The sequence below is a fragment of the Jaculus jaculus genome, chromosome 5 (assembly GCF_020740685.1).
Source record: "Jaculus jaculus isolate mJacJac1 chromosome 5, mJacJac1.mat.Y.cur, whole genome shotgun sequence".
NCBI lineage: Eukaryota > Metazoa > Chordata > Mammalia > Rodentia > Dipodidae > Jaculus > Jaculus jaculus.
The window spans coordinates 49953935-50078529 of record NC_059106.1 but is presented as its reverse complement, the minus strand read 5'-3'; the positions used below and the strand labels follow the sequence as shown (position 1 = coordinate 50078529).

Below are 124595 nucleotides of genomic sequence, written 5' to 3'. Positions count from 1 at the left end.
GCTAAGCCATCTCTCTAGCCCAGATTCTCCTACTCTTTTTTTTTTTTTAAATTAATTAATTAATTTATTTATTTGAGAGTGACAGACACAGAGAGAAAGACAGATAGAGGAAGAGAGAGAGAATGGGCGCGCCAGGGCTTCCAGCCTCTGCAAATGAACTCCAGACGCGTGCGCCCCCTTGTGCATCTGGCTAACGTGGGACCTGGGGAACCGAGCCTCGAACCAGGGTCCTTAGGCTTCACAGGCAAGCGCTTAACTGCTAAGCCATCTCTCCAGCCCAAGATTCTCCTACTCTTAAGGAGTTGTAAAAGGGGTGCAGAGATGGCCTAGTGGTTAAGCAGTTGCTTGTGAAGCCTAAGGACCCTGGTTCAAGGCTCAATTCTCTAGGACCCACATTAGCCAGATGCACAAAGGGGTGCATGTATTTGGAGTTTGTTGGAGTTTGTTTGCAATGGCTGGAGGCCATGGCGCGCCCATTCTCTCCTCTCTCTCTCTCTCTGTGTGTGTCTCTTTCTCTCTGTCTGTTGCTCTCAAATAAATTAAAGACAAAAAGAGTTGTAAAATGGCAAGATTGAAAAGCAGCCTATAGCCCTGAGGTAAGTCCAAAACTCTCCATGGAATTTAGAAAGAAAAACAAAAAGGCTCTTTCTTAGCTTCCCTGCCTTGCAGAGCCAGGGGGCTGCAAGCACAGAGAATCTCAGGATCCTGGCCCCAGCATGATGATATGGTTCTTGTCTTGTTCATGCTGGTTTTACTAGATTATCACTGAGGTTAAAATCCACTGTATACAAATAACGTTAATATAGTTTGTCTAAACTTCATGTAACAGTCATAAATATTTCCTTAGGCTAGCCTTAAAATTGTTCAATGGTAAACCAAAAAAAAAAAAAAAAAAGCCAGGCATGGTGGCACATGCCTTAATCCCAGCACTCAGGAGGCAGAGGTAGGAGGATTGCCATGAGTTTGAGGCCACCCTGAGACTCCATAGTAAATTCCAGGTCAGCCTGGGCTAGAGTGAGACCCTACCTTGAAAAACAAAAAAAAAACAAAAAAAAAAAAAGAAGAAGAAGAAGAAAAAAGAAAAAAAATTGTTCAATGGTAAAATGTACTTATTTAAAAAATTGCTTTGTGTCTGTCATGTTGTCTCTAATGCATGTTAAAATCAGTCTTGTTTAATTCAACAGTGACCAAGTTTTTTTTATTCTTGAGCTATGTATAATCAGTCTCAGTCAAGGTTTCACTTAATTAATTGTCTTATTTCTGGCATCTTAGTTCATTGCTTATAGAGATATTGATACTTAAAACATGTTTCTTAGCTGGGCATAGTGGCACACGCCTTTAATCCTAGCACTCAGAAGGCAGAGGTAGGAGGATTGCTGTGAGTTCAATGCCACCCTAAGACTACATAGTGAATTCCAGGTCAGCCTGGGTCAGAGTGACCCTACCTCAACAACAACAACAAAAAAGTTTCTTGGGCTGGAAATGTGGCTTAGCGGTTAAGGTGCTTGCCTGCAAAGCCAAAGGACCCAGGTTTGATTCCCCAGGACCCATGTAAGCCAGATGCACAAGGGGGCACTTGCATCTGGACTTTGTTTGCAGTGGCTGGAGGCCCTGGTGCTCCCAGCTCCCATTCTCTCTATCTCTATCTAGTATGTATATGACTGCCTATTTATGTATCTCTCTCAAATAAATAAATAAAAATAAGATATTAAAAAGAAGTGTTTCTTGCACTAAAAATGATCTTAAATTGCTATTCTACTTCCAGTTTGGGGGGTAATTGGTACTTGCATTGGTATACAGACTAGCCAAAGTTGTTTTCAAACATGGATGCTAAGTTTTTATATTGTCTTGTCTTTTTCCTGCCATACGATTTCTAGATTAAATCAATTAACTTAAAGTTATTGATAAATATTATTTTCAGGGCTACTAAAATGTTCTGCCTATACTTATAACTGACAGATACTTCAAAGATAGACTGGGTATGCTTTCTATGTCCCAGATATAGCTTACACTGTCACCTTACAACTAAACTTAAATGTTAATCAGAATGATTTTAAACTATTGTGTTATTTTCTAACCAAATCTGCTCTGTTAACCAGATATGTTCTGCACCCTTTTTACTAATCTGTTTTGCTAATCATAAATGCACAGTCTCTCTCTCCCTCTGAGTGAGTAATAACCAGATGTAGAAGCCAAAGTCAATTGGATATATTGGAGTTAAAAGGATGACCAATATTTTGGTTCCTGCTCCTGGGTCAAAAGGCCGCAGGAGGCGATGGGACACTTGAACGTCTAGCCTCTGGCAAATTATCTGTCTTCTTAATTAGAGAGGATGTGGAAACCCAGAAATGAATTCCAAGTCAGTGTATCTGCAACAGGAGAGTCACATCAGAGGAAAATCAGTCTTCCCAAAAGTGGGAGAACCACTTGGTCAGTAGAGCCTTGACCTATCCTAGCAGATGACAATGCTGAGAGTCATAGAACTCCTCACAGGTCCCTGAAAGTCTTTTTATGGTGCCATTATTGACCCCCAAAATAAACAGTTAATTCTGGCAGCCTACATGGTCTTAGTCACCCAGTAAGAAAAATATAACTACAATATATATAAACAATGATTTGGATTAATAGGTTCCCCTGCCTGATGCTGATTTATAATATTAGACTCTAACATTAACTCATGCCTTCTCCCTTTGCCTGTCCCCAATTAACTTCACCTATCCTGACCACAGCTCCTCCCACTTGTCTTAGCCAGAATCAGAGCTATTCCTCAGGCCCCCTGCTTCCTTAGCCCTTACCCTATCTCATCCAGGGATAAGTACACTGCCACCCGACAGGCACCCTCAAACTTAAACTCTCTTGTGTCCCAACTCTTCCCCTGATCCCCAAATATCCCTCTGCCTCCTCTCTCTTGCTCCAAGCCCTCTATCTCTCACCTCTGAATGTTCATCCTCCCTTTACACCTGGCATTTTGATGTCATAGCTGTTGGCAAGAATAACAAGGTCCTTTATTCTCCCTTCTGTCTTCTCACAGAGTACACAGTGCCCATCTCCCTCACCTACATAACAGATGTCTGCCAGTGACTGCCCTGAAGCCAGCTCAATACAAGGATGGTACAAGAAGAGTCTCTGTTTCATTCAGGACCAAGTTGTAATAACATTCTATACTGGCGCTGTCGATCTCACCACTCTGCCACCTTTAGCCATTGTGAAACTGCCTCCTTATTACCTGCCTTGAAGAGAGACCCATCCACTGCATTATTCAGCCTCACGCATAAAAACTCATGGCCCTGGGCTGGAGAGATGGCTTAGCAGTTACGCACTTGCCTGTGAAGCCTAAGGAACCCTGTTTGAGGCTCAATTCCCCAGGACCCACGTTAGCCAGATGCACAAGGGGCGCATGCATCTGGAGTTCGTTTTCAGTGGCTAGAGGCCCTGGTGTGCCCATTCTCCCTCTCTCTAGCTGCCTCTTTCTCTGTCTGTTGCTCTTAAATAAATAAATAAATAAATAAATAAATAAATAAAATAAATAAATAAATAAAAACCTCATTGCCCTTAAGGTTAGCAAGAAAAATTAACCTTCATCTCTTATCATTAACAAAAGGCTGGAATATTAGGTCAGGACAAAATGGAGTCACCAAGGACAGCAACATAAGAAGGTGGTCATCCACATTCCTGAAGGAACCACCCAGCCATTATCCCTTCCTTGCCTGACAATGCCCCAGGTCTAGGTTTCCTGCCCCTTATCTCCCACATGGTCACTTCTGGTCTCACACCCTATGGCTAATGTAAAGAGTAAAGGAGTTCCTTCCCTTCCTCACCTTCCCCTAATTGAAGAGCTCTACATGGCTGCACTATCTGTAATCTCAAAGTTGACTGCTCTGCTCTTGAGAGTCAGTCCTGGCAGCTCATGTTTTCCTCAAATAAAAGCTTCCAACTTTGTTTCATAGTGGTCTCCGTGGTCTTGGTCACTCCTGAACCTTACAACCATGAGTTCAAGGCCACCCTGAGACTACATAGTGAATTCCAGGTCAGCCTAAGGACCCAGATTCTATTTTCCAGTACCCACGCTTGTGTCTGGAGCTCATTTACAATGGCTAGAGGCCCTAGCCCACCCATTCTCTTTCTCTCTCTCAAATAAATGAACAAAAAGTATGGGTTATTTGAGTTCTCAAACCCAGTGTGATTCGCCTACCTCTGCCTCCAAAGTGCTGAGATTAAAAATCTGCACCACAAAAAAGATTTAGCCCCTCCCCCCAAAAAATCTGCACAACCACATTCAGCTTTTTTTTTTTTTTCGTGGTAGGGTCTCACTCTAGCCCAGGCTGACCTGTAATTCACTCTGTAGTCTCAGGGTGGTTTTTTTCCTTATTAATTATTTATTTGCACGTGTGTGAGCATGTGTGGGTGCACCAGGGCCTATAGCCACTACAAGTGAACTCCAGATGCATGCACCACTTTGTACATCTGGCTTTATGTGTGTACTTAGGAGTCATATTTGGATCATTAGGTTTTGTGGGCAAGCACCTTAACTGATGAGCCATCCTCCAGCCCATTCTCTCTCTCTCACTCCCCTCCTCCCCATATATATATATACATATCTTTTTATGAGGTAGGGTCTCCTCTAGCCTAGGCTGACTTGGAACTCACTATGTAGTCCCAGGCTGGCCTCGAACTATCGGTGATCGTCCTACCTCTCTACATCTCAAATGCTGGGATTGTTATGAAAGTATGGTTAGTTTTTCTTAAATGTAACCAACTCCATCATTTTAGACGTTGTAGTTACACAGTGCTACCGGCAGAGGGAAGTAGTTCCTTACCATTGTGCTATATGGCAAGGTGCTTTAAGACAAATGGACATTCCTTGGACGTGCTTTTCATGTAGACCACAAAGATCTTGAGCACTATTTGAGGATGCTGCAAAGAGAGTAACTATTCTTTTTTTTTTAATTTTTGTTAACTTAGCCTGGCGTGGTAGCACACTCCCTTAATCCCAGCACTCCGGAGACAGAGATAGGAGCATCACCATGAGTTCAAGGCTACCTGAGACTAAATAGTCAGCCTGGACTAGAGTGAAACCCTACCTTGAAAAACAAACAAACAAACAACAACAAACATATATATATATACATATGTATGTATATATATATTTACTTAATAGAGAGAGAGAAAGAGGCAGATAGAAAGTGAGAGATTGAGCATGCCAGGACCTTCAGCCACTGCAAACAAACTCCAGACACCTGTGCCCCTTTGTGCATCTGGCTTATGTGCGTTCTGGGGAATCAAACTTGGGTCCTTTGGCTTTGCAGGTAAGTGCCTAAACCACTAAGTTATCTCTCCAGCCCTATTTTTTTTTTTCGAGATAGGGTCTCACTCTAGCCCAGGATGACCTGGGATTCACTATGGAGACTCAGGGTGGCCTTGAGCTCATGGCAATCCTCCTACCTCTGTCTCCTGAGTGCTGGGATTAAAGGCGTGCACCACCATGCCTGGCATCTGTTTTTGTTTTTCAAGGTATGGTCTCTCTCTCTAGCCCAGGCTGACCTGTAATTCACTATGTAGTCTCAGGGTGGCCTTGAATTCACAGCAATCCTGCTACCTGTGCCTCCTGAGTGCTAAGATTAAAGGCATGTGCCACCACACCTGGCTCTTTTTTTGTTATTATTATTATTATTTATTTTATTTAATTTTTTATTTATTTGAGAGAGAGAGAGAGAGAGAGTGACAGAGAGAGAGAGAGAGAGAGAATTGGTGCACCAGATTCCAGCCACTGTAAATGAACTCAAGATGCATGTATCACCTTGTGCAACTGGCTTACGTCGGTCCTGGGAAGTCAAATGAGGTTCTTTGGCTTTGTAAGTACCTTAACTGCAAAGCCATCTCTCCAGGCCCTTTTTTTTTTCCTTTTTTTTTTTTGAAGTAGATTCTCGGTCTAGCCCAGGCTGAGCTGGAATTCACTATGTTGTCTCAGGCTGGCCTCAAACTCACAGTGATCCTCCTACCTCTGCTTCCCAAGTGCTGGGATTAAAGGCATATGCCACCACACCTGTTCATTTTATTTTATTATTATTTTTTTAACCTGGTTCCAAGAATAACTTTTGTTCCACCACATGCCCAGCTCTAGTTAATCACAGAGAACCCTTGGGACCTTGGGCAAGTCCCTTCTCTTGGTCTGTTTGCTCATCTGTAAAATGAGAGAATGGGACCAAATAAATTGTGAAGTTGAGAGAGTAGTGGCCATTTCGCCATCCAAGGGAAAGTCTGCAAACAAGGTAATGGCCAGATTGTGGTGGTGGGAGTAAACCTAAGACATGAATTTCTTCTTGTGAAATACCAATGAGACAAACTTCATGATTGGTTACTGCATTAGTCACTTTCTCATTGCTGGGACAAAATACCTGGCCCCCCCCCCCCAAAAAAAATCAGTTTAAGGGAGGAGGGGTTTCTTTCACCTTAACCTTATCCATCATGATGGGGAAAGCATGGTGGCAGGAAGTAAGAAGCAGCAGGCCACACTGCATCCTCACTCAGGAAGCAGACAGAGATGAATGCTAATGTCCAGCCACCTCTCTCCTTTTCAACCAGTTAAAACATGCTTGAGAAGGAGGTGCACTGAATAAGATGCAATGTCTTTTTTAGTGGTTTCAAATAATATTCTCTTTTTGACAATTTTATACATGTATATATTTAAAACACATACATGTATATATTTAAAACACATCAGCTGTCCCCTTCCACAACCTTTGTGTATCTAGAAGTAGAGTTACTGGTCATATGACAACTATGTTTGTTTGTTGAGAAATTGTCAAATTGCAAAACATATATTTCTATCAACAATGTATAAAGGTTTTGATTTTCTTACCAAAAAACAAAAGACTCCAGCCCATTAGAGCTGGAGGAGATGATGACTCAGTGCTTGCCTACAAAGCCTAAGGACCTAGATTCCATTCCCCAGTGTCCAAAGAAAGCCAGATACACAAGGCAGCACATGCATCTGGAGTTCGTTTGCAGTGGCAGAGGAACTGGCACACCCATTCTCTGTCTCTTTTGCTCTCAAATAAATAATTATTTAAATTTTGTTTTGTCAAGGTAGTCACCCTCTAGCTCAGGCTGACCTGGAATTCACTATGTAGTCTCAGGGTGGCCTCAAAGTCATGGTGATCCTCCTACCTTTGCCTCTGAATTTCCTTGGCTCTAAAATTCTTTCTACCACCTCTGTAGTTGTCCCTGCGTCTTGGAGGGTGTAATAGGTTTTTTTTTCACTTAGTGCTCAACATTCTGTTGTCACTTCTTTGGTGAATTTTGAGTCTTCCCAGTGGTCACTGATATTTGGAAAGAGAAACTTCTCTAACCAAAAGTTAGGGTAGCATTCATATACAGACCTCAAGTACAATCAGAGAGCAGTCGGTCCCCCCATAATGAACATGCTACCATTGCACCAGTGGTACATTTGGCCTGGCTGGCCAGTGTAAAACTTGCAGGGTCCACCGCTGGTTAACAATGTTGATGTCTTTTTCACCCAACAGTCCTCATAGGTCTTTCCAGCATCCTGACAGCCAGTCAGCAGCACAGCCCCAGCTTGATTTTCCAGTGTCCTGCAGCCCAAGCATGTGGAGCCTTATTGTCTAGCTTAGGTGGGCTACCAAGAGCTTTGGCAATAGCCTGTAATGTCTTAGGTGCATCAGGGGCCTCCCACACCAACAACTCTCTGGAAGGTAACCCAGCCGTAGCACTGAAATTGTTTAAATAACAACCTATGTCTCCTTGGCACAACACTACCCACTTTCACAAGTTACTTCTGCCCAAAACAGTTCATTCTTTCATTCAACAACTATTCGTCAGACCCTGCTGTGCACTAATCATATTAGGTGTTGATGATAAGGCTATTTTGCCCAAACAGACAAAATCCCTGGCATCTCTGAGTTTAGGGACTTGGGGTAAAGTGATTCTCTATGTATCTGAACCTGTTCTAACATAACCTCACTGGTATAACCCTGACCAGACATCAGAATCCTTCTTGAACTATAGAGAAACCTGAGACCCCTGCCTTCTGGGTACTGGGATTAATGGAATGTGCCACCACCCTAGCTTTTTTTTTTTTTTTTTTTTTTTTTAATGAGAGAAAGAGAAAAGAAAGAGGGAAAGAGAGAAAGAAGATAGAAATGGGTGTGCCAGTGCCTTTAGCCACTGCAAAGGAACTCCAGATGTATGCACCACCTAGTGCATCTATCTGGCTTTACATGGGTCCTGGGGAATTGAACCTGGGTCCTTAGATTTTGCAAGCAAATGCTTTAACTGCTGAGCCATCTCTCCAGTCACTAAGTTGCTTTTTGGATTTTTCTTCATAAGTTTCTTTTTTATTTATTTATTAATTTATTTATTTGAGAGCGACACAGAGAGAAAGACAGATAGAGGGAGAGAGAGAATGGGCGCGCCAGGGCTTCCAGCCTCTGCAAACGAACTCCAGACGCGTGCGCCCCCTTGTGCATCTGGCTAACGTGGGACCTGGGGAACCGAGCCTCGAACCGGGGACCTTAGGCTTCACAGGCAAGCGCTTAACCGCTAAGCCATGTCTCCAGCCCCATAAGTTTCTTTTACCAGGTATTTTGTCACAGCAATGAGAAAAGTAACTATTACATGGTGGCGTAATTCTATTACCTTTATTTATTTCAGTTATTTGTTTATTTATTTTTACTTTTTTTATTACTATAGATTTTTTTTTTTTTTCATTTTTCAAGGTAGGGTCTCACTCTCGCTCAGGCTGACCTGGAATTTACTATGGAGTCTCAGGGTGGCTTTGAACTCATGGCGATCCTCCTACCTCTGCCTCCCAAGAACTGGGATTAAAGGTGTGCGTCACCATGCCCGACAATTTATTTTGCTTTTTGAGGTAGGGTTTCACTCTAGCACAGGCAGACCTGGAATTCACTATGGAGTCTCAGGGTGGCCTCAAGCTTGTAGTGAGCCTCTGACCCCTGCCTTCTGACACATGCACCACTTTGTGCATCTGGCTCTATGTGGATACTTGGGAATTAAACCCAGACCATGAGGCTTTGCTCTTTAACCACTGAGCAATCTCTACAGCCTCCGTATTTTGGTGTTTTTTTAAAAAGTATTTTATGTATTTATTTTGAGAGAGAAAAAGAGAGGAGACAGAAAGAGACAGACAGAGAGAATGGGTGTACGAGGGCCTCTAGCCACTGCAAAAGAACTCTAAACAGGGCTGGAGAGATGGCTTAGCGGTTAAGCGCTTGCCTGTGAAGCCTAAGGACCCCGGTTCGAGGCTCGGTTCCCCAGGTCCCACGTTAGCCAGATGCACAAGGGGGCGCACGTGTCTGGAGTTCGTTTGCAGTGGCTGGAAGCCCTGGCGCGCCCATTCTCTCCCTCTCCTTCTATCTGTCTTTCTCTCTGTGTCTGTCACTCTCAAATAAATAAATAATGAACAAGAACTCTAAAACAAATGTGTCACCTTGTGCATCTGGTTTACATGGGTTCTGGGTAATCAAACTTGGGTTCTTTGGCTTTGCAGGCAAACACCTTAAGTGCTAAGCCATAACTCCAGCCCCTTTTTGGGTGTCTTTAAGGCAGGGTTTCACTATAGCACAGGCTGGCCTTGAACTTGTGGTGATCCTCCTACTTCAACCTTCCAAATGCTGGGATTATAGACATGAACCACTGTGCCTGGCTGCCATTTCATCACTGAAAGACTAGAACTTCTTTCTTTCTTGATTTTTATTTATTTATTTGCAAGCAGGGAGAGAGAGAGAGAATGGTTCTTTTTTATTTGAGAGAGAGGAAAAGAGGCAGAAAGAGTGCATGCACAAGAAAGAGGGAGAGAGAATGGGCACATCAGGGCTTCCAGCTTCTGCAACGAACTCCTGATGCACTCCACCTTGTGCATCTGGCTTTTGAGGGTCCTGGGGAAGTGAACCTGGGTCCCTTGGCTTTGCAGGCAAGTGACTTAACTGCTAAGCCATCTCTCCAGCCCTGGTTCTTTCTTTCCAAAACAATTTTTTTTTTATTAAAGATTTGTTTTAATTTATTTGAGACATAGAAGGAGAGAGAGAGAGAGAGAGAGAGAGAGAGAGAGAGAGAGAATGAGTGAGACTGAGAATGGGTGCTCCAGGGAGCTCTAGCCACTGTAAACAATTTCCAGACACATGCGCCACCGTGTGCATCTGGCTTACATAGGACCTTGGGAATTGAACCTGTGTCCTTATGCTTAGCAGGTAAGTGCCTTAACTGCTAAGCCATCTCTCCAGCCCCCATTTTTTTTAAACTTTATTTATTTGCAAGGAGAGATAGTGAAAGAGAAGGAGTATGAGAATGAGAATGGGCACGCCAGGGCCTAGTGCCACCGCAAACAAATTCCAGACACATGTGCTACTTTGTGCATCTGGTTTTACGTGGGTACTGGGGAAATGAAGCCAGGCCTTCAGGCTTTTTGCATGAGCTTTTACCTACTGAGCCATCTTTCCAGCCGTGGAATTTTTTTTGCTTTTTTTTTTTTTCGAAGTAGGGTCTTGCTCTAGCCCAGTGTGACCTGGAATTCACTGCGTGGTATCAGGGTGGTCCCGAACTCACTGTGATTCTGCCTGCTGAGTGCTGGGATTTAAGGCGCGTGCGCCACCACGCCCGGCTTCAGTGACTTAATTTCTTAGCTATGTCTTAGTCTCAAACCAGTGGGGAAGACGGCCCAGCTGCCCACCCACAGCGCTGCGGAGGGTTGATGCAGGTGCAAGGCGGGGTCTGGAGAAGCTTCATTCCCTTAGCAGGAAGTAGCCGCCTTTCTCAATATGGCGCCGCCCAGCGGCCGCCCCGCGGAAACCCGCCGCGCTGACGTGAGTGCGCGCGCGTCCTCGCGGCGTGTCCCCGCGCATGCGCGCTTCGTACTGTCTTCTCCCTTACCAGAGCGGCTGCAGCTGCGGCGGCGTTGGCTGTAGCGACGGCGTCTGAGTGGCGGAAGATGGCGGCTCCCGGCAGCTCGGGGTCCGGCCAGCTGTGAGGACCCCTCCCCGCCCCCCGCCCCGAGCACGGCCTGAGGCCGAGCGCCTCTCATCTCGTCCTGGCGTTGGTTCTGTCACCGCCGTCGCCGGAGCAGCGAAGCCGAGAGCGTGGAACGGGCTGGTCCAGGTGAGGCCTCTCTGTCTTGTCGCTGGTCCTCGGGGCCGGGGCCGGGGCCAGCAGCCGGAGCCTCCCGCTTGCCCGGGGTGGGGACAGTGGGTGCCCGACTCCTGCAGTCTTTGGAGGTCTTGCTGTCGTCATCCTCGGTTCCCCTGGGGGAGGCAGGGAAGAGAGCCCCCTTTTCCTGCAGCCTTTGGGATGGGTGCGAACCTGTCCTCTGTTCTCAGGCGTGTCACGTCTCCTCTGGACCTGGAGAGGGTGTCTTGGCCGGGGCTGGACTGACCTTAGGGGTGTTAGAGACTCTGGAGCCTCTAACTCCTCCGGAGAAGAGGCCGAGTCGGCTGCCCTCCAGAATTGTGCCTGCGGCGAGGGGCCAGGCGGAATCTGCAAGCTATAAAAGGGATGATTGGGAATTGGCTTCCAAAATAAAAAATAAAAATAAAAAATATAATATTAAAACGTAAATAACAGAAGCAGCCATTCCTAAACCCTAGTTTGGGGGGCGTTCTCTTAGAAGTGGGAGCTACTGCTGGACACAGCAATCCACGTAGTGACTAAGGAAGGCTCTTTCCTAGTGAGAATTGTTTGTGCAAAGGGAACGGTGAAGGGTGGGAACCAATGTCTAAGTGAAGGAAAAACACAATTGTGAGATCTTGGTTGTGTCTGTGGAGTAACTTCTTCGATTCTAATGGAGTTCCTTCTCAACCTTTGGCTGGTTTGGCTTCGGAATAGCCCCATTGCTTTGTCTGTTGGAGCTCCAGACTTTTATTGGGAAAAATAAAAGCCTCATTTGTTAATAGCCAAAAAGTGTTGGACTTTGTGTGTGGTGCGATTCCAGTCGATCTCGATGAAGAAGCAGACGCATCACAGGTTTTCATTTGCTGGCAGCAACATTGTGCTGGTTCCTGCTTCTCATTTTTGAGAACAACTTTTTGTTGTTCGGATGCTAATTGGCAGAGGATGTATCTTCTCTCCGACAGAGAAGATGGTTTAGTGCATTCGTGGTCTCTTCCTTGAGGATGGATGGCTTTGGTTGGAATTGTTGGGGCCATTGCTTTTGCTTGTACACCCCACATATCTGTTGTAACAAATTGGTTTTACTTGTGCTTAAGAGTGATGACATCATGGACTTAAAGACACAAGAAAATTTTGAGATGCTGTCATTGAATATTCAGTCTGTTACTTAGTAGAGTGAATACTGATGCTTTCCTTGTGTCACATTCATAACTTTGAATTTATTCATGTGTGGAATCTGATCAGATGTCTTTTCTATGCATATTATCAATTTATATCTGGTAGCTGTTTGCTTTTGACAGGCCAAATTTAAATATGATATTCAGTCTATAAGGAACCATGGGTGTGCTGTGTACTTCAAAAAGCTTTCAATAATTATTAAGTTAAAAATGACAGCTATTGAGTTTAATATTAGCTATACTTATTTAATTATTTTGGTTTTTCAAGGTAGGGTCTTGCTCAAGCCCAGGCTGACTGGAATTCACTATGTAGTCTTAAGGTGGCCTCGAACTCATGGCGATCCTCCTACCTCTGCCTCACGAGTGCTGGGATTAAAGGCATGTGCTACCACACCTGGCTCTTATTAGCTAGTTTTTAAGCCATCTCCCCCCTTTGTTTTCTTTCTTTCGGGACAGGATCTCACTATAGCCCAGGCTGACCTGGAATTCTGTAGACTCACGGTGGCCTCAAACTCATAGTGATCCTCCTGCCTCTGCCTCCCAAGTGCTGTGCTTAAAAGGCCTGTTGCACCACACCTGGCTCTGTTTTTTTCTTAATTTTTATTTGTGTGTGTGTGTGTGTACACATGCGTGTATGTATGTATGAATGCACGCACTGGTCTCTGGTTGTTTCAAATGTATGCCTATCTGGCTTTACATGGGTACTGGGGGAATTGGTCCTGGGCCAGCAGGCTTTGCAAGCAAGTACCTTTAACTACTGAGCCATCTCCCCATCCACCATTTCTTTTTTCTTTCTTTCTTTCTTTTTTTTTTTTTTGAGGTTGGGTATCACTCTAGCCTAGGCTGACCCGGAATTCACTATGTTCTCAGGGTAGCCTTGAACTCATAGTGATCCTCCTACCTCTGCCTCCTTAATGCTGGGATTAAAGGAATATGTCACCACGCCCAGCTTTTTAAAATATATTTTATTTATTTATTTGAGAGGCAGAGAGAGAATGGGTGCACCAGGGCCTCAAGTCACTGCAACCAAACTCTAGATGCATGTCCCCACCCCCCATTTCTGTTTGTTCTTTCTTCTTCTTCTTCTTTTTTTTTTTTGAGAGAGAAAGAGAGAGAGGGAGAGAGAGAGAATGGCTGCACCAGGGCCTCCAGCCACTGCAAACGAACTCCAGATGCATGCACCTCCTTGTGCATCTGGCTTACGTGGGTCCTGGGAAATTGAACTGGATCCTTTGGCTTTGCAGGCAAACACCTTAACTTCTAAGCCATCCCTCCAGCCCTCTGACTTGGGATTTACTATGTAGTCTCAGGCTGGCCTTGAATTTACAGCGATCCTCCTAACTCTGCCTCCTGAGTATGAGTGCTGGAATTAAAGGTTTGTGCCTGGCTTTTCTGTTCTTAAATTAGTGTTTTCCAGTATACTAGTTTCTCTTCAAATGGTATAAATTTTTAGCCTTTAAACTCAGTGTTTTCTTTTCTTTCTTTTTCTTTTAAATTTTCAAGGAAGGGTTTCACTCTAGCCCAGCTGACCTGGAATTCACTATGTAGTTTCAGGGTGGCCTCCAACTCACAGTGATTCTCCTATCTCTGCCTCCCAAATGCTGAGATTAAAGGTGTGCACCACCATGTCTGGCTTAAATCAGTGTTCTCTATGGATATTGCTAAAGATGTAGTCTTGGACCAAGAATATGAAATGGGTGAACCATCTGCATGTTAATTTGCTGTTAAAGGGTCATTAAAGGAGTGGACTAAACCATGCTTTCTTACATTTTGCATATTATATCATTTGACATTGTGCTGTGTTTCATTGTTGTGCTAAATCATCCTTAGGTATTGATGCCCCTTTCCTGACATCCTTCACTGTCCAGCACTTTGACTTTTAACTCCTACCTTTCTCACAAAAAGGAAGAGATCAGGAAAATATACTGCAAAATGCTTTTGGATGATGTAGATTTCGAGAAGGACTTTTCTTCTTCTTTTAAAATTTTTATGTATGTATTTATTTTTATTTAAAAGAGACAGAGAAAGAGCCAGGCATGGTGGTGCACGCCTTTAATCCCAGCACTTGGGCAGAGGCAGAGGTAGGAGGATCACCATGAGTTTGAGGCTACTGTGAGACTACGGAGTGAATTCCAGGTCAGCCTGAGCTAGAGTGAGACCCTACCTCGAAAAAGCAAAAAGAATGAATGGGCACAACAGAGCCTCCAGGCACTGCAAATGGAACTTCAGATGCATGCATCATCATGTGCATCTGGCTTACATGGATCCTGGGGAATCAAACCTAGGTCCTTAGGCTTCCCAGGCAAATGCCTTAACCGCGAAGTCATCTCTCCAGCCTGAGAAGGACTGTTTTCAATGTCAGGTTATGTAGTTTGAGCCCTCAGTAAAAATCAGCTGTGTGATAGCTCCCAAGCAGAGAAAGCTACACCTGGATGGAGTTTCATGTACAGACTGAAGTCCTAAGGAGACATTTCACAGTTGAACGAGGGCTGGAGAGATGGATCAGAGGTTAATGCACTCTTGTCTGCAAAGCCTAACAACCTGTGTTTGAGTCCCTAGTACTCAGGTAAAGCCAGATCCACAAAGTGGTGAATGCATCTGGCGTTTGGAGGCCCTGGTATGTCCATTCTCTCTTCTCTTCTTTTCTCTTCTCGCTCTCTCTCCTTGCAAATAAATACATAATAAATATATATATTTTTTAAAGTTAAGGGCTGGAGAGATGGCTCAGCAGTTAAGATGCTTGCCCTCAAAGCCTAACAACCTGAGTTTAATTCCCCAGTATCCATGTAAAGCCAGATTTACAAGGTGGTACACTCATTTGGAGTTCTTTTGCAGAGGCTGGAGGCCCTGGTGTGCCTATTCTTTCTGTCTCTGTCTACTTGCAAATAAATAAATAAAATATTTATTTAAGATCTGGGCCTGGTAGTGCACACCTTTAATCACAGCTCTTGGGAGGCAGAGATAGGAGGATCACTGTGAGTTCAAGGCCGGCCTGAGACTACTGAGTGAATTCTGGGTCAGCCTGGGTTACAGCAAGACCCTACTCAAAAAAAAGGGTGGGGGGTGCCTAGAAGGATGCTTAGCAGTTAAGGTGTTTGCCTGCAAAGCCAAAGGACCCAGGTTCAATTCCCCAGGACCCACATTAGCCAGATGCACAAGGGGTACATCTGGAGTTCGTTTGCAGTGGCTGGAGGCTCTGGCATGCCCACTTTCTCTATCTCTCCCCCTTCCCTCTTTCTCTGTCAAATAAATAAATAAAAATAATTTTTTTAAAGTTATTATTTTATTTTTTTTGTTTTTAAATTTTTATTAGCATTTTCCATGGTTATACAAAAATATCCCATGGTAATTCCCTCCCCCCCACTTTCCCCTTTGAAATTCCATTCTCCATCATATTACCTCCCCATCACAATCATTGTACTTACATATATACAATATCAACCTATTTAGTACCTTCCTCCCTTCCTTTCTCTTCCCTTTATGTCTCCTTTTAAAATATTTTTTTTAAAAAGTGAACAAATAAGCCATAATCTTTGTTTTTGGAGTGTTTTAGTCAAGTGAATTAACCATAAAACTCAAAGCCATTGGGTTAAATAATACTATTTAATACTAATAATAGAAATAATACTATTTAATACTAATAATAGTGATACATGCCTTTAACCCCAACACTCAGAGTCAGAGGCAGGAGGATCACTTGTGTGTTCAAGGCTAATGAATTCCAGGTCAGCCTGGGCTAGAGTGAGATCCTATCCTGAAAAACAAAACCAACCCAAAACAATAGTATTCCCACTACACACAAAAGTTATATAGACCAAAAGAGGTAATGTTTGTGAACATGCCTCAAAAAATGCAAAACACTTACTGAAAGGCCCTCTATGTGCTAGCTAGGTATTTGGGGAAATAAGTACTAGTGATTCAAAGATAAGACTATAGCTTTTGGCCTGAAGTTGTGTAGAGGGGCTGGAGAGATGACTCATCACTTAAAGGTGCTTTCTTGCAAAGCCTAAAGGCCTAAGTTTGATTCCCTGGTATCCATGTAAAGCCTGATGCACAAAGTGGCACATGTATATGGAATTCATTTGTAGTGGCAGGAGGCCCTGGTGTGCCCATATTCACTCACTGTTTGTGTGTGTCTCTCTTAAATAAATAAATAAATAAATAAATAAATAAATATGTATATATATATATATATATGTATGTATGTGTATATATATACACACACATATATATATGTGTATATATATAAAAACTTATATATATATATATATATATATATATATTTAAATATGAACTTGCCTAGAGTCTGATTGGAGAGCTAAACAAGGAAGCTGCTATGGTTATTGTAGTGTAAGATGTGCATAAGGGTCCATGCATGGTGGTGCATGCCTTTAATCCCAGCATTCAGGAAGCTGAGGTAGGAGGATCGCCATGAGTTCAAGGCCACCCTGAGACTACATAGTGAATTCCAGGTCAGCCTGGGATAGAGAGACCCTACCTTGAAACTCCCCTCCACCTCAAAAAAAAGAAATGCATAAAGGGAGAGGGCTTAGCAGTTAAAGGCACTTGATCACTTGATTGCAAAGCCTGCTGGCCAGGGGTCAATTCGACAGCCACCCATATAAAGCTTGACAGACACTTGCTTGCAGTGGCAAGGGACCCTGGTGTGCTCCCCCCCCTCCCCGCATGCACATAATAAGTAATTAAAAACAAAAGAGTGGGCTGAGGAGATGGCTTAATGGTTAAGACGCTTACCTGCAAAGTTTAAGGACCTAGGTTCGACTCCCCAGAATCTATGTAAAGCCAGACACACAAAGTGACACATGTGCACAAGGGTGGTGCATGTGCCTGGAATCCAATGTGGTGGCTAGAGACCCTGGTGCACCAATTGTCCCCCTGCTCATAAAAATAAAATTTAAGGGCTGGAGGGATGGCTTAGTGGTTAAGGCGTTTGCCTGCAAAGCCAAAGGACCTAGGTTCAGTGCCCCAGGACCCACGTTAGCCAGATGCACAAGGCTGCGTGTGCGTCTGGAGTTCGTTTGCAGTGGCTAGAGGCCTGGTATGTTCATTCTCTCTCTCTTTCTCTGTCAAATAAATAAAAATAAAATATTTTAAAAAATAAAATTTTAAAAAGAGTATATTAAGCCAGGTGTGGTGGCACACGCCTTTAACACCAGCACTTGGGAGGCAGAGGTAGGAGGATTGCCACTTTGAGACTACAGAGTGAATTCCAGGTCAGTCTGGGCTAGAGTGAGACCCTACCTCGAAAAACCAACAACAACAACAAAAAAGTGTATTAAGCTGGGTGTAGTGTTACATGCCTTTAATTCTAGCACTAGTCAGGCAGAGGTAAGAGGATCACTTTGAATTTGAGGCCTGCATAGAACTACATAGTGAATTCCAGGCCAGCCTGGGCTAGGGTGAGACCTTACCTCGAAAAGCAAAATGAAACTACAACAAAAAGAGTGCACTAAACCCAGTATAGGAATCAAGGAAGGTTTAGAGCTAGGTTTGCTTTTTCCAGCCTTTCCCTTTCCCATTAGTCTGCAAAAGCCGGCTTTATTTTATTTTTTTAATTTAAGAGAGAGAGAATGGGCATGCCAGGGCCTCTAGCCACTGTAAACAAACTCCAGAGACATGCTTCACCTTGTGCATCTGGCTTTACATGGGTTTGGGAATTGAACCTGGGTCCTTTGGCTTTGCAGGCAAGTGCCTTAACCACTGGGTTATCTCTCAGACCAGAAAGCCTCCCTTTCTTGAGTGACTTGCTTTTCACAAAAGTTTTTAAACTTATTTATTTATTTATATACATACATACAGGACCTCACTGTGTAGCCCATGTTGATCTTGATCTCCCCATCCTCCTGCCTCACACTCCTAAATACTGGGATTATAGGTTTGCACCACCATGCTTGGTTTGCAAAAAGTTAAGGATTTTGTCATGAATTCTTTTCTCCTTTTATTCATTCACTGTTCTGACACCTCCCACACAGGAAGCCCCAGTTAATACTTCTGCATATCAAAAAAAAAAAAAAAAAAAAAAAACCCAAAAACCCAGCAGTCTTGGGAAAACCTTTGAGTGAGTCTTTGGCTCAGGCAACAAGCATAACAATTAGTTTCTCAGATTACTGTTGACAACTTTGGAGAGATGCTTTTCATTTTGTTTTTGTTTGGCAAAACAGCATATGTACCACTAATTTCATTGTTATTTTTTTGGTAGTGCTGGGGATCAACCTTAGGGCCTTTGAAATAACTGTGGGAGTGTATGTAGGGTCTCTTGCCCCCTCTGCTGGGATTATAGGCATGTACTGCAACTCCCAGTTTTTGCTGTGCTAGGAATGGGAACCCAGGGCCTCAAGCATGCCAGATAAGAACTCTATCACTGAGCTATATCCCAACCCTACTTTTTAATTTATTTTTTAGAGACAAGGTGTACTTAGACCAGGCTGGCCTAAAACTTTCAACCTTCCTCCCACCCCACCCCTAGTGCTAGGATTATAGGCCCAGTACTATTTTAAATTTAGTCATATGTAGTTAATAAGTGCTTAGCTGTTCTCTCTTAGACTGTTGACTAGAGATAGCTATAGGGAGGCAGAGAGAGTGAGTGTCTGGACATGGTAGCACTCTACCCACTGCAGATGAACTCCACATGCATGCACCACTTGTAGGCACATGGATTTCAATTATGATTTTACTTATAGTCATTAGTCTTTTAAAGTTTAATTTATTTATTTGAGGGGGGGAGAGAGGGAGAAAGAGAGAATGGATGCCACCATGCCTGACTTCTTTTTTAAAATATATTTTTTATTTATTTGAGAGAGAGAGAACAGCTGCACCAGGGCCTCTAGCCACTGCAAACAAACTCCAGACACATGTACCACCTTGTGCATTTGGCCTATGTGGGCACTGGGGAATCAAACCTGCATTCTTAGGCTTCTCAGACAAGCATCTTAACCATCTTTCCAGCCCTATTTATTTATTTGTCTGAGAGATTGAGAGAGAGAGGGAGGGAAGGAGGGAGAGAAAGAGAGAAAGTGGGCACAACAGGGCCTCTAGCCACTGCAAACGAACTCCCGACCCATTTGCTTTCCTTTGCATCTGGCTTATGTGGGCACTGGGGAATTGAACATAGGTCTTTAGGCTTTGCAGGCAAGCACCTTAATCACTGAGCAATCTCCTCAGCCCCTGAAATGTCTTTCATAAATGCTGTGTATGTGTGTGTGTGTTCATGCGTGTGCCGGTGAGTATGTGTATGGGGATGTCGGAGAAGAGGGATGAAGGACAGTAACTCCTGAATCATTTGATATACCGAGCATGACTTCCATTCTAAAATATTTATTTGTAAGGAGACAGAGAGAGTGAAGAGAGAATGGGTGCACCAGGGCCTCTAGGCAATAATACAAATGAACTCCAGATGCATGCACTGCTTTGTGCATCTGGCTTTATATGGGGAATTGAACCCAGCTTGTTAGGCATTTCAGGTAATTGCCTTAGCCTTGGAGCCATCTCTCCAGCCCATGACTTCCATTGTTAAACTGTGGAGCAACAGATGACTCAAGGAAGAGAAATTATAGACCAATGTCCCTTGAGCATACATGTAAAAATTCTTAACCAAACTACAAAACTAAATCTAGCCTTTTAAGAAAATATAGTAAGTTATAGCCTGGTTTGCTTTACTAAAGTAAGACAAGCTGTTTTATACATTAGAAAATAGATTAGAAGAAAAACATCCTAGTTAATAATTATAGCAAACTTTGATATAACTTAAAACCCATTTATAACTTTTTTTTGGTGTTGGGGAGCTTGTTTGTTTGCTTGCTTGCTTGCTTTTTTTTTTTTTTTTTTTTTTTTGAGGTACAGTCTTGTTTTAGCTCAGGCTGACCAGGAATTAGTCTCAGGCTGGCCTCATACTTAGAGCTATCCTTCTACCTCAGCCTTTGAGTGCTGGTTTTAAAGGCGTGGACCACCATGCCTGGCTGCCTTTTTAAAAAATATATTTGTTTATTAGAGAGAGAGAACGAGAGAGAGAGAGAGAATGGGCACACCATGGCCTCTTACCACTTCAGATGAACTTCAAACACATGGACCACCATGTGCATCTGTCTTACATGGGTTCTGGGGAATTGAACCTGGGTCCTTAGGCTTTGGAGGCAAGCACCTTAACTGCTAAACCATCTCTTCAGCCCCTGTTTTTGTTTAAAGACAGTGTCTCATGCCTATAGGCTGGCTTTCAACTTGCTAAGTAAATGAGAATGACATAGAACTTCTGATCTTCCTGCCTCCATGTCCATTACTGGGATAACAGGTATATGCTACCATTTCTGGGTTATGTACTGCTGGGGATCAAATCCAGAGTTTTGTGAATGGTAGGCAAACACTCTATACCAGTTGAGCTACTTAGCCTTAGCCTTTTTTTTTCTTTTAAATTTTTGTCTTGTTTTCAAGACAGGGTCTCATTCTAGTCCAGGTAGACCTGGAACTCACTCTGTAGTGTCAGGCTGTCTTTAAACTCAGTGATCCTCCTACCACACCCTCCAGAGTACTGAGATTAAAGGCCACAATACACCACCAAAAATTGCAGTTTGCGTTGCTAATTTGGCCTTAATTAAAAACATTAAGCTGGGCGTGATGGCGCACGCCTTTAATCCCAGCACTCGGGGGGCAGAGGTAGGAGGATTGGAGGATTGTTGTGAGTTCAAGGCCACCCTGAGACTCCATAGTGAATTCCAGGTCAGCCTGGGCTAGAGTGAGACCCTACCTTGAAACCGCCCCCCCCCCAAAAAAAAAACCATCATTAAATGGAAGCTGGATGTGGTGGTGCATGCTTTTTAATCCCAGCACTTGGGAGGCAAAGGTAGGAGGATCACCATAAGTTCGAGGCCACCCTGAGACTACATAGTGAATTCCAGATCAGCCTGGGCTAGAGTGAGACCCTACCTTGAAAAAAATAACAACAACAAAAAGATCATTAAGTGGGCTGAAAAGATGGATTAGCAGTTAAGGCTCATGCCTGTGAAGCCTAAGGACCCATGTTTGACTCTTCAGATCCCATGTGAGCCAGATGTACAAAGGTGAGACAAGAGCAAGGTCACACATGGGCTACTAGGTGGGGCAAGTGTCTGGAGTTCAACTGCAGTGGTTGAGGCCCTGGCAAGCCAGTTGTCTCTTTGTCTCTGTCTCTAAGAAAAAAAGATCATTAAGTGAATTTTGCTTTGGTGTTAGGACAGCATTTCCAACAATTTCTGAAATGACTCTAAATATACTTTTGCTATTTTATACTATACTACATACACATGAAAGCAAAAAGAAATTAAATCAAAAAACAAAAACAAACAAAATGTCAATCTACTCTCAAAAATGTTGAACATGCTCAGTGTCCTGCAGTATCAAATACTCAGTCAAAATTTAATTCTTTATGTAAAAATAAGCCCATCCATCTTATTAGTATGAAAATTTGCTTCCATTTTTGTAAGCAAGCACCTTTAACCACTGAGCCATGTTCCCAACTCGTTTTCATCTGTTTTTTGTTTTGTTTTGTTTTTGAGGTAGGGTTTCACTCTAGTATAGGCTGATGTAGAATTCACTATGTAGTCTTAGGGTAGCCTCACACTCACAATGATCCTTCTACCTCTGCCTCCTGAGTGCTGGGATTAAAGGCGTGTGTCATCACGCTCGGCTCTTTTTCCTTTTCTTTCCTTTCTTTTTCTTTTTCTTGTTTTTGTTTTTTCAAGGTAGGGTCTCACTCTAGCTCAGGCTGACTTGGAATTCACTGTGTAGTCTGGGGATGGCCACCACCTCATGGTGCTCCTCCTACCTCTGCCTCCTGAGTGCTGAGATGAAAGGCATGTCACACCATACCTTGCTCCTTCCTTCTGCTTTTTTTTTTTTTAACTTTTTAAAATATTTTATTTGAATTTGTTTATTTACTTAAGAGAGAGAATGGGCATACCAGGGCCTCTAGCCATTGCAAACAAATTCCAGACATACATGCCACCTTATGCATCTGGTTTATGTGGGGTCCTGGGGAATTAAACCTGCATCCTTTGGCTTTGCAGGCAGCCTCCTTAACCACCAAGCCATCTTTCTAGCCCCCACTTTTTTTTCAAGGTAGGGTCTTACTCTAGCACAGACTGGCCTGGAATTTACTCTTGTATTCTCAGGGTGACCTTGGACTCACAGTGATCCTCCCACCTCTACCTCCCAAGTGCTGGGATTAAAGATGTGCACCACGACCACGCCTGGCTACCCCCTGGCACTTTTTTTTTTGAGGTAAGGTATCACTGTAGCCCTGGCTGACCTGGAACTTATTCCTAGGATGGTCTCGAACTCAACTGCAATCCTCCTACCTCTGCCTCCCAAGTCCTGGAATTAAAGGTGTTATGCCTCTCAAATAAATAAAAATACTCTTAACAAAAGTCCTTCATCTGACATTGGAATGCTTGATAGAAACATCTGAGTGTGTATCTGGGTAGCTTGCAGTTTGCTAATAGCAACAGTAGTTATGCCAAATTACCCTATTCCTAGGCTGTTGTGTCACAACATTGACTGTCAGTCAGGAGCTGAGGAGTCTCATTGTGACAGAAAGGATCACAGGCTTCTTTCTGTCACTGTGGATGAGCTATATTACATGGTGCCCAGTGTGGATAAGATATTCAACAGTGTACATATGGTCCAAACACCCATTTGAAAACCAAATGGTTTTTAACCCTTTTCTCCAGCAAGCTGTTCTGTGACACAGTTATCAGTTGAAGACATAGTAACTGGAAAATCTTTCCTCCTCTAACTTCTGTTTTCTCCAGTGAGGTCTTCCACCCGTCAAAGCTTTAGCTCTCAACTTCTCTCTCTAGCTTCTTCCAATCACAGTGTGGAGGACAGGATGCCTCTCCCTCCCTGACTTGCTCCCGCTTGTTGCGGCCACAGGGCAGTTAGGATATATCTTGTGGTATTGCTTTCTGATGTGTGTTCAGTTTTTTCCAGGATAATCTCTGAGGGCCAATAGTGTCCTGTCTTATTTTTGTACATTCTGTGCTATCTAAGCCTAGTGGTTTTGCCTACACACATGTTTCACTAATATTCATTGAATGCATGAGATATGGTAGAATTTTCTCTTTTAATTTAAAAAAACATTTATTATTATTTTTTATTTGACAAAAAAAGAAGGAGAGAGAGAGAATGGGCATGTCAGGGCCTCCAGCCACTGCAAATAAACTCTAGATGTGTGCGCCTCTTTGTGCATCTGGCTAACATGGGTCCTGGGGAATCGAACCTGGATCCTTTGGCTTTGCAGGCAAGCACCTTAACTGTTAAGCCATCCCTCCAGGCCAAATTTTATCTTAAAAAAAAATTTTTTTTTTTAAATCCTGTCACTTACAAGGTAGAGGTAGGAAGATTTCTGTGAGTTCAAGGCCAGCCTGAGACTAGAGTGAGTTCCAGATTATTCTGGGCTAGAGTAAGACCCTATCTTGAAAAACCAAAAAAAAAAAAAAAAAAAAAAAGAAAGAAAGAAAGAAAAAAAAATTATTTGAGGGGATGGGGAGAGAGTGTATGGGAGCACTAGAGCCTCTTCCACTGCAAAGGAACTCCAAAATGCATGTACTGCACTGAGCACATAGCTTTATTTGGACACTGGATAGGAGATTGAATCCAGGCTGACAGGATCTTTAAGCAAGTGCCTTTAATTGGGAGCCATCTCTCCAGCCAGAATTTTACCTTTTATCATTTTTTCTATTTTTTTAAAAATTATATATTTATTTACTTGAGAGAGAGAGAGCGCATGAGAATGGGCATGCAAGGGCCTCCACCTGCTGCATACAAACTCCAGATGTATGTGCCCCCTTGTGCATCTGGTTTACTTGGGTCCTGGGGTATGAAACCTGGGACTTTTGGCTTTGCAAGCAAGTGCCTTAACTGCTAAGCCATCTCTGTAGTCCCCTTTCTTTTCTTTCTACAACCTTTCATTTGACTTGATACAAGGATAATGATTACAATGGTGGTAGATTAACAAGGCTCATTATACTCTTAGAACAAATTGTTATGATTTTCTATAGATCTCTCTCTCTTTTTAAAAAAGTTTTTCGAAGTAGAGTCTTACTCTAGCCCAGGCTGACCTGGAATTCACTATGTAGTGTCAGGGTGGCCTTGAATTCACAGTGATCCTCCTACCTCTGCTTCCAGAGTGCTGGGATTAAAGGCGTGCACCACCATGCCTGGCTTCTGTAGATCTTGTTCAGTAACATTTTATATTTTCAGGGGTAGCATCTTGCACTTTTTTCACTTACATTATTACCACTGAGGTGAGTAACTTCCTGAGGTCATAATAACATCTGTATGAGATTGCTGTTTTGTCTAGTGGTTAGGCCTTCCTATATATGTAATATATATCTGGCTTTTTATTCAAGGTAGAGTCTGACTATAGCCCAGGCTGACCTGAAACTTACCTCTGTATTGCCAGGTGGCCCTCAAACTCAGTAATCTTCCTACTTTTGCCTCCTGAGTGCTGAGACTAAAGGTGTGCTCTACCATGCCCCCTCCCCCCTTTAATTATATTTTTAAAAACCTCTTTGAGTCAGGTGTGGGGTGCACATCTTTAATCCCAGCACTCAGGAGGCAGAGGTAGGAGGATCACCTTGAGTTCCAGGCTACCCTGAGACTACACAGTAAATTCCAGGTCAGCTTGGGCTATAGTGAAACCCTACAACAAAAACAAACAAACAAACAGGGATGGAGAGGTGGCTTGGCTGTTAAGATGCTTGCATGCAAAGTCAAAGGATTCAGGTTCAACTCCCCAGGACCCACATAAGCCAGATAGACAAGGTGGCATATGAATCTGGAGTTCGTTTGCAATGGCTGGAGGCCCTGATGTGCCCTTTCTCTCTCTCCCTCCCTCTTTCTCTCAAATAAAATAAAAAATCAACAACACACAAACAACCCTTAGAGGCCAGGTAGGGTGACTTGGGCTTTTTTTTTTAAATATATTTTTTTAATGTTTTATTTATTTATTTGAGAGTGACAGACACAGAAAGACAGATAGAGGGAGAGAGAGAGAATGGGCGTGCCAGGGCTTCCAGCCTCTGCAAATGAACTCCAGATGCGTGTGCCCCCTTGTGCATCTGGCTAACGTGGGACCTGGGGAACCGAGCCTCGAACCGGGGTCCTTAGGCTTCACAGGCAAGCGCTTAACCGCTAAGCCATCTCTCCAGCCCAACTTGGGCTTTTAATTCCAACACTTGGGAGGTTGAGGTAGGAGGATCACTGTGAGTTTGAGACCAGTCTGGGACTACAGAGTGAATTCTAGGTCCACATAGGCTAGAGTGAGATGCTACCTCAAAAAAAAAAAAAGAAAAAAAAAAAGAAAATCCTTTGAAATTTAAAAAAATTCTGTTTTCATTTATGAGTGAGAGAGAGAGAGGCACATGCATGGGCACACTATCGAGGGCCTCCTGCCACTATAAATGAACTCCAGATAACATTCACCACTTTGTACATCTGGCTTTTTACATAGGTATGGATGAGCCTGGGTTGTTAGACTTTGCAAGCACATGCCTTTAACTGCTGAGCCCTTTGAGATTTTTTTAAAGTTTTTTTTAAAATTTATATGTATTTGAGAGAGAGGGAGAGAGAAGAAAAGAGAGAGAATGGGTGTGCCAGGGTATCCAGCCACTGCAAACGAACTCCAGACACATATGCCTCCTTGTGCATCTGGCTTATGTGGGTCCTGGGGAATTGAACCTGGGTCCTTTGTCTTTGCAGGCTAGTGCCTTAATGCTAAGCCATTCCTCTAGCCCAAATTTCAACTTCTATAAAGATATTTTTTGGGGAGCTGGAAGATAGCTCAATTGATAAGGTGCTTGTTTTGCAAGCATAACAACCTGAGTCCTATGCACAGAACTAGATAAAAATTCTGGACATGATGGTGCACACCTATAGTCCCAGCACTGGGGAGGCAAAGACAGAAGGATTCCTGAGGTTTATTGTCCATCCAGTCTAGCTACAGGGTAATGAAAGACCCTATTTTAAAAAAAAAAAAAAAAAAGGTGTGCGGTGCTGGATGTGGTGGCCCACGCCTTTAATCCCAGACTTCTGGGGCAGAAGTAGGAGGATTGCCATGAGTTCGAGGCCACCCTGATACTATATAGTGAATTCCAGGTCAGCCTGGGCTAGAGCAAGATCCTATCTCAAGGAAATAAAGTGGAAGAGCAAAAGAGGAGGACTCCTGATAATCCTCCTGACCTCCATGTGTACATATGTATGCCATGGGCCTGTACACATACATGCATACAATACAGGCTAGAGCAAGATCCTGCCTCAAAAAATAATAAAACAAAAACAAAAACAAAGGTGGGTGAGGCTTGAGGAACACCACCTAATGTCCTCTGGCCTCCACGTGCCCATGGGCATGGACACACACATGATGTGTTTGTTCCAAGTGGATGGATGGTTAGATATGTAGCTGAATAGAACCAAAGACACAAATCAGTTACTGTGCTTAATTTCCACAAGTACTTTCCTATGCATCATTTGGCAGTTTCATTCCCATCTGGGACTTTCTTGAGTTGATTTTAACTCCCATGGGTCATGTTTCTCTGTAGTTGACTGAGTGGTTTGTTGATCCTTGCTATCTATAGACTCTGTGTGAAGCTTACAGGGAACGTTCCTGACTTAGGGATTATATTCTGGGTGACTTATTGTGGGGCACATAGTATTGAAGCTAGAAACAGCCAAATCTTCCAGAGTCAGAAATCTTAAACTTGGGGCCAAGGAGATGGCTTAGCAGGTGAGAGCACTTTGTGCTTTCTGTGCAAGCATGAGGACTTGAGTCCACCTCCCAGTGTCTTTGTAAAAAGTCAGGCATGGCCATGCATGCGTGAAACCCCAGCCCTGAGGGATGAGTAGAGACGGGTGCATCTCTGGGGCTCACTGGTCAGCCTGTGTAGCCACATAACAGTGAGCTCTAGGTTCACTTAGTGCCTGTCTGAAGGAAATAAAGTGGAAGAGCAAAAGAGGAGGACTCCTGATAGTCCTCCTGACCTCCATGTGTACATACGTATGCCATGGGCCTGTACACATACATGCATACAATACAGGCAAACTCTAAATGTTAATTTACTGTTAATCTTTTTTCTTTTTCACTTTTTCCTAGGTTGATCTGGAACTCACTCTGTAGCCCAGGCTGTCATAGAACTCCTGTCTCAGCCTCGCAAGTGATGGATGGGATTAAAGGCATGTGCTACTAAGCCCAGCTGTTTTGTTACAAACATTTATTTATTTGACAGAGGTTGAGAAAGCTAAAGAGGCAGATAGAGAGAATGGGTACGCCAGGGCCTCTGGTCATTGCAAACGAACTCCAGACACATACGCCACTTTTATTTTTGTTTGTTTGTTTTTTTGAGGTAAGATCTTGCTGTAGCCCAGACTGACCTGGAATTCACTATTCATTATATAGTCTCAGGGTGGCCTCGAACTCCTGGCAATCCTCCTACCTCTGCCTCCCAAGTGCTGGGATTAAAGGCTTGTACCACCATCATCTGGCCACATGCGCCACTTTGTGCATCTGGCTTTATGTGGGTACTGGAGAATTGAACCCAGGTCAGGTTTTACAGGCAAGTGCCTTAACTGAGCCATCTCTCCAGTCCAAGCCCAGCTGTTTTATATCTAATTGGATTTATAATAGTTTTTCAGAAAAAAAATCCTACTATGCCAATTACATGGTTTTCTCAGCACGCTTCCTCTTTTTCCTTTTTCTTTCTTTATTCTCTTGTCCTGGAAATGCAACATGGCTTTACCCATGCTATACTACATTCCCAGCCCAGCATCCTCCCTTTTTTTTTTTTGGCAGAGGGTAGTTGGGACTGTAGGAGCTTGGTAGCAGACTCTTGGGCCAGAGCACATCCTCAAATGTCACAATTCTGTTTTAAATAAAACATTGCCATCTCACTCCTTTTTAAAAGTATTAGTACGTCTTTATTTATTAGAGAAAGAGGCAGATAAAGAGAGAGAATGGGCATGCCAGGGCCTCTAGACACTGCAGACGACCTCCAGATGCCTGGGCCACCTGTGTATCCGCTTATGTGGGTGCTGGGGAATTGAGAATTGAACCTGGGTCCTTAGGCTTCATGGGCAAGCACCTTAAACACAGAACTATCTCTCAAGTATAGCTCTCCATCTTACTCCTATTCAAAATTTATTTTATTTTATTTTTTTTGAGGTAGGGTCTCACTGTAGCTCAGGCTGACCTGGAATTCACTATGTAGCTTCAGGGTGGCCCAAATTCATGACCAACCTCCTTCCTCTACCTCCTCAGTGTTGGGATTAAAGGCCTGTGCCACTGTGCCTGACTAGGACCAGCCCTTTTTTTTTTTTTTAAGTAATATTTTATTGACAACTTCCATGATTGTAAACAATATTCCATGGTAATTCCTTCCTTCCCCCCACTTTCTCCTTTGAAACTCCACTCACCATCACATCCCCTCCCCCTCTCAATCAGTCTCTTTTATTTTGATGTCATGATCTTTTCCTCCTATTATGATAATCTTGGTGTAGGTTGTGTCAGGCACTGTGAGGTCATGGATATCCAGGCCATTTTGTGTCTGGAGGAGCATGTTGTAAGGGGTCCTACCCTTCCTTTTGCTCTTAAATTCTTTCCACCACCTCTTCCACAATGGACTCTGAACCATGGAAGGTGTGATATAGATGTTTCAGTGCTGAGCACTCCTCTGTCACTTCTTGCTGGGTTATATAGTAGATCAATCTTTACTAGTTTTAGGAACCTCCACACTGATTTCCACAATGGCTGGACCAGCTGGACCAGATTGCATTCCCACCAGCAGTGTAGAAGGGTTCCTCTTTTTCCACATCCCCGCCAACATTTATGATCATTTGTTTTCATGATGGTGGCCAATCTGACAGGAGTGAGATGGAATCTCAATGTAGTTTTAATCTGTATTTCCCTGATGACTAGTGACGTAGAACATTTTTTTAGATGCTTATATGCCATTCATATTTCTTCCTTTGAGAATGCTCTAGTTATCTCCATAGCCCATTTTTTTTTTAATTTTTATTAACATTTTCCATGATTATAAAATATATCCCATGGTAATTCCCTCCCTCCCCTCCCCCACACTTTCCCATTTGAAATTCCATTCTCCATCATATTACCTCCCCATTACAATCATTGTAATTACATATATACAATATCAACCTATTAAGTATCCTCCTCCCTTCCTTTCTCCACCCTTTATGTCTCCTTTTCAACTTACTGGCCTCTGCTACTAAGTATTTCCATTCTCACGCAGAAGCCCAGTCATCTGTAGCTAGGATCCACATACGAGAGAGAACATGTGGCGCTTGGCTTTCTGGGCCTGGGTTACCTGACTTATTATAATACTTTCCAGGTCCATCCATTTTTCTGCAAATTTCATAACTTCATTTTTCTTTACCGCTGAGTAGAACTCCATTGTATAAATGTACCACATCTTCATTATCCACTCATCTGTTGAGGGACATCTAGGCTGGTTCCATTTCCCAGCTATTATAAATTGAGCAGCAATAAACATGGTTGAGCATGTACTTCTAAGGAAATGAGATGAGTCCTTTGGATATATGCCTAGGAGTGCTATAGCTGGGTCATATGGTAGATCAATCTCTAGCTGTTTTAGGAACCTCCACACTGTTTTCCACAATGGCTGGACCAGATTGCATTCCCACCAGCAGTGCAGAAGGGTTCCTTTTTTTCCACATCCCCGCCAACATTTATGATCATTTGTTTTCATGATGGTGGCCAATCTGACAGGAGTGAGATGGAATCTCAATGTAGTTTTAATCTGCATTTCCCTGATGACTAGTGACGTAGAACATTTTTTTAGATGCTTATATGCCATTCGTATTTCTTCCTTTGAGAACTCTCTATTTAGCTCCATAGCCCATTTTTTGATTGGCTTGTTTGATTCCTTATTATTTAACTTTTTGAGTTCTTTGTATATCCTAGATATTAATCCTCTATCAGATATATAGCTGGCGAAGATTTTTCCCATTCTGTAGGTTGCCTCTTTGCTTTTTTCACTGTGTCCTTTGCAGAGCAAAACCTTTGTAATTTCATGAGGTCCCAGTAATTAATCTGTGGTTTTATTGCCTGAGCAATTGGGGTTGTATTCAGAAAGTCTTTGCCAAGTCCAATATGTTGAACGGTTTCCCCTACTTTTTCCTCTAGCAGTTTCAGAGTTTCAGGTCTGATGTTAAGGTCTTTAATCTATTTGGACTTAATTCTTGTGCATGGCGAGAGAGAAGAATATATTTCCATCCTTCTGCAGATACATATTCAGTTTTCCCAACACCATTTGCTGAAGAGGCTCTGTCACTTCTCAGCACCATGGTGCCTCCTGAGTCATCCCAAGGTCACTGCCATCTGAAAAGAGAAGGTTCTGTAGCCAAAAGTGAGAGTAGCATTAATATATGGGTATGAACATTAAGGGAAGTACTTACTGGGCAGTTTGGTGAGCATAGTATATACTTTTAGCCAGATAGCAGCAGATGTTACACTCCTAGGGCTCATGACTACCCCTGTTGTAGATTTTCAGTACCAGGGATATATTCCTTCCCATGGAGTGGCCCTCCAGTCCAGTTAGAGAGTGGTTGGTTTCCCCCATAACAGACATGCCACTATTGTACGTACCCATTGGCTCATTTGTCCTGGCCAACCAAATTTAAGGCTTGCAGTGTCCACTGTTGAGTATCATCTCCACTGGTGATTGCTCTCTCCCCCATTGAACTGTATGCAGGGTAGCTTTTTCCAGCTTTCTCTCAGCTGGTCTACACAGAGGAGGTTTTTAGCTCAGCTCCAGCAGGATTTCTCAGTGACCTTGCAGCCCAAGCGTGTGGAGTCTTTAGCAATAAGGGTCTTACCATCTGTTCCTGCTGGGAAGCCAAGAGCCTTGGCAATGACCTGTAATGCTTTGGGGGCATCAGGGACCTCCCTGGGCAATAACTCACTGGAAGGTATCCCATCCCTGGCACTGAAAATTTTCTGGAAACAGTCTATGGCTTCTGAGTGTTTCGTTGTTCAGAATAGTAGGTTTCCATGTGACTTATTCATATAATCTTAGATTTTGATTAGCCCTCCACCCACCTTTCCTTTACTCGATATCTTCCCCTGACCTCAGTTAGGCTTTTTCACCCTCATTAATCTGTTCTACTTACATATATACAATACCATCCTATTAAGTACCCCCCCTTTCTATTTCTTTTATATCTGCTTTCTACCTTACTGGCCTCTGCTACTGAGTTTTATTACAACTCACATAGAAGTTCAATCATTTGTAGCTAGGATCCACATATGAGAGAGAACATGTGAGGTTTGGCTTTCTGGGCCTGGGTTACCTCACTTAATATAATCTTTTCCAGATCCATCCGTTTTCCTGCAAATTTCATAATTTCATTTTTGTTTACCGCTGAGTAGAACTCCATTGTGTATATGTGCCACATCTTCATTATCTACTCATAAGTTGAGGGACATCTAGGCTGGGTCCATTTCATCGTTATTGTGAATAGAGCAGCAATAAACATGGTTGAGCAAGTATCTATAAGGTAATGAGATGAGTCCTTAGGATATATGCCTAGGAGTAGTATAGCTGGATCATATGGTAAATCTATTTTTAGGTGTCTCAGAAACTTCCACACTGATTTTTACAATGGCTGGACCAGATTGCATTTCCACCAACAGTGTAGAAGGGTTTCCTTCCTCTTTTTCCTAATCCTCACCAGCATTTATTGTCATTTGTTTTTATGATGGTAGCCATTCTGACAGGAGTGAGATGGAATCTCAACATAGTTTTAATTTGCCTTTCCCTGATGGCTAGCCAGTTCATTTTAACATATTTTTTTATTATTTATAAGCTGATATATGCATATATACATATGCATATTTATATATGCATGCATATATATGCATATATACTCTCTCATATATACATATACATATATATGTGTACATATACATACATATACACACACACACATATATATGAGAGAATCAATGGGATGTCAGGGCCTCCAGATACATGTGATACTTTATTTATTTATTTATTTTTTTGTTTTTTGTTTTTCAAGGTAGGGTCTCACTGTAGCCCAGGCTGACCTGGAATTCACTATGGAGTCTCAGGGTGGCCTCGGACTCACAATCCTCCCACCTCTGCCTCCCGAGTGCTGGGATTAAAGGCGTGCGCCACCACGCCCAGCCATGTGATACTTTACATATGACTTTATGTGGGTACTGGGGAATTGAACTCTGGTCGTTGGATTTTGCAGGCAATCTCCTTAATTGCTGAGCCATCTCTTCAACCCTCCTCTTTATTCTGTCTCTTTTCTTTGCTTAAATCATAAAAGCATGTTTGTTAAAGTAGTTCTGATATAAATGAGTTATGTTGATTATTGTTAGTGGGGAATGTTTAAAACATTCAGCTGTTTTGTCTTTCCATAAACTCTTAGGTTAGAAAGCATGTTTTTCAACTTTTTATTTAGCTATCACTATATTGTTTTTCTTTTCAATTTTTTATTAACATCTTCCATGATTGTAAACAGTACCCTATGGTAATGCCCTCCTCTCCCCACTTTCCCCTTTGAAACTCCATTCTCCATCATATCCCCTCTCCCTCTCAATCAGTCTCTTCTATTTTGATGTCATGATCTTTTTTTCCTATTATGGTGGTCTTGAGTAGGTCGTGTCAGGCACTGAGATCTTGGATATCCAGGCCATTTTGTACCTGGGGGGAGCACGTAGTATGGAGTTCTACCCTTCCTTTGGCTCTTAAATTCTTCTGCAATAGATCCTGAGCCTTGCAAGGTGTGATAGAGATATTGCAGTGCTGAGCACTCCTGTCATTTGTTTCCAGCACCATGATGCCTTCTGAGACATCCTAAGGTCACTGCCATCTAAAAAGAGAAGATTCTCTACCAAAAGTGAGAGTAGCATTAATATATGGGTATGAACATTAAGAGAAGTGCTTTCTGGGCAATTTAATAAGCATAGTATATATATTTAGCCAGACAGCAGCAGAGGTTACACCCCTAGAGCTCATGACTAACCCTGTTTTAAGTTTTCAGTATCAGGGATGTATTCCCTCCCATGGAGCAGGCCTCTAGTCCAATTAGAGGTCAGTTGGTTTCCACCATGGCAGATGTGCCACTATTGCACCTGTTGGCTCATTTGGCCTGGCTGGCCAAATACAGGCTTGTAGTGTCCACTGTTGAGAATCTTCACTGGTGATTTCTCTTTCTCCCATTGAACTGCATGCAGAATGGCTTCTGCCAGCTTTCTGTCAGCTGGTCTACATGGAGGAGGTTATCAGCTTAGTTCCAGCAGGATTTCTCAGTGGCCTTGCAGCCCAAGTATGTGGTGTCTTCAGCAATAGGGTCTTACCATCTATTCCTGTTATCACTATATTTTTAAAGATTTATTATATTTTATTTTATTTATCCATTTTGAGAGAGAAAGAGGGGCAAATAGAGTGAGAGTATGGGCATGCCAGCACATCTAGCCACTGCAAACAAACTCCAGACATGTGCCCCCTTGTGCATCTGGCTTAATGTGGGTGCTGGAGGATCAAACCTAGGTCCTTAGGCTTCTCAGGCAAATCCACTAAGTTGTTTCTCCAGCCCTCTTTTTTATTTAAAAAAAGTAAAAATTCAAAGGGCCAGATATATATGTTAGTAAAGTGCCTTAATAGCCCCTGGGGAAGATGATGGGTAGGATCTGCTGTTTTTGGAGTGTACTAATGATGTAATTAATTACCTGTTATAAAATGCTGTGAGACCAGCATAAAGTTGTTCTGAGTAGAAATGCTCCTAAACCTTGGGGCCATATTTTTTTATTTTTTAACTTTTTTTGTTTATTTTTATTTATTTATTTGAGAGCAACAGACAGAGAGAGAAAAAGGCAGATAGATAGATAGATAGAGAGAGAGAGAGAGAGAGAGAGAGAATGGGCGTGCCAGGGCTTCCAGCCACTGCAAATGAACTCCTGATGCGTATGCCCTCTTGTGCATCTGGCTAACGTGGGTCCTGGGAAACTGAGCCTCGAACCAGGGTTCTTAGGCTTCACAATTAAGCGCTTAACCGCTAAGCCATCTCTCCAGCCCTGGAACCATACTTTTAATTAATTTTTTTTATTGACTACTTCCATAATTGTAAACAATATCCCATGGTAATTCACTCCTTCCCCCACTTTCCCCTTTGAAACTCCACTGTCCATCATATCACCCCCCCCCCCCCAGTCAGTCTCTCTTTGATTTTGATGTCCTGATCTTTTCCTCCTATTATGATGGCCTTGTGTAGGTAGTGCCAGGCACTGTGAGATCATGGATATCCAGGCTATTTTGTGTCTGAAGGAGCACATTTTGAGGAGTCCTACCCTTCCTTTGGCTCTTACATTCTTTCCACCACCTCTTCTGTTATGGACTGAGCCTTGGAAGGTGTGATATAGCACTCCTCTTGTCATTTCTTCTCAATACCAACCCAAAGTCACTGTCATCTGAAAAGAGAAGCTTCTCTAACCAAAAGTGAGAGTAGCATAAATATATGGACATGAACATTATGAGAAGTGCTTACTGGGCAGTTTGGTGAGCATAGTATATACATTTTAGCCAGACACCAGCAGACATTGCACCCTTAGGGCTCATGACTACCCCTGTTGTAGGTTTTCAGTATCAGGGATGTATTCCTTTCCATGGAAAGGGCCTCCAGTCAAATTAGAGGACGCTTTATTTTCTCCACAACACCTTGGGGCCATTTGAATGTCTTTTTTTTTTTTTTTTTTTTTTTTTTGGCTTTCTGAGGTAGGGTCTCACTCTAGCCCAGGCTGACCTGGAATTCACTATGGAGTCTCAGGGTGGCCTTGAACTCACAATGATCCTCCTACCTCTGCCTCCCAAGTGCTGGGATTAAAGGCGTGCATCACCATGCCTGGCTTTTGAATATCTTATCAGAAGGTGAAGGTGCCAACCTTGTTGAAGGAACACTCAAGGAGCTCATGCTCTGCTAAGCTAACCTCAAATTATATGTCCCCCAAAGACTCCTCACTGAGGAATGTGGAAAGGCCTTTCAAAGCTGTTTAAAAGCCTGAGGCATGAGTAACATTGCTTTACAAAAATTAATTTATTTATATGAGAGAGGAAGAGGCAGATAGACCGAATGGGCATACCAAGGCCTCCAACCACTGCATGGAATAAACTCCAGATGCATGCACCCCCTTGTGCATCTGGCTTTTCCTGGGTCCCGCGGAATCAAATCTGGGTCCTTTACCTTGGCAGGCAAGTACCTTAACCACTAATCCATCTCTCCAGTCCACATTGCTTTTTTATTTTATTTTATTTTTTGGTTTTTCAAGGTAGGGTCTTGCTTTAGCCCAGGCTGACCTGGAATTCACTATGTAGTCTTAGGGTGGCTTTGAACCCACAGTGATCCTCCTACCTCTGCCTCCCAAGTGCTGGGATTAAAGGTGTGCATCACCACACCCAGCATGCTTTTTTTGTAAAAATAAAAATTATGATGGAAGGCCAGATACATTTATTTACTTACTTATTTGTGAGAGAGAAAATGGGCATGCCAGTATCCGTCGCCACTGCAAATGGACTCCACATGCATTTGCCATCTTGTGAATCTGGCTTTACATTGGTACTAGGGAATTGAACCCTGGTTCTTAGGCTTTGCAGGCAAGTGCCTTAACCACTGAACCATCTCTCCAGCCCATGAACATCTGTTTAAACAGCTTTGTGTAAAACTGTATTTGGGGCTTAGTGGTTAACACATTGCCTGTAAAGCCTGTCGACCTGGGTTGATTCTCCAATACCCACATAAAGCCAGATGTATCCGTCGCCACTGCAAATGGACTCCACATGCATTTGCCATCTTGTGAATCTGGCTTTACATTGGTACTAGGGAATTGAACCCTGGTTCTTAGGCTTTGCAGGCAAGTGCCTTAACCACTGAACCATCTCTCCAGCCCATGAACATCTGTTTAAACAGCTTTGTGTAAAACTGTATTTGGGGCTTAGTGGTTAACACATTGCCTGTAAAGCCTGTCGACCTGGGTTGATTCTCCAATACCCACATAAAGCCAGATGACAAGGTGGTACATTCGTCTGGAGTTCATTTGCAATGGCTAGAGGCCCCGGTGTGCCTGCGTACACACACACACACACACACACACACACACACACACACACACACACATTCTCTCTCTGCCTCTTTCTCTCTCTCTCAAGTAAACATAAAATATTTTTTAAACTATTTGTTAATGCATTTACATAAGAAATATATTAGGGGGAGGACAGGGAGGGGACCAACGATGGTACCAATATAGCTGCTTACACACTGAGTATGTATATAACTAATAAAGACAAATATATATATAAAAAGTTTAAAAAATAAAAACATATAGGGTTTCTTTTGGCATGAAAACAGGAATAATTTGCTTCAAAGTGCCATTCTTTCCTCAGGGACCATGGGTGATGATTTCATTACCTAATCATGGAAGTGAGAATAAAGTCCTGTGTAAATTGGTGCTGGGCATGTAATTATCACCAGGCTGCATCTGCTTGCTCCTGTGTGTTCTTGGCATCTGTGTCCAGCGCTAGCCAAGCAAACATGCCCTTGGGAGCCTGGGGCCTGATGTTTGTGGGCAGTGAAACAGTTGATGGTGAAAATTCCCCAAAGCTGGCTCTTTCTACAGTGTGAATGCCTTTATGTAAGTTTGCTAATTGTGGAAGATTTGGAAAGGAGGTCAGTTTTATTTATTTATTTGTGTTTTTTTTAAATATTTTATTTTTATTTATTTATTTGACAGAGAAAGAAGGAGAGAGAGAGAAAGAGAATGGGTGTGCCAGGCCTTCCAGCCACTGCAAATGAACCCCAGATGAGTGCACCCCCTTGTACATCTGGCTTAGGTGGGTCCTGGGGAATTGAACCAGGGTCCTTTGGCTTTGCAGGCAAACGCCTTAACTGCTAAGCCATCCCTCCATCCCTCTGTTTGTGGTTTTGAGGTAGGTTACTCTAGTTCAGACTGCCCTGGAGTTCACTATGTAGTCTCAGGATGACCTCAAACTCATGGTGATCCTACCTCTGCCTGGGACTAAAGGCATGCACTGCCATGTACTGCTTTGTTTATTTGTTTTGATTTTTTTTTTCAATATAGGGTTTCACTCTAGCCCAGGCTGACCTGGAATTCACTGTGGAGTGTCAGGGTAGTCTTGAACTCATGGTGGTCCTCCTACCTGTGCCTCTCAAGTGCTGGGACTAAAGGCATGAACTACCATGTCCAGTTTCTAAATCTCTTATTTTTAAAATATTTTGAGTTTTTTTTAAGGTTGCTGTAGCCCAGGCTGACCTGGAATTCACCATGTAGTCTCAGAGTGACCTTGAATTCACTATGCTCCTCCTATATCTGCCTCCCAAGTGTTGGGATTAAAGGCATGTGTCACCACGCCCGGCTTTAAAAAATAATATTTAGGGCTGGAGAGATGGCTTAGCGGTTAAGCGCTTGCCTGTGAAGCCTAAGGACCCCGGTTCAAGGCTTGGTTCCCCAGGTCCCATGTTAGCCAGATGCACAAGGGGGCGCACGCGTCTGGAGTTCGTTTGCAGAGGCTAGAAGCCCTGGCGCGCCCATTCTGTCTCTCTCCCTCTATCTGTCTTTCTCTCTGTGTCTGTCGCTCTCAAATTAAAAAATAATAATAATATTTATTTTTCTTTGTTTGTGAGAAAGATAAAGAGGGAGGGAGGAAGGGGGGGCAAAAAAAAACAAACACGTGCACCACCTTATATATATGGCTTACTTGGGTTCTGGGGAATCGAACCTGGTCTTTTAGCTTTGCAGGCAAATTCACTAACCCTTCTCCCATCTTTTAAAGATATATGGAATTAGTATATAAGTTGCAGAAATGATAGAGATGAGATGTTGGACATTCCTGTTCTTTGTTTTCCCCTTCCCCCTCCTTATGGACCATTTTAGATCTTTCTCAAAATCTCAAAGTAGGGCTGGAGAAATGGCTTAGCGGTTAAGCGCTTGCCTGTGAAGCCTAAGGACCCCGGTTCGAGGCTCGGTTCCCCAGGTCCCACGTTAGCCAGATGCACAAGGGGGTACACGCATCTGGAGTTCGTTTGCAGAGGCTGGAGGCCCTGGCGCGCCCATTCTCTCTCTCTCCTTCTGTCTTTCTCTCTGTGTCTGTCGCTCTCGAATAAATAAATAAAATTAAAAAAATAATCTCAAAGTATATTTCTTCTCTCTCTCTGTCTGTCTCTGTCTGTCTCTCTCTCTCTCTCTCTCTCTCTCTCTCTCTCTCCCTATATATATATATACCTACACACACACACATATATGTGTATATATCTATTTTTTCTAGATAGGGTCTCACTCTAGTTCAGGCTCACTTGGAATTTAGGAATTTACTATGTAGTCTCAGGATGGCCTGGAACTCACAGTGATCCTCCTACCTCTGCCTCCTGAGTGCTGGGATTAAAGGTGTGGGCCACTATGCCTGGCCCTGTTTCATATTTTCAGTGCTAAAGATGAGAAGGCTAGACATATCTATGGTAGGGTGGAATAGGAAGTGGTCTGTATGGAGCAAGCCAGTGAAGATTAAACACAATAAGCTGAGCCAGTTGAAATTGTCTCTTCAAAGTTGGCCTGTGTTTGCAGCCAACCAAGATCATAGTCTTGGAGTGGTACCCAGCTGGTGGCTGAGCCAAGCCAGTGAGTCTTCTAAGTAGGCCATATTTGCAGCTCTTTGTTGGACAGGCTTTGTCAGTTTGGCATCGTGGTGTGATGGTTCCTCATGCTTAACCCTGCTTCCTTTGCATCTCTGAGAACTTCCTTCCAGTCAGCCCTTTTCATTCCTAATTCTGTTCAGCATTGCTCCCTTGGGAATCTGACTTGGGACACAGTTCTTAAGTGAATGACATTTCCGTAGTTTTGTTGTTGTTGTTTTTTTAAATATATTTTTAAAATATTTTATTTTTATTTATTACTGTGAGAGAGAGAGAGAGAATGGGCACTCCAGGGCTTCTAGACACAGTAAACAAATTCCAGATGTATATGCCACTATGAGCATGTGGCTTACGTGGGACCTAGAGAATTGAACCTGGGTCCTTAGGCTTAGCAGGCATGAGCCTTAGCCACTAAGCTATCTCTCCAGCCCCTTAAAAAATATTTTTAATTTAAGCCAGGTGTGGTGGTGTATGCCTTTAATCCCAGCACTTGGGAGGCAGAGGTAGGAGCATTGCTTGAGTTTGAGGCCACCTTGAGAAGACTGCATAGTGAATTCCAGGTCAGCCTGGGCTAAAATGAGACCCTACCTCGAAACCTGGCCCCCCCGTAAAATTAATTTATTAATTTATTTTTATATTTTATTTATTTATTTGAGAGAGAGAGAGAGAGAGAGAGAGAGAGAGAAGAAAAGGGGCATGCCAGGGCCTCTGGCCACTGCAAATGACCTCCAGACACATACGCCATCATGTGCATCTGGCTTACATGGGTACTGGGGAGTTGAACCTGGGTCCTTAGGCTTGGTAGGCAAGCACCTTCATGGCTAAGTCATGTCTTCATCTCATTTTCCTTCTTTCTTTCTTCGTTCACTCAATCATTCATTTGAGGGAGCGAGAGAAGGGCAGATAGAAAGTGAGAATGGGGGATGAGAGAGGTGATTTTGCAGGCAAGCTCCTTAGACTAAGTCATCTTTTCAGCCCCAGAAAAAATTTTAATTATTCACAATGTCTCCAGTAGAAATAACTACTAACAGTAACTCATTTAGCTGTTGCTAGATGAATGGTTTTCAGCCTGGTGATTTTTTCACAGAACACGTTTTTCACATTCATGTAAGTAGTGCGCAGTTAAGAAACAATTTGAGGCGCTTGCTTGTAAGCATGTTAGTTTTGAACTTGATGTAAGTACAATACTACAGTATGTACTCTGTTTTCTGATACTGAGCATAATGTCCAACATATATATGTGTGTTCTTATTAGTCTTTTTAAAATTATTTATTTGTAAGGCGAGAGAGAGAGAATGGGCACACCAGGGCCTCCAGCCACTGCAAACATACTCCAGATGCGTGTACCCCTTGTGCATCTGGCTAACGTGGGTCCTGGGGAATTGAACCTGGGCCATTTGGTTTCTCAGGCAAACACCTTAACCGCTACTCCATTTCTCCAGCCCCTTATTAGTCTTTTTTTTTAAATTTATTTTTATTTATTTATTTGAGAGAAAGAGGGGTGAGGGAGAGAATGGGCACATTAATTAGGGCCTCCAGCAGCTGCAAACAAACTCCAGACACATGCACCACTTTGTTCATCTGGCTTATGTGGTTCCTGGGGAATCAAACGGGGGTCCTTTGGCTTTGTAGGCAAGTGCCTTAACCACTAAGCCATCTCTCCAGCCCCAACCTATTAGTCTTGTCTGTATGGTATTTCACAGTGGTACTGTTTCCCACAGTTTATTATGCTATGTTAATGGCATTTGAGTTTAGTTTCAATTACCTAACTCCATCATATTGATTTCTGTTGTAAAACTGCTATATGCATGGTGTTTCAGCCAGTTAAGTCTGTCCTTGGAACTGTTATTCTCTTAAATATCTTGTGTGAGAACAAGAAAAACTCTTTTGTTTCAGTGGTACTGGGAGTTTTACCAGGGCCTTACTGAGTGCTGGTAATTGCTCTACTATTGAGCTAAAGCAGTTTCAAACTTAACTGTTTTCTTCCTTCTGCTGCTGCTGCTGCTTTTTTTCTTTTTTATTTTTTTTCGGAGGTAGGGTCTCGCTCTAGCCCAGGCTGACCTGGAATTCACTATGTAGTCTCAGGGTGGCCTGGAACTCACCGCGATCCTCCTGCCACTGCCTCCCAAGTGCTGGGATTAAAGGTGTATGCCACCTTGTTTGGCCTTTTTGTTTTGTTTTGTTTTTGTTTTTTGAGGTAGGGTCTTTAGCCCAGGCTGACCTGAAATTCACTATAGTCTCAGGGTGGTCTAGAACTCATGGTGATCCTCTTACCTCTGTCTCCTGAGTAGTGGGATTGAAAGCATACACCACCACACCCAGCTCCAGCTCTTTCTTTCTTTTTTTGTGATTTAAGGTTTCAACTAGCCCAGGCTGACCTGGAGTTCACAAGCTGGCCTTGAACTCATAGCACTCCTGCTACCTCTGCCTCCCAAGTACTGGGATTATATTTTTCTTTTTTCTAAAACAGGACTTACTATGTAGCCCAGGCTGGTCTCCTGCCTGACTTCCAAATGCTGGGATGCAAGGTATATGCCAATGTGCCTGTCATGAAGCTTAACTGACACTGCACAGTGCTCTAAGTGCCCTTATAGGATGCAGAGCTCATTTCCCTCTGAAGTCTGAGATCTGCATTCTTTATTACTGACCAAGGGAGGTTGGCTGCTGCTTCCTGAGCCATCTTTGAGGTAGAGAATCATAAGAGAACAGGTTTTCCAGTTTCTACGGTTATATCAGAACTGGAGGAGAAGGAAGCATGTCACCAGTAGCCATTGTGGAGGCCATCTGTCCGATGTGGGAAGGTGTCAAAAGAGGACCTGATGCCTTGGGTGGGAAAGATGTCCTGACCAGCTTGGATATGATGTGACCAATGTGTACTGATGTTTATTTCTTACCTACTATAGCTGTTGAGTGGGATGTCATGGCCAGCTCCTCGGACAGTGAAGATGACAGTTTCATGGCTGTGGACCAAGAAGAAACTGTGCTGGAGGGGACAATGGAGCAAGATGAGGACCCCCACCCAGTATTGGAGGCTGAGGAGACTAGACACAATAGGTCCATGTCTGAGCTGCCAGAAGAGGTTTTGGAGTACATCCTGTCCTTTCTCTCACCATACCAAGAGCACAAAACTGCAGCTCTGGTCTGCAAACAGTGGTACCGGCTCATCAAAGGTACTGTGACTAGAGGAAAGCTTAGTTCAGGTTTTGTTGAATGATTGATTTCCTTTAGACTCCCAATTTCCTTTTCTCTATCTCCCTTTAATGTGTTATGGTTGTACATTTCTCTTCTTCTGGTTCCTTTTATGAACAGCTAGGATATTTATATATAATTTTATATTATAGTATTTCAGTACTAGTCTCTAAAATCCATTTGCAGTTTCAGATGAGAAGTTGTTTTTCTTTGATATAAGGTCCTCTACATATGTTGCCCATGCTGGCCTCTTCTTGTAGTTCTCCTCTCCATGTAGAATGCTGGGCTTACAGGATATAGCCACTGCTCTGGCTTTTCTCCCCTACCACCCTCCCTCCCTCATTCTGCTTTTCCCTTCCTCCCTTCTTTCCTTTAGACAGGGTCTTACATACCCCAGTTTGGTCTGGAGACTGGTTTGTCTTGAAGTCCTCATCCTTCTATCTCCACCTTGCATATGCTGAGGTTATAGGCTTGTCCCACCACACCGGCTTGTTTGTTCTCTTGCTGTTGAGTATGAGTTCTGTATAGCCAGCCCAGCATAGTGACACATTCATTGCCTGTAATCTGAGCACTTGGGGATCTAAGGCCATGAGCTCAAGGACAGCCTTGGCTACTTAGTGAGCTTGTGTCTTCAGGGAAGGGAAAGGAACTTATGTGCATTTTGCATTGCAGTCCTTTATCGAGAAGTCTTCGGCTGGCCTGTTTGCCTTTTGTTCTCAAGGCAGTGTGTTTCATGGAGCAGAATTAAAAAAAAAAAATTAATGGAGTCAGTCCAGCTTATCTCTTGTATTTCTCATTTGCTGTGCCTCTGGTGTCATTTCCAAGCCCAAGGTCATCTAGATTTTCTGTTTCTTCAAGGAAGCCTGTACTTCAATGGGCAATCAATCCCTTTTGGAAATTATTGTTTTGCAGGTAAGTATCCAGAAGCATTTGTTGAAAAAGGCTGTCTTTACTCTACTTCCTGGTCTTGGTTCCTTTGTTAAGTATCATTGGATTACATTTGGGGGTATCTTTTCTGTTCTCTCCTCCCATCATTGGTCTATCTGTTATCAATACCAACTGCCTTATAGCTGCTCATGTAGCTCTAAGAAGTAAGCCTTTTTTTCAATCAAGTAAATTTAGACTACTTCATATATTTATTTATTTACTTCATATATTTATTTATTTGTGATTGAGAGAGAGGGAGAAAAAAAAGAGAGTTAGAGAATGGGCACACCACGGCCTCCAGCCATTGCATGCGCCACCTTGTGCATCTGGCTTTATGTCCTTTGGCTTTGCTGGCAAGTGACTTAACCACTAAACTACCTGTCCAACCCTAGACTACATGTTTTGAAATTAGGATTTTTTTTTTTTTTTTTTTTTTGGTTTTTCGAGGTAGGGTCTCATTCTGGTCCAGGCTGACCTGGAATTAACTATGTAGTCTCAGGGCAGCCTCAAACTCTCGGCAATCCTCCTACCTCTGCCTCCCGAGTGCTGGGATTAAAGGCGTGTGCCACTACCAGCTCTTGAAATTAATTTTTTAGGTTAGTATCCCAAGTACTGAGGGGTTTTTGTTGTTGTTGTTTTGCTTTTTTGTTTGTTTTTTGTTTTTCGAGGTAGGGTCTTACCATAGCCCAGGCTGACCTGGAATTCACTCTGTAGTCTCAAGGTGGCCTTAGACTCACAGTGGCACTCCTACCCCTGCTTCCTGAGTGCTGGGATTAAAAGTATGTACCACCATGACTAGCTTTTTTTTTTTTTTTTTCCCCTGAGGTAGGGTCTCAATATATCCCAGCTTGGCCTTGAACTCATAGTGATCCTCCTACAAGTACTGGGTTTTGTTATGACACTGTCATGAATGTGTGTCCTATACTTTGCTCTTATTTACTCATCTGCCATGAAAAAGAGCCATTCTTGAAGCTTGGGGGTCTGAGTCCTGTGCTTTGCTTCTCTTTAGTGTTATGTTGGCCATTTGGGGACTTTGAATTCTCTACAAAACCTTCAAGATCACTTTATCAGGTGGACAACAAGAACAGGAGAGTGTGCCAAACACTGGCATGGGAAAACTGGCTATAATATCCCTAAACTAGCCCCCAACAATACACTGCCTCCAGGAGGCATTAATTTCTAAATCTCCATCAGCTGTAACCTAGCATTCAGCATACCTGAGTTTATCGAGGACACCTGAATCAAGCCATCACAGTAGTGGCCCACCATCAGAAAACATGGATAATTATATATTGTGGGCCTGCTTAAAGGCCCACTAAGGTGGCATAATGTCACCTTTCAAATATCACTTAAGTAGGTGTAGTGACTCACACCTGTACTGGGGAGGCAGGAGGATTACCATGAGTCAAGGCCAGCTTGGGTTACTATATGAGATCTTATCACCATAAAAAGGGGAAGCTAGGAAATAGCTCAGTCTGTAAAGTGCTTACCTTGCAATTGAGGTTCTGAGTTTGATCCTGTAAAATAAAGCTGGATGTGGTGACATGAGCTTATAGTGCTAGCTCTGGGAGGCAGAAACAGGTAGGTCCTCAGGGCTGGCCAGCCAGCATAACCTAGTTAACAAGATCCAGCCTAGCAAGAGACTCTGTCTCAAACAAGGTAGGCAGAACCTAAGGAATAACACCCAGGGTTGGCCTCTTCCTGCTTGCCCACTTACCCAAGTACATGTGCACATGCACACAAAATTGTAACTGTTTACTTATTTGGCTTTTTTAGTGTGTGTGTGTGTGGGGGGGGGGTCATCTCACTATGTAATCCCGCTGGTCCTAAACTCATGACCCTGTGCTTCAGCCTCATGAGTGCTGGCATCACAGGCCTAAGCCTCTAGGTTCAGCCTGGCCTGCCATATGTATATATATTTTTTCTTTTGTTGAGGTAGGGTTAGGCTGACCTGGAATTCATTATGTAGTCTTAGGCTGCCTTCAAACTGACAGTCTTTTACCTTGGCCTCCGAGTACAGGGATTAAAGTTATGTGCCACAACACCTGGCTTTATATATATGTATATATTTAATGTTTATTTATTTATTTGAGAGAGCAAATGGGTGTGCCAGGGTCTCCAGCCACTGCATATGAACTCCAGATGCATGCACCACCTTGTACAGCTTGCTTACGTGAGTCCTGTGGAATCAAATCTGGGTCCTTTGGCTTTGTAGACAAGTGCCTTAGCCCCTAAGCCATCTTTCCAGCCTTATTTATTTATTTTGGTTTTTTGGAGGTAAGGTCACACTCTGGCTCAGGCTGACCTGGAATTAACTATGTAGTCTCAGGGTGGCCTCAAACTCACTTTGATCCTCCTATCTCTGCCTCCCAGCATGCTGGGATTAAAGGTGTGTGCCACCACGCCCAGCTTCCAGCCCTTTTGAAAATATTTTTTTAAAAAAATATATATTTATTTATTTGGGACAGAAAGAGGCAGTTTGTGTGTGGGGAAGTGTGGGTACGCCACGATCCTGCTATTTAAAATTTTTTTTTAATTTTTATTTATTTATTTGAGAGTGACAGGGAGAGGGAGAGAGAGAGGAGAGAGAATGGGTGCGCCAGGGCCTGCAGCTACTGCAAACGAACTTCAGACGTGTGTGCCCCCTTGTGCATCTGGCTAACGTGGGTCCTGGGGAATTGAGCCTCGAACCAGGGTCCTTAGGCTTCACAGGCAAGTGCTTAACTGCTAAGCCATCTCTCCAGCTCAGATTCTGCTATTTTTTAAAGAAATTTTAGGACTGGGTGTGGCCATGGCAATCCCTGTCCCCCACCCACCCCGTGGCCCCAGAATTCCAGCTATGGTCTCACTTCAGCCTAGGAATTCACTATGTAGTCTCAGGGTGGCCTAGCACTCACTCATGCCATCCTCCTTCTTCAGCCTCTCAAGTGCTGGGATACACTACTTGGCAGCACACGCCTTTAATCTCCACACTAGAGAGGCTAAGGTAGGGATCACCATGAGTTTGAGGTCAGCCTCGGGCTACTGAGCTCATGGTGAGCCTGAGCTAGAGTGAGACCCTATCTTGGAAAATAAAAGGAAAAAGAAAAAAGATATTTTTGGTTAGTAACAAATAGTGGTAGGCACAAACATTTCCCACACGCTTCCTACCCCTGCATGCTACTGGCCTCTGTCCTTATGCATGCTGCCCACTGTAGTGGTACATTTCTTAAACCTGACGAACCGACAGCGCCCTGTCATTCTCACCCAAAGTCCACAGTTTACATTAGGGTTCACACTTGGCATTAGATACGTATGAATTTGAAAAACTGTAAAGTGACATGTATCTGTCATTATCGTAAAAGCTCTTAACTCTTTAAAAAACTTTCCTGTGCTGGGTGTGGTGGCGCATGCCTTTAATCCCAACACTTGGGAGGCAGAGGTAGGAGATTTGCCATGAGTTCGAGGCCACCCTGAGTCTACATAGGGAATTCCAGGTCAGCCTGGGCTAGAGTTTGAAAAAAGTCTTGAAAACACCCAAAATTATAATAATGATGATAAATAAACAAACAAACTTTCCTTTGGGGCTGGAGAGATGGCTCATTCAGTAAAGTGCTTTTCCCCTTCCCCAAGCATGAAGCCCTGAGTTTGGATCATCAGCACTCATGTAGAAGCCAGAAACAGCCTAATACCAACTGCTGACAGCCACACAAACTCACCCACATGCATGCACAAACACAAAAATAAAGCACAGCACTTGGGAGGCAGAGGTAGGATGATCACCATGAGTTCAAGGCCTGAGACTACATACTGAATTCCTGGTCATCTTGAGCAAAAGTGAGACCCTACCTTGGAAAAAAAAAATGAAAAAAAATACGGCTTAGTGGTGAGTGTGTTTTCCTCTGAAGCCTAAGGACCCAAGTTTGATTCCCCAGAACCCACATAAGCCAGCTGCACATGGTAGCCCATGCGTCTGGAGTTCATTTGCAGTGGCTAGAGGCTCTGTTGTGCCCGTTTTCTCTATCTCTCTCTCTCTCAAATAAATAAAAATAAAATAAAAATGTTAAAAAAATGAAAAAAATAACTAAAACTTTCCTCAGACATGAATTCATCTTATCTACTATAAGATAATTGTATATCCTTGCTAAGAATGGAGAATGTGTGATTGCCACAGTCCATCTTTAGGTACTTATGGAACAACAGTTACATTCTAGGCACTGCTCATGTATTTCTTCACACAGCTAAGTTATCCCTCATCCCTTTGCTTTGTAGTAAATAATGCCAGTTGTATTGTTGTATTACCTCATGGTATAGCTGAAAGGGACCAAGTCATACTGTGAGCTAATGTTTTTTCAAAATGTTTTTTTTTTTTTTAATATTTTTTGTTCATTATTTATTTATTTATTTGAGAGCGACAGACACAGGGAGAAAGACAGATAGAGGGAGAGAGACAGAATGGGCGCGCCAGGGCTTCCATCCACTGCAAACGAACTCCAGACGCGTGCGCCCCCTTGTGCATCTGGCTAACGTGGGACCTGGGGAAACCGAGCCTTGAACCGGGGTCCTTAGCTTCACAGGCAAGCGCTTAACCGCTAAGCCATCTCTCCAGCCCTCAAAATGTTTTTTATTAACAACTTCCATGGTTACAAAAAATATCCCATGGTAATGCCATCCCTTCCCCAACTTTCCCCTTTGAAACTCCATTCTCCACCATATCCCCTCCCCCTCTGTGAGCTAATTTTGTAATTCTTAGTAAAATAAAATGATTGGGGGCTGGACAGATGGCTTAGCTGTAAAGACACTTGCCTGCAAAGCCTAAGGATCTAGATTCAATTCCCCAGTACCCATGTAAGCCAGATGCACAAGGTGGCACATGCATCTGGAGTTCATTTGCAGCGGCTAGAGGCCCTGGTGCCCCTATTCTCTCTCTCTTCTGTGTGTTTCTCTCTCTCTCTTAAATAAATAAATATATTTTTTAAAATTTTTATTAGCATTTTCCATGATTATAAAAAAAAATCCCATGGTAATTCCCTCCCTCCCCCCCACCACACTTTCCCCTTTGAAATATATTTTTCAAAAGGATTGGTTCTTCCAGTTTTGAAATTCTATGATTCTGTTTCTTTTATTTGAATAAAAATAAGTTTGGAAAGCCTGGCATGGTGGCGCACACCTTAATCCCAGCACTGGGGAGGCAGAGGTAGGAGGATGGCCATGAGTTTGAGGCCACCCTGAGACTACATAGTCAATTTCAGGTCAGCCTGGGCTAGAGGGAGACCCTACCTTGGGGAAAAAAAAAAATGTTTGGATTTCCTCAAAGAATTTATGAGTTATTCAAGTGATAAAAATGTTGAAAGGCACAGTTTTAATAATTTTATTCACAAGTTAAGCATTTAAGCTGAGGCCTTTGTTCTTTTGCCTTTAGGTGTAGCCCACCAGTGTTACCATGGCTTCATGAAGGCTGTCCAGGAAGGAAACATTCAATGGGAGAGCCGGACTTACCCATATCCTGGAACCCCCATCACTCAGCGGTTCTCCCACAGTGAGTATCCATGGGAAAATAGCTCCCATGTTGACCACACTTACATTTCTAGAAACTAGTTTGGATGCATGTTTTTGTATGACTTTTAAAAGATGATAATGTAAAGTGAGAGTTTGCATTGTTTATATTATAATCAGCATTAGGAACAAGAGCCTAAATATATATTTAGAGCTGAGGGCTTAGCTCAGTGGGAGCACTTGCCTAGGCTAGGCCCTCTATTTGGTCCCTGGTACCCCAACAAATAAGTGGTCCAGGAGTTGTTAGTACTTTGTGTTTATTCATTTAGGGTGGGAAAAGTGGGTCAATAGTTAAGGCACTTGCTTGCAAAGCCTAACAACCCATGTTCAATTTCCCAGTACCCATGTAAAGCCAGATGCACAAAGTGGCACATGTGTCTGGAGTATGTTTGCAGAGGCTCAAGGACCTGGCGTGCCCATGCCCATATACATTCTCTCTCTCTGCTTGTAAATAACTAAATAAGTTTTAAAAGTATGTTATTTATGTATTTATTTATTGGTTTATTTATTTATTTATTTGGGAGGGGGTGGGCATGCCAGGGCCTCTAGCCACTGCAAAAGACCTTCAAACACATGTACCACCTTGTAAATCGGGCTTTATGTGGTGCTGGGGATTTGAACCTGGGTCCTTTGGCTTTGCAGGCAAGCGCCTTAACTGCAAGCCATCTATCTCTCCAGTCCCAGTTTCTTCTTTGATCACTACCTACAGTATGTACTGAGACAATATGACAGGGTGACTCTCATGAATCCAGGGCTTGCTGATTGAGCCAGTCTTGCTGGCCACCTTACCCCAGTGACCTCTATCTCTGTCTCCATAGCCCTGGAATTTCAAAAGGGCTGCCTTGCCTGCATGGCATTTACATGGGTTCTGGGAATCTGAACTGGAGTTCTCATGCTTATGCAGCAAGCATGTTACCCAGTGAGCCATCTCCCAGCCCAAATTGATCTGTTAATAATTTTATATTCTACTTCATTTTGTTTTGGCTTTTTAAAAATATTTGAGGGAGAGAAAGAGGCCAATAGAGAGAATGGGTATGTCAGGGCCTCTAGCCACTGCAAATGAACTCCAGATGCATGTGCTACCTTGTGCATCTGGTTTCACGTGGGTACTGGGGAATCAAACCTTAACCATTAAGCCATCTCTCCAACCCTATTTTGGCTTTTTAAGGTAGAGTCTCATTCTAGCCCAAGTTGACCTGTAACTCCCAAGTGCTGGGGTTTAAGGCATGGGCCACCACACCTGGCTGCATTCTACTTTTTCACTGGATTTTTCTGTGTTCCTAAACATTTTAAACATTTGACATGGTGTGAGGGGTAAACTGAGGAAAGGTAGTATGTATGAGGATGTTTCTGAGATTATGCTTAGGAGATAGCCAGGGTTTAACACTAAGTCTCATGATAACTATGCTAACACAGTATGCTGAGTAATTAGGAAATTTGACTGGAATCACACAAGTATTTTGAACATGAATTGTATTGATTTTTTTTTTTTTTTTTTTTGAGGTAGGGTTTCACTCTACCCAGACTTACCTGGAATTCATTATGTAGTCTCAGGGTACCTTTGCTTGTTTGGTTTTTGGAGGTAGGGTTTTACTCTAGCTCAAGCTGACCTTTTCTACACTATGTAGTCTCAGGGTGGCCTCGAACTCACAGTGATCCTCTTTCCTCTGCCTCCCAACTGCTTGGATTAAAGGCCTGCACCACTGCACCTAGCTTTATTTATGTATTTAAGAGAAAGAGTATGGCCACCCAGGATTTACTGCTACTGCAAACAAACTCCAGATGCATGCACAACTCTGCGTCTGGCTTTACCTGGGTCCTGGGGAATTGAACCTAGGCCAGTCGAATTTGCAAGCAAAAGCCTTTAACTACTGAGCCATCTCCCTAGCCTTAAAACAGCTTTGAAGCTGGACATGGTCGTGCACATACCTTTGATCCCAGCACATGTAGGCTCAGGTAGGAGGATAATTCTGAGTTCAAGGCCAGCCTGAGATTGTAGCGTGAGTTCCAGGTCATCTGGGCTAGAGTGAAACCTGCACCCCCTAAAAAAATAGATTTGAAAAGATCTTAACTGTTCTCAGGAATTCCTAGACCACAATTTAGAATTGCTTGAATAGATTATGAATGAATCCTTACAGAGAATATATATTGAAATTAGAGAAGAATCCATCTTAAGTTTAGTATTGTTACCTACAGGTAATTGGAGTCAAGAGGTGAAGACAATGTTTCTGAAGACATTTTGTTTTGCTTTTTTGGGTGTTGGGGAATCAAACCAAGAGACACATGTATACAAGAATTGTACCATCGACGTTTGCCTGTGAAGCCTAAGGACCCTGGTTCAATTCCCCAGGACCCATGTAAGCCACATGCACAAGGGAGTGCATGCATCTGGAGTTCATTTGCAGTGGCTGGAGGCCCTGGTACACCCATTTCTTTCTCTCTCTCTCTCAAATACATAAATAAAATATTTTAAATTAGAAAAAAGGAATTGTACCATTGAAGCCAGGCATGGTGGTGCATACCTTTAATCCCAGCATTTGGGAGGCAGGAGGATTGCCGTGAGTTCAAGTTTATCCTTAGACCACATAGTGAATTCTAGGTCAGCCTGGGCCCTATCTTGAAAAACTTAAAAAGAAAAGAAAAGAAAAGAAAGAATTGTGCAATGAGCAGCTATGTTCTTAGTCCCTGAAGAATTATTTTTATTTTATAATGAATGTGCCAGGACCTCCTGTCACTGCATACCCATTCCAGATATATGCATCACTTCTAGCAACTGGCTTTATGTGGGTACTAGGGAATTGAAACCAGGCCATCAGGCATTGCAGGCAAGTGCCTTTGATCACTGAGCTACTTCTCCAGTCCTTTTTTTTTTTTTTTTTTTTTTTTTTTTGAGGTAGGCTTTCACTCTAGTCCAGCCTGACCTGGAATTCACTATGTAGTCTCAGGGTGGTCATCCTGCTACCTCTGCCTGGGTATAAAGGAAATAAAGGTGTGCACCACCACACCCAGTTCAGAATTTGAGAGAGAGAAAGGGCCACATAGAAAGACAATTGGCAAGCCAGGCCCTCCAGCCTCTGGAAGTGAACTCCAGATGCATACATCACCTTGTGCATCTGGCTTGCATGGGACCTGGGAAATTGAGCCAGGGTCCTTTGGCTTTGCAGGCAAGTGCTTTAGCCACTAAGCCATGTCTCCAGCCCAAGATTTTTTTGTTGTTGTTGTTTCTAAATTTTATTCGTGAATTTATATAAAATATTCCAGATCAGGAGATCAGGGCTGGAGAGCTGGCTTAGAAGTTAAGGTGCATGCCTGCAAAGCCTAAGGACCCATGTTTGACTCTAGGTCCCATGTAAGCCAGATGCAAGATGATGCAAATGCGCAGGGTTTCACATGAGCTGTAGGTGCTGTACATGCCTGGAGCCCAGTTGCAGTGGCAGGAGGCCCTGGCATGTCAATTCTCTCTCTCTCCCTCTCCTCCACTCTTGTGCTCTTGCATTAAAAGATAAAAAGACAAGTGTCTTGGGCTTTTCCTGGAAAAAAATAATCCAGGCCAGTGTTTTTTTAATCCTTATTCTTCCTGGTTAATGTGAAAGTAACACAATTCCTAACTCTCTCTGCTGTTAGCAACTATGTGTAACCAATCACATAGGTTATTCTTCTTTAAATATTTTTTGGTAAAACATTTCAAGTATCTTTTGGAAAATGGCTCCTCAGAAGTTACAGTGATCTTGCTGTTGCACCTCTTGATGGTTACAACCCTTCCACTGAGGTTCCTAGCCTTTCCGTTCACTTTCATTCTCTCTTGGAGGAAGTCCTTGAAATTGTCAGCATCCATGACTACATCTTCTACAGGGTGAGTGCAGTCAAGGGTAAACTTCAGAACCTGCTGCTGCTTTTTTTTTTTACCCCCCACCTTGCCACAAGTTTTTTCACAAGCTCCATGGCAGTAGTGGAGGCAGAAATGAAGAATGTTTTTTTTCTTTCCCTAAATTATTTATTTATTTATTTATTTGAGAGAGACAGAGACAGAGAGAAAGACAGAGGGAGAGAGAGAGAGAATGGGCGTGCCAGGGCTTCCAGCCTCTGCAAACAAACTCCAGACGCGTGCGCCCCCTTGTGCATCTGGCTAACGTGGGACCTGGGGAACCGAGCCTCAAACCGGGGTCCTTAGGCTTCACAGGCAAGCGCTTAACCGCTAAACCATCTCTCCAGCCCAAGAATGTTTCTTTAATTAAGTTGTGTTAGAAGTTATTCTAAGAGAAGTTGAATTAATCTAGGCATATTAGTCAGCTCTGTATTATAGTAATGAAATATTTGAGGCAATTAACTACTGAAGAAAAAAATTTCTGTCACAGTTCTAGAAGTCCATCTGTTGATTGGGAGGCTCATTCACTTTGGGCCTCTGGCAAGGGCCTCACATCAAGATAGGAGTGCATGGTGGAAGAAAGACTTGAGGTTACACAGTCACCTTCAAAGGCACATCCACCTCTTAAAGGTCCATAGCACCTCGTAATAGGGCCGTCCTCAGCACCAACTGTCCAGCATATTATGAATCTTTCAGGGACAACATCCATAGTCACCACAGCACTGGTTAAAGTGGAGACCATGTCAACCTCTTTAGAAGATATTCTAAGACAATAGCTCAGCTTTTTTTTTTTTTTTTTTTTTTTTTTGAGAAGGCCTTGCTTGTGTAGACAGGGCTGGCTTAGAACACATGATCCTTCTGCTTCAGGCTTCCAATTGTTAGGATCACAGTTGCACAGTCATTTCTGGCTTCATCTTGACTTTCTTTTCTTTTTATTTATTTATTTATTTGAGAGAGAGAGAAAGAGAGAATGGGCACAGCAGAGCCTCCAGCCACTCTACAAACGAACTCCAGATGCATGCACCACTATGTACATCTGGCTTTCGTGGGACCTGTGTCCTTTGGCTTTTCAGGCAAGTGCCTTAACTGCTAAGCCATCTCTACAGCCCTCAACTGGCTGACTGGCTTTTTAATCTATCTTTTTTTCTTAATTTTAATTTTTTTTTAAATTATGTTTTATTTATTAGGGAAAGGGAGGAGAAGAAAGCGGCAGCCACTGCAAACTCCAGACACATGTGCCACCTTGTGCATGTTGCTTACATGGGTACTGGGGAATCGAACCTGGGTCCTTAGGCTTCGCAGGCAAGTGCCGTAACCACTAAGCCATCTCTCCAGCCCCTTAATTTTAATTTTATTTATTTATTTGAGAGAAAAGAGGCAGAGAAAAGGAGAGAGAATGGGCACAGCAGGGCCTCCAACCACTGCAAATGAACTCTAGATGCATGCACCCCTTTGTGCATCTGGCTTACAAGAGTCCTGGAGAGTCAAACCAGGATCATTTGGTTTTGCAGGCAAACACCTTAACCACTAAGCCATCTCTCCAGCCCAGCCCTTGGCTTTTTAAGAGAAGGGAAGACAGTGTTTTCCAGTTAACCAGGGTTTTCAAGTAGCAGTAATAAAAAATGGAGGCACTTGTTTGAAGGGGAAATGGAAAAGAACAGAATATGGGCAAGGGCATAGATGCTTAGAGCTTGATGGGGTTGAATAACTTTTTTCTTTTTTTTTTGTTTTGTTTTGTTTTTAGGTGTTGAATAACTTAAATTGAGACATTCTGCTACATTCATTTGGAATCTAAGAAAAAGTACCATAGGTCATTTTTTTTAAAAAGTCTTTGCTATTATCTCTGTCTTCTACTGTCTCCAGCTGTCTGGACATACTGTCTTAACAAACCAAGGTTATGCAGGGAAAGGGCAGCTTTCAAAATAGATTGAAAACTGAATGCCTTTATTTTTTTTCCTTTTGTTTTTTCCCTTTTTCTATTCTGTACCTATCCTTGATCCCAATTTTGTCTCTCTCTCTCTCTTTCTTTTTTCTTTTTCTTTTGGTTTGTTTTTTCAAGGTAGGGTCTCACTGTAGCCCAGGTTGACGTGGAATTCACTATGTAGTCTCTTGGTGTCCTTGAACTCAGGGCAATCCTCCTACATCTGCCTCCCAAGTGCTGTGATTAAAGGCGTGTGACATCACTCCCAGCCTTGATCTCAGTTTTCTTTCTCAACCCAAACTCTTTTTTAAAAAAATTTTTTAATTTTTTTAATTTTTTTCTTTTCACAATTTTTATTAACATTTTCTGTGGTTATAAAAAATATCCCATGGTAATACCCTCCTCCCCACTTTCCCCTTTGAAATTCCATTCTCCATCATATTACCTCCTCATCTCAATCATTGTACTTACATATATACAATACCAACCTATTAAGTACCCTCCTCCCTTCCTTTCTCTTCCCTTTATATCTCCTTTTTAACTTACTGGCCTCTGCTACTGAGTATTTTCCTTCTTATGCAGAAGCCCAATCATCTGTAGCTAGGATCCACATATGAGGGAGAACATGTGGCGCTTGGCTTTCTGGGCCTGGTCAACCCGAACTCTTGTTGAGCTCAAGATCTACATTTCTGATTCTTTGCTTGTTACCATGGAGATACAATCTGTTTCCTATTCCATCAACTGGAAGCGGAATTTTGTCTTCCCTTTCAATTTCCTCCTTTCCTTAATTAGGTTTTTTCTTTTTTGATACATAAGCTTGAATATTGGATTCATTCTTGGTTCTTGTCCTCAGCAGAAGCCAAAACTGGGTGTTTGGCACACACTGCAATCACAGCATTCAGAAGATGCAGGTCGATAGGATCAGAAGTTCAAGACCAGCTTCGGTGACATGGGGTGTTTGAGACCAACTTAGGCTACATGAGACCCTGTCTCAAACACAACAACGAAACAAAAGACACCAAGAGCCAATTGCTTTCCTTTCTTCCTCAAACCTTTCCTTTTTCCTATTACCATGATTTGCCATCTGCTCATTATACCTTCTCCAAGCTATCACAAAGATTTCTTGCCCTCTTCCCCTTCCCACCTCCTTCCTTCCTGTTTTGTTTTCTCTTTTTCTCCTTCCTTTTTTTTCTTCCTCCTTTCATCTCCCTCCCTTCTCTTCCCTCCCTCTCCCTCTCTTTCTTCTCCCCTCCCCTCCCCTCATCTCCCTGCTTCCTTCCTAGAGATTGAACTCAGGGTTGTACAAGCTGGGCATGAACTGAGCTACACCCGCAGATCACAGTACTGGCACTTACTTTTTTTGGGGGGGGTTTCAAGGTAGGGTCTCACTCTAGCCCAGGCTGACCTGGAATTCACTATGTCGTCTAAGGCTGGCCACAAATTCACAGTGGTCTTCCTGCCTCTGTCTCCCAAGTGCTGGGATTAAAGGTGTGCAACACTACACCCAGCATTACTTGAACTGTAAATATAGATTTAAATATGGATATATATGTGTGTATATGTATATAAATGTATATATGTATAAGTGTGTATGTGTGTATGTACACATACACATACATACATATTCCCTGATCATGGAGTCTCATGGAGCCCTTGAAGTCATTATGTTGTCACTGAGGCTCATGTTGATCCTCCTTCTTCCACCTCCCAAGTACTGGGATTATAGGTGTATGTCGCCATGTATGACTTTATGTGCTGCTGGGGATAAGACCCTGGGCCTGTGTGTGCTAGGCAAGCACTTGACAACTGAGCCAAGATCTCTAGTGCTCCTCTCTCCCCCACCTTTTTTTTTTTTCATGGTATGGTCTCACTCTACAATTCACTGTAGAGTTTTGGAGTGGTATCAAACTCACTGTGATCCTGCTACCTCTGCTTCCTGAGTACTGGGATTAAAGGTGTGTGCCACCATGCCCAGCTACTCACCCTTTTAAAAATTAACTTATTTATTTGAGAGAGAGAAAGGTGTGCAAAAGAGGCAGATGGAGGGAGAAAACATGGGCACACCAGGGCCTCTAGCCACTGCAAATGACCTCCAGGCACATATGCTACCTTGTACATCTTTCTTTATGTGGGTACTGAGGAATCAAAGCTGGGTCCTTTGGTTTTGTTAGCAAGCACCTTAACCACTAAGCTATCCCTCTGGCCCTCTCCCCCCTTTTTTTGGTATAGAGTCTTAAGTATCCCAGGCTATCCCAGAGCTTGCTATGCAGCTGACGATGACCTTGAATCCTAATCCTCCTATGCCTCCCTGTTTATGCAGGGCTGGGGATCAAACCCAGGGCCTCATATATAGTTGGCAAGCACACTTTACATAGCTGATACGAGTATATTTTAATATCTGTAATGTTTGGTGGGCTTCAACACAAGTATGTACACAATACAGTTTTTCCCATGTAAAAGTATATCTGGGTCAAAAAAGGCAGATGATGTGAAAAGGCCAGCTTTCCTGTTTTCCCGCTAGTCTTGGATACCATGGATTTCCTCTTCAGATTGCTGTAGCAACTTCATGAGGCCCTAAGAAAGCCTTTTCGTATTTAAGCTTCTAATGAGGTCAGGTAGTATTCCATACTGCAGATCCAACCCCCACATGAGCCAGCAGGCCCAGGCTACAACCACCCTTGCCCGTTCCTAAGTTATGTAATTACAGACTTTATCAAATATGTTCTGGCTTGTAGGTGTGAGACTCCAGACAGCACTTTTCCCTTCAGTATGGGATAAATGCCTCAGGCCTTTCCCTGGTGACAAATAGGGACACAAAAGAGAATTCAACATCTGACACTCCAGAAGTCTGAGTGGAGGGTTGTGGAGATGGCTCAGGAGTTAAAGGCACTTGCTTGCAAAGCCTGTCAGCCCGGGTTCAATTCCCTAGCCACCCACATAAAGCTGAATTGACATTGGTTTGCAATAGGAAGAGACCCTGTCACATGCACACATATGTACACACACATGCACACAACCAAATAAATAAATTTTTAAAAATTTTATTCATTATGAGAGACAGAGAAAAATACAATTTGCAAGGGCCTCACTGCTGCAGACAAACTCTGGATGTGCCATTTAAACAATTTTTTTTTTAATTTTTATTAACATTTTCCATGATTATAAAATATATCCCATGGTAATTCCCTCCCTCCCCACCCCCACACTTTCCCATTTGAAATTCCATTCTCCATCATATTACCTCCCCATTACAATCATTGTAATTATATATATACAATATCAACCTATTAAGTATCCTCCTCCCTTCCTTTCTCCACCCTTTATGTCTCCTTTTCAACTTACTGGCTTCTGCTACTAAGTATTTCCATTCTCACGCAGAAGCCCAGTCATCTGTAGCTAGGATCCACCTATGAGAGAGAACATGTGGCGCTTGGCTTTCTGGGCCTGGGTTACCTGACTTAGTATAATACTTTCTAGGTCCATCCATTTTTCTGCAAATTTCATAACTTCATTTTTCTTTACCACTGAGTAGAACTCCATTGTATAAATGTACCACATCTTCATTATCCACTCATCTGTTGAGGGACATCTAGGCTGGTTCCATTTCCCAGCTTTTATAAATTGAGCAGCAATAAACATGGTTGAGCATGTACTTCTAAGGAAATGAGATGAGTCCTTTGGATATATGCCTAGGAGCGCTATAGCTGGGTCATATGGTAGATCAATCTCTAGCTGTTTTAGGAACCTCCACACTGTTTTCCACAATGGCTGGACCAGATTGCATTCCCACCAGCAGTGCAGAAGGGTTCCTTTTTTTCCACATCCCCGCCAACATTTATGATCATTTGTTTTCATGATGGTGGCCAATCTGACAGGAGTGAGATGGAATCTCAATGTAGTTTTAATCTGCATTTCCCTGATGACTAGTGACGTAGAACATTTTTTTAGATGCTTATATGCCATTCGTATTTCTTCCTTTGAGAACTCTCTATTTAGCTCCATAGCCCATTTTTTGATTGGCTTGTTTGATTCCTTATTATTTAACTTTTTGAGTTCTTTGTATATCCTAGATATTAATCCTCTATCAGATATATAGCTGGCGAAGAATTTTTCCCATTCTGTAGGTTGCCTCTTTGCTTTTTTCACTGTGTCCTTTGCGGTGCAAAATCTTTGTAATTTCATGAGGTCCCAGTAATTAATCTGTGGTTTTATTGCCTGAGCAATTGGGGTTGTATTCAGAAAGTCTTTGCCAAGACCAATATGTTGAAGGGTTTCCCCTACTTTTTCCTCTAGCAGTTTCAAAGTTTCCCGTCTGATGTTAAGGTCTTTAATCCATTTGGACTTAATTCTTGTGCATGGCGAGAGAGAAGAATCTATTTTCATCCTTCTGCAGATATTTATCCAGTTTTCAAAACACCATTTGCTGAAGAGGCTGTCTCTTCTCCAATGAGTATTTTTGGCATTTTTATCGAATATCAGGTGGCTATAGCTACTTGGGCTTACATCTGGGTCCTCTATTCTGTTCCACTGATCTACATGTCTGTTTTTGTGCCAGTACCATGCTGTTTTTGTTACTATGGCCCTGTAGTATAGGTTAAAATCAGATTTGCTAAGGGTTTATCAATCTTGTTTATCCTTTCAAAGAACCAACTCTTTGTTTCATTAATTCTTTGGATTGTTCTTTTTGTTTCTATTTCATTAATTTCTGCCCTCTTTTTTGTTGCTCAGTATTATTTTAGATATTCAAGGTTTTTTGTGATTCCAAATGAATTTTTGGATTGTTTTTTCTATTTCCATGAAGAAAGCCTTTGGAATTTTGATAGGGATTGCATTAAATGTGTAGATTGCTTTAGGTAAGATTGCCATTTTCACGATATTGATTCTTCCAATCCAGGAACAAGGGATGTTTCTCCACTTTCTAGTGTCATCTGCAATTTCTCGCTTGAGTGTTTTAAAGTTCTCATTGTATAAGTTCTTTACTTCCTTGGTTAGGTTTATTCCAAGGTATTTTATTTTTATTTTTTTTGATGCAATTGTGAATGGGAGTGATTCTCTGATTTCATCCTCTGTGTGTTTGTTGTTAGCATATATGAAGGCTACTGATTTCTGTGTATTTATTTTGTATCCTGCTACATTGCTGTAGGTTTTGATCAGCTCTAACAGCTTGCTAGTAGAGTCTTTAGGGTCCTTTATGTATAGAATCATGTCATCTGCAAATAATGATAACTTGATTTCTTCCTTTCCAATTTGTATCCCTTTTATGTGTGTCTCTTGCCTTATTGCTATGGCTAAGACTTCCAAAACTATATTAAATAGAAGTGGGGACAGTGGACACCCTTGTCTTGTTCCTGATTTTAGTGGAAAAGCTTCCAGTTTTTCCCCATTTAGTAATATGTTGGCTGTAGGCTTGTCATAAATAGCCTTTATTATATTGAGATATGTTCCTTCTGTTCCCAGTCTCTGTAGGACTTTTATCATGAAGGGATGTTGGATTTTGTCAAATGCTTTCTCTGCATCTAATGAGATGGCCATGTGATTTTTGTCCTTCAACCCGTTTATGTAATGTATTACATTTATAGATTTGCGTATGTTGAACCATCCCTGCATCTCTGGGATAAAGCCTACTTGGTCAGGGTGAATGATCTTTTTGATATACTCTTGTATTCTGTTTGCCAATATTTTGTTGAGAATTTTTGCATCTATGTTCATGAGGGAGATTGGTCTGTAATTTTCTTTTGTTGTTCTATCTTTGCCTGGTTTTGGTATCAGGGTGATGCTGGCCTCATAGAAGGAGTTTGGTAGAATTCCTTCTTTTTCTATTTCCTGGAAAAGCTTAAGAAGCAATGGTGTTAGCTCTTCCTTAAAAGTCTGGTAAAATTCAGCAGTGAATCCATCCGGGCCTGGGCTTTTTTTAGTTGGGAGATTATTGATAACTGTTCGGATCTCCATGTTTGTTATAGGTCTATTTAAGTGATTAATCTCATTTTGATTTAATTTAGGTAGGTCATATAGATCAAGGAAATCATCCATTTCTTTCAGATTTTCATACTTTGTGGAGTATATACTTTTATAGTATGTCCCTATGATTTTTTGAATTTCTCTGGAATCTGTTGTGATGTTACCTTGTTCATCTCTGATTTTATTAATTTGTGTCTCTTCTCTCTTTCTTTTGGTCAGATTTGCTAAGGGTTTATCAATCTTGTTTATCCTTTCAAAGAACCAACTCTTTGTTTCATTAATTCTTTGGATTGTTCTTTTTGTTTCTATTTCATTAATTTCTGCCCTAATCTTTATTATTTCTTCCCGTCTACTGATTTTTGGTTTGCCTTGTTCTTCTTTTTCCAAGGCTTTAAGGCGAAGCATTAGGTCGTTTACTTGCGACCTTTCTAATTTCTTAATATAGGCACTTAAGGCTATAAATTTACCTCTTAGAACTGCCTTCATTGTGTCCCAGAGATTTTGGTATGTTGTGTTCTCATTATCATTTGACTCTATAAATTTTTTGATTTCCTTTTTGATTTCTTCATTGACCCACTCATCATTTAGTAGTGTATTGTTTAGTTTCCATGATTTTGTGTATGCTCTATAGCCTTTCTTGCTACTGATTTGTAGTTTAATTCCATTGTGGTCAGATAGAATGCAAGGAATTATTTCAATTTTCCTGAATTTGTTAAGATTTGCTTTGTGTCCTAATATATGGTCTATTTTAGAGAATGTTCCATGTGCTGCTGAAAAGAATGTATATTCTGCAGCCTTTGGATGAAATGTCCTGTATATATCTGTTAGGTCCATTCCTTCTATGACCTCATTTAGTCCAGATGCCTCTCTGTTTATTCTTTCCCTGGATGACCTGTCAATTGATGAGAGTGGGGTGTTAAAGTCACCCACCACCACTGTGTTTGGTGTTATCTGTGACCTTAGTTCTAATAGTGTTTGTTTGACGAATTTGGGAGCCCCCATGTTAGGTGCATATATGTTTAGGATTGTAATGTCCTCCTGTTGGAGTGTCCCCTTAATCAATATAAAGTGACCTTCCTTATCTTTCTTGACTAACGTTGGACTAAAGTCTACCCTGTCTGATATTAGGATAGCAACCCCTGCTTGTTTTCTAGGCCTATTTGCTTGAAACACCGTCTTCCAACCTTTCACCCTAAGATAATGTCTATCCTTTGTAGAAAGGTGAGTTTCTTGGAGACAACAAATTGTAGGATCCTGCTTTTTAACCCAGTCTGCAAATCTATGTCTTTTCGTTGGGGCATTGAGACCATTGATATTAAGAGATATTATTGAAAGGTGTGTATTTATGTTTGCCATTTGTGTGTGTGTGTGTGTGTTACTGGTTCTACCTGTGCTCTCTTCTGTTAACTGGTATTTGAGTATAGCTTGTTTTTTCTAGGTTCCTTATATGTGTGCTTTTCCTTTTGTTCAGCATGGAGGATTCTATCAAGTATTTTCTGTAGAGCTGGTTTTGTCTTCAAATACTCCTTTAACCTGCTTTTGTCATGGAATGTCTTCATTTCTCCATCTATTTGAATGGATAACTTTGCAGGATAAAGTAACCTTGGTTGACAGTTGTTATCTTTCAGAACTTGGAATATATCACTCCAAGCCCTTCTGGCTTTAAAAGTTTGTGTTGAATAATCTGCTGTAATCCTGATGGGCTTGCTTTTGTAGGTAACTTGATTTTTCTCTCTAACTGCTTTCAATATTTTTTCTTTGGTGTGTGTGTTTGGAAGTTTGATTATAATATGGCGAGGAGAGGTTCTTTCTGGGTTTTGTCTGGCTGGGGTTCTAAAGGCTTCCTGTATCTGTATTGGCACCTCTTTCCCAATTTGGGGGAAATTTTCCTCTATGATTTTGTTGAAGATGCCTACTATGCCTCTGGAGTGGAGTTCTTCTCCTTCTACTATGCCCTGAATTCTTATATTGGATCTTTTCATAGTGTCCCGAATATCTTGAAATTCCCACTCATACTTTTCTATAAGTTTGTCTTTCTCTTTGTTGGACTGCATTAGGTCTGCCACCTGGTCTTCTAGCTTAGATATTCTGTCCTCTCCCTCATCCATCCTACTGGTGAGATTTTCTACAGAGTTTTTTATTTCATTAACTGTGTTCTTCATTGCTAGTAATTCTGACTGGTTTTTCTTTATTGTTTCTATTTCCCTATTTATGTCTTGTATTGCCTTCTTTATTTCATTAAATTGGTGTCCTGCCTCTTCTTTGATTCCTTTGATTTCCTCTTTGATTTCTTCTTTGATTGTTTTCATGTGTTCTTTGACCTCTTTGAACATATTTGTAATTATTCTTTTGAACTCTTTCTCAGGCATTTCCTCTAACTCTTTCTCACTGGAGGACATTTCTGATGCATTAATACTTTTAGGTGGATTTATATCGTCTTGCTTTTTAGTGTTTCTTGTGTTATAATGTATATATTTTTGCATCTTGGATTAAGTTAATGCTTGGATTTTCTAGCTAGCTGTGTATTCTTAGCTGTATCAATTGATTTGATGTAATATATTTTCAGGGTAGGACCTTAAGGTATTAGGTGTGGCTCTTAAGACTCTCAGAGTATCTACAAAGATGTTCTTAGGGGTTGAGTTTCCCTGCTATAGGAGTATTCAAGCAGGCTGAGTGGAATAAAATACAGGTAGATTCTAAAATTTAACTAAACACTGTACACATTCAATCAGAAACAGCCCCGAGTATGTATGCAAGAGTAGTTATTATAATGACCAGATCCTCTATCAACAAAGAGGTTTAGATTTCTGGTCTGTTGAGGGATCCAAGTCAGCTTGTGACCAAGTGAGACCCTTCCCTGGTGCAATCCCAGTTACCTTGGGTGATTTTGGTCTCAGTCAAGTTGCTGCCTGGGTCGTCGGGCTGCTGTTCTGATTTCTGGAACTGGGCACTTGCTTTTCCTACGGGGCAAACCGAGCTGCTGCTGCTGCCTCTGCTGCTGCCGTAGCTGCCACCACTGGAGCCACCACCGCTACTGAAGCTGCCGCTGCTCCCCCCCCCCCAAGCCGCTGCTGCGGGATCTGCCGCCGCTGCCGCTCCTGGGTCTGCTGCTGCTGGGGCCGCTGGTACCAGTGCTGGAGCCGCTGATGTTGCTCCCGAACTCTGCTCCTGCTTGGGTCCCGTTGTCAGCCCAAGTTGGCGTGGCCAGGTCCCGGGCCGCTGCTCTGTTCGTTGGAGCTGGGCTCAGGCGGTGGGGGAGGGGAGGGAGCCGCGGCTGCTCTGGTTGTCTCGCTGCTCCACGTGTTCTTCTACCTCGAGGTCTGCTCCTCCGCTGCTCGCTGCTGCTCTCCCCTCACGTGTCCCGAGTTGTGGAGAGCACGGTGTGAGGGGAAAATCCCGCACCTCAATTTTTTTTTTTTTTATGAGAGAGAATTGGTGTGCCAGGATCTCCAGCCACTACAATTGAACACTATGTGCCTGAGCCAACTTGTGTGCATGTGAAACCATGCATGTTTGCGTTACCTTGTGTATCTGGCTTATGTGGCATCTGGAGAGTTGAACATGGGTCCTTAGGCTTCACAAGCACCTTAACCACTAAGCCATCTTTCTAGCCCATATGTGCAATTTTGTGTGTCTGACTTTACTTGGGTACTAAAAAATTGAGTTCAGATCAGCAGACTTTGCAAGCAAGTGCCTTTAGCCACAAAGCCATCTCTTCAGCCCCAAGAAATTAAAGAAAAAAAGAAATCAGTGTACCATTTATTTACTCAAGGAGCATTTGGGGGAATACTCTATGCACCATGGAAAATGTGGAACTCCTAGAAGATAGAGTAGTACACCACTATGAACTGTGAAGAGCTGTTAGCTTGCTGTGAGTGCAGCTATAGCATCGGTATTGGTTTGTCTTTAACTAGAGACTTTTAGATAGTAATTTGAGGTATGCATCTTACAGCATTTATCATGGAGCAGTCAGACAGACTTGAGAAAATGTGGAGATTTAACAATTCAAAAGCTACCTCAGCTGGGATGGTGGCACATGCCTTTAATCCCAGTACTTGGGAGGCAGAGGTAGGAGGATCACTGAGAGTTTGAGGTTACCCTGAGACTGTGTCGTGAATTCCATGTCTATTCCAGGTGAATTCCTGAGCTCGAGTCAGACCCTACGTCGAAAAACAAAAACAAAAAAAAGTTGTGTGTATATATGTGTGTATGTATATATATATATATATATATATATATATATATATATATAAAGCCATCTCAACATTTTTTTATGATGTTTGTTTGTTTGCAAGGAGAGAGAAAGGAGACAGAGGATGGGCTTGCAGACTCTAGCCACTGCAAACAAACTCCAGACAAATGTGCCCCTTGTGCATCTGGCCTACGTGGGTCTTGGAAAATCGCGCCTGTGTCCTTTGGCTTTGCAGGCAAGCATCTTAAGTGCTAAGCCATCTCTCCAGCCCCCCATCTTGACATTTCTGAAAATGGTATTCATCTGTGTTGGGAGCGAAGCTTTTATCATTGTGGTCCAGATGCTCTGAAAGGAAACTTTCTGTTTCTATTTGGGTAGAGAACATGAGTAAAAGGGAACTCACATTAATTTTTAAAATATTTTAAACTTTTTATATATATTTTTTTTAATATCTATATTTTGGGAGAGAGAGATAGGTAGGTAGAGAGGGAATGGACATGCCAAGGCCTTCAGCCACTATGAACAAACTTCAGAAGCATGCACCACCTTGTGCATCTGGGGGAATTAAACCTGGGTCCTTTAGCTTTGCAGGCAAGTGCCATAACCACTAGGCAGTCCCTCCAAGCCAATTAATTTTTTTATTTATCAGAGAGAGAGAGAGAGAGGGAAAGATGTAGGTAGAGAGAAAGAGAGAATGGGTGTGCCAGGGCATCCAGCCACTGCAAACGAATCCGGACATGTGGGCCACCGTGTACATCTGGCTTTTATATGGGTCCTGTGGAATCAAATCTAGGTCCTTTGGCTTTGCAGACAAGTGCCTTAGTCATTAAGCCATCTCTCCAGTTCCCCAATTTTTAAAATTACTTTCAGTTGTTTTAGAGAGAGAGAGAGAGAGAGAGAATGGGTGCACCATGGCCTCTATTAACTGCAGACAAACTCCAGACATATGCACCACTATGTGTATCTGGCTTATGTAGGCACTAGGAAATTGAACCTGGGTTTTTAGGCTTTTCAGGCAAGTGCCTTAACCACTAAGCCATTTCTCCAGCCCTTTCAGTTTTTATGTGGAGTCTGTGGATCTGAGCGCAGTTACTCACATTTGCACAACAAGCACTTTATTCTACTGAGCTGTCCACATTGCTTTTTTGCCTTTTTGTTTGTTTATCAGGGTGTGTCTCTTGCTAGCTCAGGCTGTCCTGGAATTCACTATGGAGTCTCATGCTGGACTCGAACTCACAGCAATCCTACCTCTGCCTCCTGAGGATTGGGATTGAAGGCATGAGCCACCATGTCTGGTCGCCATTTTTTTTAATTAAATTTTTTTTTTTTTAATTTGACAGGTAGGGTCTCATTCTAGTCCAGGTTGACCTGAAATTCACTATGGAATCTCAGGGTGGCCTCAATCTCATGGTGATCCTCCTACCTCTGCCTCCCGTGTGCTGGTATTAAAGGCATGCTCCACCGTGCCTGGCTCTTTTTGTTTTTGAGACAGTTTAAGTATGCAGACCAGTTTAGCTTCAAGTTTGTGTCAGCCTCCCTCTTCTTGGGTTTGGCTTTAGAGGCATGTGCCACCACACCCAGCAGTGTGATATTTTCTCATTCCATTATATTTGAATTCTGAACATAGTTTTCTAAATTCACTCCCTTCCTCTCTTAGCTAAGTTGATACTTGACTGCTGGTTATTGGAAATACAGTTGTGTGAAACTTGCCATTTCAATAGTATTAGCTTTGCCTACTTGGGAGTATGCCCTCCTCTTCCAGAAACTTGAGTTTGTTCATAGAGAAACAGGAAAATGCCGATTGCACTATTTTAGTAAAGGATTAAAATACATGTGGTAAAGACCTCATGGGGCCCAGCTGCTGGCTGGGTTTTCAGTCCAAATAGAGAAGAAAAATGCTTGCTCTCTCTGAACAATAAAGGACTCTGCTCTTTTGCTATAGGAAGGATGCAGCTGCTAAGAAACAGCTTATCTGTGAGGGTCAGGAATATAAAGTAGCACCTGCACTTAGTAGGAGTCATGGTGGGGTTAAGACATCACTAATGAGGTCTGGCTTATCAGAGGAACAGAATGTTCTTCCATGATCACTATAGCTGGTTTTTCACAGTTGCTGTATTTGTTGAAACTGCTATTTCAAAATAGATTTAAGGGAAGCTGGGTTTAGGGGCTCACATTCATAATCCCAGTACCTGGGTGCTGAGGCAGGAAGGCTGCTATAAATTCAAGGACAGTCTGGGCCAAATAGTTAGACCCTATCTCAAGCTCCCTAAACACATCTTTATCAACTTTTTTGTTTTTGAGGTAGAATCTCGTTCTAGCCCATGCTGACCTGGAATTCACTATGTAGTCCCAGAGTGGCCTTGAACTCATGGCAGTCCTCTTACCTCTGTCTCCCAAGTGCTGGGATTAAAGGTGTGCACACATCTTTATAAAAGTTGAAACTCGGTGTGGTGGTACATGCCTTTTAATCCCAACACTGGAGTCAGAGATACAAGGATTGCTATGAGTTTGAGGCCTGCCTGGACTAGAGTTGAGTTCTAGGCCTGGGCTAAAGTGAGACCCTATTCCCCCCGCGCCCCCCCCCAAAAAAATAAACGCCAAGGAGAGCTTTAATCCTTCCAGGAGTTCTTCATAGTTCATATTCTCTCTTCTTTCCTTCTCTTAATCTAATAAAGTCTCTCTTTCCAGCCCACTTTTTAAATGTCTTTTTAAAAATTTTTTTTATTTTTATTTATTTGAGAGTGACAGACAGAGAAAGAGGCAGAGAGAGAGAGAGAGAGAGAGAGAGAGAGGGGAGAGTGGGCGCGCCAGGGCTTCTAGCTACTGCAAATGAACTCCAGACGTGTGCGCCCCTTGTGCATCTGGCTAATGTGGGTCCTGGAGAATTGAGCCTTGAGCCGGGGTCCTTAGGCTTCACAGGCAAGTGCTTAACCACTAAGCCATCTCTCCAGCTCTTAAATGTCTTTTATTGCCTTAATTTAGTCAGCACTAGCCAGTATGTCTTGATAGTTTTGGATATACCTAGGGACTTAATAACTTCCATGGTTTTTCTCTCAGATGTTGTTTGGACTCTTTCTGACTTCCCCTGGCTGGACTTTGAAGTTCATACAATCTGTTGTTTCAGTCACATTGATCTTTATGTGGGGCTTCATAGCATTGATTAAAATTTTATTCATTGGTTCATTCCATTGTCACTGGGTTCGCATAAAGATTTGTGTTTCAGGTTTCATTTGGAAATAAAAAGAATCGTGGGAGGATAGAGGACATCTATTGGCATTATCTGACTACCATGGAGGACATTGGTGGGGATTTAGATTAACTGTGCAGTGGACGTATTGGTTTATGCCTTTAATCCCAGAATTTGAGAGGCAGAGGTAGGAGGATTGCAAGACTTCTAGGCTATCCTGAGACTACATAGTGAATTCCAGGTCAGCCTGAGCTAGCGCAAGACCCTACCTCAAAAGGCCAAAATAAATAAATAAAAATAGATTAACAGTGCATCTGGCCTGGGTTTCCCTCGTTGAGTACTGTAATCTGAATTCTTGTGTGTGCTTCCTGGATTACACCATCATGCGCAACAATGCCATCGTTGGCATGCGTAGTATGCTTCCAAATCAGTGCTTAGGGCTGGGGAGATGCTTATTGTGTAAAATCCTTGTTACACAAGGATGAGGAACTGCGTTAGGTTCTCAAGAACCTATTTAAAGGGGACTGGAGAGATGGCTTAGCAGTTAAAGCATTTGCCTGCAAAGCCAAAGGATGCCAGTTCGACTCTCCAGGATCCACATAAACTGGCTGCACAAGGGGGCACATGCATCTAGAGTTCGTTTGCAGCGAATGGAGGCCCTGGTGTGCCCATTCTCTCTCTCTCTCTCTCTCTCTCTCTCAAATAAATAAAAATAAAGTTAAAAAAATATTTTAAGAAAAGAACCTATGTAAAGCCAGGCTCAAGAGTATGTATAATCTCAGAGTACCTACAGCAAGATGGGAGGCAGAGACAGGAAAATCCCGGAAGTCTTGCAGTTTAGCTAGTCTGGCATATTAAGTGGCAAATATCAAGATACCCTGCTTCAAACAAGGTGGAAAGCAAAAACTAATACTCATAATTGTTCTGACTTCCACATGTGCACTATGACACGTACATACCTACACTCACTCATATGAACACACACAGATAGATAAGTAAATGAATAACTAAGTAAAATGCTCTTGGCTATTCTTTGGCCCTTCTTTTAAAAGATAGTATGAGTACCCAGAGAGATGGCTTAGCAGTTAAGGGTCTTGCCTGCAAAGCCTAAGAACCCAGGTTTAGCTCCCTGGAGCCCACATATGCCAGATGTACTAGGTGACCTCATGTGCACAAGGTTGTGCCTGCACACAAGAAAGTGGGCACATCTGGAGTTTGATTGCAGTGGCTAGAGCCCCCCCCTTTCTCTAGTAAATAAATGAAAGATAATATGAGGGCTAGAGGGATGGCTTAGCATTTAAGGCATTTGCCTGCAAGGCCAAAGGACCCAGGTTCTATTCCCCAGGACCTATGTTAGCCAGATGCACAAGGGGGTGCACATGTCTGGAGTTCGTTTGCAGTGGCTGGAGGCCCTGGAATGCCCATTCTCTCTCTCTTTCTATGTCAAATAATAATAATAATAATAATAAAAGGTAATATAATAGTGATCTTTCTGAAAACAGAGGCTGGATATAGAAACTTTAGTACCTGGCAAAAGTTACTGTGTTGAATATTTGAATTTTGAAAAAAATGGGCTGTGATATTGAAGGAGTGTCATGATTATTCAACTGCAGTTACTTTCTTTCTAGGTGCATGCTACTATGATGCCAATCAGTCTATGTATGTATTTGGAGGCTGCACTCAGAGCAGCTGCAATGCCGCCTTCAATGACCTCTGGAGGCTCGACCTAAACAGCAAAGAGTGGATCCGACCACTGGCGTCAGGTAAGTAGGGAGGTGCTGGTCTTTGCCTCCTTTCCAGCCAACTCTTTGGCCTGGAAGCTCTACCTCATCCTTTTTGGCATTGGCTTCATGCATCAGTTATTGTGCCCTGAGTCCCTTGTCAGTCTACTGTGTGAATGCTGAGAGTCATGAGGTCATTTGAGTCTTTCCTTTATAAATGCATTTTACTATTAGTATTAATGCTGGGACCCTGCCAGCTTTGCCATGCTATTGTGGGAATTTCACCATTTGGTTTTCTCAGGTTCTTGTACAGGTAGGTGTTTATGCTATTTGGAATGAAGCTGAAGAGCAGAAAGAGTCGTGAGAACATAGTTGACTGACAGATACTATTGTCCCAGGCTGAGGCCTCTGACTCTCTCCTGTTCCTGCCAGCTTAGATATTTGGGGAGAGCATTTGGCACGCCTCTGCTAATTACTCATGACACCTCAGGAGTGTGGGAAGATTCCACAGCAGGTGTGTTCCTGCACAGGTCTACAGTGCCAGTATGTTGGCAGAAAATAAACTAGGTTCTTACTTTATTTTATTTTATTTAACCTTTCCTATGGTTGAAAATAAAAATACAGCTGTTTTTGTCTTCTGGAGAACAAATTTGAATCAACACAGCTAGTATTGGAGGTGCTGGTGTTGGAGATACCCAATCCTCTAAGTGTAAAGCGTTCTGCTACATCTGTTGGCAGACTTCTTCCAGGACACTCTTCTTCTAGCTTGTCAAGGTTGGAACTTAGCCTCAGGACCAAGGAGACTTTGGTTTTCCTTATGCACATTCCCTATCTCTTTTGGCCTTGCCTTATTGCTTGGATTACTAGATGGGGGAAGGGGGGCAGCTGTGGCACTTTATGAGCCTGGTGAGAAGCCAGGGCTTCATTTTCTGGTTTGGTCGTGAGGTCTCTGTGTAACCAGGAGCACATTCCTACACCTCTCTCCTAGAACTCTGGAGTCCAACTAGATGATTCCTTTTTGTTGTTTTTCGAGGTAGGGTCTCACTTTAGCCCAGGCTTACCTGGAATTTACTGTGTACTCTCAGGGTGGCCTTGAACACTTGGTGATCCTCCTACCTCTGCGTCCTGAGTGCTGGGATTAAAGGCATGTGCCACCATGCCCACTGATTCCATTTTTCTGAAGGCTGGGAAAGTTAGTAACTGTGTTCATGTAACCAATACCACGAAGCCATAGCCAACCTTGAGGCTTAAACTTTATGCTGCATTTTGCCTCCTGGTCTTTCCCCTGCAGTAGGCCAACAGAGGAGAAACATACATGTGGGACAGTCAGGGTGGTGGAGTTCTTTATTAGTGTTACTACACATACAGAAAAATGGTTATCATACTTCAGGCTGGTGCTGCTTTAGGGTCCTGAGAATTTTGTATTTTGGAGGATTTCCTTTTTTAGCCCCTTTAGCCCTGTTAATTAATAAATAACTGGAGTCACAGATTTTAAACATCTTTTCAGCTGAAGCATCCACTATATCTAGTGTCTTGTCCAGACTGCACTTCAGAGCAGCCTCACTTGTTCCATTTGCAGAGTATTCATGCTGCCTCTCTCCCTTCTGTGATCAGTCTTTTGACCATTGGTGATTTGGTGTGGTTATTGTTCTTTCTTGTGCTGGTGGAACCTTTACAGACTTGCTGCTAAGTACTTAATACTGTAAGAGAGATGTGAACTTTCTTTTTTTTCTTTTTTTTCTTTTTTTTTTGGTGAGGTAGATCTTATTTTAGCCCAGGCAGAACTGGAACTCATTCTGTAGTTCCAGGTTGGTCTCACACTCACAGTGATCCTCCTACTTCTGCCTCCCAAGTGCTGGGATTGAAGGTATACTCCATCATGGCCTGGCCTCTGTTGCTTAGCTTTTTTTTTTTTTTTAATATATTTTATTTATTTATTTGAGAAGGAAAGAGGCAGAGAGAGAGAGAGAGAATGGGCCCGTTAAGGCCTCTAGCCATTGCAAACAAACACCGGATGTATGCGCCCCCTTGTGCATCTGGCTTGCATGGGTCTTGGAAAATCGAACCGGGATCCTTTGGCTTTACAGGCAAATGCCTTAACCACTAAGCAGTCTCTCCAGCCTCCCTCCTTTTTATTCATTTATTTATTTGAGAGAGAGAGAAAGTGAGAATGGGCACTCCAGGGCCTCTAGCCAGTGCAAACTAACTCCAGATGCATGCACCCCTTGTGCATCTGGCTTACATGGGTACTGGAGATCGAGCCAGAGCCCTTAGGCTTTGCAGGCAAACTCCTTAATTGCTAAGCCATTTCCCCAGCCCTCCCTTAGCTTTTAGTATGAATTTTAGAACAACTAAAGGGGTGCATCACTATACCCAGCTGAACTTTTTTTAAAAAAAAACACTGTTTAAAGATTATGCTTTGTAGCTGGGCGTGGTGACACACGCCTTTAATCCCAGCACTTGAGAGGTAGAGGTACGAGTATTGCCGTGAGTTCGAGGCCACCCTGAGACTCCATAGTGAATTCCGGGTCAGCCTGGACCAGAGTGAGACCCTACCTCGAAAAAATCAAAAAAATAAAAAATAAAAATAAATTATGCTTTGAAATCCCTAAGGTAGACTTATTAGAGAAGTAACAGGTTTGATAATTATATTATGTACTTATCTAACTAGCATGTCTGTTTATTGAGATAGGGTCTCATGTAGGTAAGGCTGGTCTTAAACTCCTGATTCTCTTATTGCCACTTCCTGAGTGCTGGGGTCATAAATATGAATGTTGTTTTAAAAACACAAGTGTCTGAACTTTTTTTTTCTTCTTCTTTGAGGTAGGGTCTTACTCTAGATCAAGCTGATCTAGAACTTCCACTATAGCCCAGACTGGTCTCAAACTCACAGCAATCCTACCTCAGACTTCTAAATCTAATACACATGGCTTAAGATCCTAAGTGTTTAAAAGTCATTTTCTGTTTTTTTTCTCTAACAAATTTTTATTTTATGATTTTTAAAAAATATTTTATTTTTATTTATTTGTTTGAGAGAGGGGGAAGAGGCAGGTAGAGAGAGAGAATGGGCGTACCAGAGCATCCAGCTGCTGCAAATGAATCCAGATGCGTGTGCTTCCTTGTGCATCTGGCTTATGGGGGTCCTAGAAATTGAACCTGGATCCTTTGGCTTTGCAGACAGTAGCCTTAATCACTAAGCCATATCTCCAGCCCTATTTTTAAAATTTATTTATTTGAGAGAGGGAGACAGCAACAGAAAAACAAAAGAGTTAAAATGTGTGTGTCAGGGCCTCCTTCCATTGCAAACAAACTCCAGGTACATATGCCACTTTGTGCATCTGGCTTTATGTGGGTACTGGGGAATCAAACTTGGGATGCCAGGCTTTCCAGGCAAGTGCCTTTGACCACTCAGTCACCTTTCCAGCCCCTTATATTTGTATTTTATTACACATGTGTGCATATGTGTGTGTGTAAGGGCACACCAGGGTCTCTTGTTACTGCAGATAAATGCCCATCCACATTAACCTGGGAGGTTGGGGAATTGAACCTGGGTCAACAGGCTATGCAAGCATGTGGCTTTAACTGCTGAGCCATTTCCCTGTCTCTTAAAATTATTTTAATTTTTATTTGTTTGTTTATTAGAAAAGGAAAGAGAGAGAATGAGTGTGCTAGAGTCGCTAGCCACTGCAAACGAACTACAGATGCATGCACCACCTTGTGCATCTGCCTTACGTGGATACTGGGGAATTGAACCTGGGTCCTTAGGCTTCGCATGGGAGTGCCTTAACCTCTAAGCTATCTCTCCAGCCCTCATTTTCTTTCTTTCTTTCTTTTTTTAAGATTTATTATTTATTTATTTATTTATTAGAACCAGAGAGGGAGAGGGAGAGTGAGTGAGAATGGGCACGCCAGGGCTTCTAGCCACTGCAAACAAACTCCAGTTGCATGTGCCAACATGTACACCTGGCTTATGTGGGACCTAGACAATCGAACCTATGTCCTTTAGGCTTCACAGGCATGTGCCTTAACTGCCAAGCCATCTCTCCAGCCCTCATTTTCTTTTTTAAAAATTTTATTTGAGCCGGTCGTGGTGGTCCATGCGTTTAGCCCCAGCACTGGGGAGGCAGAGGTAGGTGGATCGCCGTGAGTTCGAGGCCATCCTGAGACTACATAGTGAATTCCAGGTCAGCCTTGGCTATTGAGAGACCCTAGCTCAAAAAGCAAAAAATAAAATAAAATAAAATAAAAAATTTAAGAGCTGGATGTGGTGGCTCCCACCTTTAATCCCAGTACTTGGGAAGCAATGGTAGGTGGATCACTGTGAGTTCAAGGCCTGAGATGACCTATGTGGCACATGTGGCCACACTCAGCTATTTATATGAGTTCAGACACCCGCAGGGCCTTATGCTTTTGCAGGAAGCTCACTGAACCCCATTGGGTCTTATTTGTAGCCCAAGCTGTCCTGAACTCATTGTATTAACCATGCTGGCCTTGAACTCATGGTGATTGACTGCCTCCCAGTGCTGTCTTTTAGGACATAACACACATTTGCTAAATAGACAAGTCCTAAGTGCATGGCTCACAGGTTTGCTCTGTGTACACAGCTGTGTGTGGGAAGAAACAAGTGTTTTTTCTTCACTCTCACACTGCCACAGTCAACAGAAGGGTTCTTTGTCCACAGGAGGTGTGGGGTTTCTTCTGCCGGCAGACAGGCAGTTCTGTAGTCTGAGCTGCCAGCTGGGTGTCCTCCAGCTTCATTCAGTTCTGGTGCTATAGGCTTGGTCCCAGGAGAAGGGCTCAGTCCCAAGCACTGCCCCACTTCAGATGCTGATGCCAACCCACAGGTGGTTTTACCTGTGCTCCCACTCACTGCTTGTGACGTGGGGTCGCAGAACTAAGGGAATACACTCAGCTGTTCAGTATAAAGGCTGTCACCGAAGACATTGGTGAGAATGCCAGGGGAGAAGGAACATGGAGCTTCTCATGCTCAGTTACCCAGACATTCCAGACAGAGTTTGGGCTTTTACAGAGACTTCAGTGCTTATCTAATGCTCATAGGCTGGGAAACCCAGCCAGGCCTGTCTGATCAGATTCTTCCTAGTCTCTGTGCATCACTCCTTCTTCCCAGGTAGGAATCACAGGCCCTTTTGATCTACTGTCATTCAAAATAAGTCAGAAAATTTCCTTATGGCCAGCTTCAGGACAGAGGATTCCTTGCAGAATAGAAATTCTAATTTCAGTGGCCTAGTGAAGGGAGTTACTAGTTTGGAACCATGGACAGCAACCACACTGTTACTCCTGTCACGAGAGGCATGTGGCCATCACTCAGCTCAAGATGCAAAATACTGGCACTGTGGAGAGAGGGCTTAGTGGACCAAACACATAAGTATGAGGCCGTTCGTTTGGTTCCTCAGAACCCACATAAAGTTGGATGTGTTTGCACAAGGCTCTGTAATTCCAGTATTCCCTCATCAAGATGGGAAGGGGAGAGAATTCCCAGAAGTTCCCAGACCAGCAAGCCTGGTGAACACAGGTGCACACAAGAGACCCTGCTTCATACAAGGTGGGAGACAAAGACTAACACCTAACATTGTCTTTTTCACACACAACACACATCACAAAGTTGTCCTCTGTCTCTCTCACTTTCTCTCACACATAGACACACACACATCTCAAACATACACACAAGATTTTTTTTTTTTTTTTAAAGATAAAGAATACAGCTGGGTGTGATGGTATGCACCTATAATCCCAGCACTCAGGAGGCAGAGGTAGGAGGATCACTGTGCGTTCAAGGCCAGCCTAGTTTATACTGAGACCTTACCTTGAGAAGGGAAAAAAAAAAAGATACAGAATACTTCCGTCACCTGTGGTGGAAAGCTTCCCTGACCCCTGCCCTCTCGTTAATACACCCTATTACTTAGGCCTCTAAGAAAGTCTAGCACTGTGTCTATTGTTTTCTATAAATGGAAGTTTACAGTAGCTAGTCTTTTTCTTTCCACACGTATTTGAGAGTCATTCATGTGTTTTTTTTTTTATTTCTTTTTTTTTTATTTTAGTTTTTCAAGGTAGGGTCTCACTCTAGTTCAGGCTGACTGGAATTCACTATGTAGTTTCAGGATGGCCTCCAATGTAGAGCAATCCTCCTTCCTCTGCCCCTCAAATGCTGGGATTAAAGGTGTGCACTACCATGCCTGGCTTATATTTTACTTTTATTTATTATTTATTTATTTGAAAGAAAGCTAGAAAGAGTACACAGAGAGAGAATATGAGAATGGGTATGCCAGGGCCTCTACCCACTGCATAAGAATTCCAGGTGCATGCACCACTTTGTGCATCTGGTTTATGTGGGTCCTGGGGAATCGAACCTGGGCCTTTGGGTTTGTAGGCAAGTGCCTTCACCACTGAGCCATCTCTCCAGCCCTCATGTGGTTGTTTTTATTAGTAGTTTATTCCTTTACATTACCATGAATCTTCTATAATATAAGTATGTCCCTTAATGATCCTGTTATGAAGAAAAACTCAATACATTTCCTCGAAAATCAGGAACAAGACAAGGATGCCTACTTCCCCACTTAAAAAAAAAAAAAAAGATTCTTTTTCTTTTGATTTTTTAAACTTTTTTTTTTTTTTTTTGAGAGAGAGAGTGAGCGAGCAAACACGAGAGAATAGACATGCCAGGGCCTACAGCTGCTGCAAATGAATTCTAGACACATGTGCCACCTTATACATCTGGCTTACGTGGGTCCTGGGGAATTGAACCTGAGTCCTTTGGCTTTGCAGGCAAGTGCCTTAACCACTAACCCAACTCTCCAGCCCCCCCCCCTTTTATTTGCAAGGTAGGGTCTCACTGTAGCATAGGTTGACCTCAAACAGTGATCATTTGACCTTTGTCTCCCAAATGCTGGGATTAAAGGCATGCTCCCCACTCTTATTCATTATAGTACTGGAAGTATTAGCTAGAGCAGTAAGACAAGAGAACCAAGTAAAAGTGATACAAATCTATCACTCTCTTAAATAAATAAAAATTAAAAAAGAGATACAAATAGGAAATGAAGAAATTAAATTATTTTTGATATTTTTATTTTCTGCAGTAACTTACCATTTTAATGGTTTTTAAATTTTATTTTATATATAACAGATTATATATACACTTTTATCCCTCTTCCCCAACTCCCATTACCCTGGGGACCCTCCTCAGTGAGGTTATATTAATCACTGTGGGCTCATGAAGGCCTCAGTCAGTTCCTGTAGGGTAGCAAGGGACCGTGCATCAGGGTATTCCCACCTACTCTGTGGCTCTTAAAATTTTTCCACCTTCTCTTCTGCAATGTTCCCTGAACCATTGCAGACCTGTTGTGCAGTTCAATTTAGTGTTGAGTTCTTTGTAGCCTCTGGATTTCTGCTTTCATAGGTTTTGATTAATCTTCATGCCTGCAACTTTTACCCTTGGGGCTGCTGGTTGTCAGGCTAGCAGTATTCATGATATCACTTCCTCTGCAATTTTTCCTGGGCCCCAGCAGATGTAGTAGAGGTGGCACTCTCCTCTGTTTTCCCTGCCATCTATAAAATAAAACAGATTCTATGGTTCTGTACATAAGAGACCTTAAAGACTATCAGAAAACTGTTAGAGCTGATAAACACTTTTAGCAAAGTAGTAGGATACAAAGTTAACACACAGAAATCTGTTGTCAAGGATGAAAATCGGGGAAATACTCCCATTCACAATTGCCTCAAAAAAATAATTAAATACCTAGGAATAATCTAACCAAGGAAGTGAAAGTTGTCTCAATGAAAACTTTAAAAGCAGCTGGGCATTGTGGTACATGCCTTTAATCCTAGCACTCAGGAGGCAGAGGTAAGAGGATCACCATGAGTTCCAGGCCACTGTGAGACTATATAGTGAGTTTCAGGTCAGCCTGGGTCAGAGTGAAACCCACTGCCTCTAACCCCCCCCCCCAAAAAAAAAAAACACTTGGTGGAAAAATTGAAGAAGACAAGAGAAAATGGAAAGACATCCAAGTTCATAGATTGGAAGAAAAAAATTTTTTTTAATTTGAGAGCGACAGACAGAGAAAGAGGCAGAGAGAGAGAGAGAGAGAGAGAATGGGCGTGCCAGGGCTTCCAGCCACTGCAAACGAACTCCAGATGCGTGTGCCCCTTGTGCATCTGGCTAATGTGTGTCCTGGGGAATCGAGCCTAATTGGTCCTTAGGCTTCACAGGCAAGCGCTTAACCGCTAAGCCATCTCTCCAGCCCGTGATTGGAAGAAAATTTTAATGCCATTCTTTACTGAAATAAAAAAAAATCTTAGCCAGGCATGGTGGTGCATGCTTTAATCCCAGCACTCGGGAGGCAGAGGTAGGAGGATTACCATGAATTTGAGGCCACCCTGAGACTACATAGTGAATTCCAGATTAGCCTGGCCTAGAGTGAAACCCTACCTCCAAAAACCAAGAAAAAAAAAAAAAAAGGGCTGGAGAGATGGCTTAGCGGTTAAGCACTTGCCTGTGAAGCCTAAGGACCCCGGTTCGAGGCTCGATTCCCCAGGTCCCACGTTATCCAGATGCACAAGGAGGCGCACTTGTCTGGAGTTCGTTTGCAGAGGCTGGAAGCCCTGGCGCGCCCATTCTCTCTCTTTCCCTCTATCTGTCTTTCTCTCTGTGTCTGTCGCTCTCAAATAAATAAATAAATAATTTTAAAAATAAAAAAAAAAATTAAGTTGTGACTTTAAAAAAAAAAAATCTTAAAACTCACTCGGAAGCACAAAAAGATCTTGGATAGCCAAAGAAATCCTGTGCAGATAATAATGACGATGATAAAGCAAAGGTTGGCAGTATCACCATACCTGATTTTCCAAGTATATTACAGAGCCATAATAACAAAAACAACATGGTACTGGCACAAAAACAGACCTGTTAGGTCAGTGGAACAGAATAGAGCATCCATATATAAACCCAGGCAACTACAGCCATCTGATTTTTGACAAAAATGCCAAAAATCCTCACTGGAGAAAAGATAACCTTGTTACCGGAAGGTGCTGAGACAACTGTATATGTAGAAGGAGTGCACATATTTACATGTGTTCATTTGCAAGAGTCAACTCCAGATAGATCAAAGCCCTTAACATCAAACTGAAACTCTGAACTGCTGGAGGAGAAAAACAGGACTTCAGTCTCTTGGGAAATAAGAGAGTAGTCAACAAATGAGGCCTCAGGAAGTTAAAAGCTTTTGTACAGGAAAGGAAACTCTTAACAGAATGAAGAGGCAGCCTGCAGAATGTGAGAGAATCTTTACCACCTATGCATCTGACGAGAAATTAATATGCAGGATATGCAACATGCAAAGAACTCAGAAACCTAAGCAATAAGAAATCAAACCACCCAGGCAAAAAATGGGTGATGGAAGCCTGGCATAATGATGCACACCTTTAATCCCAGCATTTGGGAGGCAGAGGTAGGAGGATTGCTGTGATTTTGAAGCCACCCTGAGACTACCTAGTGAATTCCAGGTCAACTTGGGCTAGAGCGAGATCCTACCTCTAAAAAAAAAAAAGGGGGGGGGCTAGAGAGATGGCTTAGCAGTTAAGCGCTTGCCTGTGAAGCCTGAGGACCCCGGTTTAAGACTTGATTACCCAGGACCCACGTTAGCCAGATGGACAAGGGGGCACACGCGTCTAGAGTTTGTTTGCAGTGGCTGGAAGCCCTGGCGTGCTCTCTCTCTCTCCTCCTCTTTCTTTGTCTGTCATTCTCAAATAAATAAAAATAAAGAAATTTTTTTAAAAAAGAAAAAGTTAAAAGTAAGAAAGAAAGAAATGGGAGATGGAACTGAACAGAGATTTCACAAAAGAAGAAATACAAATGGCCAATGAATATTTTAAAAAATTGTTTAACATCCTTAGCCCTCAGGGAAATGCAAAATAAAACCACTTTGACATTCTCACTCTAGTCAGAATGGCTATCTTCCAGAAATCAAAGTACAGGGCTTGAGAGATGGCTTAGCAGTTAAGGCACGTGCCTGAGAAGCCTAAGGACCCAGGTTTGATTCTCCAGGTCCCATGTAAACCACATGTGCGTGGTGTTGTATGCATCTGGAGTTCATTTGCAGTGGCCAGAGACCCTGCTCATTCTCTCTTTCTGTCTGTCTCAAATAAATAAATATCAGGAAAAAAAAATTCAAGTACAACATATTCTGGTGAGAATGTCTCAAAAAAGGAATCCTTATTCACTTTTGGTGGGAATACAAACTGGTGTAGCCATTATGGAAATTAGTGTGGAGGTTTCTCTAAAAAACACAAAACAGGGCTGGAAAGATAGCTTAGCAGTTAAGTATTTGCCCGTGATGCCTAAGGACCCATGTTTGACTGTCAAGGTCCCACATAAGCCAGAAGCACAAGGTGATGCAAGCATAAAAGGTTGTGCATGTACACAAGGTGACACATGCATCTGGAGTTTGATTACAGAAACTGGAGGTCCTGCTGTGCCAATTCTCTCTCTCATTCTTGGCTCTCACTTTCTCACATAAGTAGAAAAAATGGGCCAGTCTGTTGGGCATGCCTCAAAAGAAAAAAAGAAAAAAACTCAAAATAAAACTATTATATGAAAGGCTGGACAGATGGCTTAGCAGTTAAGGTGCTTGCCTGCAAAGCTTAAGAACTCATGTTCAAATCTCCAAGTCCCATATAAGCCAGATGCACAAGTGATGCAACATCACATATGCACAAGGGGGCACATGTGTATGGAGTTTGTTTGCAGCAGCTGAAGGCCCTAGAGTACCCATTTTCTTTTTTTCTCTCTCTCTTTCATAACGAAAGAACTGCCATATGACCCAGCTATACCACTCCTGGGCATATACCATGAGGACTCTATACTTCACTATAGAGATACTTGCTCATTCTTGTTCATCACTGCTGTATTTACAATAGCTAAGAGAGGGAATTAGCCTTGGTGTTCATCAGCTGACAAATAGATAATGAAAATAAGGTACTTTTAAAAGTATTTTATTTCTGGGCTGGAGAGATGGCTTAGCGGTTAAGCGCTTGCCTGTGAAGCCTAAGGACCCCGGTTCGAGGCTCGGTTCCCCAGGTCCCACGTTAGCCAGATGCACAAGGGGGTGCACGCGTCTGGAGTTCGTTTACAGTAACTGGAAGCCCTGGCGCGCCCATTCTCTCTCTCTCCCTCTATCTGTCTTTCTCTCTCTGTCTGCCGCTCTCAAATAAATAAATAAATAATGAACAAAAAAAATATAAAAATAAATAAAAAATAAAAGTATTTTATTTCTTAAAAAAATTTTTAAAAATATTTTATTTCTTTATTTGAGAGGGAGGGGAAGAGGCATAAAGAGAGAATGGGCATGCCAGGGCCTCCAGCCACTGCGTATGAACTCCAGACACATGCATCCCCTTGTGCATCTGGCTTATGTGGGTCCTGGGGAATTGAACCGGGGTTCTTAGGTTTTGCAGGCAAACGCCTTAACCACTGAGCCATTTCCCCAGTCCTTTTTTTTTTTTTTAAATGCAAGGTCTCACTCTAGGTTGACATGGAACTCATGGTGATCCTTCTACCTCTGCCTCCTGAGTGTTGGGATCAAAGATGTGTTCCACAATGCCTGGCTCCTCTCAGAGTTTTTGTTCAGACCACATCCTAAGGTAAAGAGAGGATGAGTCTGTTACTTTCTCGTTGCTGTGAGTAAATGACTGACCAGAGTAACTTAAAGGAAAGGAAGGGTTTATTGTCACTTCAAGGGGCTGTTGAGTGGTGGGGAAGACATGGCAACATATCAAAGGATTCTGAAGCAGAGCTGTCATATGGCAATACAAGTTATGAAACAGAATGAATAGGAAGTGGGGCTTGGATATAAAACCTCAGGACTCACCCCCAAAATCTACTTCCTCTAGCAACCTACTAAAGGTTCCACAACCTTCCCAAGCAGTGCTACCAGCTGGGTACCAAGTGTTCAAATACATGAACTAATGGGATATTTTATACCCAAACCACCACAGAGGATAAGGAAGGAAACAGATGAAGTTGGCACCTTTGTACACACTGAACTACTAGTTAAGGAGTGGGGGAAGAAAGGTCATGCCTTACCCTGAGTTCTTTGGGTGAGAGGTCAGGCAAGCTATCTTTGTCCCTAGGGAATCCAGAAGAAGCCAAAAGAGTATAGGAACTTTATTTTATTTTATTTTATTTTATTTTTCTAGTTAGAGTCTCACTCTAGCCCAGGCTGAATTCACTCTGTATTCTCATGGTGGCCTCGAACTCATGGCGATCCTTCTATCTCTACCTCCCGAGTGCAGGGATTAAAGGCATGTGCCACCATGCCCAGCTAGGGACTTTATTTTTACACCTTTACTATAGGATTATTTTTGCCATAACATGTTCTGGGGATGCAGGTTGACATTTCCATAAAAATGAAATAGTGTAAGAATTCATCAAATGCCAGCTGTTGTCCACATAAAGGCAAGAAGTTGTAGCAAAAGTCAGAAAAAGATACAAATTTTTATGAACACAATTTTTTTGTTTGTTTGTTTGTTTGAGGTAGGGTCTCACTCTAGCCCATGCTGACCAGGAATTCACGTTGTAGGTTCCAGCCTGGCGTCAAACTCACAGGGATGCTCCTAACTCTGCCTCCCAAGTTCTGGGATTAAAGGTATGCACCCCCTGGCCCAGCTTTTTCTTAGTTATTTTCATTTTGTTTGTTTCTTTGAGGTAGGGTCTCACACTCTAGCCCAGGCTGACCTATAATTCACTATGTAGTCTCAGAGTGGCCTCGAACTTACAGTGATCCATCTACCTCTGCCTCCCGAGTGCTGCCATTAAAGGCGTGTACCAGCACTCCTGGCTCTTTTTTATTTTTTTAAACACAAATTTTGTTTCCTAAGATGTCCTTTTATTCAAGCATCTCTCTTGCTGCCACCTGGGGTCTTGTGTCCATGCTCTAGTGTATGTTGATGCTCTTGCTCCTTTAGCTGTGCTCTGAACTCCTGGAAAATTGGAGTAAACCCTTGGATGTCAGGCCAGACTCATTACTTACCCTGCTAGACTTAGTCATTTCATTTGGTAAAGGTGAGCCTCCAAGGACTACACTAGGGAGCTTAGACATCATGCCAAGTAATAGAAGTTCTATGTTCCTAAGAGGGTCCCCACCAAGTGAAGAGAGAAGAAAACATAATGGTTGTGTGGTAAAGGTATCAGGGCTGTGCATCACTGTTGTAATTGCCTTTTTGTTACCAGCACAAAACACCCAAACAAAAGCAACTAATGGGGGAAAGTTGTTTCTTGTAGTTTACAGTCTTGAGGGGACATTCCATGATGGCAAGAGAAAGATGGTAGAAGAGAGGCTGGATATCACCTCCTTACCATAGCAGGTGGTAAACAGCAGCAGGAGTTATGGCTATGGCATCCCTAAACCTGCCCCCAGTGGCACACCTCTTCCAGTAAGGTTCCATCTCCCACGTTGCTACCACCTAGGAACCAAGCATTGAAAACATGAGTTTATGGGGTGCTCGTAATTCTGACCACCACCATGATCATAAAGATAACAACAGGCCTGGAGAGATGGCTTAGTGGTTAAGCGCTTGCCTGTGAAGCCTAAGGACCCTGGTTTGAGGCTCAATTCCCCAGGACCCACGTTAGCCAGATGCACAAGGGGGCACATGCGTCTGGAGTTCTTATGTAGTGGTTGGAGGCCCTGGCGTGCCCATTCTCTCCCTTTCTATCTATCTGCCTCTTTCTCTGTCTGTCACCTTCAAATAAATAAATAAAAATAAACAACAAAAAAATTAAAAATAAAAACAGATAACAACAGCCAGAACTGTGTCTTAAAGTATAAATCAGAGTGCCTTGGCTAGGGAGGAGGCATGTCAAAGGAATTGGGTAAGGATTGGTATCTGTTCTCCAACCAGGATTTGTCAGGGGAGAGTGGTAAGGGCCAGTCTGGGAAGGATTTGGGGATCAAAGTATGGCCAAGAAGGCCCTGCCCTGTCTATCCTTCTCTGTCTCCTTATCCTCCTCACCTGCCACATCTGTCCCTCACAGGTACTCAGGCTGACTTTGCTAGGCTTCTGCACATGCTGCTTTGTCTGCCTGCAACCTGCTGTCCTTCATGTCCTTAGGTTTCTCTCTTTGCCAGCCTCACACTTGGCATCTGTGCTTGTAGTAGAGCCTGTTCCTTGTCCCCGCTGTGCCTAATGCAGTCCTGGAGCAATGTGGCCCTGTGGGGTCTGACATGGGAGTGAGAGCAGAGCCTGGGAAAGAAAAGAATTCTTCCTGTTTGTGAAGTTCAGATCCTGGGACTTTTCTAGAATCTGTGCTTTTCTAAAGTGGGTACATATTCTCTATTAGAGAGAAGAGTGACCAATTTTACATTGCCAGATCTCAGTAACCTTTTGTCCCCTGGGCAAACAGTAACAGATTTACCATGATTCAGTTTGGCTTTCTTCCAAAATTGCAGCAAGTGACTGGGCTTCTCTTGTCCCCACACCAGGTTGGAACTTTGTGACTGGCAACATTGTTTTCTCTTCTCAATGGAGACACTTAAAAGGTGCCCCTGACTAGAACTGCAATTAACAAGTTATCAGATTAAACCCAAGACTCTGGAACTCCTCTCCTCCCCCAGAAATTGAATCAAAAGATCACTTGAGATGGTAATGAGGAACTACTGCTGCTATGCACGTTAATTTTTAGCTGATAAGGGCTGCTCTGTTCATCAAGTGTTTTTTCATGTGGACTGTTTATTGCCACTGAAAATGATGCCAGTGGGAAATTTCTCTTTATTCATGCCCATGCCATATATAGTTATGCCAGGTCTAAAATTTCTCATGGTCATTACAGAAGTTCCTGTTGTTTGATATTCTATAAATGACTTGGGGTGATTTTTTTTTTTTGGTTTTTCAAGGTAGGGTCTCACTCTAGCCCAGGCTGACCTGGAATTCACTATGGAGTCTCAGGGTGGCCTTGAACTCATAGTGATCCTCCTACCTCTGCCTCCTGAGTGCTGGGATTAAAGGCATGCGCCACCACGCCCAGCTGTGATGTTTTTAAAGTTATAGTTGTAATAATGTATACTCTTTGAGTTGGGTGTGGTTGTAATTCTATCACTTGGGAGGCTGAGACCGGAGTATCACAGCAAATTTAAGGCCAGTCTGGACCACATGAAGTGAAGAAAAAGGTATGCCCTCAAGTCAGAGATCAAGGCCGGCTTTATCTAGCATCAGACAGTTTTGGTGTCAGTAACTTGTCCAATTTTGTTGCAACTAAGGAATGAAATAGGGAGAAGAAAGTAAGAGTTGTGGGGAGGAGACATGTCCAGAATAATGTTTGGAAGGTCTGCTGGTGCCTCCAGGCTGTCATAATTACCTGAAACCAGTTCTGATCCCACCACAGGAGTAACCCAGCACCACGGAGCAAAAGTTTTCATAAGAAATCGTCACTGTCCTTGTGGTGTCTATTGTTGGAGACCTTAAGCAGATGATTTCAGCAGGATGCTCCTTTTGATGATGCTGCAAAGAAGGCCATGGCTTTGTCTATGCAGGACATACCCAGGACCATATTGTTGGTGGTTCACTTGCATCCCTGTTTCAGACTGAATTCCGAACTCTGGGTAGAACCAAGCCTTGGAAGTTTAGGGTTATGGAAGTTAGCATTTACTTTTGTTTTTGTTTTTTGAGATAGGGGTCACATACACTAGCTCAGGCTGACTTGGAATTCACTATATTCAGGGTGGTCTCGAACTCATGACGGTCCTCCTACTTTTACCTCCCTAGTGCCGGGATTAAAGTTGTGCGCCACCACACCCGGCTTGAGTTTATTTCTTTCTTTAAAGCATTAGGGTTTAGTAGCCTCTATGGACATATTTTGTATCTTTTACACAAATGTAGAGGTTTGCTATAACTATTCTTCCCTACGTTGATGTTAAATTGGAAATATTTCTATTTCCTGAGGAAAAATGGAGGCCTGTATTCCTCAGGCTGAGTGCTTGGGAGACTTCCTGAGTGATTCTTCAGGGTGCCTATCAAGACAGACTGTACTCAAGAATTTTAAGTGCTCTTTTTCTCGGTTTCCCTTTTGTCTGTCCTTGTCCCAAACCCTGAAAATTTTTGTTCATATTACAATGTTACTTGTTAAAGTTAACAGATGTAAACAGCTTAACAAGCTACTTTTCTTTTATTTTCTTTCTTTTTTTGATGAGGTAGGGTCTCACTCTAATCCAAGCTGACCTGGAATTCCCTATATAGTCTCAGGGTGGCCTCGAACTCACAGCAATACTCCTACCTCTGCCTTGAGTGCTGGGATTAAAGGCGAGTGTTGCCATGCCTGGCTACCAGCTTTATTTTAGCCTCAGTAGTTTTTCTTTAATTTGTTGCTGCCAAAGTTGTAAGTATCTCTGGTGCCCTCTAGGTGCTAATGGGAGCGTTCTGGGAAATACCTTTTCAAATGCTTTTTCTTTTGGGCTCTTAATAATCAGGATCACTTTTCACATCCTCCCATGATAGCAGCTCTGTCATGCAGGAGGCTTGGTCAGAATCTGCCAAGACCAGCTCTGTTTCTGTCAGTAAAATATGTTCACACCAACTGAGACTCCTCACTCACAAAATAGGATGCATACAATAGAAATGGGAGGCCAGGTTGATGTCTAACCTGGCCTGTCTGTCTTGTGGCTCTGAGGCCATCTGTCCATGAGAGTTCTGTGGAGCACAGACTCACTGCTCATGGGGCTGCAAGCGAAGTCCTAAGAAGATGTCTGTGTACCAGAGCTGTTATGATGAGATGGGGAGTGACCTGAACCTCTGTACCTTTTGTTTGTTTGTTTGTTTGTTTGTTTCTTCGAGGTAGGGTCTCACTCTAGCCCAGGCTGATCTGGAATTCACTATGCAGTCTCAGGGTGGCCTCAGGTTCACTGCATTACTCCTACCTCTGCCTTGATGCTAGGATGAAAGATGATCATCATCATGCCTGGCTAACCTCTGTACCTTTTACCCAACCCTTCTGTGGTCTGCTGAGCTACAGGTCCACTGTCAGCATCATTATTTGTTTTTTATTTTCCCTTGTTTACATTATTACTATAAAATAATGTAAAAGTATTCAGGGACATATTTTTACTGACAGACAGCTTCAAAGCAAAACTGATTATGCCCCCTTTAAAAAGCACTCTTAATCAAAGCATCTGTGAAATGAAACCCATTTTGAAATTTTGTCATTACCCTGCTTTCAAAATGAAGGTCTCTCAATCCCAAAGAGATAAACAGGTTCCTCTGCCACATGCTCCAATCATCATATTTTGACTCCCTACACATCTATAACAATGACCATGGACTAAAACCTTTGAAGTTGTAGCAAAATAAATCTTTCCTCCTCTAGAAGAAGAGGTCCATATATTCATAGTGTATGCACAAGAAAATGTTTAGAGGAACAGAACCAATAAAAGATATATACACCGTAAATGGAGACTCACTAGATTGCCTTACACAGTAGGGTTAGTTAGGGTTAGTAGCCCAACAACGGCCAGTACACACTGAAGGGGCTTAGAACCCAGTAGCTGCTCTGTCCACAGATTTGTATACTACAGTAGTCCCATTATGGTGCTTAAGGTTCCAGAGAGTCACTGGACTTTAGTTCACATTGGAAGGTCCAAGAAGCTAGGGTCTGATGGTGGTGCCAGTGCAGCACAGTCGAGGCTCACTCAGCAGGAGGTCAAGCAGCCCAGCTGGCAGCACTGGCTTTCATCAGCCTCTAAGTCTGAGCCACCCTGGGAGGTGCCCCATTCTTAGTGGCAGTTCTTTTCTCCCCAGTTAATCCTTTCTAGAAGTGTCCTAACAGACTTGCCTTAGTGGATTCCAGATCCATCAAGTTAACAGTGCTAAGAATGTCACCTAGCTGGGTGTGGTAATGCCTGCCTATAATCCCAGCACTTAGGAAATAGGAGTTTCGGAGGATCAGGCATTGGAGACCAGCCTTGGCTACATGAGTTCAGACCAGCCTGGGCTCTTTAAGATTGTCAATAAAATAAATGAAAAACTCATCGAAAATTTGAAAATAAGGCAAAAAGATGGTAATATGCCCTTTTAATGTTATATCAGAGCTTTGTCTAACAGACTTACCAGAAGATTCCTAGGCCTGGCATAGTGGTATATGCCTTTAATCCCAGCACTCGGGAGGCAGAGGTGTAGGAAGATCACCATGAGTCAAGGCCACCTTGAGATGCATAGAGTTCTAGGTCATCCTGGGCTAGAGTGAGACCATACCTCGGAAAAAAAAAAAAAAAAAAAAAGATTTCTAGGACGTGGTTCCTGAAGTCTAGTGCCCAGATCTGTTAAGCAGGAAGTTCAGGAGAGGCCCCTATCTGACATGCTTCTTCTGTGTCTGAGACAGTGAGTAGGAAAGCTACTGCTCTAGTGTAAACCTAGGGTTTGTTTTGTTTTGGTTTTGGTTTTTCAAAGTAAGATCTCACTCTAGCTCAGGCTGCCCTAGAATTCACTATGGAGTCTCAGGATGGCCTCGAACTCACGGCGATCCTCCTACCTCTGCCTCCCAAGAGCTGGGATTAAAGGCATGTGCCACCACCACACCCAGCTAAACCTAGGGTTTTAATTAGGGCCTAAGCCTTTTGGAGTTCTTATGTGATTATAGATTTTCTGTAAAAGATAATGCATGGAGTCATGGTGTGGTGGGACATGCCTGTAGACCCAGCACTCTGAGGTAGGAGGATCTGCTACAGAGTGAGTTCCAGATCAGCCTGGGCTAGAATGAAACCTTGTCTCAAAAACTAAAGGTAGCATGTGATTTCTAACAAATATTACTTCCAAAGGTTACAGTTTTATTGTACCACAGTACTGTCTGGTTTGTCTTAGACTCTCTTCCATGCCTCTGTCCCTAAATTCTTTGAACCAGTTTTTACTACCTGCTTGTCTCCTCATTAATGAGTCAGACACATCATAACATTAATTGCTATACATATGTATGAGACACATTTTTCTTCTTCTTTTTTTTGGGGGGGGGGGAGGTGGGGGAATTGAGGTAGTATGTCACTGTAGCCCAGGCTGACCTGGAATGCATTATGTTGTCTCAGGGTAGCCTTGAACTCATGATGATCCACCTACCTCTGTTTCCTGAATGCTGGGATTAAAGGTATATGCCAGCAAGCCTGCCAATGAAACACATTTTTTTAATTAAGAAAAATATGTATATATGTATGCTTTTGACAGTGGTGGAAATGGCCATTTTCCAGGGAGTGGAGAGGGTTCTTCCTTTTTCCTTTTAAAGTTTTATACTGCTTAAGTGAATTGCAGGTCATTCTGGTATAGAGTGAAACCCAAACTCAGAAAACAAGACAAACAACAAAAAAAATGGCATTTTAAGAACTAGAGAGATGGTTCAGCAGTTAAAGATTCTTGCTTACAAAGCCTTATAGCCTGGGTTCAGTTCCCCAATACCCACATAAAGCCAGATGCACTAAGTGGCACATGTGTCTGAAGTTTATTTGCAGTGGCAGATGGTCCTGGCATGCCTATTCTCTTTCTCTGTCCTTGCTCATGAATAAATAAAAAATATTTTTTTAAAAAAGTATTTTAAGTGCTTTTGTTACTTGAAGTTAAAAAGCTGCTTTTGTTTTTTGTTTGTTTGTTTTCTGAGGTAGGGTTTTACCCTAGTCCAGACTGACCTGGAATTCATTATGTAGTCTCAGTATGCTCAAACTCACAGTGATCCTCCTACCTCTGCCTTCCAAGTGCTGGGATTAAAGGCATGCACCAACACATCTGGCTTGAGAAAAAGGTTTTTTAAAGGACTCTTTTAAAATTAATTAATTAATTTAAGAGAGTATGTATATGTGAAACAGATAGAATGGGTGCACCAGGGCCTCCAGCCGCTGCAAATGAACTCCAGACACATACACCATCTTGTGCATCTAGCTTATGTGGGTCCTGGAGAATTGAACCTGGGTTCTTTGGCTTTGTTGTGCCTTAACTCCTAAGCTCTCTCTCCATCTTGAAGGAAAGAAAAAAAAAAAAAGAGTTAAAAAGTAATTTACGCCAGGCATGGTGTCATACACCTGTCGTTCCAGCACTTGGGAGGCAGTGGTAGGAGGCTTGCCTTGAGCTCGAGGCCACCCTGAGACTAGATAGTGAATTCCAAAGCCTACCTTAAAAAAAAAAAGAAACAAAACAAAGTAATTTACCCCCAAAGGTTTGAAATATGTTTCTAATAAATCTAAGAGTAGGCTAACAGTTCTGTTGATGGGATTATAAACCTGCCTCACGTTTTGTGTTGTTGTTGTTGCCATGGCTAACTGCATTCAAAGCTAGCTGTAGTAGATCAGAGCAAGGAGGAGACCAAAGGTATAGTGAGTCCCATACAGCTCTTCCTGGAGGCAAGGCTTTGAAAGTGTCTTCTTTATGGAAATCTAACTCTCCAGGAGAAGGAAGGGATTTCTTACTGAATTAGAGCATGAATTGTTTGTGTGTGTGTGTATGTGTTTTCATTTGGAGGCATATAGAACAGCATGAATCCCTCAGTAAGCATTAAGTGTTAGCTACAGTTACTGTTATTCATCTGATACATGGTGTAGCAGACAGATTCAGGTTCACTGAGATGAACTTCCAGACCAGGCACAGTTATGGAGGAAGGGATATTTATTGAAGCCTACAGATCCAGGGGAAGTTCCATAAATGGCAGAAGCTGGCCTGCCTTCACAGGACCAAGCAGAGAGAGAGAAGCACAAGCCAAAAGCCAAAAGCCACACAGCACACTTCAGCAGCTGCAGCTAGGTACACTTTGCATATCTATAGATTGAAATCTGAAACCCACCACCACACTTGAAGATCCACTCGGTGACATTGCCTACAGTCAGGTAGCAGCAGATGCAAATTACAAACAAATGAACAACTGAATATATTGGGGGCCATCTATTCAAACCACCACACATGGTAATTCCATTAAATAGGTAATGATGTTCACAGTTTAACATTGTAATGATTCATTGAGGCAGTACGTGGATAGTTGGTAATACTCAGAATTAACATGTAACAGGCACCCAAATGATAAGTACTACTTTAACATTTAATAATGAAGTGATGCATAATGACCATAGTGTGGCCATGTAAAAGTTTATTTTAGTCATGCTTAAAATATGGGTACCCCAATAAAACAGGTGTGTGTTTTATCTTGTTATCAGGCAGCAGGTCACCCTGCCAGCCCCTGGCTGTGTGCATTAAGCAGTAGTCAAGGAGAGGCACTGAAATTAAGCCAGCCCCACTCTGGAGTCGCCTCACTGTACCACCGCTTCTTGGCAGAAGTGAACACCAATGCCTTGCGGTTCCAACTCTGTCTCCACACAGGGGATTTTCTTGATTTGCTCAGAGCCTTGGAAACATCTGAACCTATTAGTAGTTTTAGGCAGCATTGCCTATGTTCAGGGTGCCTATCTGGTTACTGAATTTCCCACAGCTGTCTCTTGGGCTTGTACCCTGGTAGACAATTTGCTCCACTGATCTTATCTGCTTGCGCTTGGGAGTCCTTTGGTATTTGGGAGATTAAGTCTCCCATTGGCTCTAGGGGGATAGTTACATGTTCATCTCCACACATCATATATGTACATAGGTTGTTCCTTGTACATGGTAAAGGGTGCAGTGAGAGCGACTCTCTCTCTCCGCTTTTGTATAATACCAGCACTTAGAATCATTTAGAGACCCAATGACTTTGGTATATTAAAGACAGGAAATCCAGACATGAAATCTCTAAATCCTCAAAATCACTGTCCCAGAAGATTATGTCTGGAATGTTGAAGTCCTAAAAGCTGAAACTCTGAAAACTGCAGTTCCCATTGAAAAAGACGGCTCTAGAAGAGGGAAACCAATTTCTGGGTATAAGGTTAGTACATTTTCTGTAATACACTGAGCAGTATATTGAACAGAAGGAATTAAAAGCAGGCAAAGGGCTAGAGAGATGGCTTAGTGGTTAAGGCACATTCGTACAAAGCCTAAGGATCCAAGTTCGATTCTCCAGGTCCCACATAAGCCAGATGCACATGATGGTGCCGTGTCTGGAGTTCGTTTGCAGTGGCTGTAAGCCCTGGCATACCCATTCTTTCTCACTCACACACACTCTCTCTCTCTCCCCCTTCCTCTCTCCCCCTCTCCTCTGTCTCTAATCAATAAATAAAAATAAATCTTAAGTGTAATCTCAGTGGATGGGTAGGGGGACCCCTTCCGCATAGTGGGCACCATTCAACCAGGCTGGGAAGAACACATTTGGAAACCAAATTCCCTGGGAGCTGGGGCCGATTTCTTCTGCTGCCTTGGGTGTCAGATCCCCAGTCTCACTGGCCTTTGGCAGCTTCCCAGCCCCCAGGTTGTCAGCCTGGGACATAGAGTTACACTGTTGTCACCTAAGAATCCACACACACTGGGGCGGTGGTGCACGCCTTTGATCCCAGCACTCGGGAAGGAGAGGTAGAAGGACGGCTGTGAGTTTGAGGCCACCCTGAGACTACATAGTGAATTCCAGATCAGCCTGGGCTAGTGCAAGACCCTACCTAGGGGAAAAAAAAAAAAAAAGTTCACACACTGTGTTGGTTTTGTGTGTGAATGTTGTGCCCTTGGAAACAGTAAATGAAGAGGAGTCCATTTTGTACACAGTCACCCATGAAAGATAAGCTTCCTGGGATCCCACCACATAAGCAGTTTGGTCAAGTCCATCAAAACACTTAGATTGTGGGCTGGGGAGATGGTTTAGCAGTTACAGGTGTTTGCTTGCAAAGCCTTCTAGCTCAGCTTCAACTCCTCAGCACCCAGATAAAGCCAAGTGCAAAAAAGTGCCCTATGCATATGGTATTCTTTCGTAGCAGCAATAGACTTAGACTGTGTGCATGTGCACATACACATAAATAAGTTTAAAAAAACTGTTTTGTTTTGTGGAGGTATGCTCTTTTTATAGCCTGGGCTAACCTGGAATTCACTGTAGTCTTAGGGTGGCCTCGAACTCATGGCATTTCTTCTACCTCAGTCTTCCAAGTGCTGAAATGAAAGAGGTGTGTGCCACCACGTCTGGCCAGCAAAATATTTTTTTAAATATTTAGATCAAAAAAAAAATTAGATCACTCATTAGCTTTACATAATTCTAGCCATGAGATGTACTTAATATTTTTTACCTTTTTGTTTTTTATTTTTTTAAAAGAATTCTTTTTTAAAAAATATGTTATTTATTTATTTATTTGAGAGAGAAAGAGGCTGAAAGAGAATAGGCGTGCCAGGGTCTCCAGCCACTGCAAATGAACTCCACATGCATGTGCCCCCTTATACATCTGGCTTATGTGGGTCCTGGAGAGTTGAACTGGGTTCCATTGGCTTTGCAGTCAAATGCTGTAACCACTAAGGGATTCCTCCAGCCTGTAAAGCAACTTTTTTTTTTTTTTTTTGAGGTAGGGTTTCACTCTAGCTCAGGCTAACCTGAAATTCACTATGTAGTCTCAAGGTGGCCTTGAACTCATGGTGATTCTTTTACCTCTGCCTCCTGAGTGCTGGGATTAAAGGCATGCGCCACCACGCCCAGCCTCTTTTTTTTCTTTTTTTAAGTTTTTTAAAAATTTCATTCATTTATTTATTTGGCAGAGAAAGGGTGGTGGTGGGGAGAGAATGGGTGCACCAGGGCTTCCAGCCACTGCAAATGAACTCCAGACACATGCACCACCTGGCTAACTTGGGTCCTGGGGAGTCAAACCTGGGTCCTTTGACATTGTGGCAAACGCCTTAACCACTAAGCCATCCCTCCAGCCCAAGCAACTTTCTAAAATAGTCGTTAGTGATGGGTCACTTGTGCTGATGTGCTATTGTCCCTGGTCTCAGTCACCTCTTTGGAGAGCCCAAGGAGCAAGTAAAAAGTCCTTTGTTAGAGGGATGTCCAGAGCCTTGTGGTGAAAGAAGTACATATCTCTTGACTACTCTAGGTCTTTGGCTTACCGAATTAATGAAGATTTGGAGCTGGGTGTGGTGGTGTCCACCTGTCATTCCACACCCTGGAGTCTGAAGCAGAAGGATTCTCAATTCAATACCAGCTTTAGCTACATAACAAGACCCTGCCTCAAAAAGAAAGAACAGCCGGGCGTGGTTGCACACGCCTTTAATACCAACACTCCGGAGTCAGAGGTAGGAGGATCACCATGAGTTCAAGTTTGAGGCCACTCTGAGACTCCATAGCGAATTCCTGGTCAGCCTGGACTACAGTGAAACCCTACCTCGAAAACCAAAAAGAAAAAGAGACAGAGGGAAGGAGGCAGGAAAAAAGGAAGGAAGGAAGGAAAGAAAGAAAGCAAAAATCTAGGAAAGCTTGTCCTTGACTTTGCAGCACTGACCCTGAAGGGGTCTGTCCATTGGTGGCAACTTCTCAGAAGGAATATAAATGTGTATTCCTGGAGAGCAGTATGTTAAGCAGCCAGGAGAGGGAGCTTAAAGCCAGACTGTGAATGATGAGACTCCTGGCTGCCAGATAGTATGCCTGCAGGCAAGTCATTTAAATCAGTGACCTTCAGTTTTTATCGAGTGGGAATAAAACCAGGAGGGCTAAAAAAAAAAAAAAAAAAACTAGGAAGACTGGTGGGATGGCTTATCAGTTCAGGCACTTGCCTGCAAAGCCAAAGGACCCAGGTTTGATTTCCCCAGGACCCACATTAGCTATATGCACAAGGGGGCGCACGTGACTGGAGTTTGTCTGTAGTAGCTGGAGGCCCTGGTGCACCCATTTTCTCCCTCCCCCCCCCCTTTCTCCCCTCCCCTTTCTCTGTCAAATAAATAAATATTTAAATTTAAAAAAAAAAAAAACTAAGCCGGGCGCGGTGGCGCACACCTTTAATCCCAGCACTTGGGAGGCAGAGGTAGGAGGATCACCATGAGTTCGAGGCCACCCTGAGACTACAGAGTTAATTCCAGGTCAGCCTGGACCAGAGTGAGACCCTACCTCGAAAAACCAAAAAAAAAAAAAAAACTAGCAGGGCTGGAGGGATGGCTTAGCAGTTCAGGCACTTGCCTACAAAGCCAAAGGACCCAGATTCGATTCCTCCAGGACCCATGTAAGTCAGGTATACAGGTGGCACATGCATCTGGAGTTCGTTTGCAGTGGCTGGAGGCCCGGGTGTACCCATTCTTTTTGTCTCTGTCTTTCTCAAGTAAATGAATTATTTTTTTTAAAGTTTTTGAGAAGACTAGGAGATGTGACAGCATTGTATTAATACATGCAAAGCATTTAGAAAGTAGATACTCAATAAATATCAGTTACTGTTATTGTGGTACTAGTAGTAATTATTATAATTTCTCCTGCTCAATGAAATTACCCATCTATCCTTAGCACATTCCCCATAGCCTCCAAACAGAGGCACATTGTTTATAAGTGAAAATCCTTTGTTTGAAATAGTACTGTGCAATAGAAGCATCAATGAAGATGAACGTGCTTTTTGTCTCTGCTCTCCCTTGGTAGCCACTCGGTGTGTGGTTGCACACAGCAGGTCTAAGACACGGTCTTTCCTTTGGGTTTCGCTATGTATGTTGTTATGGTTTGCTGACAGTGGTAAAAGGTATGTATATTTTCTCCTGTAGGATATTTGTACTAGGGATTTAATACAGGTCTTGTGCATGCTAGGCAAATGCCCTACCACTGGCATGATATCCTCAGCCCTTCTTTTTTTGAGGTAGGGTCTTGCTGATTTGCCCAGGATGGCGTCAAAATTGGAATCCTCAGGCCTTGGCTTCCCAAGTAGCATGGATTACAGGCATGAGCACCATGCTTGGCTAAGAGGTGTTTATGTCCCCCCGCCTTGAGATTCAGTCTTAATCTAGCCCAGTCTAACCTGCAACTCAGTCCTTCTACCTCTGCCTCCTGAATGCTGGCATTAAAGGTGAAATCAACCATGCCCAGCAAAGTATATATTCTTATACTATATTTGTAGTCTTTTTAACAAGGACTAGTAAATAGGTTTTGCCTTTTCTCAAAATATGATAATGGCCGGACATGTGGCATACACTTTTAATCTCAGCACTTGGGAGGCAGTGGCAGGAAGAACATTGTGAGTTCAAGGCCAGCCTGAGAGTACATAAGGAATTCCAGATCAGTATGAGCTAGCATGAGACACTACCTCAAAAAAAACAAAACAAAACACAATGATGATGTATTTTAAGAGATGTTATAGGAGGGCTGGAGAGATGGCTTGGCAGTTAAGATGCTTGCAAATGTAATAGTTTGAATTAGGTGTCTCCCATTAACTTAGATATTCTGTCTGAATGCTCAGTCCCCAGCTGGTAGTAATTTGGGTGGTGGGGCCTTGCTGGAGGAGGTATTTGCTGGGCGCAGGCGTTGAGATGTTAGAAGCTCCCCTTTGCTAGAGTTTTGTTTACTCTCTTGCTGCTCCTTTTGACCTGCTGTGGCAGAGGTAATGTCCATCCTCTGCTCTACTATCTTTTCCCTGCCATTATGATGCTTCGATTGTAAGCCAAAATGAATCCTTTCTTCCCACCAGCTGCTTTTGGTCAGGTGTTTTGTCCCAGCATTGTGAAGGTAACTGCAACAGCAAAGCTCTGGGATCTGACTCCAGGGGTCCGCTTGCGCTCCCTGCTCTTAACTATAGTTCTTTATTAAACCCTTAGGAGCCAGTTTGTGTGTGTGTGAGAGAGAGAGAGGGAGAGAGAGAATGAATATGGGGGAGAAGGTGTACGTTTTAATAGTTGTGTGGGAGGTGGGAGGTGCTTGGTTTTTCAAGGTAGGGTCTCGCTTACGCTGACCTGGCACTCACCCCATAGTCCCTGGCTGGCCTGAAACTAAAGACAATTCTCCTACCTCTGCCCTCCTGAGTGCTGGGATTAAAGGCATGTACCACCACGCCCAGTTGTTTGTTTATTTATTTGAGAGAGACAGAGGCAGATAGAGAGGGAGAGAGAATGGGCATGCCTCTAGCTCCTGCAAAGAGCTACAGACGCATGTACCACCTTGTGCATCTGGCTTGCATGGGTCCTTGGGAATTGAATCTGGTCCTTTGACTTTGCAGGCAAGTGCCTTAACCACTAAGCCATTTCTCCAGTCCTGGTGTGTGTGTTTTTTAAACATTTAATTTATTTATTTATGAAAGAGAAAGAATGAGAATGGGCATGCAAGGGCCTCTAGCCACTGCAGATACCTCCAGAAGCATGTGCCACCTTGTGCATCTGGTTTATGTGGGTACTGGAGAATTGAATCTGGGTCCTTAGTCTTTGTGGGCAAGTGCCTTAACCTCTAAGCTATTTCTCCAGCCCCTGTTGTGTTCTTTTGTTTGTTTGTTTGTTTGTTTTTATTTATTTGAGAGCGACAGAGAAAGACAGCTAGAGAGAGAGAATGGGCACGCCGGGGACTCCAGCTGCTGCACCCCCTTGTACATCTGGCCAGTGTGGGCCCTGGGAAATTGAGCCTCGAACTGGGGTCCTTAGGCTTCACAGGCAAGCGCTTAACCACTAAGCCATCTCTCCAGCCCCCCTGTTGTGTTTTTTAAATTCAGAATTTTCAAGTTTTAGAATGGGCCTGGTGGCATAGCCCTGTCATCCCCACTACTTGGGAAGCTGAAGTAGAAGGATGACAAGTTCAGGGCCAGCCTGGTCAGCTTAGCAGGACCCTGTCTCAAAACAAAATGTTTGAAAAGCCAGTCGTGGTAGCATGCACCTTTCATCCCAGCAGAGGTAAGAGGATTGCTGTGAGTTTGAGGCCACCCTAAGACTACATAGTGGGCTCTAGTTCAGCCTGGGCTAAATAAAGTGAGGCCCTACCTTGAAAAGCAAACAAACAAAACTCAGGGTGGTGGTGCATACCTTTAATCCAAGCACTCAGGAGGCAGAGGTAGGAGGATCATCATGCGTTTGAGGCCAACCTGAGACTACATAGTGAATTCCAAGTCAGCCTGGGCTAGAGCAAGAAAGGACCTCGAAAAACCAAACACATTTAAACAGGTTAAAAAAGAACTGGTTACGATATGATGGAGAATGAAATTTCAAAGGGGAAAGTGTGGGGGGGGGGGAATTACCATGGGATTTTTTTTGTAATCATGGAAAATGCTAATAAAAATTTTAAAAATAAAAAAAGAACTAAAAAAAAAAAAAAGAACTGGTTACGGCCAAATGAGCCAACAGGTGCCATGGGTGCAATAGTGGCTTGTCTGTTATGGGGGAAACGAGCCTCTCTCTAATTGGACTGGAGGGCCACTCCATGAGAGGGAATACATGCCTGATACTGAAAACCTATAACAGGTGTAGTCATGAGCCCTAGGAGTATAATGTCTGCTGCTGTCTGGCTAAAAGTATATACTATGCTCATCAAACTGCCCAGTAAGCACTTCTCTTAATGTTCATACCCATATATTAATGCTACTCTCACTTTTGGCTAGAGAACCTTCTCTTTTCAGATGGCAGTGACCTTGGGATGACTCAGGAGGCACCATGGTGCTGAGAAGTGACAGAGGAGTGCTTAGCACTGAAATATCTCTGTCACACCTTCCAAGGCTCAGGGTCTATTGCGGAAGAGGTGGCAGAAAGAATGTAAGAGCCAAAGGAAGGGTAGGACTCCTTACAATGTGCTCCTCCAGACACAAAATGGCCTAGGTATCCATGACCTCACAGTGCCTGACACTACCTACACAAGATCATCATAATGGGAGGAAAAGATCATGACATCAAAATAAAAGAGAGACTGATTGAGAGGGGGAGGGGATATGATGGAGAGTGGAGTTTCAAAGGAGAAAGTGGGGGGGGTTACCATAGGATATTGTTTATAATTATGGAAGTTGCCAATAAAAAAATACTAAAAAAGAAGAAGAAGAAGAAGAACTGGTTACTTATCTGACAAGCAGAGGAGATACCATGATCACGAAGGTGTTTTTTTCTGGGGCGAGGCTTATCCATTGCACTCTGGATGTGCTGACCCCTGTGATTTCCCCAAATGTGGGAAACTGAGCTGTATAATTTGTGGTAGTGGGTGACTGTATTCGTGCTCTCCCTGTAAAAGAAAACATACAAAAAAACTGGTGAGGTGCTGGGCGTGGTGGCGCACACCTTTAATTCCAGCGCTTGGGAGGCAGAGGTCAGAGGATTGCCATGAGTTTGAGGCCAGCCTGAGACTACATAGTGAATTTCAGGTCGGCCTGGACTAGAGTGAAACCTTACCTCTAAAAAAAAAGTAAATAAATAAAAAATAAAACCTGGTGAGGTAGCTGGAGAGATGGCACAGCATTTAAGGTTCTTGCCAGCAAAGTCTGACAACCTGGGTTTTTTCCACATGAAGCCAGATGCACAAAGTGGTGCACACATCTGTAGTTCATTTGCAGTGGCTGGAGGCCCTGGCACACTCATTCTCTCTGTCTATCTCTCTCTGCTTGCAAACAATTTTTTTTTCTTTTTTGGTTTTCAAGGTAGAGTCTTGCTCTAGCCCAGGCTGACCTGGAATTCCCTATGTAGTCTCAGGGTGGCCTAGAACTCATGGCGATCCTCTACCTCTGCTTCCCGAGTGCCGGAATTAAAGGTGTGCATCACCATGCCCTGCCAGTTCTAGTTTTTCTTTTTTCTTAAAATACTTATTAGCTAAACTTGGTGGTGCATACCTTTAATCCTGGCACTCAGGAGGCAGAGGTAAGAGGACTGCTGTGAGTTTGAGACCTCCCTAAGATTACATAGTAAATTCCAGGTCAGCCTGGGCTAGAGTGAAACCCTATCATGAAAAACCAAAAAAATAAAATTAAATAATAAATTAAAATAAAATAAAAAGAGAACTGGTGATATAGTTCAGTGGCAAATTCCAAATAAATAAATAAATAATTATGACTACTCCACATCAATGCCAATTAATATTCTTATTAAGTGGATTAAATAAGAGCTATGAATAGCCTCATTATTTCACATCAGTCTTGTCATCAAATGATTTTTGCAAAAAATAGGTTTCCAGAGCTCTAAGGATTTTAGAATTTCAAATGGAGGATTAAGGATTTGTGCTATATATAGCCTCTTAAAGAGCCCTTCATCAAATAAAGTGACTTTTGGTAACAAAGCAGTAAAAAAGAGTTGCCTTCATTTTATATTTCTTTTGTGTGTGTATTTATATTTCTGTGTGTATGTGTGTATACGTGTGTGTGAGGAGAGTGTACAGATGTGAGAAGGCCCTAGGACAACCTCTGATGTTGTTTCTCAGCAATACCATCCATTTTTTTTTTTTTATTTGAGAGCGACAGAGACAGAGAGAAAGACAGATAGAGGGAGAGAGAGAGAGAATGGGTGCGCCAGGGCTTCCAGCCTCTGCAAACAAACTCCAGATGCGTGCGCCCCCTTGTGCATCTGGCTAACGTGGGTCCTGGGGAACCGAGCCTCGAACCGGGGTCCTTAGGCTTCATAGGCAAGCGCTTAACCGCTAAGCCATCTCTCCAGCCCCATTCTTTTTTTTTGAAACAGGGTGTCTTATGGGTCTGAAGCTCACCAGGTAGGCTAAATTGACTAGTTGTTAGCTCCAGGGATTTGCCTCTGTCTTACTCCCAAGCACTGTCACACTTGTATGTATCTTTTTTTTTTTTTTTTTTTTGAGGTAGAGTCTTGCTCTAGCACAGGCTGGCTTGGAACTCACTCAGTAACTCAGACTGGCCTCAAACTCATGGTAATTCTCTTACCTCACTTTCCTAAGTGCTGGGATTAAAGGAGTGTGCCACCACATCTGGCCACACTTGACTTTTTTTTTTCCAGATAGGCTCTCACTCTAGCCCAGGCTAATCTAGGATTCACTATGTAGTATCAGAATTAAAAGCATCCACCATCACATCTGGTTTCACACTTGACTTTTTATATAGGTACTTGGAATCAAACTTGGGTCCTCATGCTTCCAAGACAAGCACCTTACTCACTGAACTGTCTCCCCAGACTCTGAGTTTACATTTCTGGTTTTTCTTTTGAGACAGGGTCTCATGTATCCCAGGCTGACTTTGAACTTGCAGTGTAGTATCCCAAGTACAGTGATTAAGTAAGCACCACCTCACTTGGTTTCTGCATTGTTGAGATTAGAACCCGGAACTTTGTATGCGCTAGGAAAGTGCCCCACCAACTGACCTACAGCCCCAGCTCCCCAAGTTTATGTATATATATATATTTTAGTGTGTAGGCACATCTGGGCCACCTGTGTATGGAGGTCAGAGGGTAACTTAGTGTTAGTCCTCACCGTCTACCTGTTTGAGGCCGGGTTTCTTCATCTTTCACTGCTGTGTTCTTCAGTCTAGCTGCCTTTGTGCTTCCCTTCTTGTTTCAGACACACAGGGATCATAGACTTCAGTGCAGCAGCATCTGACTTTACCTGTGCTCTGAGGTCTAAGATCAGGTCCTCACATTTGTATGGCAAGTGCTTTTATCCACTAAGCCGTCCTCTTGGCTTCTCTCCCTCTCTCCTTCCCTTCTTCTCTTCCTTCCCCTCCGTTCATCCCTTGTTCCCTCCTTTCTTTTGTCTTATTCTAGTCCAGGTTAGCCCCAGATTCATGGTGATCCTCCTACTTCAGCCTCCCAAGTGCTAGAATTATGTGTTTGTGCCACCTGACCTTGCTTACCCCTTATTTCTTACTTTTTGCAGTTGGAATAGTTTTCCCCGCTGTAGAAAACAAGTATTACATTTTGCAAAGGTCAGCTAATACATGATGCTCTTTATAAAAAGAAAATGAAAATTAGCCGGGCGTGGTGCTGCACGCCTTTAATCCCAGCATTCAGGAGGCAGAGGTATCAGGATCACCACGAGTTCAAGGCCACCCTGAGACTACATAGTGAATTCCAGGTCAGCCTGAGCTAGAGTGAGACCCTATCTCGGAAAAAAAAAAAAAAAAATCTGTAACCTTAGCATTTCAAGTGATAAGCACATGCCTATAATCCCAGAACTCAGGAGTGTGATTTCAAGGCCAGGTTGGGCTACACAGTAAGACTGTTTCTAGAAACAAATATCCACAGCAACAAAATGCCAAACAAAGTGAGCTGTTGTTACTGACCTAGATTGTATTTTAGGTGTATGGACACATATTAGAAAATACATTATTTTAAAGTGGATTCAATTTGTCTACATTTGAATGCTCTCTAATTTTTACTGGGTTTGTAGCTGTGGGGAAATTAAACACTTTATGCCTGGGCTTCATTATCTGTGCTTTTTTTTTTTTTTTTTTTTTTTTTTTTGAGGTAGGGTCTCACTTTAGCCCAGGCTGACCTGGCACTCACTCTGGAGTCCCAGGCTGTCCTCAAGCTCACAACGGTCCTCCTACTCTGCCTCTCCCGAGTGCTGGAACTAAATGTATACAACAGCAACCTTTTGTTGTACCCGTATTTTCATATGTATAAGATAAAAAAGTGTACAAACATACTGCTCTCAGTACAGATGTTCTCTACTACCCAGTGCAACTCGGATGCTGTGGAGTGCTTACTCTGAAGCAATGAGCATGCCTCCATAGGGCTTGCTGTAATTTTTAGGCACTGCACCACAGCAGCACGGAAGATCTTCGAGGAAGTCTGTTGTCAAGGTTATGCTGGCTGTAATGGAAGCTGTGGGTGGATTCGTGCTCTCCAAAAGCTTTGTGACTTGTGTCATTTGCTTTACTTTTGTGTGTGCAGGTGCATGTTCATGTGTGTGCACAGGTGTGTGTGTGAAGGTCATAGTCAACATTGGGTGCGGTCTTCCAGTGTCTGAGAGAAGCCAAGTAACCTTGCTCTTACTCTGCTTTCTTTGTGTGAACTGTAAAGATACATGACCAGTGACAAGCTTCTCTCAGACCTGCGCGTCATTTTTTCTGCCCTTCCCCTTGGCTTTGTCCTATTGGCTCCCATCTTATCATTCTGGGAAAGGTGACTTATAGGTAGTGGAACAGTGGATGGTTGTGGGATCCTGAATCCTAATCATAGTGCTGTTTCCTTCTCCTAGGGTCCTATCCTTCCCCCAAAGCTGGAGCAACTCTGGTCGTGTACAAGGACTTGCTAGTGCTCTTTGGTGGCTGGACGCGGCCTAGCCCCTATCCCCTACACCAGCCGGAGAGATTCTTTGATGAAATACACACTTACTCGCCATCTAAAAACTGGTAAACCACAAAGAGAAGCTCCTCAAAATTGGAAAGAAAGGAGTTAAATCAATGGGTGCTTTATCTTTTGCATGTCAAGAACCCTTTGTAGAGTTTGGTTAAAAAGCTACTGACTTCTTTTCTGGGGCATGGAGGAGTTCCATAGCTAGATTTTTGCCTTTAGTTTCAGAGACTTTACTCTGTGTGCTCTTCTTGCATTAAGAGTCCTTTCTCCAATGAGGAAAAGTGGAAGAGTTTTCTTGCTCTTTCAAGAAAAATGCATGAGTCCATTGGGAAGAGGAAGCTCTTCAGGTCTGCCCACTCCTTCCCAATAGCAGTGTGGGTCCACACGCCTCCTCACACCCTGCATATTTCCAGACAGGTCTGTCTTAGCGAGGACAACCCTGCTCCCTGGGTGATTCAGTCCCTGGTTCTTGGCCGCTGCTGCTTATCAGGATCACAGAGAAGTGGTGGGCGATACTCTTCAGTAAACCAGGCTGAGGAGGCCTAGAAGCTGTGACCTTGGCTCTTGCCGTGGTCTTATCTCCCCCTTCTATCTGTAGACCAGACACTGTGAGAACTTGGCTTTAAGGAAGCTTGTAGGAAAGGTACATATTATGTGGTCCTCCCTTTATGGTCCCATTAATATCTGCTGAGGAAGGTGATGGGGCTGTCATTTGCCTAGGATGCATACTTGCTGTTTATGCCTTTGTCCTCTGAGCTCTGACACAGATGATGCTGACTTCTTGCTCTCTTCTGTCTGTTTCCATCAGGTGGAATTGCATTGTAACTACCCATGGGCCACCTCCCATGGCTGGCCACTCCTCCTGTGTGATAGATGACAAAATGATTGTCTTTGGTGGCTCTTTAGGATCCCGGCAAATGTAAGTACCTTCAGTTTGCTTTGTACCAGCCTGAAGGTACATGCTTCTGGGCAAAACAAGCCTGGAAAGTGAAACAGTCAAGGCCAGTCACCCTCAGCATGGCTCTAATTAATCCAAGTAGTTACTTCAGCCCAGCACCCATTCCCTAATCCTTTTGTCATAGACCAAGAAGTTTAAAAACTTGCTCCATAGAAGCAAGGTTCATTAGGATTGAGTTCTTCTGGAGCCTCCACCCTCTACTATGCCTTGTCTATAGAAGATCACCTTCTGAGAAAGAAGCAGGGCACTCTGTTAGCCAGCTCAAGTCCTGTGGGAGAAAGAGAGAGGTAGATTGGCAGGACTGGTGGAAATTGTAGATTCTCCAGGTGGGTTGTGTGGGAGAGTGGACAGAAACAAGAACTGTTGGGTGTTACACTTGCCTGCCTGGGAGGCTGTTCGGTCCTCTGCCTTCAGTATTGCTGACCAAGAGCAGGAACCACAGGAGTGTGCTGAAATGGGAGCTATTGAGCCCTCCACAGGAGTCATTGCAGACCCAAGCCTCCCCCTTTTTTTTATTGACAACTTCCATAATTATAGACAATAAACCATGATAATTCTCTCCCTTCCCCTACCTTCCCCTTCACAAATCCACTGTCCATCATATCCCCTCCCCCTCTCAATTAGTCTCTCTTTTATTTTGATATCATCATCTTTTCCTCCAATTATAAGGGTCCTGTGTAGGTAGTACCAGGCATTGCAAGGTCATAGATATCCAGGCTGTGTCTGGAAGCATTGTAAGCAGTCCTACCCTTCCTTTGGCTGTTACATTCTTTCTGCCACCTCTTCTCAATGGGCCCTGAGCCTTGGAGAGAGTGATAGAAATGTTTCAGTACTGAACACTCCTCTGTCACTTCTTCTCAGCACGATGGTGCCTTTTGAGTCATCCCATGGCTCACCATCATCTGAAAAGAAATCTTCTCTAACCTAAAAGTGAGAGTAGAGCTGGAGGGATGGCTTAGCAGTTAAGGCATTTGCCTGTGAAACCAAAGGACTCAGGCTTGATTACTCAGGACCCACATTAGCCAGATGCACAAGGTGGCGCATACATCTGGAATTTGTTTGTAGCAGCTGAAGGCCCTGGCATACCCATTCTGTCTCTTCCTTCCTGCCTCCCTCTCCCACCCACTCAAAATAAATAAAATAAAATAAAATAAAAGTTATTTTTTAAAAAGTGAGAGTACCATTAATATATGAGTATGAATGTTAAGAGAAGTGCTTATTGGACAGTTTGGTGAGCATAATATATGCATTTAGCCAGGCACCAGAGGCATTACACCCCTAGGGCTCATGACCTCCCCCATCATAAGTTTTCAGTACCAGGCATGTATTCCCTCTCCCTCTCATCGAGCAGGCCTCCAGTTCAATTAGTGAGCAATTGATTTCATCCATATTAGACATGTCACTATTGCACCTGTTGGCTCATTTGGCCTACCAGAAAGCCTATCTCTTTTTTTGGGGGGGGAGGGAGTGTTTCAAGGTAGGGTCTTGCTCTAGTCCAGGCTGACCTGGAATTCACTATGTAGTCTCAGGATGGCCTTGAACTCATGGCAATCCTCCTACCTCTGCCTCCCAAGTGCTGGGATTAAAGGTGTGCACCACCCCCCCACCCCCAGCTAAATCTGTCCTTTGACAGTACTCAGTGGCTTCCCTTGTAAAACGGGAGAATCAGGAGCAAGAGTTCATGATCATCTTTGACTACGTAGCAAGTTTGAGGTCAGCTTGGACTACAAATAATAAATAATACTAAAAATTATAAACCAACCAATTAATCTGCTTACCTGAATGTGTTTTCCCAGAAATTTAGAAAAAGTTGGTAATAGTGATGCTATTTAATGAGTCTTAAGGACAGTGGAGGTCTTTACAGTCCCTCAAAGTGGCTATAGTATATGTTGAGGTGTTTTCATAAGACTTAATTAAAATTTTACTGAAATTTTTTCTACGATTAATGAAACTTTAAAAAGTTAATAAACTGCATGAAAAAAATTAAACCATTATGGAAAAGGACAAAAAGAGCTGACTTCCAGATGAGACAGTTAGGGTTTGAGCTTGGGGACTCTTATTGCCATGTCCCTGTGTGGACAGAGGTCCTTAAATAGGCCACCCTAGAATAGAGCCCAGTTCTTGCCATGCTCCTAGCTTACTTTCTCGGTCTCTTTTTGTTGTTGTTTGAGATAGGGTCTTCCTGTGTAGCCCTTTCTAGCCTTGAATTCATGGCAACCCTCCTGCCTCAGTTATCTACCTGAGTGTTGGGATTATAGGCTTGTTGCACCAAGCCTGGTTCATGCAGTTTTTGTGAGAGTTGTTGGTGATGCTGGTTGCTTCATGAACCCCCCCCCCCCCCCCCCCCCCCGTTTGGCAGTAGGCTCTCTTTCTCTAGCCCATGCTGGCCTGGAATTCATTATGTAGACTCAGGCTGGCGATCCTCCTATCTCTGTCTCCTGAGTGCTGGAACTACAGATGTGCACCACGACTCCCAGCAAGTTAACAGTATTTCTCTATAACAAAAGAAACAAAAGTTAGAGAAAATTAAGCCTCCTTGTGGCTACAGATCTAGAATTCAGCATTGGTCCCTGACCTCTGATACCTCTAACCAGACTGTGTGTGTGTGTAAATAGTATAAGTTTTCTGGGTGGGAGAGGGAGGCAAGTCATGTGAGACTCCCCAGCCAACATTGTGGACCCTGGAGTTCCCAGTTTTGTCATCCTCTGTCCTTACTTCATAGGAGCAACGATGTCTGGGTCCTTGACTTGGAGCAGTGGGTGTGGTCCAAGCCGAATATCTCCGGTCCCAGTCCTCATCCCAGAGGTGGCCAATCTCAGGTGCTCAGGAATTAAGATAACTATTCAGCAAACACTGTAGCATCTTTCAGTTGGGACGGGAGAGGGAGGAGGGAGTCAGGTAAGATGCCAGTATATCCTAAGCTAAAGAGAATTGATCTGTTTTGCTTCTAAAGGGTTGTGTAATTTATGGTGGCTTGAGATTATGCCTTTCCCCAAAGCATTTGCTTTGCTGTTCTATTTCTCAAGAGAAGCCTGAATTGTGTGTATGGCTCACGCTCTGGTGTTACTATTGGTTCAGAGCAGAATGTGTCCATTGAGGTGACAGTAGTGTGTTCAAAGGGTGAAGAATTGACATGGTTCAAAGGATTGATGTAGTCTGGGAAGAGTGTAGGACCTTCATATGGGAGCTGGGATGCTATTTTTATATCATTGGACATAAGAAGCCAGATACCCATGTCTTTGTAGGTTAATTGTCAATTTCTTCCCCTTCCCAGATTGTTATAGATGATGCAACTATCTTAATCCTTGGTGGGTGTGGCGGTCCTAATGCTGTGAGTATTGCTTACGTGACGCTCCCGTGCACTTGCTGCTGAGTGCTTAGAACTCACCAACCCTGTTTGTTTTGTAAGCCCACAGATCCCACCCACGGCATTTTCCTTTCTTTACAAAATGCCTTTTCCTCTTTGAGTGTACAGTCTTCCTGCTGGTGGTCTCTGTTCTATTGTTTTGGGGGTTGATTTTTTTTTTTTTTTTTTTTGGTCTTTTGAAATAGGGTCTTGAGTCTTGCTCTAGCCCAGACTGACCTGAAATTCAGTATGTAGTCTCAAGATAGTGTTAAATTCACAGTGATCCTCCTACCTCTACCTCCCAAGTGCCGGGATATGCAATACCACTCTTGGCCCTGGAAGATACTTTTAATCAGAGACATTTGCCTCTTGAATATTCATTTCTAAATTCTTTTTTAAATTTATTTTTATTGGTGGGGGGACAAACGGGCATGCCAGGGCCTTCAACTGCTGCAAACAAACTCCAGATGCATGTGCCACCATGTGCATCTGGCTTACTTGGGTTCTGGGAATCAAACCTAGGTCCTTTGGCTTTGCAAGCAAATGCCTTAACTGCTAAGCCATCTCTCCAGTTCCTTTTCTGTTTTTATTTTAATCTACAAATAAAGTTTGCTCCTCCCATTTATTGTTTTAATATTTATATTTATTTATTTATGAGCACAGAAAGAGTATGGGTTTGTCAGGGTCTCTTGCCACTTCAGATTAACTCCAGATGCATGAGGCCACTTTGTGACCCTACCTTTATGTGGGTACTGGAGAATTGAACCTGGGCCAACAGGCTTTGCAAGCAAGTGCCTGTAGCCACTGAACTATCTCCCCAGCTCTCCTCCCTACCCCGCAAAGGGAGGGGCGGTAGTAGAGAAAAGCAGATTGATAACTCTAGAATCCACATGAACTTCATTTAAGAATGTAGACTAAGCTGAGCGTGGTGGGGCATGCCTTTCTTTAGTCCCATCACTCGGGAGGCAGAGGTAGGAGGACCACCCTGAGTTTGAGGCCACCCTGAGACTACATAGTGAGTTCCAGGTCAGCCTGGGCAAGGGTGAGACCCAAGAAAGAAAGAAAGAAAGAAAGAAAGAAAGAAAGAAAGAGAGAGAGAGAGAGAGAGAGAGAGAAAGAGAGAAAGAGAGAAAGAGAGAAAGAGAGAAAGAGAAAGAGAAAGAAAGAAAGAAAGAAAGAAAGAGCAAATGAGCCATGGAGTTAATGCTATGTATATTATGTCTCCTCTGCCTTGCACCCAACACACACACACACACACACACACACACGCAACCATATGCAAAAGCAGTTATACTTGATGAATGGGTCACATGTACTGGAACAATTGGTGGCAATCGGTGAGTGAATGAAGGCATGGTGAATGCAGGCACAGTGAAGGATAACCCAGGGTTTCGGTGTACATTCTATAAAGCCCACACATATTAAACCAGGCAGCACAGCTTCGAGATAGCAGCTGTGTGTGTGTGTGTGTGTGTGTGTGTGTGTGTGTATGTGTGTGAGGTCATGTCATGTGGCATACCTGAATTCTATTGTTGGCCCTTCTCTCACAGCTGTTCAAGGATGCCTGGTTGCTTCACATGCACTCGGGTCCCTGGGCCTGGCAGCCACTCAAGGTAGAAAATGAAGACCATGGTGCCCCAGAACTCTGGTGCCACCCAGCTTGCCGGGTAAGCAGGGAAGTGACCAGCTAGCAGAAGGAGGGGGCTTGTGCTGGAAAACTGTCAGATTTCTGAGGAAGTTTGTACAGAAGTAGAAGTTTGTAAAGAAGTGTCCCATAGCTCCTTTGGCTTCTCCCATGTAGATGATTCACTTGGTAGGAAAACTTCAGTGGGACCCACTCATCCTTTAAATCCCAGCTTTAAGCCTCTCTGTCTATGAAATGTTCCCCAGAGGCCCTCAGCCTAACTGAATGTTGCTGCCATCCTCCCCCCTACTCCATAGATGTAACTAACCACAGCACCTCGCCCTCTAGCAACTTGTTCTGTATCTGTCCTTCCCTTCTAGCCGAGAGCAATTATGGTATTTTCATCTCTATGTCTCAGGCCTTTCAAAATGCCTGTCACATCCCAGTGTTCAGCTAAGATGTTTGATGGGTAAGCGTAGACAAGGCTGTAAGCAGGATCCTTTGTCTTCTAGGTGGGGCAGTGTGTGGTGGTCTTCAGCCAGGCTCCTAGTGGGAGAGCTCCCCTCAGCCCCAGCTTGAACTCTCGCCCATCACCCATCAGTGCTACTCCTCCAGCCCTGGTTCCCGAAACTCGAGAGTACCGCTCCCAGTCTCCAGTAAGGAGTATGGATGAAGCTCCTTGTGTTAATGGGCGCTGGGGTACACTGAGACCCAGAGCTCAAAGGCAGACACCCTCAGGTTCCCGTGAAGGGAGCCTCTCACCAGCCAGAGGAGATGGCTCTCCCATCCTCAATGGTGGAAGCTTGTCTCCAGGCACAGCAGCTGGTGGGGGCACATCCTTGGACAGTCCTGTACAGGCCATATCTCCTAGCACTCCATCTGCCTCTGAAGGGTATGACCTGAAGATGGGACTTTCTCTGGCTTCCCGGCGAGGGTCACTACCAGATCAGAAGGACCTGAGATTAGGGTCAATAGATCTGAATTGGGACCTGAAATCAGCTTCAAGTAGCAGTCACGTGGATGGCACGGAGAACAGGACCGTTGCAGGGAGTATGAGACACCCCCCAGAACAAACCAATGGTATTCATACTCCACCACACGTGGCCAGTGCCCTTGCAGGGGCTGTCTCCCCAGGTGCCCTGCGTCGGAGTTTGGAAGCCATCAAAGCAATGTCATCCAAAGGCCCCTCAGCCTCTGCAGCCCTGAGTCCTCCTCTTGGGTCCTCTCCAAGCTCCCCCGGGAGTCAGAACCTGAGCAGTGGAGAAACAGTGCCCATCCCCCGCCCAGGACCAGCCCAAGGGGACGGACATTCCTTACCTCCCATTGCCCGCCGCCTGGGCCACCATCCACCACAGTCCCTCAATGTTGGCAAACCCCTGTACCAGAGTATGAACTGCAAGCCCATGCAGATGTACGTGCTAGATATTAAAGACACCAAGGAACAGGGCCGGGTCAAATGGAAAGTATTTAATAGTAGTTCTGTGGTCGGGCCTCCTGAAACCAGCCTGCACACAGTGGTACAAGGCCGGGGTGAACTCATCATATTCGGAGGACTGATGGACAAAAAGCAGAATGTGAAGTACTATCCAAAAACAAATGCCTTGTACTTTGTGCGAGCAAAGAGATAATGTGTTCCCAGCCCCTTTCCCTTTCTGTGGCTTGTAATTTGGAATTGTTGAGTGTGCAAGCACTTGGACTGAGAATTGGGAAAACAACAGCATTACTCCCACGAACCAAAACTCCCACTTCAGGCTGGGATCAAATCCATTAAGAAAAAATTATATATAAATATATATATTATATAGCCAACTCTGTTTACAAAAAAAGGGAGAGGTCTCCGTCCTGGTTCAGATAACATTGTTGCTGTGTTTTAGCAGAGGCTGTGCTGTCCTTTTCTAGGGAGCAGACTAACAGTAACTTTGCATGAGCAGCTGAAGAGCCCCTGGGAGTCTGTATGTGGCCTTCTCAGGCAGCGGTGGCCTAAAGGAAGAGGCATCAGGCCCCGTGCTGCAGGTGCTGCATGGGGATGTCACTTAAGAAACCTGCCCTTCTGCTTCTCTTAAAAACCTCTGAGGACCTGTGCCAGCCAGCCTGCAGCAGTGCCCTGGACCTGGTCCCTTCTGCCCCGTGATTGAGGGGAGTCACCCAACTTGAGATTCTATCCCCCATGTGCTGGAATCATGGTGAAATTATGTTTATACTGCTGCCATCTGTCTGCCTGGTGTCTGATGGTCTCTTGAGTGTCACCTACATGTCTCAGAAAGCATTTGGTGTCTGATTATGGGATTTTTCTGACAATCGTGTTTGGTTGTACGTTGCCAAAAACCATTTTAGTTCTCCTTTCAGAACTGGGTCCTCAGAGGCTGCCTTTTCTATTTATAGACTGCTCCCCACCCTACCCCCAACCTTTGGGGTTTTGTTTTGTTTTGTCATATGACTTTTTTTAAGCCCTAAAACTTTTCTCACTTTCTGCTTCTTTTGCAAAACTCAGGTGCCTATAGAAATCAACTGCTTAGAAATACTTTCAGAGCTCTTTCTCTGGTATCACTAGGAGGCCAGCAGTCCTAGCACTTGGATGCAGAGGGAGGACTATTTCAAGTAGGAGGCTTGCCTGGCTTTCATGGTGAGACCTCATCTCAAACTAAAGCAAAATAAAGATGCCAGTATCCTGAGAAAAATCACTAACGCATCAGGGGACATCTTCTTACCTGTGGGCTTCTTTTATTTCCGGATTGCATTGGGCACACTCATGTATTTGTTGAGTGTAGGAATTGATTCTGAAAGGGAATCAGATAGCAGTTCCTTCCAGAAATGGAGTTTTACCTAGTAACTATCATCTCTTGCCTTGCTGTTGACAGTGACTGGGCTGGTCATGTATCTGACCTTTATGACACACGAGTGACCTGGGAGCAGCTCCATCCATAACTCTTCTCTTGCTCGTGTGTTAGCCAAACAGGGCTTGAGTTTTATTTCATTTTAGTTCTGAGATAAAATAAAACCAGCCAAGTAGAATATTGCCTTGGTTGATACACAAAATTACAAATTAGTAATCTCTGAATCATAGCCTGGACATAGAGAATATCAAAATCAGTTTATTTCAAATGACATCATGTAAATAGGAATATTTGGTGATTTCTCATCAGAGCAGAGAGGATTCTTATTTTGCAAACACTGTTTCCCAGCCCCATCCTCCCTTTTCCTCATCAGCATCCCCCAGGCCACCTGCACCTCCTGGCTTTCAGCCAGCACTTTGCAGTCTGTCTGATATATGTGTATCTCCTGTTTTGCCAGCTGAATTCATCCCCTAGCTATTAACTTTGTTGCTGTGGTGTTGGTAAGAAAGGCCCCTGTTATGAAGCCCAGAAAAGGGCCAGCTCATGGGGTGGACATGTGTTCCAAAACACACTCCCTCAGATGAGGAAGCAACCATGTCCCTACTTCCTGTGGTGTCCCTGGACTCAAAGCCACACACTTGGCTTTCTGTAGTCCCTGCTTCCAGCCTTTTGGCCAAGATTGTTGGATCCTGTGGGGTCCTGGTTTATAAGGTGACCCCAGCCCAAAAGTTAGCAGTTCTGGCATTCTTGCTGCTGGTACACCTTGTTGGTGATGTGTCTGGTCATGGAGAGAGCCTCCAGCCTCAGTTCCTATGGAAACATCAAGTATTTGGACACCTCAAATTTCAGAGCCTTTACTTCGTAGTCCTTTCCTTGGTCCCATGGCCTTCCAAAGCCAGCTGTTAACCTGTTGATCTCTTGTACTTTTCCCAAGTAGGCAGTTGGCAGACGAATTGATTCACACAGAAAGCCATCAGTTTGCAACATCTTTGAACTCTCCACAACACTGAGACAGACCCAGTCTGCATCCTGCAGTGTAGGGCCTAGTGAAAGTGTGCTGTGGGAAAAGGACGAGCTCGAGGTGAAGGTCTCCTAGGCCCTTGTGAGGCTGCATATGCAGTAGGACCTCAGGTGTCTCAACAGAGGTGAGAATTCCTATGTTGTCCCATCAGATTAATCCACAATTCCTTTTGTGATACAATACCAATTTTGTCTTAAAATTCACCTAGAGACAAGACAAAATATTTTTTTTAAACCCTCAGGAGCACCTAAAGCAAATATTTATCAGTATTTAAGATACATCTTGTTTCTACTTGAAGCTTTAACCCCTTCCATTCCTGCAAGTGTGCCTTTGAGAGCCCTTGGGTCATATTGACTTCACCGGTCCCTTCACTAACCTCGTGTAAAAATGTCTGTCTCCTCCACTCTTGGACAGAGACTTTCTTGCCCTCACACCTCACAGTTTATGCAGCAGAGAGCATTCTGTATTTCCATTCCTGTTTTGTGAGCTTTGGGCTTCGCAAACCCCCCTCCCTCACCCATGTGCACATGTGGAAACAAGCTTAAATTTTGTTTAAAGGTGATACTGGGCTTACTCTCATCCCAGCCCTCTGTGGGTTGGTTCAGTTTTAATGTTTGTGCTATTGCAAGAGCTGCAACCATCTAGGGACTGTGTTGGACCTCTTTAAAGGAGAGCAGAAGAGGAGGAAGACAGAAAACCTTCTCGAGAAGTCTTGACTTTGGAGGACAGAATGCCACCAGCCAATGGAGAACAAGGAGCTCTCCCCTTACCATCACCTTGTCTTTCTGCTTCACTGTCCCTTTCTCTTCAGAGTGATTTGCCTGGTTGGTTTGTCTGTCTGTCTGTCCTTGTCCTGAGGATCTGAAGGGCCAGGAAGCCTGGCTTCCCAGAACTGCAGAAGGCATACTCTGCCTGTCACCATGCTCTTTGTGAATGAGGCAACCTCAGTGCTGTCTCCATTGTGCTCTCTCTGCTCGCTCTGCCCCTCCCGCCAACCAGGGCTCATATCAGTGCACTCCCATTGTGCCCTGGCAAAGCTGGTGCTGTGAGTGATGTTTCCATACAACTCAGGGTGCCAGGTGGCTCGCCCCTGAGATAGTCATTTTAGGCACATAACAGTGTAGGAATGAAAATGGATTTCATGGGTATTTAAATCTGTCGGTTTCAGTTTTTGTTAATGTTTTCCCCGATGACTTTTTAGCAATTTAACAAATAAAACAAAATGGACCGAACTGTCTCGTAACTGTTTTATTAGCATAGGACAAGAAAGCAAAATCATCGTGATGGGAAACAGTGGGAAACAAAGTGGTGGGAAGGTGCTGTCTACTCCTGGAAGGTTGTGTGTGTTAGGAGAGGGAAAGTTGCCCTCCTGGACAGCACCACCTAATTAGCACCTGACACCATCTTGCCTGAGGGACTTGGTATTGCATATCCTCAGTATCATCCTGTGATGGAGACCTAGGGAAGCAGTGTGCTTGGAGCAGAGGCCCAGGGGCCAGGATAGCACCTGTGCCATCAGTGGGGCAGCCTAGGAAATGGTGGTTGAAGCCTACCTTCTTGTTTTCTACCTGACCTTGGATGTGAGTTTCATGACCTATGATGTAGCTGCTGCCACCTCACAGGATGCAATGGAGATGAGGAAATGTGCTGCCATGGTGCCCCGCTCATGGTTAGTGGTCAGCCAGGGAGGGGGAGGCGAGGCGAGGCATGCTGTGATCATTATTGCACTGTCTCATGTCTCCATCGTGAGTCTAAAACTTTGCCACATCACCCTCCTCCTGGGATCTTGAGAAAGGTCCCTGGGGGCAGGCTGGCCTCAGTGTGGTGCTGCCACATGTGACTAGGGCTTCCCTTTGCTTCTCTCAGGCCTTGACCCCTGCTGAAGTGGAACAGCATCCTCAGCTAGGGCCTGCCCTGCTGTCCGTAGTCATTACTAGCCCTGCTTCATATAATCTAGCTAGCACTCGTGTGGACACTATGTAAGAGGATGTGTTAATGTAGAGACTAGTGACATGCGTGGGAGGAGATGACAGCTGAGTTAAGCATCACATCAGGAATGGGATCAACAGGTCTTTCCAAACTCTTGAGACAGGTCTGTGGACTCAGAAGGGTCTTAGAAGTGAGTCAGGACAGACATAGACTCTGCAGTGACGCTGTGCCTCTTTGAGCTTCAGCTTTATCATTAAAATGGTGGTGATGACACCACCCTAGCAATTTTAACTGGATCCAGCCAAGAATTTAGTTCCTCAATGGGTGTGGTTCACACAAAGGCCACATGGGGGTGCCCTAGGAAAGGCTTTAAGTGCGCCTGGGTGTTCTGAAGCTACAGGAAGGAAACAGGGTGAGCTGAAGATGTCTTGCCCGTTTCTCCCCTCCCTCAGCCTCAAAGTCACTTCAGTGCTCCATCTCCAGAAAGGTCCAGCACAGCATTCCCCAGTCAGGGCACCTGCTTTGTCCCAGCCCTCAGCTGTGGGAAAGTTAGTATCCTCCCTCTGAGGCCCGGGCTCTGGGTCCAGCTACTGTCAGCATACACAAAACCAAGCTGTTGCCTTAAGTGGGAGCCTACAAGTACTACCAGACTATTGTATCCCCACCAGGGAACTTCCTGCCCACCCATTGCCTGAGAGAGGAGGGTTGTGCCAGTGGAAAGACTTCAGCTGCTCTGGGGAATCTTTTTTTTTTTTTTTTCCAATTATTTATTTGAGAGAGAAAGAGGCAGAGAGAGAGAATGGGCACACCGGAACCTCCAGCCACTGCAGACGCTCTCCAGATGCTTGTGCCACGTTGTGCATTTGGCTTATATAGGTCCTGAGGAATCAAACCTGGGTCCTTAGGCTTTGCAGGCAAGCACCATAACTAAGCCATCTCTCCTGGGGATCATTCTTACTCAGCAAGCATTCTTTAAGCATCTAACTGACTCCTGAGGCAATGAGGCATATTGATGATCCCTAAAAGACCCATCCCAAAAGAGCTTTATAGCCTCACAAACAAGGCAGGTGTCACATTGGCTACAGAAAAGTTCCTAAGGTCAAAAGACACAGGTGTCATACCAGGAAGGTAGGAAAGATGGAGTCAGTAGGGCCATCTGTAGACAACCAGTTGCTGGCTGCAGGGAGGAGGGCTGCTGGGGAAGCCAGAGAGCTAGGAAGTTAGACTTGCTGTCATGTGATGGCTTATTTTGCAGCTACAACTAAATATTGTGGGGCAGGTCATTTTATTTTTTACTTATCTTCGCAGTGCTGGAAATAGAACCTAGATCCTTGTGTGTGCTAGGCAAGCACTTATCACTGAGATACACCTTTTTAAAATCTATTTATTTGTTTATTTGAGAGGGAGAAAGAAGCAGAGAGAGAGAATGGGCACACCAGAGCCTCTAGCCACTATAAACGAACTCCAAATGCACGTGCCCCTTTGCGCATCTGGCTTACATGGGTCCTGGAGAGTTGAACCAGGATTCTCTGGCTTTGTAACCAAATACCTTAACTGATAAGCCATCTCTTCAGCCCCAGCTACTGGTAACTTTTAAATACAGGTCTACAGGCTAGAATATAAGATGAAGGCAATTGTAGCCTGGGCTCACATTCCTGAAATAGGGCCTCTTACTGCACCATCAAAAATACTATGTCAGGGCTGGAGGGATGGCTTAGCAGTCAAGTCATTTGCCTGCAAAACCAAAGGATCCAGGTTCGAATCCCCAGGACCCACGTTAGCCAGATGTACAAAGGGGCACATGCAACTGGAGTTCATCTGCAGTGGCTGGAGGCCCTGTCACGCCCATTCTCTCTCTTCTCATTTCTGTCGAATTAATAAATATTTTTTAAATACTATGTTAGAGCTAGAGAGGTGGCTTAGCGGTTAAGTGCTTGCTTGTGAAGCCTAAGGACCCCGGTTAGGGGCTCAATTCCCCAGGACCCATGTTAGCCAGGTGCACAAGGGGACACATGCATCTGGAGTTTGTTTGCAGTGGCTAGAGGCCCTGGCATGCCCATTTTCTGCCTCTCTCTCTCTCTCTCTCTCTCTCTCTCTCTCTCTCTCTCTCTCTCTGCCTCTTTCTGTCTGTCACTCTCAAATAAATAAATAAAAATTAAAAATACTATGTTAGGCTGGAGAGGTGGCTCAGCAGTTAAGTCACTTGCCTGCAAAGCCTCAGGACCTAGGTTTGATTGCCCAGCACCTACATAAGCCAGATTCACAAGTTGGTACATGGGTCTGGAGTTTGTTTGTAGTGGCCAAAGACCCTGGTGTACCCATCTTCTCCCTGCCCCACTCTCTCTGTCTCTCTCTTTTTAAAATAAATTAATAAAATTTTTAAAATTAAATAAAATAAAAATGTTTTTAAAAATACTATTACCAGACATGGTGGCACATGCCTGTAATCTCAGCACTTAGGAGGCTGAGGTGGGTGGATTGCTGAGAGTTCTGGCCAACCTGAGACTATATAGTGAATTCCAGGTCAGCCTGGGCTAGAGCAAGAACCTACCTCAAAAAATAAAAAGATAAATACTATGTCAATGGACTGGAGAGATGGTTTAGTGGTTAAAGGTGCTTGCTTGCAAAGCACGATGGCCTGGGTTTATTTCCCCAGCACCCACATAAAACCAGGTGCACAAGCCAGGAGTGGTGGGACATGACTTTAATCCCAGCACTTGGGAGGCAAGAGGTAGGAAGATGACAGTGAGTTCGAGGCCACCCTGAGAATAGAGTGAATTCCAGGTCAGCCTGGCCTAGAGTGAGACCCTACCTCGAAAAAAAACCAAAAAACAAAAAACAGATACACAAAGTGGCATTTATGTTTGGAGTTCGTTTACAATGGCAATAGGCCCTACCACACCTATTATCATTCTCTCTATTTGCAAAAAAAAAAAAATGAAATGATTTAAAAAAAAATACTGTGTCAAGCCAAACACAATGTTGAGCACCTGTAATCCTAGCACTCAAGAGGCAGAGGCAGGAAGATCATGAGTTCAAGGCCAACCAACATCGGCTACATAAGACCCTGTGTCCAAGAAAGAAAACAACTTGGGCTGGAGAAATGGCTTAGTGGTTAAGGCTCTTGCCTGCAAAACCTAAGGACCTGGGTTCGATTCCCCAATACCCACATAAGCCAGATGCACAAGGTGATGCATGTATCTGGAGTTCATTTGCAGCAGCTAGAGACCCTGTTGAGCCCATTTTCTCCTATCTGCCTCTTTCTCTCAAATGAATAAATAAATTAAACCACTCGTCTTTAAAGAAAACAACTCACCAATCATGGTGGCGCACGCCTTTAATCCCAGCACTTGAGAGGCTGAAGTAGGAGGATCGTTGTGAGTTTGAGGCCACCCTGAGACTACATGGTGAATTTCAGGTTAGTGTGGGCTAGAGCAAGACCCTACCTCAGAAAAACAAAACCAGGGCGGCGGCTGTGGTGGGTACCGGGTGCGGAGCTGTCTGCATCCCTTGGGTCCTCATCCTCTCAGCGCCCCATGCCTGTGCCAGCCTACCTCGCTCCTAGGCGCCGTGCCCACCACCTCTACCTTCAAGGGTGTCAGCCAGCAGCGGGAATAGCTCCTAGGTTTTGCAGCCTCCAGGTGGTGGATTCAATTTTTCATTAGTCTTTTATGAGCCAGTAGAACAGCCTGTGGGGAAGAACAATATGGCCTCTAACATCTTTGGGACCCCTGAAGAAAATCCTCCTTGGGCCAAGTCCAGGGGTAACAGGGAAGATTTGGAGTCGTCTGGACCCCAAAGAAGGAACTCCTCTGAAACAAGTTCTGGAGATTTCTTTGCTCTGAAGGGAGAAGGTGATATTCATGAAAACGTGGACACAGACTTCCAAGCCAGCCTGAAGTAGAGCGAAGAGAAGCCTGTGCCTGCTGCTCCTGTGCCCAGCCCGGTGGCCCCTGCGCCGTCCAGAGAAACCCCACTTGGCCGCAAGTCCAGCCTGGTCTTGGGTTAACTCTGACTGTCAGAACCCTGTCCATTTATTTGTTTTCTCTATGCTCGTGAACTACACAACATGAGCCTGACTATACATCTTTCTGATTTGTTTCATTAAAAAAGAAGCACTTAAAAAAAAAAAGAGCCAGGTGGCTCACGCCTTTAATCCCAGCACTTAGGAGGCAGAGATGGGAGGATGGCTGTGAGTTCAGGGCCACCCTGAGACTTCATAGTAGTTTCCAGGTCAACCTGGGCTAGAGAGAGACCCTACCTTGAAACACCAAAAAACAAACAAAAAATTGTCAGCCTGATACAGCTCACACCTGTAATCCTAGCAGTTGGGAGGCTGAGGCAAGGACCCAGGTTCAATTTCTCAAGGACCCATGTAAGCCAGATGCACAAGGTAGCACATGCATCTGGAGTTCCATTGCACTGGCAGGAGGCCCTGGAATCCCCATTCTCTCTCTACCTGCCTCTCTATCTCTTTGCTTCTTTCTCTCTCGCTTTCTCTCTCTCTAAATAAATAATATATAGAGAGAGGGAGAGGGCTGGAGAGATGGTTTAGCGGGTAAGGCGCTTGCCTGCAAAGCCTAAGAATGCTTGTTTAAATCTCCAAATCTCACTTGGATGGCAAATGCAAAAGTGCTGCAAGCATGCAATGTCACACGTGCACAAGGGGCACATGCATCTAGACTTCGTTCACAGAGGCTGAAAAGCCCATTCTCTCTCTCCTCTCTCTCTCTCTCAAAATTAAAGGAGCTAGTAAGCATTTCTCTTAGTGTTTATCCCATATAGTAATGCTACTCTCACTTTTGATAGAGAACCTTCTCTTTTCAGATGGCAGTGACCTTGGGTTGACTCAGAAGGCATCATGGTGCTGGAAAGAAGTGACCAGAGTGCTCAGCACTGCAATATCTCTATCACACCTTCCAAGGCTCAGGGTCTATTGTGGAAGAGGTGGCAAAAAGAATGTAAGAGCCAAAGGAAGGTTAGGACTCCTTACAATGTGCTCCCCCAGACACAAAATGGTCTGGATATCAATGACCTCACAGTGCCTGACACTACCTACATAAGACCATCAAAATAGGAGGAAAAGATCATGACATCAAAATAAAAGAGAGAGTGATTGAGAGGGGAAAAGGTTATGATGGAGAATGGAGTTTCAAAAGGGAAAGTGGGGCAGGGAGGGCATTACCATGGGATATTGTCTATAATCATGGAAGTTGTTAATTAAAATTAAAAAAAAATAAAGGAGCTAAAGAGATGGCTTAGCAGTTATGGCCTAAAGACCCAGGTTCGATTCTCCAGATCCCACATAAGCCAGATGCACATGGTGGTACATGCATCTGGAATTCATTTGCAGTGGCTAGAAACGTGGCATGCCCATTCTGTCTCTCTCTTTCTCCCTATCTTTCTAATAAATAAATAATAAAATATGTTTTAAATAATAAAAAAATTTAATTCTCCCAAAGCCTTATGGTGACCTTGTCCAGAGAAGTGTGATAAATATGTGTGGGACCATGGAGTTAAGTGAAGGATTTGGGCCCTGCTGTGGAATGAATTGTGCCCTTGCAAAATCCAGATGTTGAAGCCCTAACTCCCATGAGACTATATTTGGAGTACAGCCGTTAAGGAGGAAATTTAGGCTCAGTGAGATCCTAACAGTGGTACTCATATCTTGCAGTATCCTTATAAAAGGCAGAAGGGCTGAGGATGTAGCTCTGTAGGTAGACTGCTTGCTTAGCATGCACAACCCTGGATTTGCACCACATAAACAGCATGCTGGCACATGCTTATAATCTGTGTACTAGGGAGGTGGCCTCTACATAGTAAGCTGGAAGCCACCCTGAGCTACATGAGGCCTTGTCTCAGACAAAAAAAAAAAAAAAAAAGCTGGGCGTGGTGGTGTGCACACCTTTAATCCCAGCACTTTGGAGGCAGAGGTAAGAGGATGGCTGTGAGTTTGAGGCCAGCCTGAGACTACAGAGTGAGTTCTATGTCAGCCTTGTCTAGAGAGAAACCCTACCTCAAAAAAATCAAAGAGAGGCTGGAGAGATGGCTTAGCAGTTAAGCACTTGCCTGTGAAGCCTAAGGACCCCTGCTCAATCCCCCAGAACCCACGTTAGCCAAATGCACAAGGGGGCGCACATCTGGAGTTCATTTGCAGTGGCTGGAAGCCCTGGCGCACCCATTCTCTCTCTTTCTGTCTATGTGCCTCTTTCTCTCTCTCTTTCACTCTCAAATAAATAAAAATCAACAAAAGTATATTTTAAAAAACCAGAAAGAAAGAAGAGAGAGAAGGAAGGAAGGAAGAAGAGAAACAGAGGAAGGGAGGGAGGAAGGAAGACAGGAAGGAAGAGCCTGTAATTTCAGCACCCTGGAGGCAGAGCAGGAGTATCAGTTCAAGGTCAGCCCAGGCTACATCGTGAGATACAGTGGCAGTGCACTGGGGAAATAGCTTAGTATCTCAAATGTTTGCCAAACATGCGGACCTGGGTTTGGATCCCTAGCATCCATGTAAAAGCCAGGTGTGGGAATGTACACTTGTAATCCAAGTGTTGGGAGGTGGAGACAGGATGGTTCCTAGGGCTTGCTGACTGGCTAGTCTAGCCAAATCATTGAACTCTATGTTCAGAGCAAGACAAGGATTGCCTGGAGAAGAAGGCTCAGCAGTTAAAGGCTCTTGCTTACAAAGTCTATTGGCTGCTGTTCAATTCCCAAGTTACCACCGTAAGCCACACACAAAAAGCAGTGTAAGCACCTGGTGTTCATTTGTAGTAGCATGAGGCCCTGGTGCACACACATGTACACATTTTTTTTTAATAGACAATGAGACTTCCAGTTAAGATTGTGGTATGAGCCGGGCGTGGTGGCGCATGTCTTTAATCCCATCACTTGGGCAGCAGAGGTAGGAGAATTGCCGTGAGTTCAAGGCCACCCTGAGACTCCATGGTGAATTCCAAGTCAGCCTGGGCTAGAGTGAGACCCTACCTCGGAAAAAACAAAACAACAAAAAAAGATGGTGGTATAGTAGCCATGCCAAAGCAACCTAGGGGAGGGGAGAATAAGTAGAAAAACACCATAATACACTCGTCTACCGAAAGGTGAAGGTGTATAAGGATTATCAACCACAGCAGAGAAGCAGGAGGGACCCAGAGCTTATAGTAACCAGGCAACCAGCCAGAATCAGCTCACACCCCGTTGCTGGCACCAGAGCCACCGAAGCAGAACCCAGCTGGGGGGACTCTACTAATACCAGCCCCCTCGCAAAGCCAAAAACCTGAAGGAGAAGATAGCAGGGACCAGCTGAATGGTTCCTTAGGAAGAAGACCCCAGGGCTGGAGAGATGGCACTTGTCTGTGAAGCCTAAGGACCCCGGTTTGAGGCTCAATTCCCCAGGACCCACGTTGGCCAGATGCACAAAGGGGCACACGTGTCTGGGGTTCGTTTGCAGTGGCTGGAGGCCCTGGCGGGCCCATTCTCTCTTTCTCTCTATCTCTCTCTGCCTTTCTCTCTGTCTGTTGCTCTCAAATAAATAAATAAAAATAATAAAAAAATACGGACAGAGTCTTTTTTATTTTTTATCTTTTCACAATCTTTATTAATATTTTCCATGATTATAAAAAATATCCCATGGTAATACCCTCCCCACGCCCTTTCCCCTTTGAAATTCCATTCTCCATCATATTACCTCCCCATCTCAATTATTCTGCTTACATATATACAATACTAACATATTAAGTACCCTCCTCCCTTCCTTTCTCTTCCCTTTATATCTCCTTTTTAACTTACTGGCCTCTGCTACCAAGTATTTTCCTTCTCACGCAGAAGCCCAATCATCTGTAGCTAGGATCCACATATGAGAGAGAACATGTGGTGATTGGCTTTCTGGGCCTGGGTTACTTCACTTAGTATAATCCTTTCCAGATCCATCCATTTTTCTGCAAATTTCATAACTTCATTTTTCTTTACCGCTGAGTAGAACTCCATTGTATAAATGTGCCACATCTTCATTATCTACTCATCGGTTGAGGGACATCTAGGCTGGTTCCATTTCCCAGCTATTATAAATTGAGCAGCAATAAACATGGTTGAGCACGTACTTCTAAGGAAATGAGATGAGTCCTTCGGATATATGCCTAGGAGTGCTATAGCTGGGTCATATGGTAGATCAATCTTTAGCTGTTTTAGGAACCTCCACACTGATTTCCACAATGGCTGGGCCAGATTGCGTTCCCACCAGCAGTGTAGAAGGGTTCCTCTTTTTCCACATCCCCGCCAACATTTATGATCATTTGTTTTCATGATGGTAGCCAATCTGACAGGAGTGAAATGGAATCTCAATGTAGTTTTAATCTGCATTTCCCTGATGACTAGTGACGTAGAACATTTTTTTAGATGCTTATATGCCATTTGTATTTCTTCCTTTGAGAATGCTCTATTTAGCTCCATGGCCTATTTTTTGATTGGCTTATTTAATTCCTTATTATTAAACTTTTTGAGTTCTTTGTATATCCTGGGTATTAATCCTCTATCAGATATATAGCTGGCGAAGATTTTTTTCCCATTCTGTAGGTTGCCTCTTTGCTTTTTTCACTGTGTCCTTTGCAGTGCAAAATCTTTGTAATTTCATGAGGTCCCAGTGACTAATCTGTGGTTTTATTGACTGAGCAATTGGGGTTGTATTCAGAAAGTCTTTGCCAAGATCAATATGTTAAAGGGTTTCCCCTACTTTTTCCTGTAGCAGTTTCAGGTCTTATGTTAAGGTCTTTAATCTATTTGGACTTAATTCTTGTGCATGGAGAGAGAGAAGAATCTATTTTCATCCTTCTACAGATATATATCCAGTTTTCCCAACACCATTTGCTGAAGAGGCTGTCTTTTCTCCAATGAGTATTTTTGGCATTTTTATCGAATATCAGGTGACTATAGCTACCTGGACTTATATCTGGGTCCTCTATTCTGTTCCATTGATCTACATGTCTGTTTTTGTGCCAGTACCATGCTGTTTTTGTTACTATGGCTCTGTAGTATAGGTTAAAATCAGGTATGGTGATACCACCAGCCTTAGTTTTGTTACTCAGTAGTATTTTAGATATTCAAGGTTTTTTGTGATTCCAAATGAATTTTTGGATTGTTTTTTCTATTTCCATGAAGAATGTCTTTGGAATTTTGATAGGGATTGCATTAAATGTGTAGATGCTTTTGGTAAAATTGCCATTTTCACAATATTGATTCATCCAATCCAGGAACAAGGGATGTTTTTCCACTTTCTAGTGTCTTCTGCAATTTCTCACTTGAGAGTTTTAAAGTTCTCATTGTAGAGATTCTTTACTTCCTTGGTTAGGTTTATTCCAAGGTACTTTATTTATTTATTTATTTTTTGATGCAATTGTGAATGGGAGTAATTCTCTGATTTCATCCTCTGTGTGTTTGTTGTTAGCATATATGAAGGCTACTGATTTCTGTGTATTTATTTTGTATCCTGCTATATGGCTGTAGGTTCTTATCAGCTCTAAAAAAAAAAAAAAAAGAAGAAGAAGAAGAAGAAGAAGAAGAAGAAGAAGAAGAAGAAGACGACTCCAGGGACCAGTTACACAGCTCTGGTACAACTTCAGGCACCCTCCACAGCCTCCCCTCCCCCAGCTGCCAGCTTCAGCAACCACTGAAGACCTGGGAAAGGGAAGTCAGCTACATGGCTCCCAGCACAGTCGATCAGAGTAGCAGACCCACTGACCAAGCCCACAGCACAGTAAAGAGGGATCCAAGTAGGCACGCAGCATAGGTGACACCAGAAGCCATCCCAAAAGGTAACAGGGCCTACTTACACTGGGTCAGTACCTGCCCCAAAGCCTGGTATATAGGCCTGCACTTTTCTTAACATTCATACCCATATGTTAATGCTACTCTCACTTTTGGTTAGAGAAGCTTCTCTTTTTAGATGGCAGTGACCACTGGGATGACCCAAAAGGTATCATAGTGCTGAGAAGAAGCGACAGAGTATTTGGCACTGAAACATACTGGCCTCAATATGACCTTGACCTTGCAATGCCTAGTACCACCTATACAAGACCCTCATAATAGTGAGAAGAGATGATATTAAAATAAAAGACTAATTGAGAGAGGGAGGGAATATAATGGAGAGTGCATTTTGAAGGGAAAAGTAGGAAAGGAAGAAAATTATCATGCTTTATTGTCTATAATTATGGAAATTGTTAATAAAAAAAAGTTTTTAAAAAAATAGAGGAGATTGAGATGGGGAGGTAATGTGATGGAGAATGGAATTTCAAAGGGGAAAGTGTGAGGGGGGAGGGAATTACC

At 43.3% G+C, this 124595-nt stretch overlaps 1 protein-coding gene, 2 non-coding genes and 2 pseudogenes across 3 annotated transcripts; 4 read left to right on the top strand and 1 right to left on the bottom strand.

Moving 5' to 3' along the window:
* Positions 1-10953: 10953 nt before the first annotated feature.
* Fbxo42 (F-box protein 42) lies at positions 10954-113587 on the top strand. Its single transcript, XM_045149410.1, has 10 exons — positions 10954-11130; positions 41966-42232; positions 48580-48696; positions 69465-69599; positions 102475-102628; positions 103381-103491; positions 106253-106349; positions 106805-106861; positions 108427-108543; positions 109013-113587. Exons 2-10 carry the CDS (start codon positions 41983-41985, stop codon positions 110126-110128), a joined length of 2154 nt encoding a protein of 717 aa, XP_045005345.1. The 5' UTR covers positions 10954-11130; positions 41966-41982; the 3' UTR covers positions 110129-113587.
* Positions 51246-52655, bottom strand: LOC123460733 (annotated as a pseudogene).
* LOC123461001 lies at positions 98386-98554 on the top strand. The gene has a single exon (XR_006637337.1). It is a non-coding gene; the product is annotated as a U1 spliceosomal RNA (small nuclear RNA).
* LOC123461339 lies at positions 105285-105415 on the top strand. Its single transcript, XR_006637626.1, has one exon. It is a non-coding gene; the product is annotated as a small nucleolar RNA SNORA33 (small nucleolar RNA).
* Positions 113588-113890: 303 nt separating the features above from the next.
* Positions 113891-118307, top strand: LOC101611192 (annotated as a pseudogene).
* The last annotated feature ends 6288 nt before the right edge of the window (positions 118308-124595 follow it).

What these genes read in the sequence shown, in the direction of transcription:
- Fbxo42 (XM_045149410.1), top strand. Translation starts at nt 41,983, where the DNA reads ATGGCCAGCTCCTCGGACAGTGAAGATGACAGTTTCATGGCTGTGGAC. An exon ending in TACTCGCCATCTAAAAACTG is followed by an intron (nt 102,629 to 103,380) that starts GTAAACCACAAA and finishes TGTTTCCATCAG; the next exon opens with GTGGAATTGCATTGTAACTA. An exon ending in GGTGCCACCCAGCTTGCCGG is followed by an intron (nt 108,544 to 109,012) that starts GTAAGCAGGGAA and finishes TTTGTCTTCTAG; the next exon opens with GTGGGGCAGTGTGTGGTGGT.